This window comes from Cryptomeria japonica, chromosome 10 (genome assembly GCF_030272615.1).
Source record: "Cryptomeria japonica chromosome 10, Sugi_1.0, whole genome shotgun sequence".
Lineage (NCBI taxonomy): Eukaryota > Viridiplantae > Streptophyta > Pinopsida > Cupressales > Cupressaceae > Cryptomeria > Cryptomeria japonica.
The window spans coordinates 419955516-420099694 of record NC_081414.1 but is presented as its reverse complement, the minus strand read 5'-3'; the positions used below and the strand labels follow the sequence as shown (position 1 = coordinate 420099694).

The 144179-nt window shown below is 36.8% G+C and overlaps 1 protein-coding gene across 6 annotated transcripts; it reads left to right on the top strand.

Moving 5' to 3' along the window:
• The first annotated feature begins 37296 nt into the window (after nucleotides 1-37296).
• LOC131034122 (ETO1-like protein 1) lies at nucleotides 37297-94963 on the top strand. Of its 6 annotated transcripts, XM_057965514.2 has the most exons (7): nucleotides 37297-37451; nucleotides 37629-38040; nucleotides 38727-40478; nucleotides 40632-40923; nucleotides 57804-57869; nucleotides 57960-58113; nucleotides 94356-94963. In XM_057965514.2, exons 2-7 carry the CDS (start codon nucleotides 37901-37903, stop codon nucleotides 94574-94576), a joined length of 2625 nt encoding a protein of 874 aa, XP_057821497.1. In that variant the 5' UTR covers nucleotides 37297-37451; nucleotides 37629-37900; the 3' UTR covers nucleotides 94577-94963. The 6 variants fall into 6 exon arrangements, with proteins under 6 accessions (XP_057821497.1, XP_057821498.1, XP_057821495.1 ...); XM_057965515.1 differs by lacking the exon at nucleotides 57804-57869; XM_057965512.2 differs by having other exon boundaries at nucleotides 57804-58113.
• The last annotated feature ends 49216 nt before the right edge of the window (nucleotides 94964-144179 follow it).

The following is a 144179-nucleotide window of genomic DNA, read 5'->3' as shown; positions in this document are numbered from 1 at the left end:
ATCAGGCCAACTCTCCACATATCCACAAGTGATTTAAAATAATTAATGCAAATCTCCTCTTTGTTATGCAAGTTGTTCAGATATATGAAGATTTGTCTTGCAATAGACACACCAGATTCCCATATAACATTTTCCTTTGTTGGAAGGGATTCTAAACAGTACATGACTAAACTCACAAGCAATGATCCATACTGGAAGGCATAATTCTTCTCTTTTGACATCTTGATATTTTCTAACAATAATTCTCTTAGTAATTCACACAAATCAAATGATTTGTTCTCCATCACAAACATATATTCCATATACATTGCAATTGCTGAGGTGGCTCCTATCCTATTTTTGAAACAGACTTTGAAAGAGATGCCATAAGCAACATACCTTATTATAGGGTTGATGATCATGTTGATGATAGGAGCTCGTTGATCACCCTTCACGTCGGTTAGGGCTTCCACTTCCCTATTTAGAATTGATTTCTTTGTCGAAACTTCTCAATTGTCGCACAAGCTAGTGATCATAGAAATTATTTCCTTCATAATTGGATAGGGTTTATCCAACATGATGCAGTTATCTTGCACACGACTAAGGATTATTTTGATTACCTCTGCATTGTCAAACCAAGGGAATTCGGTCCACAAATTTAGACCTTTTCCTTCTAACTCTTTGACCCTCTACAATTCATCATCCTTCAAACTTGCTTCAACAATTCTGATTTTCTTCGAGCTAAACTCATCTAGGAGCACTTTGTCCACAATCTGAAATTATTCATTGCTAGATTCTCCAATGATCATTTTTCCTTCCATGATTACTCTTCACTGCTCACTTTACTATTGTTCTACTATTTGGAATGATCTGAAGCAAATATAACTGATATGAAATAAATGAACTTCAAGATCTGATGCTTATCTTACTAAAGATGCTTCATTAGGGTTTTGCCACCAAAAACTATATTTTCAATTATGTCATCATGATTCCTTTGATTATTGGATACCACACAAGCACTATCATGCCAAATTAGTAACATGATCCATACAGACGAGGAGGCTAGAAGATTTTTCTTTCTGATCATAACTCCCCCTAACCTGAAGCTCTAAGCTTAGTTTCTGGAGGAAGAGGTGCCTGCACTAGATTCCGGTACTTCAGGCTCACTTCCTTTGTTCTCATTCTTCTTTCTCTAGACCAAGTTTTCCTTCTTCTTTGGTTCATCGCTCCTCATTGCAATCTTTTCAACATATTTTTCTTCATTTCCTTTCCTATATAGGTTAGCATAATGTCTGGGCTTATTGCACTTGAAACAACTAACAATTTTCTTCTCAAATCTTACCAGATGAGATCTATATTTGCATTGAATGACTTTGTGTCCATAGCTATTGTAGTTGTAACAATGTCCTTGAAAGTTATAACTCTTCTTATTTGCAACAACCGAGTTATGACTTTGACTCACAACAAGATTCCTACAAAGGCTTGCCTTATGTCCAAACATCTTGCAACTATAACATTGAATGCTTCTACAGTTCACTTCCTTGTGTCCAAATTTATTGCATTTAAAACAATAGCCATTAAAGGATGGGTACCTTTATGCATTGGCTTGTTGAATCGATGGTCTTCTTGAATTTGATTTCTGATTTTGGGATTTCTTCTCATCTTTTGACTTCTTCTCTGCTTTGACTTCCTTACTTTCTTCTTTAATATTATGATCTGAGTACACACTGGTTTGGTAACCAAGTTGGGTTTTATCTGACTTTATTTGTTGCATGTTGATCAAATATTTCAGGAGCCTACTGTTGTCAAGGATCATGTTCTCTACCTTCAGATTCCTCATTTATTGTTCAAGCTTTTCATACTCCTCAAATTTCAGCTTTAATGTTTCTTTTAGGAACTGCTTTGTCTTGTCTTTTTCCTCTATCTTTTGCATCAGGTCTTTGATGGTTTCATTCACTTGATTCAAGTGATTGTTAACCTCCTTGTGTCTCAGCTTGAATTTTTGAAAAACTCTCAACTTTTGTACACATTCACTTGCAATCTTCACATTATCCTTTAGTTCTTCATTCTCTGATTCAACATTCCAAATATTTGAGGGTTGCCTTCAATTATTCATCCATCTGAAATTATTCATACAAGTATATAGGTGCCATGACTCAACCAACACGGATCTCCCTCAAGTGGTTAGTCTTTCCAAGCAAGGGACCAATGCTCTGATACCAATTGTTGATCATGTTGAAAGCACCAAAATACTGAGAGGGGGGGTGTGAATTAGTATTCCCACATATTGAAAACAATAAACCTTTTTACCAATTAAAGCATTCCTCAAAATTAAAACAGATAATGCAAAATAAACAAGAAGAACACAACCACAAGATGAACACCTGAATTTGTATGTGGAAAACCCAAAAAGGGTAAAACCATAGAGAGTGTTAACTCTTAGGAAAATACAACTAGTTATAGTTTTGTTCATAAATAGGTGGCTCACTGCCAGATTACAAAAATGGCTCACTACTAGACTGCTCACTGTAGATATAAAAGAAACGACTAATTGTCAGAATGCTCACTGCAATTGAAAGGGTTGAACTGAGAAAGTTTGCATCTCCAAATGCATGAGATCGGTTCCAAGTCAATCTCATATTACAAAAGATTCAGTTAGAGATCTCTGCACTAGTGTTCAATAGCAGGTTTGGTCAAGGAATACTGCACAACTGATTTCCTTCGTTGTATATATATATACTGGAGAGCACAAATACAAAATAGTTTGTTGGCCAAGCCCAACACATTATCAATGAGCTCATGTTAGCCTCCACAATACTTTTACATAATTCCTTTACATAGTTTCAATTACCAAGGCATATACTGTAATTACCCGAAAAGACCAAGGGTCATCCAGACCTAAGGGAATGGACCTATCACCATGAGATCACACTCAACATCTCCAAAATGTAGACTCCACACATACCAATGAGACTGCAATCACAAAACGTGAAGAGATACTTCTAATAGACACCAAAGTTGCAAACCGCTGACATCAGGACACATAACTGATACCGAGATACCAAGGTCAATGAGAACCCAATGGGACATCAAAGGGTCATCATCCTAAACTGTCCATGTTGCATAATAACTCCTAACCAAAAACGACAACAACTGAACTCAACATACATAACCGCAACACATTACATAAAATCCATAACGTCTGTAATGTCCATAATGTTTGGACTGATATCCCGGCTTGCATGTATTGTTCGGTACAAAATTGGATGACTAGTTTGACATCAATACCAACATTATTCACACAAGTCTAGCATTCTTATTCTATCAAATCACTGTTATGATCTCTTTCACACTATTCTTACTATGCATTTATGTTGTCCACCTGATATCTCTACTATCTTTGATCAATATTTGCTTTGAGTTGTGCATAGGTCACTATTATTGTGTGTAGAAGTTTCGTGCAGAGCTTTCTCAAGCCTTTCATCAACTCTATACTTTCAACACCCTAAGTGTACCTAGGATGTACTTGTAGTGTCGTAAATTGTACACCCTTGCAAGGGTGGTACAATTTCACACTTAGTTTAGCACCCGCCTTAGTGTGTTTGCATCTTGCATTATTATTTCTATTTAAGCATTTAATTAATTAATTTAATTAAATATAAAGTCATATTACATCACTCCCCACATTATAAAATTGGGCCCTTTACCCTAAGTGTGCCCCTTTTTAGTCTATTCCTCCTATAAATCATTTAATCATAAACCCTAATTATGTCCTATTTTGACCTTTAAGGCCTGATTTCGCATATCAAAATACCTTGAAATCAGCCGTAACTTTGGGATTCACTCTAATATCATCATATCTAATGACCCTAAAAATTTGGTGAAAAGTTGGTCAGACCGTGGCAGGAGTGCACATGGTCCTTGACTTTTTTCCCAAAATTTCAGGAGCACAATTCTATGATATTATAATGCTTAACCCCAAAAGATTGGCAGGAAATTCAATTCCTAGGTCAACCTAAAGGCATAATTAAGTCAAAATTAAGATCTAGGGTTTCATACATCAGAGCTCTCTTTCTTCATTTGAAGAAAAACTAAGATCTATCTAATCTAAGGGAGTTTTCAGCAAAGCAAGCATCAGGAGCCTTCTCTGTAGTGAAAGAGAAGCCTATGTGGAGTCTTCAACAATATTCAACAACATTCAATAATATTTTATCAAGCATTCATCATCAATTAGGAGCCTTGAAGACATTGAAGAATAATAGGAGATCTAGTGGCAATATCTCTCCCTTGGGGATTGGTATGATTCCATGTTATTTGCATGTCTTTGTATAAGCTTCTTTATATCAATTTTCATATTTATATTCATGCTTTAGATCACTTCGCATCATTGATTTAGAGAATTTACTTTGTCAATTACAAGCATTTAGGGTTTACTCTTTAGGGTTGCTCTAGATTGTTTGCTTTCATTTTAGGATCTTGCATACACACAAGGTTCTAGCACACACATTTTTTAGTACATTATTGGCTATTTGTGGAGGTGGAAATCACCAACACAGGGGTTTGACTAAGTTAAAACCCCATATATCCACCCAAACCTTCCCTTTTCAGTTGCAGGTGCAGAAACAGGTACCTTGAGGCACTTTCAGCTTAGCAAAAGGCACAAGAGTCACCCAGAATCATTAGATATACCCTAATCTATCTAGGACAGGGGTGTGGTGCCCAGTTCCTACCCAGGATAGTGGTGTGGTGCCATGGTCCCTTTTCTTTTCAGTGATCTTTAGCAGGTTGCAACTTCAAGTCATCAAATTTGCAGTCTTTTAGTTGCAACCTCCTATCTGCAGAAATAGGACAGTGGCGTGGCACCTTGGTCCAGGTCAGTTTTGTTCAATTTAAAACATCAGTTACACATATATAATCCTCTCCCTTTCATGCTTTCAGTATCTCAATTTCAGATCTGTAGGTTTGAGTTCGTTTATGCTTCATTCTTTATCTCCTAGCCTGGTTGATCATTCAAACCCTAGTTTTTCTCATCATTTGCAGCAAGAGGAATATAAACCCTAAGAGGTAACCCTTGGCTCTCTCTTTCTCACAAGAATTAGCCAAAGTGATCTACCTCCCTAGGCTCTTTCGTATTCTCAATGTGTTGACAAAAGTGGGATTAGGTCCTAGTCACTCAATCTCGCTTTTCCCACCCCCATGGTACTATTCTAACTCATTGTACCTGAAACAACATCAAAGAATTTATGGTTCCATGATTTTGCATTCCTTGTTTATTACCCTTTTTCTTGAATGCCTATAGGACTGTTTTGAGAGGGTTGTATCATGCATGGACTATCAATTGACTACAAAATAGAAATCTTAATCTCCATCTTTCTTTTTAAATATTTTCTCATGGTAGCCATGAACTGTCTATTGGTAGATATGATTGTCTTTTCCTGAGATTATGATAAGTCTTTTTGAAAAAACCTTAATCTATGAGTTTCTCTTTATGAGGTTCCCTTTGTGGACTAAGATATATCTTTTATGCTCTTTGGGTTGTCTTCTTTAGGGCCCCTTGAGTGCATCTGCAATTCTTTACTTTACTTGCCTCAGACCTTCTAACATGTTGATTGTGCTTTCATGGCTAGGACTTGTTATTGATGTCTTCTTTTTTGTGGTCTTTCCTCTTTGGGAATCGATAAACATTAATGAGACTATCCTCTTAGATTGGTGTGTGCTCTCTTCTCATTACTATATGCTCTTTTTTGTGCATAAGCCTCGTGGTAGCATGCCTATATTGAACAAATTTTACCATGCCTAGGAGACAATGAAACAAGTTTAAGTTACTATCATTGTGTGATGCACTATTACTAGGTTAAGATTCTCAAGCACTAGGTCGTGGTAAAATTATGCTTGTATTCATGAATTGGAAGCATTGTTCTTATGCATTAGGTTCATCATTGTCAAGTCATTTCCATCATAAAAATGATCTTTGAATAGTGTTGTCAATCTTCCATTTGATTCTCCTTAAAACCTTCTATATGATTGTCTCATATCTTTGACTTTGGACTTCACTGATTTATCTTTGTCCATTAGCATCCATCATTTTATTTTTATCTTTGACAAGGTTATTCCTGTGATCAATCTCACTATGTTTCTTTTTGATAGTTCGTAATAACTAAGCATAGCTTTTAAACTCAAAACTTAAGAGGTAAAAACCCTTGATACCTATGCAAAAAATAATATTTCTCTCATAAAATACAAAGGAGGCATGATTATAGTAAGGAAAACCTATTAGCAGTGTGTTTGATCTTTGCATGAGGAGGTTGCAGTGGCTTTGATAGCTTGCTTAAACATCTCCATGTTTCCTATATAAGCATGCTTTACGTTGAAGACTCTCTTGAAACCATTCAACTCCTCTTTGCACTTTTGCGACTGCACTTCTACACACATGGATCCATGCATGATCCAATCCTCATTCTTTGGAAAACCCTCCATATACAACAATAGTGTTCATAGGTTTGTATGTTGTATTTGAGATGGACCTCTCAAAACTATGATGAAGGAGTCAAAACTAGAAGATAACTTCAATATGACCACGTGAAAAAACCCTAGACTTGCATGAAGATCAAAATACAAAACTCTCAATTCACTCACAATACAAAATAGACTTAAAATTAACTTTTTCATGTAAGAGGCATTAAAGTTTCAAACATTTGACTTTTTTGGTAGGGCTTTTAGGATAAGTAAATAACATTATTTATGTTTTACTCATTTTTTTTACACAAACTAAAGTAATTGGAAGTGAACATTCGCTCTTTTAATATTTTAAGAATTATTCAAAACCTTGGTAAGAAGAAAGTTCAATATTTCCTTCAACATTTGAATTTCAGAAAAATCATTTCCTTCAACATTTGAATTTCAGAAAAATCAAAGGTTTTCTTGAAGCATTGTGTATCTGTTTTAAGGGGAATGTGATTTTCAGCAATGGGAGGTCCTCCAATTCACCATGAACCCATAGGTCATCGCCTAATCTTAGAAGACCAATATTGTGAGCCTCTTTTTAGAGGGTGTGGTTGGCTAGATTATTTTCTCAAGCTACATGCTTATGATGATGGAATTGCCCTAGAATTTGCGTAGACATTAAAGGATGACCAAGAAGTAGTTAAAAGGGTTAAGGGTGCCTGTCACAAAAGAATGAATTGCACAAATAATAGTCTTGCCTATGATTAGAGAACCGTTTCCTCAAACTAAAGATGCTAGGTCAGCCGGAGCTCAGTTTATAGAATACGATGACCCTCGACTACATGTTACTCATTAGGGCACAAGTCGGTTGTCATTACCACCTCTTTGGGCTCATAGGGTAACGTTTGTCATCATGTATCTCACCTGCGAGGGTCGAGAATCACAGTTGCATTATGTTTATTTTAAGCTTTTGAGTCATTTAAGGCATGGAAGGTGGATGAATGTTCCCAATTTCCATTACAACATGTTGAAATAGATGATTTCTCAAGTACAGAAAGGTAATATCCAATCTGTTTCTCATCATTATTTAATCCAGTTGTTAATTGATCAAACCCTAGTTAAACCAAACCCTAGAATGCAATGGGTAGATTTTTTTAGATGTAACTGGAGCTCAACCACTAATGTAGGTGACTAGTCTTAAAGAAGATATAGGTGCTTTATCCTCCAAGGAAACTAATGTTTCTAGTAGAGGTTCTTCAAGTGAAGAAGAGGAGTCTGCTCAGTATGCAGAGGAATCCCCTGTTGTACAGAAACCATCATATGCTAGGGGTAAAAAGAGAGAATCTACACAAGGTACGATGGTGATAGAGAAAAAGAAAGTTAAGCTTTTTGGTTTTGTTTCAAAGAAGTCTACACCCAAAAACCTTGCATCTAAAAAATAAAATGTAAAGGAGTCTAAACTCCTACAACAACTCAAAAGGTGAAGAAACCAACTGTAAAAACAAGCTGGATAGAAACGTAAATAGGTTGATAAGACTACTACTAGCAAATTTCCTACTAGAAGCAATCATAGACTAAAAAATAAATTTAAGAGTAAGAGTGTTGAAGGAGAGAAAATTGATATCCCAAGCTCAAATACTGAAGAAGAAGAAAGTCCTAAAAGGGATTCTTCAAAAATGCAACCTTCATCTCCATATTCCTCCACTAATGATGAAGGAAGTTAGGATTAGGAAGCATCTCAATCTGAGGAAGTAACTGAAGAAGAATATATGGAAAAACCAGAAGAAAAGGAACTAGGAGAATAGCACAATATGTAGCGGGAGATGTGACCCAACACATCACAATTTGTGACAGAGAATGTAGCACAAGATATAGAAGGGGATGAGGAAGAAGTTGCAGAAGAGGAAGCATTGGTTCATTCTAGGGAAATTCAATTCGACCTTAACATTGAATACACTCATGAACATCAACAACCACCTAGTGGAGAACGGTTTGTTGGAAAGGAAACTGTTGCACTAAGACTGGAGAGCTTAGCAGAAGTAGTAGAGAAGGTTAATCAAGAAGAAAGAAGAAGGGGAATTATGGTAAGTATACATAAACCACCTCCATTTTCTTGGGATTCAGTTGCACTAGACCTATGGAAATTATTGGGAAGAAAGGAGAAGGAATGGAATGAAGAAAAACAAGTAATAGATGGTAAATTAAAAGAAAAATATGTAGTTCAATAAATATATTGGAGGATAGGATGGACAATATAGCTACTATGGTACCACAAACAATTGAGTGTAGACCACCTCCTAGGGTATACTCCCTCCAGTTGAAGGAATTGCATCTTTCATATAAGATAAGTAGGGAATTGTTTGGATTGAAATCATCTTTAATGACCCCTAAAGAATTTATGAATGCTTACAATACATCATCTCCTCAACAAAAAAAACTTAGTGTGTGAGTTTTATCTCCATAATTATGTCATCCCTTGTACTCCATAGTAGAATCCCCTTTTGATAATTGGAGATATTCACCTGAGAGCATTTATGTCTTATATCCAGAATGAAAATAGCAAAGGTGAGAAAGCAGAGAATACCTAGATATGGAACAAATAGTTCCACTACCATTAAGAGTCGAAGTAGGAGATCCTGGTGAAATTTACTACAGATGGAACTAGTTAACCTTTGAACCTACTATTAAGGAAAAAGTGTTAGTATTAAGAGAGGAGGCTTATAGTGAATATGAGAAGATGACAAAAATGGTACCAAGGAAAATATATGGACACTTAGCTCGTAGGTGGAACTGGTTGCCTGAGGACCTAAAGAGGACAAAGCCTCACTCACTCAGAAACTATCATGTGGAACTCAAAAGGACAACTACCTATATTCACTTGGGATGGACTCAATAGGGGAAATGGATACCACTAATCTTCTAGCCACCTATGTTGTGGTGGCCTACTCCACATTGGGAAAATTTTAAGAAGGATCGGGGATTCTACTAGAGTACTATTGCAAAGACAAGGGGAGAAACTTTTGTTGCAGATTTTAGGTTGCTCACCTGGAAGGAAAATCAAAAACCTTTTGCTGATGGACCAGCAAAACCTTCAGTTGGGGGGGATGATGAGTCTTAGTTTATGTTTTTATTTATGTGTGTTTTATGATGTTCAAGACTTTTATATGATAGGTCAGCCTTAACTACCTTTTTGAGCCTAAATGTTGGTCATTATGACCTTTGTCTTAGACATTTGTTTTGATGAAACGGTAAGCTTTATGAATGCATATATAAGTATTAACTCTATCTTTGGATGATGATAAATATATTGCAATGAATAATCATGAATGCAAATAGATGTCATTGTGCTAACCTTGGTGATGCAGCCACATGTGAAGACTCTTATGTTGAAGCAGGGCTTAACCATCAACAACGTGGCAACGTTGGGAAGGACTGGACATCGAGGCAAGAAAGAAGTTAAAGATTGTTACAACTCAAGCACCAGTTGTTTGAAGTCAATAAAGAAACTTTAAGATTGATCATGAGTTATTAATGTCTTTTGTTAATAACCATGTTGGATGTTAGAGCAAATTTAGGAAAGATTGCAAAGTGTTCAAAGTTGGAATAGAGTCCTGTTTCTTTTGACTTTCTTAGATTTTATGCTTTAAATAAAGTCTCCTCCTATACAGTAGGAGTGGAGAGACTATTATGGAAAAATATTATGAGGATGGATTCTATATAGTCCTCCTTAGAGTTTCTTAGTTTTAGTTAGTTACTATTATGATTTTGGTTTCCAATGTACTGTTGAGTTGATTTTAAATAAAGAAGCAGACTTTCTGTTTGAGCAAGTTTATGGTGTTTGACATGATCATGGGATCTTTATAGTTAATCTTCATTGTAGTTTTTAGAATAAAAGACTCACACAAGTGGGCCCACTTGGTGAGGATTCTGTACATTTTTTTATGTATTTTACTTTCCAAAGTTAGTTAAATCTATTATGTTAAACTGCTCACTATTTACTCTTGCAGCCACTAGATTGTGTTTATTGTATATTCTTGCAGCAACGACAAAACAAAACAATTATTTTTGTGTTAATTAGAAAAGCTTATGTTGTTATAGTAGAAGTTGGTATAATTTTCTTGTGTTAATATAGGGACAAGTTATTTCCTTATGAAGGTTTATCCAGCATTCAGTTTGTTCAAGTTAAGATAGAATTGCTCCTTGAGACTCTTAGTGCATATATTGTGTTGACCTATTTCAAGTTGTACGTCCTTGGGCTGATAAGATAAATGAACTGGAATAATGGTGTCTGATGGCTGCTCAGTTAGAAATTCTTATCTCTAAGCTTGTGTGTAGTACTAAATTAAACACCTATTGTTTTGGACCAACACTCCCCAACTTGTTTTTTTCACTTTTAACATCTTGGAGCATCTCCAAGTTAGGAGAAATAGAAATAACCTTAGCAAGAGAAGGTAACTTACCATCTTCTCCAATTCTATTGTATTTTCCTTTGATGAAGCTTCTTGTTCCCACCCTAGTTGTCCTGGACCCCAAACATCTCCCATATTCTAGTATAGAAAAAATAGTGGAGACTAGAAGAGCCTCACCCACGAAATTTGACCTTAGAGATTTCTTGCAGGATGTCTTAGGAGTGACACCGACATAATCAAGATTACCACAAAATTTATGTAGGTTTAAACCTTTTGACATAACTTTACTCGCGTCAAGGGTCAAATTAATACTACCTCCACTTGGGTGCCCCATCAATCCAACTAGTATGAGGGAGTCAATAATTGGATAGGGAAAACAAATCTAACATTTAAGGAGCCGGACATCACTCCCCACTACCCTAAGCAACACCCACCTGTCAAACAAGCAAGCCTTAAACAATGAGCAATCCACAAGGGGGACGCAAAAGGGGATTGACAAATTCAAATTCAAACAAATACAACATTCAAACCCTAACACAAAAACTAATCAAGAACTAGCTAAAAAGAGCCCAAAAACACAAAAAGAAAGAAATATTAAGCACAACCAATAAAGAAAAATGGAATGAATTAGAGCTTGCCCACGACAATATATAGAAGGGCCTATGAGATAAACTTCAAGCATAAACCAGAGATAAAGATGGGCAAGAGATAGATATAGGTGGTTGAGATCGACAAATGACATTTCAACGGGTGAGTACACAAATGAGAAACACTTGGGAGGTCAAAATATCTACAACCCTTTGAATCGGTTTGTTCCATCGATTTGAGATAGATAATTGATGGCACGACACATACCATCTTTACGACTGGAGATTGACCTATTGAGAAGTTAGTAGAGCTTAAAAAAATGTTCACCTCGAACCTAATAAAACTAAAGGTGCATTGAAGCAACTATTATATATGTAATACGACTAATCGGGCAGTCAGATCCATTTTGAACCTAATTGACTTGCATCGAATAGAAGTAAGATGACAAAGATAACCAAGGACGATATATAGTAATAATTCAAGATCCTTTGAGTAATTTAGAAGCTCCAAGAAGCAACAATGGAAGATGAACATTTGCCTTCCACAAAGCTCTTGCACTCAACTCCTCTTGATGTATACAATTTTTAGAATATTTATGATATAAATTTAATATGCAATATATGGTTACATCGTTAGTCATCTCTAACCATTATAGTTTTTAACTTCCAAGTTGTGTTTCTTTTAGAAGTTAGTATGATCAATATATAATTAAAACATATTTCATTTTGTTTCTCTTTACTACTTTATTAAAACATCAAGATCTTAAAAAAATTAATATTACACATTAGAAAAATAGAAAATCTAGCTAATCATCTATTATTAAAAATTTAACTTTATTCATAAAATTTCACTATAAAAAGAAAGCAAACAAAAACTAATTATTTTCTCTGTATCGATGGTACTTGGTCCTACAAATACACACATTATTACTAATAAATAATTTTCTAACTGCTATGTATATTTATGTTCATTATTACACTTATTGTTAAAAATCCTAAATATTACGTACAAACACGTTTCTTATGAATAATAAATAATTCATAACTTTTATCTAAATTCATTTTCATTATTACATTGAAGGTATAATGTGTTACGAGAGCAATATTCAAAGAGTTCAAAACAAGGTCTAGAGAGAACCAACAATTAATAGTAAAAATATATCATCAACCGAGGTCAAACTATATAAAAAATCATAGCATATATTTTCTAACACAATCAGAATAATGTTTTACAATCACAATGGGAAATTTCTCATGTCAACACAAACAAATAAATGACTCATCATTTTATTTCATAATGTGTAACATAGTTTAAATTATCTATGATTAAGGACACAAAAGACATACAAATAGATCAACAAATCAGTTATTATTATATTAATTTTGTAATGTTTAACAACATGATGCTCTCCAAAAAGGGAGATGTTAGACAAAAACCTATGGTGGTATAACACATAAGAGAAACAACAAGAAACAAAGAACTGTTAGTGTTAATCAACCAAAGACTAGTCTAAGCAGGCATACCAAGAGAGACACTAAAAACATAATAAAGCATTTGACAATGAAAGCAAATACAATAAAGCATCTCAAAATGCCTTCCACCATGCTTGTAGCTCCTCCTCCCTTGTTCCTCTCCTCTCCAAGTTCCAAATTAGTGTAGCTCTCAACGGCTTTTTGCACTATGGATGCCTTATGGAGGTTCAAGATTGAAAAATGATTAATCTAATGCTATGCAAGTGTGAACAAAAGCTAAAATAAGATATTATCTAATTAGCTAGTGTTGATTTTAAACCAAAAGAGTGAATATGATTGATTTATTCTAAATGCTCTCTAAAAAGGACTATAATGTAAATGCATACAAGCTTTCATGATCTGGATTATGTAGAAATGGGCTCTATTTATAGGAAAAATGGAGCAATGGATGGTTGAGATTGAGTAATCTCAACAAGGGTCGAGATTGAATGGTTTATGATCTATGTAAGGACTTTCAACCCAATCCTAGGATGACAAGTGTCAACATGAGATGGGTTGAGAGGGGAGGGAAGAAGCATTAAATGTTTGACATGACCTGAGAGTTAACTTGGGAGGTAGGGTTAAGGTTGAGTTGACTGAATAAATTCATTATTCAAAGAATAATGCTTTTATCCAATGGATAAACTCTTGTGCAAGAGTTAGTGAGGATAACCATGGTCAAAGCAATAAATGTTTGAGGAGACACATGAGTTACATGAGGGTTGAGTTAGGGGTTAAAGTCCCTAACCATGGGTGCAAGTGGATTTAACCATAAATGGTCATGTAAGAGTCATTAATGGTCATGTAAGAGCCATTAGTGGTTTGGAAGACTTTAGAGATTAAATTGTTCAACACATCAAGCCTTAAATGTTTTTCAAAGACTTTGGAGTCTTTGAGAAGTGACTTCAAGTTGCTTAGGAATGTGACAATAATTAGGGGATAGATTAGGCTAATTAGGAAGGGGTTAGAAGAATCTAGAAGGGGATTAGGATTGCACGTGGGTTTGGTGGGTGAGGGAAAATAGGATTTTTATTAAAATAAAATTCATTTATTTCAACAAATAGGTGCAAGTTGCATTTTTAGGAGAATGCAAGTGGGGGGGATTTTAATGATTTAAATAAATATTTTATTTAATTTATTTAAAAGAAGAAAGGGGATTAAATGAAATAAATAGGATTTATTCATTTAATTGATTGTGAATTTAGTTTAATGAATTAATTAAAATAAATTGAATAATTTATTTAATTAATAGGAGAATGTTCAAAGATGAATTAATTAGATATTAATTTAATTAACTGATGGCTAGTGGATTTTTAATCAAATAAATAGCAAATATTCATTTAATTAAATTGGACAGATTTATGTGACTACACAACAATTCAAGTTATATATGAATAATGACTCATATCACTTATTGTTTATATGCTAATATAATTAGCAATATTCAAATCGTCTATGATTAATGAAACATTATTATGATAATAGTGTGCTACTTATGCAATTCAATTGTATCTAATTTATAGGTCAAATGCAGTATGGCCAAGCACATGGTGGATCTAAAAATTATATTGCAACAACTTTAATTTGAAACTAATTCATTTCTCAACTCTACATTGCACATACTTCCAAACACAAACTATTTCAATCTTCCCAATCTTTGTCTTCACTAAAAACAAACTAGACAACCACAAAAACTAGACATTATTCTAAACTCCCTTATTAAAAATTTATTCAATAAATCCTTTTAGAAATCAAATGCAACATGACCAAGTACATGATGGATCTAAAAACTATATTGCGACAACTTTAATTTGAAACTATTTAACATCTAACTCTAAATTGCACATTCTTCCAAACAAAAACTATTTCAATTTCACAATCTTTGTCTCCACTAGAAACTAACTAGCCTATCACAAAAACTAGACATTAATCTAAACTCCCCTATCTAAATAAACTATTCAATAAATACTTGTATTTACTTAATCAATCTAGAAAATATTCAATATATGGTTTTATTAATTTAATCAGTCTAGATATTTTATGTTAGTGTGAATTTTTCCCTTACACGTATTAATATTTTAATTGGTTGATAAAGTTAGTAATGAATAAGAGCTAAACCAAGCTTATCCTAAAAGTAACATTATAGGCGCTTAAGAAAAAGTAAATTTGAATTTATAAGCAATCTCACTTAGCATGAATTTAAAATTTAAGTACTTGACTTTCATTCATGTCTTCTAAATGTTGTTAACCATAACTGTCCCAAATACCTTAAAATCAAATTTACCAAGCAAAAGATCTTGGAGAAGAAGAGGATTCCATGATTTACACTTCTCAAGATTCAAAAGAGATAGATTAATCATGATTAGAACCTTCACAGGCCTTAATAATTCACTTGATTGCCAAAGCAACAACTTGGATCCTTATATCTTTTAGACCTATACTCCCAACACTTAGGTAAACAACACTAAGAATAATTTACAACATGTAACTTATTTTTACCTTTATTGTCAAACCACAAAAAATCCTGTAGAATATTTTAGATATTGTTAAAGTGATATTTGAAAAACAAACAAATATAGTAAAAATAAACAAAATGGGAGGCAATCACTTTCTAAACAACCTAAACGCTCCCAAAAGGAGAAAGGAGATGTTTTTTTTTCATTTCTTATGGTTCTTTTTAATATTCACATATAACCAATTTAGCATGCCTCTCAAGGGTGGAGAAACAACAAATGGAATACCTAGATACCTTATCAAGCCATTCAATCCAATCTATTTCTAGTTCTTATTCTTGATCCACTAAGGGGGCTCAAAATCTTAGCTAAGGATAGTGGATTTACTACTAGAAATTTTAGCCCCTGAGGCTTCATAGAAAATAGCTAACATTTTCATCACATTATCAAAAATATTCTTATTCATTTCAATAAAGAGTTATATCATCAATAGGCTGAGTATGTGACATCTTCTCGTTGTTGGGAATCTAAATTCCATACATTGGAGGATTGACAAGACTAGTTCTTAAAACATAATGAAGAGCATAAAAAAATCAAAAATGGGTTGGAGAAATAGGGCATCCCTGCCTAATTGACCTTTGCAACAAAATGTGCTTAGTAAGATCCCCATCTATATCAATTTGAGTGGATGAATCCCTAAACAAAATATTAGTCCATTTACAAAAGTTAGGAGGAAACCCAAAATATTACAAAAAGTCAATCACAAAAGATCGTTCTATTATATCATAAGCCTTTATAAAATCTAATAGGTTCAACAAGACATTTTTGTCACTCTGTTTATTCCAATGCATACCCTCCCAACTAGTAATCAGTTTTTACAAGATATATCTATCTTTGATAAACCTAGTCTGGGTGAGTGAACCCACCTTCCTCAAAATACAAGACAATCTAAGGGCAAGTATTTTAGCCAAAATCTTATATGAAACATTTAATAAAGTACTAAACCTCTATTTTTTAATGAATCTTATATCCACCTTGGCATCATGTTTGATTATTCCTCAATTAATATCCTTACCCAGAGAGCCTTTTGGAAACATTGTAAACTTTGATTAATTCATCCCCAGTCAAGTCAATATTTTCTTTATATATTTCAATTGGAAGACCATCAATACTTAGGGGCTTACAATTACCAAAGGAGCAAATGGTGTCGACAATTTTTTCCTTGAAAATATCTCAATATAAAGCCAAGGCATCTTCTTGGTTAATTTTATTTGGAATGGTCCTTTGGGGAAAGGCTTTGGCCTTCTTAGTCTTACTATCTCCTTCAATAGAGAACAAGGTGTGAAAAAGGGAATATAATAATTCCTTCATAAAACCATAGTTATTTGAGGAGACACTAGCCAATACAATGGGGCAAATTTTCTCTCTATCCTTCTTATGCCTAATAATATATATTTTTAGAGCCTTTGTCATCTTAGCTATGATATTGACACCCTAATGTTTATAATTTTGAATCTTTCTTATAAAGGTCTTGGTTCCAATAAATTTAGTCTCAATATTCAAATCTTTAGTACCTCTTTACACCTTTATATCTATATACACCTAAAAATGGTCTTAAGATAATTAATTAAATAAGCAATTATTTAATTAATCCCCCTCCCCAATTTAATTGAATTCACTAAGTAATTTGATTAAAATCCCCCTTTCAACTACTTATTAATAAATCTAAGGATTTATTTAATAAGTTCATTTTCATAATCCCCTTTAATTAATTAATTCAAATTAATTAATTCCCCTAATCAAATTCATCATCAAATTCACTTCTTCTAAATCCCCTAATTAATTAAAATAAATCAATTTATGAGTTGTTGAGATTAATTAGCCTTTTCCTATTATTTGAATTTTTAAAATTCAAATTCTCCTAACTTCTAACCACCTAACCTAACCCCTTCTAAACCTAACTCATTTCATTTAACCCCGGGTTTAACTAACTCCATCTTAGCTTGCACTTCCTAACCACCATGTCCCATTTCCTTAGACACTTGCTCTCTCATGAACAAAGTCTCTTGACACTTGTCACCATAGAGATGGGAAATGTTCCCTTTCATCCAATCTTTCTAGAAGCCTCTTGACACTTGTCACCATAGAGATGGAAAATGGTCCCTTTCATCCAACCTCTTCTATAAGCTTCTTGACACTTGTCACCATAGAGATGGCAAATGTTCCCTTTCATTCAAACTCTTTTCCAACCTCCTCCAATTTCACCATTGATATCTTCAGACTCAATCTTGACCGTTGATTCTTGCCACCTCACCTCTGGCCTTGGAAATCCTATAAATAGACCCCATTTTGGAGCAATAATGATCCCATCTCATTTTCATTTCAGGCATTGTTACTATAGGCATATGCAATCTTAGTTTATCATTTGAGCATTGTTATCATAGCTTAATTGCATCATTCTAGCTTACTTTCTAGCATAATCATGGAATCAGTAGCTTAATCATTATCATTGCTAGTTTAAATGTATTATTTATCATTTAAATCCTCCATCTAGGTGTAGTCAGGTCACTGGAATTTGCCTAACCAGATCTGAGAGCAAAATTCATACTCGCATTTACTAGGAGGCGGTAGATCACTTAGCTGTGGTTTTATCTTTCTTTACTTTAAATTCATTAACCATGCTTGTAATGATCTATTGAGTGTTTTGTGTTGTAGCTGCAGGTATACACTTCATAGGAACGACATTTTGGCACCCACCGTGGGGCTAGAATTATCATTTTTGGCCTCTCAAGCTTCATCAACATTCATCTCTGTCGGGTCTGAATTAGATTGTCGTATGAGTCACTTTCTGGCCTAGTACGACATACTTTGTGAGCTGGAGCGACAAGAGATCCTAACTCATACGAGCCTTTAGGAAATTTTTAATGTCGTACTATCTCTCATCTTGACTCGTATGAGCTCTCATTCTAACTCGTATGGTCTCAGAAAGATACTCGCACGAGTGGGTAAGGTGTGTTGTACGATACTCTGCTTCTATGGTTTTTTTAAAATTGATTGCATGTTAAGGTTTTGATGCTTTAATTGATTACTACTAATGCTAACTCTGTTTTGTTTATGAGATTTTTGGCAACCTAACTCTTTTTTGCAGGATGATTGTTGAAGATACACTAGTCAAAGACATAATTTAAAATGCATCAATGATTACTAATGGATCTATTTTTTTAGGTTTCCTAAGAGAATTCAACAAAACTTTGTGTATTCCTTAAAGTTTTTTTAGGCACACTTATATTTTGCTAAAGTAATGAACAATCATGTATTTTGTGTCTTTGATAATAGGCAAGTATGCTCTCACCTTTCTTAGGTGATCAGAAAGGTAGACTCATCTTTTACTTTCATTAGTGTGTTTCTTTAGCAGGCCTACCCTCCTGAGGAGTTAATAACTCTTAAAGCCATTATGGTCGGTGAGAGGGGAACAACCTAAGTGGGAATGGCTAATGCCAAGTAATCCAACCCACTATAAAATAAATGTGATTTGATGAAAATCAAGTCAACGACAATGCTTGGGAATAGCTCTCCTTTGTACCTTCGGGTATATTAAACCTTGGTTTTCAAGGCTGGGAGACCTCTTAATTGAGTATTATACCCCGACGTGCCGAACAGATCCCTTACTAGTTCCAATTAAATTAGCAGCTACCCGATTCACCTCTGAAAGGGTGATAATCTTTGTGCAAGAGAGATAGTAACTCTCCCAAGATACTTGTCATATCGTACCCCCATTAGCGTTTGGAGTCAGATAATACGACATTGAGAATCCATTACGTGAGACTCAACAACCGTATTCTGATTAGCTATTGGGTGTGTACCTAAGCTTGCAAGCAAAGGTTTTCTCTCTTCAGCCAACTTCCTTAGGGTTTAGTATGCTTAGAGTCACTTATCACATCATGTGTTTGTTGTGTCTTCATCCCTAAATTGAAAATCAGACATCTAAAACTGAAAAACATAAGCAAAACATCAGAATTCAGTGATCAAAATTCGACCAAACAAACACATTTTTCTTTGTCTTATTCTTTGTCATATGAGGCATTTATCTTGTTGTATGGTTCAGAAAAGTTTGTCATATGAGCCTGTTCTTTTGCATATGAAAATCTCAGTTTTTCGTATGGGCTTGTATCTTTTGTCATTTGGGGCTGTATAGTTTGTCGTACGAGTCTCTGTTTTTGCCAGTCCAGAGCTGTGTCCTGCATGCCTTTTTCAGATCTGTCATTTTTGCTTGATTAGTTTGCAGTAATCATAAACACCTGTTATCTGTTATTTTGTGCTTAAATTGTCTTCTTGGTTTGCTTGGTCAAGTTATCATCCATCAAAATCAGACTTTAGAACATAAACACCTTAAGATTTTCAAGTTCTCACCTCCAACAAGTTCAAGATCTAAACATCTCAAAGTGCATTATCACCCTATTTGATAAACTGATCACTCAAACATAGTTTCTCATCAGGATCTATCATCCTCTATCACAAAACTAAAATGTCTGGTCAGGATAATCTTGTCCCACATCGTAGGATATATCATTCCTACTGGACTTGGTTCTTATCAAATCATCATCATTGCACTCCAAAACTGAAGATCGAAAAACTTGCAAACCTTTAAACACTTGAACCGTCTTTTCGTGTCATATCGCGCTATCACACTTACCTTGACAATTGATCACTTATCAAAATGAACTTTTGGACAATCGAATCCTAGCAAAATAACACGTGTATGCCCGTTCTAACCAGAGCTCAGAGACGAAGGATCATCAAAACATTAGAAACAACTAAAGAGCATATAACCATGGAACATGAAGAGGAAATACAAGTTGAAGGAGAAATAACAGAACTAAATATCAGAGACATCAAGAAAGATCCTCAATTCGACAAATTTATGCAGAAATTATTGGAGGGAGAAAAAGAAAAATATTTCTTAATGTTAGCCAAATCTAGTGCTACGCTCCCCCGAGATTTTGATGTAAACAAATTAACACAAAAGAAAAGTGATCCTCCCCCTAATAACGAGCAATACAAAGATATTTTTGGTCTCCACATGAATGACACATCAATTCCTAATAACACTGGAACCAATGAAGAAACCTACATACCCAAAAGAGATGAAGTAGAAATTCTGAATAACATCCAATCCAATGAAGATACAAGAAGGACTAGAGATGACACCAGAAGAGATCCAAATCCTCCTAGAATACAAAAGCAGGGTCATATAAGAAAAAATCATGTTGATAATCCTACCACAACTCTCACACAACAACTGCAAAAACAAATTCAAGATATGCAGAGAGGAATTGTTAGAAGATACTCACTACAAGAAATTTGTCCTTATCCGTTTGACAGAAACCTAAACATGATACCATTTCCTATAGGTTTTGAAACTCCTAGATATGAAAAAATATGATGGAAACACTAACCCTCAAGTTCATATACGAGAATTTTGCACAATGAGTATGGAGTTTGCACGTGAGGATACCTACTTGATGAGATTATTTCCGAAAAGCTTAACTAGACTAGCTATGGAATGGTTCTCCAAACTTCCACCCGGAATCAGATCATTTTCAGAGTTGGTGGATAAGTTTGTTTCACAATACTCTTACAACATACAACATGAAGTAACAATGCTAGACCTATGTAATGCCAAACAAAAGAGTGGAGAACCTTTCATGACATTTTTACAACGATGTAGATGGTTAGCTTCGCGGTATCCTCTTACAGTGCCAAAATACGAAAAAATGGACATATTCATCGACAACTTAAATGATAAAATGAGTTATTACTTAAAAATGCAAGGAAATCAAAGTTTCAAAAAAATGGTCGATAATGGAATCAGAATGGAGGAAGCCATGATAAAGAAAGGTGAGTTGAAAATATACAAATAAGGAGTCCATCCACCTAACAACAACAATAACAACAACCACAATGATAAACCAAATTTTTGGAATAGAAATCAAAATATCGTCAACGATGGAATAGTGGATAACAACAATGTGAAACCAAAACAACTGGTTTTCAAATTATCCACTCACTCAGCAGTGGCTCAGCAAAACAACAATCACCAAAAAGCAACTATCAAAACTTTCTTTCGAAGACAATTTACAAACATTGGTGAGTCCCTTAGGTCAACACTAAAGACACTTCTCGCAAACAAATTGATCACTTTACTAGAAGAAAGGAACTATGAACCTCAAATCAAACCACCTTGGTGGAATGATAACCATTATTGTGATTTTCATCGAAACAAGGGACATCACACATATAATTGTCAGAAGTTGAAACATATCATACAAGATTTGATTAATAATGGAGTAATAACAATGGATGGACATACAACAAATGAATCTCACACAACTTTTAAAACTCCGCTTCCAAACTATGAGAAAGGTGAATCATCAACAACAAATAATGGTAAGGGTAAAGTGAAGGTAAACTACGCTCATACATATGACAATGTGGTAAATGTGATTATATTTAAAGAAAAACAAAATCAAGAACATGCTCATGCTATCACACGAAGCAAAGATAAAGTGGTTTTGTCGGGTCCTACGACAAACACATCATCCACTACCAAACAATACAATCTAGTGGATCAATTGCAGAAAACACCCGCACAAATATCCATCTTAGAATTATTAAAGTTTTCACCTGCACACAAAGAAATTCTAGAAAAAGAATTAATCGATACAACAGTATCCAAAGATCTTGATATCGATCAATTCCAAACCATGATGGGACACCTCACAACCCCTCACTGCTTATCATTCACTGAAGAAGATGACATGTCCTTGCAACATCCCCACAACGCTCCTTTGCATATTGAAGTCCTCATTCACAAAACACGTGTCAAACATGTTCTAATAGATGGTGGAGCTGGCCTAAATATATGTTCATTGAGTCTTGTTCGTGCGTTAGGATATTCAGAAGATGCAGTTGATATCCGGAAAAGGATCACCATAAAAGCCTATGATGAAGAAGAATGTTCCTCCAAGGGAATTGTGATACTACCCATCAGAGTGGAACCTTTGCAGAAAGACACAACATGCCAAGTTCTATACTTGGACTTATCATATAATGTACTCTTGGGGAGACCATGGATACATGACTTGCAAGTTGTCCCATCAACATATCATCAGTGTGTAAAATTTCCCTACAATGAACAAGAAATCATAATCTCTTCAGATTCAAATCTATTTCAATACTGTAGCAATCTAAAAATGGCCCAAGAAGTCATTGTTCCACATAAAAGAGAAGCACCATCTTCGAACACACAATCCAAAGAACAATCATTTGCCTCTATTCTATCAAGTATGGAAAAACAAATGCAGCTAAGAGATAGAGGGAACAAAGAATATTCAATATCACAATTACCACTTTCTCCTAAATCTTTTGGAAAACCATCGGACTCTAAACAACAACCAATTGTAAAACATCTTCCAATATTTGATGGAGCATTTGTTAGTGCTGGAACCTTATCAGAGGAAACAAAAGACAAAGATGTGCTACAGTGGCTATACAAGGAGGAAGAATGTCAACAAAAGATTAACAATGTCAGAATACCTACAGAAAAGTATGGAAAAGGATTTAACATTCTTCAAAGGATGGGATACACTGGAACAGGCCCTATAGGAAAGGTATCTCGGAACTTATTCAGCCTCATACTCAGCAGACTACAGACAAAACAGGCTTAGGGTATGGATAAGTTACTTTACCAAAAGACACATCTTTTAGTCAACAACAAGAGGAATATGAAAACAGACAAGAACAAATGGCAATTGAAAGAGAAGAAACATCAGCTAAGCAACAAACGCAAGCGAACATGAAATGGGAAAAGAAGCAAGCTTCCAATCAACAAGAGAAACAAGCTAAAATCACCTCTCAAGCGGCATTAAATCTAAATCAAAACAAGAAAGAAGCTAATATAAGTCAAGGAAAGCTCATAGCAAAGTTGATAGAACTTAATCTCAGTCCTAAAGAAGTTGAGTATGAAAGAAGAAAATATATAGCAAGAAAAGCAGAAGAAATATTATATGAACAAATCTGTAGATTGCAGGCTGCAAGTGATACATATTCTAATGAATGGGAATGGGATTCTTATCACTCTGAAGAATCAACTGAAGAAAATTTCTTTGAAGGAGATGTAGGAGTCGATGTAGTTCACACGTATGTAGGACAAACGTCAGGAACTAGTTCACTTGAATTAGAATCACATTCGGCTGACTTGGAATTAACCGAGGATGATCAGGAATTTCTTATGCAAGGTCATTCTGATGAGAGTACCGTTCTACACATCGACACACATATTGAAAATTTTGATACATCTATAATGACCCTTGAAACCCTCAAAACATCCCAACTTGAAGATCCCCTACCTCTAATCCACCCTGAGCTTATTGATTGGGAAAATGAAGGACATGCCGCCATTGATACTTTTCCGAATGACCATGCCATATCTGTATATCTTAACGTAATCGAACCCGTAACAACTCCCACCAGGAATTTCAGCAACGCATCTTCCAGTCAAGTGGGTGCCAAATCTCCTAGTTGCAAAAGTGAAAATAACGAAAACAATATCAAGTCTAATGCTGAAAACCATTTCTTGGCAACATTAGATCAGGAAAATGCAAAAAGAAAGGACGAATCTAACGGTGAAAACCTCCTCGAGGCGTCGGAAGATGGGAGATTTGACACTTTACCCGAGCACTATCAAGAAAGGTCATCCATTTTGATTGAACCAACATAGGCAGTTAACATTGGCACAACAGAGCAACCAAAGATTCTTCATCCAATGACTTCTCTATCAGAAGAAGAAATGCAACAATATGTGGAATTATTCAAACGACGGCAAATCAATTTCTCCTAGTCATATGCAGACATGCCAGGGTTAGATCCAGAGCTTATTATGCATCACTTGAATGTTAGTCCAAGAGCCAAACTAATCAAACAGAAGTTAAGGAAAACGCATCCTCATATCGCTCTCCTAGTCAAAGCAGAACTAAAGAAATTATTGGATGTAAGATTCATCAGACCTGTAGCATATCCTCAATGGGTATCCAACATCATTCCTATTTCAAAACCAAATAAAAGCATCAAAATATGCACAGACTTCAGAGATCTTAATAACGCATGTCCAAAGGATGACTTTCCTTTGCCTAATATCGACATCATTGTAGATTTAACTGTTGGACACTCCATGTTTTCTTTATGGATGGTTTCTCCGGATACAATCAAATAAAAATAACACCCGAAGACCAAGAAAAGACAACTTTCAAATGTCCATGGGGTACTTTCTATTGGAATGTCATGCCTTTTGGATTAAAGAACGTAGGTGCTACATATCAAAGAGCTATGACAACTATATTTCATGACATGATGCATACATTCATGGAAGATTATGTGGATGACATATTGGCTAAATCATACAATAGAGAAGAACATATAGAGATACTGGAAAAGATCTTTGACAGGTTAGAACAATACAAGCTAAGGCTAAACCCTAAGAAATGTGCCTTTGGTGTTACTTCAGGAAAGCTATTGGGATACATTGTTTCAACTAGAGGTATCGAAGTAGATCCAACTAAGGTAAAAGCAATCATGGAAATGTCATCTCCCAAGAATATCAGTCAACTCAGATCACTCCAAGGAAGACTCCAATCAATCAGAAGATTTGTTGCTCAACTAGCAGATAAATGTCAACCATTTACTCATCTATTGCACAAAAATGTTCATTTCAAGTGGGACCATCAATGTGAGGACGCATTCAACAAGATCAAGGCATATCCCATGCAACCACCCGTCCTAATGTCACCAATTCCAGGAAAACCATTATTACTCTATGTATCAACCACTGAAGCATCGTTAGGAGTTTTGCTTGCACAAAAGGATAATGAAGGAAAAGAACGAGCTATCTACTACATCAACTGAACACTAGTAGGATACGAGATCAACTATTCACCAACAGAAAAAGCATGCTTGGAAGTAGTTTTTGCTTCTCAAAAATTACGACACTACCTATTATCTCACTCCATCAAGTTAATAGCTAAAATTGATCCTCTGAAATATTTACTCAACAAAGCAACATTAACAGGACGACTAGCAAAATGGATCATGATTCTGAGTGAGTTTGATATTGAGTATGTTGACAGAAAATCTATAAAAGGACAAGTCATTGCTTTACAGGTTGAGTTTCCTAATGTTGATATCCTAACTGTCATAACAAAAACATGGCAATTATACTTTGATGGTTCATATACACAGCACAGATCAAGAGCGGGTATTCTATTCATCACACCACAAGGTCATACGATTCCAAAAGCACACAAATTAAGCTTTCCATGCACCAATAACACAACAAAGTATGAAGCTTTGGTTACAGGTATCAAAATGGCTATACAATGGAACATTACACAACTTCAAGTCTTTGGAGACTCTCAGCTCGTCATTAATCAAATTAATGATGACTATCAAACAAAGGATGAAAAATTAATGCCTTATAAATAGATGGTTGATGATATCAAGAAATACTTTGTAGAAATAACTTTTCAGCAGATTCTAAGAAATGACAACAAAGTAGCAGACGCCATGGCTACACTTGCTTCTCTACTTTAGACATAGGAAAATCAACAGCGTTATGAATTCCTGGTGGAAGAGTTGTTTTACCCCGCTCATAATTGTCCCGATTTCCAAACTATCTACCACCTTGTTGGACATGATTCCTCCTGCTATGGTCAAACTTATACATACCTAGAAGATAATACCCTACCTCCCAACTTATTGAAAAATCAAAAGAGAAACTTTATTCGCCAATCCTCCCATTATACTCTCGTTGCGGATACCCTGTTTAAACGAGGTCTAGATGGTACTCTTTTAAGATGCCTCGAACAAGAAGAATCTGAGAAGGCCTTACGTGAAGTCCATAATGGCATTTGTGGCACTCATTCAAGTGGTCTTACCCTTTCGAAAAAACTCATACACTTGGGCTATTATTGGCCGACCATGGAATGAGATTCTTTTCAGATAGCTAGAACATGCAAACAATGTCAGATCCATGGGAATTTGATTCATGCACCAGCATAAGAACTTCATGCTTTAGCAATATCTTGGCCTTTCTATCAATGGGGTCTTGATCTAGTAGGAAAAATAAATCCTTCTTCATCTCCTGGTCACAAATTCATCCTTGTAGCTACAAAATATTTCACAAAATAGATTGAGGCAGTACCTCTCATAAATATCACAGGAAAACAAATTACTGCATTTATCTTGAACTATATCATCTGTCGTTATGGAATATCAATGACCATTATCACTGATAATGGGCGACTGTTCAAGAATCAAGATGTACAAGAGCTATGTGAAAAATTCAAGATTCAACACAGATTCTCCACACCCTACTATCCACAAGGGAATGGGCAAGCAGAAGCATCAAACAAAACTATTCTGAAAATCCTCAAAAAGACAGTGAATGATGCTGGAAGAGATTGGCATATTCAATTGAACCCTGCTCTATGGGCCTACTGTACTAGTATTCGTACACCAATAGGTGCCACACCTTTCTCTCTTGTTTATGGATCAGAAGCAATACTGCCAATAGAAGTAGAGATACCCTCTCTCCGAGTATCATTAAAAGGTCTCATCTCAGATGAAGAACAACGAGTATCTAGATTACAAGAGCTAGAATTGATTCATGAACGAAGATAAAATGCCTTTGATCATCTAAAGGTATATCAACAAAGAATGTGTCGGAGTTATAATCATAGGGTCAAACCATGAATCTTTCAAGTTGGAGAATTAGTACTAAAAGAAAATCCACGCAACCAGGCAGATCGAGAAAAGAAAGGAAAGTTTGAACCAAACTGGTTAGATCCATTTGTGATCACATCAGTATTTGGATCAGGAGCATATCAACTATCAACACGGGACGAAGATAAGCTTGAAGAACCAATCAATAACATGCATCTGAAGAATTTTTATGTCCGAAAAAGCAGAAAAAAAAAAGACAAAAACAAAAAACAGTGAAAAAGCAGAAAAAAAAAAAACCAAAAAAAAAACCAGTGAAAAAGCAGAAAATAAAAATAAAAAATAAAAAAAATAAAAAAACCAGTGAAAAAGCAGAAAATAAAAATAAAAAATAAAAAAAATAAAAAAACCAAATATGAGAAAAAGTGCAATAAAAATAGATGGTGAAAACCTGGCAAACAGACGCTATCTGTCAGCTAGCTCTTCCATCTATTAGTTCATGCATTCTTCCGCTTGCATTCCTTTCCATCAACATTGTTCATATGCATAATAAAGCTTTGTACATACACAGGCTTCCCGGGTGGCTTCTCTCCATGGTTTGGATCATTGGGTATATCATAACGAATTTTTTTCTAGGCTTGGGGCAAAATCCTGCACTTAGCTAAGGGCAAAACTTCTTGATCTTTTTGAGCTTAATCAAACAGGTAGAACAAACGGTTAGACAACTATTATCACGTGAAAACTGTGACGTATCCAACATTGAACACGAGATCAAATTATCAACCATCAAACTATCACAAAGTCAGTCTAAACGCATGGATGATATCTTTTGGATATTATATTTTAACATGATTGTTCAACTTTTCTATATTGATTTTTCGCTATCATGATTTTTGAGTGACTCCAGGATGTCTTTGACAAGAGGAACAAGGAAGAAATATGATATTTTTCTTGTTTGCTATCTGAAAATTAATCATTAATATGTGCAAATTTGTCTCAGGACATGATCATCGAAGTATCATCGGAGACATTTCTAATTTATGTATTGAAATGGTTAATACTGCCTATTTTATGCAAGCAACACTCAGGTCATCTCGATTCAATTATACCTCGATGCTTGTGCTAACTTGCCATATCAAAATCTAGGAAAACAGTGCTCAGGTCATCATGGTTTAATTATACCATCGATGTTTGCACTCACTTCCCACATTTCAAAAGCTCGATGATGATAAAACACAATAATCCAGTGACTGGTCCGCTCGTAGCTTTGCATTGAATTTCATTTGCGTTTAGCTTGCATTTCATTCTTGCATGGGATCCTGCATGCTCCTTTTTATCCAAGGTTAAATCTATCGCATGAATCATCAAGGTATCATCACAAGTGTATACACAATCAGACTGATGACTCATATCTCTCTAGATATTATCGACCCAGTGAAAATCTTACACTACCTTCTTAACAGAACCAACATCAGCATATCCAAATGTTTCTGCAACTTGATATCAACAAACTGTCAGTTCTTTATCCAATCAATCTTATCAATTCTATCAATCAATCACATCTAAATCGATTTTCTCATGTCTTATACAGGATGTATCTTTCCTGAAACCAGATGTTCTGATTATGTCTTATACAAGATATATCGTTCCTGAAACCAGATGCTATGATCATCTTTGTCTTATACAGGAGGTGTCGTTCCTGAAGCCAGATTGAATCTCAATCTTATTGATCAAATCAATCAAGCTTTATCAATCATCAAGAACTACATCACTGTGATCGTAGAACTTGCATTTTCATCAATTACAGTTGCAGACATCAAATCATTTCTAATCGGGACATCAATTTCACAATCATCCAAAAACTCCAAAGATCAATTATCTCAATTGATCTCCCAAGGGGGCATCATCGTATCACAATTTATCAATCAAGAGCTGGGGCATCCTATCGAACCAATATCATCATCAAAATGAGATTATTCTTTGAATCAACACGTCATCACACCTCACTTCAAAGAGGGGCAAAATGTATACACCTAAAAATGGTCTGAAGATAATTAATTAAATAAGCAATTATTTAATTAATCCCCCTCCCTAATTTAATTGAATTCACTAAGTAATTTGATTAAAATCCCCCTTTCAGCTACTTATTAATAAATCTAAGGATTTATTTAATAAGTTCATTTTCATAATCCCCTTTAATTAATTAATTCAAATTAATTAATTCCCTCCATCAAATTCATCATCAAATTCATTTCTTCTAAATCCCCTAATTAATTAAAACAAATCAATTTATGAGTTGTTGAGATTAATTAGCCTTTTCCTATTATTTTGAATTTTTAAAATTCAAATTCTCGTAACTTCTAACCACCCAAACTAACCCCTTCTAAACCTAACCTCTTCCATTTAACCCCGGGTTTAATTAACCCCATCCTAGCTTGCACATCCTAACCACCATGTGCGCTTTCCTTAGACACTTGCTCTCTCATGAGCAAAGTCTCTTGACACTTGTCACCATAGAGATGGCAAATGTTCCCTTTCATCCAACCTCTTGTAGAAGCTTCTTGACACTTTTCACCAGAGAGATGGCAAATGTTCCCTTTCATCCAACCTCTTTTCCAACCTCCTCCGATTTCACCATTGATATCTTCAGACTCAATCTTGACCGTTGATTCCTGCCACCTCACCCTTGCCCTTGGAAATCCTATAAATAGACCCCATTTTGGAGCAATAATGATCCCATCTCATTTGTATTCAAGCATTGTTACTATAGTCATATAACTCTTAGCAATATCATTTTAGCATTGTCATCATGTTCAATTTTAGCTTAAATCTAGCTTATTTTCTAGCACAATCATGGAATCATGTGGCTTAATCATTATCATTGCTAGCTTAAATGCATCATTTATCATTTAAATCCTCCATTTAAGTGTAGTCAAGTCACTGGAATTTGCATGACTAGATCTGAGAACAAAATTCATACTCACATTTACTAGGAAGTGATAGATCGCTTAGCTATGGTTTTATCTTTCTTTGCTTTAAATTCATTAACCATGCTTGTAATGATCTATTGAGTGTTTTGTGTTGCAGCTGCAGGTCTACACTTGACAGGCATGACAATACCTAATGCTAAAAGTTTCTCTTGCAAAGAATTCTAACTTCCTTCTATCAATTGCCTTTCTCTTACCCATAATACTAAACAAATTCCTCTACAAGGATAATAAGATACCCCACCTATGAATAGTAGAGACTTTTTTATTCAACCTCTTACATATCTCTTTAGTAGTTTTAATGCCATCCATGAAATTGTGATCATTTAGGAGAGATACATTTAATTTGAAACTAGAGGTCTGCAACTTCTTGTCACACAACCTAATATAACCAACAACCACACATGCCTCAATAGGAGAATGATCCAACATAGAATTTGGGAACATAGAGACCAATAAAACATTACTATCTTGTTTGAAAGAGAAAAAAAAGTTATCAACATAAAATCTATCTAATCCAAAGTAGACCCTTTTAGCTCGAGACTAGTCATTGCACCAAGTAAATCAATATCTTTGTTACTAGCCTTCTTTTTTTCAAGATGACCAGTAAGAAAAAGAGACATCTTCATTCTAGACAAAAAAAAACTTGTTACCTTTCCAAAGCCCATCCTTACCACCAATATTATCCTCTTTATACTCTAATATATTAAAATCTCATCCAATAATCCAAGGGACTATAGTCAAATTTGTGGCCATCTAGTTCCACAACTCACACCTTTATTTGTAACCATTGGAAATATACAATGAGCACAAACCAAGTGATTTGTTTCCCACTTCTAGAAGAAGCAAAAAATGCCTATTGTAAGGGTATATACCCCACTAAACAACATATTTAGCCCACAATGGTTTAATAAGAATAACAATACCACTTTTACCTTTCTCATGATGAGTGTCGAAAGCACTTGTAGCTTTCTAGAAAAATTACATCACACAGTCCACTTGAAATCCAACAAATTTGATCTCCTAAAGACATTGAAAATCAATCATAAGGACATCATTACAAAAGGATCTAACAATATTATTTTGTTGGCAGTGGGCCAACGTCCCTTGCAGGGATTCACGACATGGTTTAACAGCCTCATTTGGATTCTATAAGTCTAGTGGTTGTATCGGGCATTGACAGGTTGATCTTTTGGTGCAACGACAACCCTAGCTTGTAACAATTTTTTGTCTAGGGATTCTAGATCCTTGAAATTCAAACTACATAGATATTAAAATTTATTTATAATTTGAAGAAGGTTATGCCCTTTGGTTCTTATAAAGAATGTCAAGATATTTAGGCATCTTATCTAGTTTTTCCTTTTTTAACAAATGCATTATCATTGTAGGATTCAACATTTCAAGACCTTTCAAATTGATTCCTTTTTTTCTTTTTGTCTTTACTTTTAGGTTCCTCTCCGTCAAACAAACTCAAGTCCAAACCAGTCTAAAAAAATAGGATATAAAAATCCAAAATAAGATTATTCACATCAATCTTAAATAAGGCCCCATTAGGTTCAAGACAATCAACAAGGGCAAGGTCTAACACCATTTGGATAGGGGTTGCACAATCATTCTTTTGTCTATATTCTTTAGCATAACATTTTAAAGTTTTGAGGACCAATTGTTGGGAATTATTTAGGCTAGGGACAAGCATACACTTATTTGGGCTACACTTAAGAAATTAATTGTTATAGATGATGGGTCCAAGGTTTTAATTACAAGTATGTATCCATCAAATAACAGGTCACGTAGAAAATGATTATCATTAACACAATCTCCCCTTGTAGATCCATTAGTTGATGGAGCAGTCCTACTCTCATCATCATTATTATCCACACTATTATCAAATCCATATGATTATTAGAAACACTCATAGAATAAACTTAGTTAGTGTTGTAAGGTGTACACCCTTGGTCTCCTTGTGCTGTGCAGCACAACGCTCGGGTTTGCGACATGGCTTAACCGCCTCCTGTGGATTCTGTATGTCTAGTGGTTGTATTGGGCATTAACAGGTCGATCTTTTGGTGCAACGATAACCACATTTGTAACAAGTGGTAATAGAGCTTGGTCATGGGTTCAAACCCCTCGCTTGCGCTAGGGGGGATTGCTGCAAGGTGTGCACCCTTGGTCTCCTTGTGTTGTGCAGTGCAACACTCGGGTTTGTGACATGGCTTAACCGCCTCCTGTGGATTCTATAAGTCTAGTGGTTGTACCAGGCATTAATAGGTCGATCTTTTGGTGCAACGACAACCACACTTGTAATAGTTGGAGTATCCCTTTCTTTATTACTAGTCTAATTATGTTTTTCATTGTCAGTAGTGCTATTGTAAAAACCCTTGTAGGCATCACAAAAAAATTGTAAGGAAGTTAAGTAGTGGAACAACTTCCTACACTAACCTTGAGAGGAGGGTAATGCAAAATATTTACAGATCTTTACAATAATTACATAAACTTAATAGAAATAAACATGAATAATATGCATAGCACAACACAATGATTTATGTGGGAAAAAACCTTTCAGGGGAAAAACCCCACACTCCAAAACTTGCCCAATATATTATTAAAAAAATAATTTAGATTGTACAATATGGTTGTAGAGAAAGATTCTCACAAGAGTATCACTCATAGAGACCCAGAGGCAACTCAACAACTATCAGATTCTTACACAAAACCTCCATCTCACACACCTAATATATAGGAGATACAATACATAAAACCATGAAATGATATTACAAAACCATGGGCTAAAACCACCCAAGAGTAGTGCCCATATTATCTCCAATATATGATGACTTATTATGTGTCAATACACACACCAACACGTGTAGCTCCCTTTTACAACTCAATTATGTTTCCAACACATTTTTATATTTCCTATTTTAGGAGACCCAACTTCCAGAGGCCATAACTTTTGAACCGGGTGTTCGATTGATGAATCGTTTGAAGTGCCAAAAATATCGCAACATGCTCTATCAAGCTATAATCAACTATGATAGTTACTGATAATTTCAAGCCATTTTGGAGCCTCTAAGGCTCTCAAAATTGACTTTGAAGCTTTCTTTCGTAACTTTAAAAAATAAAAACTTTAATATCTTCAAATCTAGACACGATCTTGCAACAAAAAATTACCAGCATGATTTTATAGCCAGTTTGAAGCTTTGGGGTAAATTTAAGACCAATCTGTGCTCAAATAAAAACTTATTAAAAATAGTAACCTTATGTCTATGCAAGGTTGATACACCATTTTCCTAACAAAAATCAGGGCAATATTTCCTCAAGTGCCTATTTTTATTACAAAGAAGACAAGAATTCAAACTATCGAGCAACTCAATTTCACAATAAACAATTTTTTTTTTTAATTGCATGGAGACTACATTTGGAATATCAACAATTGAAAATAAAAATTAACACCCTAGCATTCAAGTGGGGGAGAGTAACCCTAGACTCTCGAACTTGCAGAACACTCCCCAAAGGTTTAATTAGGTGTGAAATAAATTTCCATAACCACAGTGAAACATTCTTAATTTCTAGCCACCTTAGAGCAGACTTAGCAATAACCTTGTCAATTTTTGTGTAGGCGACCATAGAATCACCCTACACGTAGATTGCCCCAAGTTCCAAAATTCTTTCTTAAAGATCATCTCTTATATCACACAAATTCTAAAGAAGATCATAGATAGACCTTTTTGAATCATTCTACAAAAAATGTTAATCCCTAGCATTTTTCCCTCAAACATTGGCAATCCAATCATCAAATTTTTTTCTCGGAGGAAAATAATTAGTATCCAAATAAACAAAGAAAATAAAAATACTTCTCAACTTTTTTTTTCACTTTTAACATCCTGGAGCATCTCCAAGTTAGGAGAAATAGAAATAACCTTAGCAAGAGAAGGTAATTTACCATCTTCTCTCATTCTATTGTCTCCTCCTTTGATGAAGCTTCCTACTACCACTCTAGTTGCTTTAGACCCAAACATCTTCCATATTCTAGCATAGAAAAAATAGTGGACACTAGAAGAGCCTCACACTTGAAATATGACCTTAGAGAATTCTTGTAGGGCGTCTTAAGAGTGACACCAACATAATCAAGATTACCACAAACTTCGGGTAGGTTTAAACCTTTTGACATAACTTTACTCGCCTTCGAGGCCAAATTAATACTACCTCCACTTAGGTGCCCAAGAAAGACAACTAGTACGATGGAGTCAATGATTGGATAGGGAAAACAAATTTAATATTTAAGGAGCATCACATCACTCCAACTATCCCAAGCAACACCCCCCTATCGAACAAGAAAGCCTTACATGATGAGTAAGCCATAGGGGGTGACAAAAAGGGATTATCAAATTAAAATTCAAACAAATATAACATTCAAACCTAACCAAGAAAACAAATCAAGAACCAATTGAAAAGAGCCCAAAAACACAAAAATGATAATAGATTAAGCACAACCAATATAGAAGAAGGAAATGAAGAGGACAAAGATAACCAAGGATGATAGATAATACTAATTCTAGATCCATTGAGCAAATGTGGGAGCTCCAAGAAGCAATAATGAAAGATGAACATCCACCTTCCACAAAGCTCTTGCACTCACCTCCTCTTGGTGTATACATTTTTAAAATATTTATGGTATAAATATAATATTAAATATTTGATTACATCATTGGTCATCTCTAACTACTATGGTTTTTAACTTTCAAATTGTATTTCTATCACAAGTTAGTATGATCAATATATAAATTAAAACATACTTCATTTTTTTTTCTTTACTACTTTATTAAAAAATTAAGATCTTTAAAAAAAATAAAAATTGAGCATTACATAAATAGAAAATCTAACTGATCAACTATTGTTAAAAGTTAACATTATTCATAAAAGTTAGCTACAAAAAGGAAAGTGAATATAAACTAATTATTTTCGAGCTACATCAATGGTACTTGGCACCAATAATATACTCATTTTTACTAATAAATAATTCCCAAACTACTATGCACATTTACGTTCATTATTACACTTATTATTAAAAAATCTTAATATTATGTACAAACATGTTCCTTATGACTAATAAGTAATTCATAACTGTTTTTGATATTAAAAAACAACAAAAATAAGGGTGATGATCCTTTACACTAACAACTCATAGGTAACATTAATAGTAACATCACTTTAACAATAAACTAATAGAAACATAATTAAAGTAACCGAAGATCATAAAAAGCCTTAGTAGTAGATAAAAGCCAAAACCGAGTCTTACAAATAGCAGGAGACAATAAAAAACCCATCAAGAACTAGCCTAAACAAACTACTCGAGCACATTGCTCTAGTCTTCAGTAAGGAACTTGAAACATTCCTTGTATAATTCCTTTTAGTATCAACATCTTTGCCACGAACCTTTATCTACATTAGGCACATTGAGGTAGCTGAGCTATGCATGACTCGTAGGCTGAATTTAGACACACTCACCATCTTCTTTTCAATATCCATCACTTTCTTTTTTAGGGCATCCAATTCCTTCATAGTTGTCTTGCATGTGGCACATATACTCGCATTGTCACCTTTATTGTCTAGCTCTTCTGACATTGCATCCTGGGTGAGGTCCAAGGGTTGAAAGATTTAGTTGAGATTTCAGCTTTCCACACATCTTTAGCATCTGCATTAACCACTGCATCCTCACTTTCAGCAGAGTTCTCCTCCTTAGAATTTTCGTCATACCCCACCAAATTCTGCTCAGCGACTGTACCCATTGAGCGCCCAGGCATCATGTTGGAGTGCTTGTGATTGGCACTTGCACTCCTACTCATGTCCTCCTCGACTTCCATTTCAACCTCACTGTAATTCACAACTATTATTTAAATTTACTTTCATTATTACATTGAAAGTATGATGTGTTATGAGAGGAATATTCAACGAGTTCAACATAAGGTCTAGAGAGAAGCAACACGCAATAATAAAAATATCTCACCAACTGAGGTCAAACTATATAAATAATCATAATATATATTTTCTAACACAATTAGAATAATTTTTTACAATCATAATGGAACATTAATAATATTGACACAAACAAATAAACGAGTTATCATTTTATTTCATAATGTGTAACATAGTTTAAATTATCTATGATAATGACACAAAAGACATACAAATAAATAAATAAATTGGTTGTTATTTTAAAATTGTAATGGCTAACAATAATTCAAGTTATATATGATTAATGACTCATACTTATTACTACAATGTGTTATTATCTAATCTCACTTTATTGTTTATATGCAAAAAATAATTAGCAATAATTCAAATCGTCTATGATTAATGAAACATAATTACGATAATAGTGCGCTACTTATGTAATTCAATAGTCTCCAATTTAAAGGTCAAATGCAATATGACAAAGCAGATGGTGGATCTAAAAATTATATTGCGACAACTTTAATTTGAAACCAATTCACGTGTCAACTCTACATTGCACATACTTCCAAACAAAAACTATTTAATTTCACATTCTTTGTCTTCACTAAAAACAAACTAGACAACCACAAAAACTAGACATTAATCTAAACTCTCTTATTCAAATTATTCAATAAATCCTTTTAGAAATCAAATGCAATATGACCAAGTACATGATGAATCTAAAAACTATATTGCGACAACTTTATTTGAAACTATTAAACGTCTAACACTACATTGCACATACTTCCAAACAAAAACTATTTCAATTTCACAATCTTTATCTTCACTAAAAACAAACTAGCCAATCACAAAAACTACACATTAATCTAAATCTAAACTTCCGTGTCTAAATAAACTATCCAATAAGTCCTTTTATTTAATTAATCAATCTACAAACCATTCAATAGTTTTATTTGTTTAATCAATCTACAAACCATTCAATAGTTTTATTTGTTTAATCAATCTAGATATTTTATTTAAGTATGAATTTTTCCCTTACACGTATTAATATTTTAATTGGTTGATAAAGTTAGGAATGAATAAGAGATTAACCAAGCTTATCCTGAAAGTAACATTATGGGCGCTTAAGAAAAAGTAAATTTGAAAATATAAGCAATCTGGCCTAGCACGAATTATTTTATTGATAATCGATTTGTTGCTTTTATTAAAATAATTGACGTGAAATTTAATGCCAAATTGACGCCTTTTCGACCGGTTTTCCTCTGCTACCTCAAAAATAGATTTCTGATGAATGAGGAGCGCCGAGCGAGTAATGAAGGTGCAGTCTGAATCACAGACAGCCGTAATCACATGGTTAAGTAAAAAAATAATCCTTTCCTTTTCCCTCTTTCAGTTATTCTATTATTTATGATTCAGCAGAAGCTGTCAGGGCGGCCTGCCTGTCTGCAAGCTACAGTCTGAATCATGATGGATATACCTTCTAGGCAACTACTTTCTTCGCTCACAGTTTCTTGTTTTTACTCTTTACAGCTTGCAAATATACACGGCGACTTTGCTGCCACTGTATTTATAGTGGGATTTTTGTGCTTTTAAAAATGGAGCTCTCAAAGGTCGCTATACAGCTTTCAAGAAACTGAGAAAAGGCTTCCTTTTTTCCCATTTGAGTACTGTTCGTTGCTCAGTAGCTCGGACCAGAAGTTCATTATTTGATGAGGTATAAGTGGTTGTGCTGTTTAGGTGATGGATGGCGGTTTGCGGCGGGTTAGCTTAGTTGCGGGGTTCTTCTGTGTTTGTTTTGTAAGATGAGAAGCCTGTGGGCCACAGATTCTTGCAAACATATTCAGCTCAATCATTCTGTTGAAAGGATCCCCCAGTCGTGGCTTCAAGTGGAAAGGGGCAAACTCACAAGAATGTCCTGCACAGATCCTTCTTCCTTTTACAAGTATGTATCCCCCTTCCCGCCCTTTCTCTCTATGTAGCCAAAATTTATGGAAATCATTAAGTTTATGGTAGACGGCGTGAAGAACGAATTTTAGAGTTTGGACAGATAGGTGAATCTGAAATTTAGTTCTTACTTAGTTCAAGAACTTCGACAGTGCCATTTTTAGTCTTTAAATTTCCAGTTTTTATCATAACCTGATTGTATTCAGTAAGAAGGTTCTAGTTCTTAAAGGCGCTGTAATATTTCCATTTTGATGTAAACTCCATGGAAGGGAAGCTCCAGCCCTTAATGGTAGAGTGGGGGAGAGGGAGACAGAAATAGGCCACGCAGTTTTCCCTAGAGCAGAGCTATTTTCAATTTGCAACCTACGCGCTAAGAATACTGTGAATAATGTGTGATGCTGTAATTGATCTGGACATCATTAATATTCTAAACTTTCAAGGAAATAAAACTCTTTTTGATTTCAGAAGAATCACATCAATAAAAGTCATTGTAAATGCTTAAGAGGAGTGCTCCCTGCTGCCCACCTTTAGCTCTTGTTACTGTTTGTGTTAAATGTACTAGAGGCCATCTAGATGGATGGCAACTGATGTTAAAAAAGAGCTAATTGTTTCAGTTTGTGTGCTTGGCATAGGTAGCCTCTAAAAGCTGTTTGTATTTATTTTATCTAAAACTTTGTCCTGCAGCTCATCACTGATCAAACTTGCAGAGCCTCCCATAGAGCCATATTTCAAACCTCTAGATTATGTAGAAGTGCTGGCTCGGATTCATGAAGAGCTCGAAGCTGCTTCGGAAAATGAAAAATCAGACCTGTATTTATTACAATCTCAAGTTTTCAGGGGCCTTGGTGAAGCAAAATTACTGCGGCAGAGTCTTCGGTCTGCCTGGAGACATGCTACTAGTGTACATGAGAAGGTTATTTATGCTGCCTGGTTGAAGCATGAGAAACAGGGGGAAGAGATGATTCGTGACTTGTTGTCTCAATGCAGCAAATGCAAGCAGGAATTTACTCCTTTGGATATCATATCAGAATTTTCACGGAAAGCAACCTCGAATGACTCCGTAAACTCTCCCATTTCAAAGAATCATGAACCTTCATTCGAAAATGTCTCTTTGAGTCCTCCCCCAGATTTTGTTGTCTTCCACATTGGAGAGGATAAAATAGTTTGTGATCGGCAAAAGATTGCAGCGATTTCTGTCCCATTTCATGCCATGCTGAATGGTTGTTTCACAGAGTCGCGCAAAACAGATATTAATTTATCAGAGAGTGGTATTTCTACAAAAGGCATGCGTGCTGTTTGTGAATTCAGTAAGACAGGCAAACTTAACGTTCAATCACCAGAAATATTGCTAGAAATCCTGGCTTTTGCAAACAGGTTTTGTTGTGAACAACTAAAGGATGCATCTGACAGAAGTCTGGCATCTTTTATCCACACTAGACAGGATGCCATAACTTTTATAGATTATGGCTTGGAAGAAAGTGCTCAGGTTCTGGTGGCTTCCTGCCTTCAGGTAATCCTTCGAGAACCTCCACATTCCTTACATGATGAACAAGTTGCAAGAATATTTTACAGCATTGATGCCGAAAAAAGGTCAATCATGGCAGGCAGTGCTTCATTTGCTTTGTATTCTTTATTAAGTGAGGTTGCGATGAAGGATAATATGAAATCAGATAAGTCAGTCTTCTTCCTACAGTGTTTGAGGGATTGTGCAAAAACCAGCAGGCAAAGTGCATTTGCACTCCATCAGCTAGGTTGTGTGATGCTTGCAAGAAAAGAGTATGAAAAGGCAGAAAGGTTATTTGATGCCGCTATACAGGAAGGCCATTTTTATTCTTATGCAGGCTTAGCAAGAGCAAAGTATCACAGGGGATATAAGCTTACTGCATATGAAAAAATACGTCATTTGTTATCTTCGTGCAAGCCATTAGGTTGGATGTACCAAGAGAGGTCTCTATATTGTGATGGAAAAGGAAAGTGGCTGGATTTAGATAGAGCAACAGAGTTGGATCCGACTTTGACTTATCCATTCATGTACCGAGCTGCTGTGCTAATGAAAGAACAGAGTGCACATGCTGCACTAGCAGAAATCAATCGTGTTTTAGGATTCAAGTTGACGCTTGATTGCTTGGAGCTTCGGACTTGCTTTTACTTGGCTCTTCAGGATTATAGAGGTGCATTGTGTGATATCCAATCAATCTTGACTCTAAATCCAAATTATATGCTTTATGGGGGGCGTGTGGGTGCTTCTCAATTGCGCAGTTTACTGTTTCCACATGTAGAGCACTGGACAACTGCAGACTGCTGGATGCAATTGTATGATCGGTGGTCAGCTGTGGATGACATTGGTTCACTTGCTGTAATCTACCAAATGGTGGAGTCAGATGCTGGCAGTGGAAAGGGTCTTCTTTTCTTCAGGCAGTCCCTTCTCCTCCTTAGGTATGGATATGGCAAAAAGCTAATATATTCTGTATAGTATTTCCAAATTTAGTTATGAGCAATTGTAAGTCCTTTTGGATCCTATTTATTTTCTTTCAAGCACTGCAAATTTGCTAGTTAATACTTTAGACTTGGTTGTTATCTATGAATTAGGTTAAACTGTCCTGAAGCAGCGATGCACAGTCTTCAGCTGGCCCGTCAACATGCAAACAGTGAGCATGAGCGTCTTGTCTATGAGGGTTGGATCCTTTATGATACAGGCCATTGTGAAGAGGGGCTAGTGAAAGCAGAAGAGTCAATTACCATTCAAAGGTCATTTGAAGCCTTTTTTCTTAAGGCATATGCGTTGGCAGATTCCAGCCAAGATCAAGCATCTTCTGCCATGGTCATAGCACTATTAGAGGAAGCCTTAAAGTGTCCCTCTGATGGGCTCCGCAAGGGTCAGGTTTGTATTTGTTAGCAGAACTTAATACTACAGAATCTAGATTTCTCTGCAAATTTTGCTTCAACCCATGCTGATAGAGTGTAGAATTCTCATTACTGTTGTATGTTTTTCTCTTCCAGTCCAAATCATATTTGCTAGACACATTTTGACCCCAACAAATTTTAAAGAAGTGATTTTATATCTCCCTTATTAATAATTAATTATATAACTGCATAGCCACCACATGAATGGAGCCACACACAGACCTCCCATATATTCCCGGATTCAAGTCTTCCATGCACACCCTGTTCATCATGAGTTGGACTTCATAATAGTGTCATGTATGTCAGGCTCTCTTGTAACCGAAATTTTTCATTTTCTGGAAATGTTTGGATCATATTTCCACTAACTTTTGGACAAAGCATGCTCAATAGTTCAACACTCGACAACAGTGAACAATTCTTTGTATCTCCCTCAATAAGGTTGATAGAGAGAAGTGGCTAACAAATTTGTAGAAGGTTATTGTGTTGTTTCACATTGGACAAGCAAGAGCAATGTGCCAAATCACTTCATTAGCCAAATAGTGGCATGACACTACATTTTACACCTCTGCCTAGATGTTCTCATTTGACGTGCACCACAACTATACACCACCATTACTCCCTACCATGAGGTACATTTCAAGCTTAAAATGGTGGTACATAATGTGCAACAATGATAGATTGCCTTGTATCCTTAAAGATAATTTGGCCATGTCACAAATCAAATGAAGCAAGCTACTGATCAATATAGGGTTGCAAGGTATTTTGAAGAAGTAGATTGGGTTGTCTTGAAGCTGCAGTCCTACGAATAATCATCTCTCAAGTTGCATAAAGGAAATAAGCTGGTGCCAAAATTTAAAAGGGCTTATAAAGCCCTTTGAAAGATTGGTAGTGTTACCTACAAGTTGGAGCTACCTCACTCATCAAGGTTACATCTAGTCTTTCGTGTTTCTGGATTAAAGAAAGTTCTCAGTTCTTAGGAATTAGGATTCTTCCGCAGGTAGAGTGTGCAAAGTTGGATTATGGAGGAGAAGTTGAAAACTGATCTTGGAATCTGAAGTGATGGAGAAGATAGTGAAATATTGTCAATCATAGAGGATCTTGTAAAATGGAAGAAGTTAGAAAGGACGATACTGCCTGGCCCTTGGGAGGATGAGCACTTTTTGATGGAGTCTCCACATTTAGCAAATCTTAAGGTCGATGATTTTAGGAGAAAGGTGGGGTATGCTATGATCCTAAATCTTTGCACTTTAATAAGGTTATAGTGCATACAACCTATGGTGCATATCAGTTGCCTCAACCTAACATAAACTAGTTAGTCTTAAGTCAGTCTAATTAGTATTTGTGTTAGATGCCATGTGTTAAACATGAAGTTGGGTGTTCAGTTTTGTACTTTTTTCAAATAGGTTGGGAGGTTGCTCCCTCAAAGTGGCTATGCTTTCAGATTGGAGATCCTTGTATTTCGTTTATTTCATTGCTATACAAGATCAGTTATATCTTCGCTACACTTTGCCACTGACATTCTGTTGAATTTATTGTCCATGCTATCGGATCTGTTTTGTTCCATTGGTGATATTGGGAGAATTTTAATATTTTTGTTATTATATGAATATCTATGTACACACAATTATTGAATATAGTAAGCTCATTCCATGTAATGGCAAGCAGATTTGGAGTTATCAATGGTTGTTCTTTGTCAGGGAATTGCTACATGGATTTGAAGGTATCAGGTTTAATAATGTAGTGAGGGATGCACCAATATTGCTTGCAATACTTGCAGAGAAATGGGAAGTTGGGATTGAACTAGTTTGAGTCCTAACAGGATCTAGATGGAATATTTGAGAGAGTATTAAGGATTTGGTGATCGTTGTTCCTGAAGGAACCCATCCACGAATTTGAAGGTATCAGGTTTATGTATTTGGTGGTAGATGCAGTAATGCTTGTAATACTAGAGGAGAAATGGGAGGTTGGGATTGTACTAATCTTTGTCCTTACATGATCTAGATTGAACATTTGAAGGACAAATAGAGATTGAACCTTTTTAAAGTTTACAAAGGGAAAAGCAGATTTGATGGACTAATTGGTGGAAGAATGAGAAGGTTTGTAAATGAGTTAGTAATTGGAAATAATGGTTTGTGACATAGAAGCATTAATCGTTTGGGGAATTAATCGGCAAAACAAAAGTATAAGATTTTTTGAAAAAAATGGGAAAATAGGATTTACAAAAAAAAGTAATATTGCAAAAAAAAACAATCAAAAACTACTTTTTTTTTTATATTTAAGGGTATTTCCATAGCATAGAGATATTGTAGGCAATAAAATAGACACTTCAACACATGACCTGTAGAAAATAGATTTTCGTTGTTTATATTCATATCGCTGATTGCATTGCACAAAACATACCACAACATAAATAATATCTAGATGGTGATAGTTGTCAAAATGTTGATTACAATATAGTTTGTGACTTTGTACAAAGTCAATTTGTAAACTAAGTACAAAATCCCAAAAAATCAACTGTAGGCAATGACATGCTAGAGGGCAGGAGGCCCTGATGATGAAGCTCTTGGGTGTGAGCCTGTCCTTGCTCGTTCAATCCATTTAGGATCCATGTTGGCCATCCTCATGAGATCAAAATCTTTAGGCTCAAGCGGAGTACCATCATTATTAGCAACAATCCACTTAGACTCTGGATCTATCTCATCGAGGTCAATTGGCTCGTCTTCCTCAATAGTTACTGATTTTGCCCATGTAGAAATTATTCTTTTGCCTTACAAGTGCGAAACACAATGAATACAATTTCAACTAACTGCAACTATATATTAATATTCTTACCTTTAGCTTTCTTTAGCTTCAAGCCGAGGTTGTGGTGAACAAACACCAAGTCATTCATCCGTTGTTGTGTTAGGCGGTTGTGTTTCTTGGAATGTATGTGTTAAAAAACACTCCAATTACGCTCACAAGCGGATAAGCTGCATGGTTGGCTTAAAATGTGCATCGCCATCCACCTAAAATTTGGTAATTCGTTTCCAAAACAAGTCGACCATTGAGCTGAAAAACACATTATGTGGAGATGATATTGTAAGAATATCTTAAAATCTTAACAAATTTAATGACCATGTTCGCAAAATAAAGAGATTGTCAAAAGTTTATAGAGGCTACCTAGTTGGAAGGTCTTTTTGCCATCCATGGCAGCCCTAGAAGAGAGGAAACCCCTAGCCTGCTTGTACATTTCCAGCTCCAACATAGCTGCATTAAATTTATCCTGGTTTGAAAACATTTTGTCCATGCACTTGAAGAAGCCTTGTTTGATCTCAGCATCAATATCCATGAATGAAGTCTTATAGAATAACGATGGATTGAGAAAGTATCCCACAACATAGAGAGGAGTGTGCATCTGTCCATCCCATCTCCTATTAATTATGTCCCACAATAGCATTTACCTCTCCTTGTTATTTCCTAGCTTTCTCCTTATCGGCTCCTTGGCCCTATCCATGGCCTCATACACATATCCTATGGGGGATTTTTCCCCATCCACTATTCTCAAGACTTTTACTAGAGGCTCTGAAAATTCTACAATTTGTTCAATTGATTCCCAAAAGCTAGTATAATACATGTACTCTGCCACTGCTATGTCATTTGATTGATTTGTGAAGCCAAACTCTATCCACTTAGCTGAAACAAACATTCGCCTCAAATTACAATTTGTTGACATAGTTTTGTAATGCAAGGAAGTGTGTTGCAAATCTTGTCACCCCTGGTTGAACTAGCTCCTTGCCTCCTGTGACAGAGCGCATTATAGCCAAAATCCTCATGTGATTATAAATAAATTTGGTAACTTTGTGAGCCTTCTGCAATGCCTCTTTAACCCATTCAATTTTTCCAATGTCCTCTAGGGTTAGATCAAGGTAATGTGCTACACATGGTGTAAAAAACATAGAGGGTAATTTATCTGCCAGAACCCAGTAGCAACACAAGCAGCAACATTGTCTGTGATAATTTGAACCACATTTTGTGGCTAACTACCATGTCATACATCTTTAAAAATGCAATTGTAGATTTCATTATATTAGATGCATCCACAAATTTCAAAAAAATAGTGCCAATCTTACAAAAGACTTATGGTTCAAATTTATTATTGCAGTCACAAAGGATTATTGCGTAGTGGTTTGAATTTCATTTGAAAAATGATAGCAAGCTGGGCATTATCTTTTGATAGCAGAAATGACTATTTTATTTGCCTTTGACAAATCTGAGTGGGACGACATCATTAAAATCCGCAGTCGATAATATTGTAGAATTTTTTTTAATCAAAATTTGAACTGAAAATCAGGTGGATGTAATTGTCGACTTTTTCTTGAAGCCACAATTTTTTTTTGAATTTTTGTTGTGAAAAAGGGTGGTTTTTATCCTATTTAATGAAAGTATCATTTTTGAATTTCCTTTCGAGCTGGAGAAGTAGTAGTAGTGTTTGTGTTCTTGGAAGACGTTTTTTGTGGTGCGATTTTTTCTTAAGTCGTTGCTATTCTTTGAAGCGATTTTTTTTTGGAATAAAATATCATGAGATGTGAGGTGCCGTTGTGATTTGATAAATGTGTGAAAGTTTTTTATTTTTTTCAAAAATCAATGGTTCATGAAAGTTGAAATAGAGTGAGTGCAGTATTCGATAAGGGTGGTTACCATTTTTTAGGTAGCGCTTTTTCTACAAGAGACGACATGTATGTCTGTTGCTGGAAGGTGTAACAACAGGAAGAGGTGTTGAACAGAGGCTTGAGTTATATATACCTAAGTTACCGGGTTCGCTGGCTGGGCAGCCGGATACCGCTCCGGTTCGCACACCGGTCCGTATATCTGTTATGTCATCCGCAAAAAACAATGGCAGTCATCTGTCACTGCAACTAAACGACAACTATTTGCAGCCCAAGAAATAGAAGTTTCGGCAGGATATAGGCAGTGGGGGAAATTTTTAATTGTTTAAATTAATTTTCACCCCATGGAAACAATCATTCATCCGTTTATGTAGGTTGGCTATCATATTTTAAATATACTAATGCACCATGGTCATTGAATTAAATTATATTATATTATATAATATAAAAATAATATTGCATATTAATATATATAATATTATATAATATAATATAGTATATTATATTAAATATTAATATTATATAATAAATTAATAATATATTATATTATATAATATTATTGTATATTCATATTATAATATAATATAATATAATATATATGATATGATATTATATAATATTATTGTATATTCATATTATAATATATAATAATATAATATAATATAATATAATATAATATAATATATATAATATGATATTATAATATATTATATTTTTAATTTTATATATATATATATAAAATTTTTACATTGTTTTTGTACTAACGAACCCAAACGAACCCAAACCCCTTTTCAAAATTTTGCCGTACGGGCGTACCAGTGCCCAAACCCGAACCGGTAACTTAGATATATACCTTTGGTTGGGATGTTTTGTTTGAAAGACCCTGCTAAAATTAAAAATGGAATAGTTTTTAAAAAAAATGGTGTATCGACTTCAGTTTTTGAAATCATTCATTTTAACGCTCTGGCCTGTTGGAGTTTTCTGTGCATAAGAGACTTCAACTGTTTTAGTTATTGGAGATGATACAAGGCTTGAAGTCAAAAATTTACGCGTGATAGTTTGTGAAGTGCAACTTGAATTTGGGTACTGAAGATGTGCATCCATTGCAAATGTTTTGAATGATCTCTATATGCTACTCTGTGAAGTGTGATAAGAAGTTGTATTTTCTGGGTTGTGAGGCTGTCTAATTATAAAAGGAGCTAAGTGTGGTTCAAATTTTTGAAGTGCTAGCTGAGTTGAAGCTTTCATTGAGGTTGGTGCCTCATCATTTCAGAGTGGGTGCTCTTATAGAGGTTGGTACCTCTGACATACAGTGTTGGTGCTCTTGGGAATGTAGGTTTCCAGTGAGTTGTAGCTCACTAGTGTAATTTGGATTGCAACCCATTTTTCTTGAAGAGAATAGATTTCTTTTGTGCCATGGTTTTTTACTCGAAAGGGTTTTCCACAAGAAAATCTCTATGTTCTTGCTTGCTGATTGTTCTTTTACATTTCATTTGGTTGAATCTTTGGTTTTTGTTTTAAAAGTTTTCAAATACTGATTCACCCCCCCCTCTCAGTATTTGTTGTGTGCTTCACAATTGGTATCGGAGCAGGTACCTTCTATTAAAGCTTAAAAGCTTGAGGGTTGATCCCGTTGGGACATGAAGATGAATGCTCTGGCAAGTCTTGCAACGAACATAGCTCCTCTATTTGATGGATCAAATTATGCATTTTGGTGTTAGAATGCGAGCTTACTTGATGTCACTTGGTTTTGATGTCAGGAATTGCGTTTCGACTGGCTATACACCTCAAAATCCTCCATCCACTGGTGATGAAAAGAGAGCATTTGAAAGCAATGCTAAGGCTATGAATGCTATATTGTGTGGATTGTTTGAACCCGAGTTCGTAAAGTCATGCATTGTGATACTGCTCAAGCCATGTGGGATAAACTCAAGAATGCCTATGAAGGAGATGAAAAGGTGAAGAAAGCCAGGCGTTAGACTCACAGGATGCAATTTGAAAGTCTGAAAATGAAAGAAGATGAGAATGTTGCAACATACTTTCTAAGAGTGGATGAAGTTGTGAATTCTCTCAAAGGTCTTGGTGAGAAGGTTGATGATAGTTTGGTTATTCAGAAAATCTTAAGGTCTTTACCTTTAAGATTTGATGCTAAGATCTCAGCCATAGAGGAGATGGTTGATCTTGATAAATTGTCCATTGACAAGCTCCATTGTATATTGATTGCATATGAGATGAGGACAAACACAGAATCATCAAAAAAGGAGATCGCTTTCAAATCTTCAAAGAAAGACAAACAAAAAGAGCAAATTTCAAGTGACAGTTTGGATGATGACTTTGATTCAGAGGAAGCTTTGTTCATGAAAAGGGTGAAGAAGGAATTCAGCAAACAAAAGAAGAAGATGCCTCTTAAGTGCTTTAACTGTGGAAAGGTTGGACACTTTGCAGCCAAATGTCCTTATGAGAATCATGAAGACGGCGGTTGTGAAAAGAAGACAAAGTTTTACAAAAAGAAGTTTAGAGGAAAGGATAAGAAGACATGGAAATCCAAAAAGAGTCTATATTCAAAGAAGGAAAGTGATTCTTTTGAAGGAAGTGATGAAGAATCTCTGAGTGATGAGATTTTGTTTATGGCTCTAGAAGAATTTCGTTGAAGATCAAGAAGATGAAGTTGTCTTTGATGAAGAAAATGGAGAAGTGGACCTTGAACAAGAGTTGTTAAGTGCACTTAGTGAAATTAAAAGTTATAAGAAGAAAAATTTAAATTTGAAGTTGCTTCTCAGAGAAGAGACTGAAGAAAAAGTCAGAAAGTCACAAGCTCTTGAGGATGCAGAGAAACAAATTAATGATCTGAAAATTCAGATTGTTGAGGCTAAAAAACTTGAAGAGTAATTGAAAAATCAGATTAAGGTAAAGGCTGAAAGGTGTGAGAAACTTGAAGCGGAGATTGCTTCTCTTAGAAAAATAGAGAAATCATCTACATTGCTGAACCAAGAAGAGATAAATCAGAAAGGTTCACTTTTGTTGGGCAATATGTTAGCTTCTCAAAAAAAGTTCTTGGACAAGGGTGGAGTTGGCCTTGAAGAAGGTCAAATCTTGAAGGTAGAACAACAGACTTCTAATGGTGAGAGCTCAAGGATTTCATCTTCAAAAATTAGAAATAATGTTTTCAAGCAACCTTTCAGTGCTAGACAAGCACACTTAACTAGGTCTAATTATTCATTCTTTCATGGTTATTGTTTTGCTTGTAACTATTTTGGACACAAGACAACAAATTGTAGGGTGTCTTTTAGAAATAATTTCAGTTTTGCAAACAAGAACTCTTTTGCTCCTTTGAGAGATTATTATTATGTTTGCTATAAATGTAATAACATTGGACATAGTGCAAGACATTGTAAAATGGGCAGGGCACATTTCTCAAACAAAGATGTTAAGAATCATGCTAAGGAAACCAAAGTGTGGAGGAAGAACTAGAAAGAGGCTGAAACAAAGTCTTTGATTGTGCAAACAATTCTTCTTGCACATAGTGAGAGAGATATTTGGTATGTGGATAGTGGTTGCTCCGGACACATGATCGGAGATGAGAGTAAGTTCGTAACTCTCAAGAAATCAAATGGTGGTAAGGTAAGATTTGGTGAAAATTCATTTGCTAAGGTTGCTGGTAAAGGTACTCTCATGTTGAGTGATGGAAAGACTAAAGTCGAGAATGTGCTGTTTGTTGAAGGCTTGAAACATAATTTGCTTAGTGTCAGTCGATTGTGTGAGCAAGGTCATAGTTTAACTTTCAGTTTTGACTGTTGCAAGAATAATAAAGATGGTGTTCATATTGCTGAAACTAGTAGGGCAGCGAATAACTTATACATTCTTGAAGATGCTAAAAGTGAAACTTGTTGTTTGAGTCTACTTGATGAATCTTAGTTGTGGCACAGTTGACTTGGTCATATAAATTTTGACCACCTAGTTCAAATCAGCAAGAAAGAGGTGGTAAGAGACTTGCCCAAAACTCACTAAACCATCTGACACAATGTGTAAAGATTGTCAATTGGGTAAACAAACTCGTAGGAGTTTTAAAGCAAAGGAGTACTCAAGCACAATGCCTCTAGAGCTGGTTCATACTGATTTGTGCGGACCAACAAGGACTGCAAGCATGCAAGGTGAAAGATACTTTATGTTATTAATTGATGACTATTCATGTATGACTTGGGTGGCCTTTTTGAAGGAAAAATCAAAAGCATTGGAGAAGTTCAAAGCTTTTAAAGCTTTGGTTGAAAATGCGAAGAATCTAAAAATTAAGTGCTTGCGATCGGATAATGGAGGTGAGTTTACCTCTAATGATTTTGTAAATTTTTGTGAGAAGTTTGGCATCGAAGGTAATTTTCAGCTGCTAGGACACCTCAATAGAATGGGGTGGTTGAGTAAAAGAACATATTAGTTCAAGAGATGGTAAGAAGCATGATGAATGAACCCAAGGTAAGTGATTGTTTTTGGAAGGAGGCAGTCCATACAGCTGTTTACATTCAAAATAGAGGTTTGATTCGTGCCAAACACAACAAGTTACCTTATGAATTACGGAATGGTAAGGCAGCAGCTGTTAAGCATTTTAAGATCTTTGGCAGTTCTTGTTATATTAAGAGAGATGAGGATAATTTAGGCAAATTTGATCCTAGAGTAGATGAGGTTATTTTTCTAGGATCTTCCTCAAAAAGTAAAGCCTATAAATATTTCAATAAGAGGTTGCATAAGATATTTGAAAGCACTAATGTGAAAATTCTTGAGATTACTAACTCATCTAAGAAATTGCAAAGTTGTGATGATAGCTTGCAGGATGATGAGGCTGAAAATGTTGATCAACAAACTTATACCAATACACAAGCTGGGACAGCAAGCAACAATGTTGGTAATACTCCTGAAAACAATCAAAATGAAGGTGCTGGTATACATTTTGAGGGTGGAATAGCAGATAATCAGTTAGTACAGCAGATGCTTCAGCTGGTCCTACAACTTCACATGACAGAAACAAAACTGCAATCAGAACTTTTCTCAAGACTACATCAAGATTTGTTGAAAAGAACCATCCTATTAATCAGATTATGCAAGAGGACAAACCTATAGCATCAAGAAGGAATGTTAATTACTATGAAGATGATGACATTTCATTGCTCTCTATGATCGAACCTAAAACTTTTGAAGAAGCAACAGAAGACAAATCTTGGGTTGCAGCTATGAAAGAAGAGTTAGATCAGATCCAAAAGAGTGATACTTGGGAATTTGTTCCAAGGCCTAAGGAAAAGAATGTTATTGACACAAAGTGGGTCTTTAGGAACAAGTTGAATGAGGATGGCTAAGTGGTGAGAAACAAGGCAAGGTTAGTGTGTAAGGGTTATGTTCAGGTTGAAGGTATAGATTTTGATGAAACCTTTGCACTAGTTGCTAGATTCGAGGCAATTAGAATGTTCTTACCTTTTGCCTCTTTTAAGGGTTTTAAGGTTTTTCAAATGGATGTTAAATCTGCCTCTTTAAATGGTGATCTAATTGAAGAGGTTTATGTAGAATAGCCTGATTTTTTTATTTTGACAGAAAATTAGGATTATGTATGCAAATTGAAGAAGGCTCTTTATGGCCTTAAACAAGCACCATGTGCTTGGTATGACAGGCTGAATGCTTATTTGCTACAGTAGGGGTTCAGAAGAGGCACACTGGACAACAACTTGTACATTAAAGAGGAAGGTAAACATATGCTAATTGTGGTTGTATATGTTGATGATTTAATTTTTGGGAGTGATTATGTGCATATGTGTGATGTTTTTGCAACTAATATGAAGATGAAGTTTGAAATGTCAATGTTGGGAGAGATGTCATTCTTCCTTGGGCTGCAAATTCATCAATCTAAGGAAGGCATATTTCTTTCCCAGACTAAATATATTAGAGATTTGTTGAAGAGGTTCAAAATGGAAGATTGTACTCCTCTTAGCACTCCTATGGTGACTGGTTGTAAACTCAGTAAGGATGATGAATCATCAGATGCTAATCAAACACTTTACAGGTCTATGATAGGTAGTTTGTTGTATGTTACAGCTACTAGACTTGATATAATGTAGGTTGTAAGATATGTTGCAAGATTTCAGGCTGCCCCTAAGGAGACACATGTTCATGTAGTCAAGACGATTTTCAAGTGCCTCAAAGGTACTATAGATTGTGGCCTTTGGTATCCCAGTGGAAATGATTTCTCACTTACAACTTATACAAATCCAGATTGGGGTGGCTTTGTTGGTGATCGAAAGAGCACAAGTTAAGGTGCTTTCTTCCTTGGGAATTGTTTGGTTTCATGGCATAGTAAAAAGCAAGCTCCCGTCTCTCTTTCAACTACTGAAGCAAAATATATAGCAACAGTATCTTGCTGCACATAGGTTCGTTGGATGAAGCAGACTTTGAAAGACTTCAAGGTAGATTTCAGTCATCTCATTTCAATTTTGTGTGACAACACGAGTGCTATTAACATATCTAAAATTCCAGTCTTGCATTCTAGAACTAAACACATTTCGATCAAGTATCATTTCTTGCGTGAACAAGTCAGTGATCAGCAGGTAAAGCTTGAATATGTTTCTACTAAGAATCAACTTGCAGATGTTTTTACTAAGCCCTTGCCCAGAGATACTTTTGAAAGGTTAAGAAAGCAGTTAAGAGTGGTATCACTCCATCATTGAAAGGTTGTATTACTCAGGGGGAGTTTTCATTGCAATATTTTATGCCCCTGTTTAGTGTTTGCAGGTTTGATTATGAATTTGTATTAGTCTTTGGTTGATTGTAGATTGATATCAGTCATTGATGTCAAAGGGGAAGCAAGGTTTTAGGGGGAGAAGTTATGGTTTCATGAAGTTGTAGATGGAGTTGGAGTTGCCATCGATGACAAAGGGGGAGTTTGTTAGAAAGTTTGTCATTGATGTATTCAAAGTTTATTTGAGCAGCCTGCCTGTTTACTTGAGCTGCTTGAGGTGCCAAACTGGCTGCTTGAGGTGGTTGCCTGCTTAATTGAGCTAGTTGTTTGCTAGCTTGAGGTGCTTGAGCTGTGTGTATGTCTCCTTGAGCTACCTGAGTGTTTGTATCAACTGGTTGTGTTTGCTAGAGCAGTGTGTATGCTTACTTGTCCTCCAGCTATGATAAATCAGATTTTTATGCCATTTCATGAGTTGAATTTTCCACATGTCATCATTGAATAGTCAATTTTTTTTGTGGAATTGAATTTCTTTTTGGTATATTGTGGCAAGCTCTTTTTAAGGCTGCCGTTTCTTATTCTAGAATACTATGTGGCAGTCTTAAATTGTGGTGCTCAAATTTTTAAAGAGGGAGGCCTTGCCTTTTTTTTTTTCTTTTTTCCTTTTGATGTGAGTGTTGTGCTATTTTGGTGGCATCAACTTTATGAAGTCAGACTTATGGTTCAAATTTATTATTGCAGTCACAAAGGATTATTGCGTAGTGGTTCGAATTTCTTTTGATAGTTGACAGCAAGCTGGGCGTTATCTTTTGATAGCAGAAATGACTATTCTTTTGGGTGACTGTTTTATTTGCCTCTGACAAATCTGAGTGGGATGACATCATTAAAATCCGTAGTCACTAATATTACGGGAATTTTTTTTTTTCAAAATTTGAACTGAAAATCGGGTGCATGTAATTGTCGACTATTTCCTGAAGCCATGATTTTTTTTTTGAATTTTTATCGTGAAAAAGGAGTGTCTTTATGCTATTTGATGGAAGTATCATTTTTCGAATTTCCTTTCAAGTTGGAGAAGTAGTAGTGTTTGTGTTCCTGGAAGACCTTTTTTGTGGCGCAATTTTTTCTTAAGCTGTCACTATTCTTTGAAGCGATTTTTTTTTGGAATAAAAAATCATTAGATGTGAGGTGCCGTTGCAGTTTGATAAATGCGTGAAAGTTTTTTTTTAAAATCTATTGCTCGTGAAAGTTGAAATAGAGTGAGTGCAGTATTTGATAAGGGTGGTTACCATTTTTCAGGTAGCGCTTTTTCTACAAGAGAGGGCATGTATGTCTGTTGTTGGAAGGTGTAACAGCAGGAAGAGGTGTTGAACAAAGGCTTGAGTTATATATACCTTTGGTTGGGATGTTTTGTTTGAAAGACCTTGCTGAAATTAAAAATGTAACAGTCTTTTTAAAAAATGTGTATCGACTTCAGTTTTGAAATCATCCATTTTAACGCTTTGGCCTGTTGGAGTTTCCTGTGCATAGGAGACTTGAGCTGTTTTAGTTATTGGAGATGATAAAAGGCTTGAAGTAAAAAATTTACGCGTGATAGTTTGTTCAGTGCAACTTGAATTTGGGTACTGAAGATGTGCATCCATTGCAGATGTTTTGAATGATCTCTATATGCTACTCTGTGAAGTATGATACGAAGTTGTATTTTTTGGGTTGTGAGGCTCTTTGATTACAAAAGGAGCTGGGTTTGGTTCAAATTTTTGAAGTGCTATCTAAGTTGAAGCTTTCATTGAGGTTGGTGCCTCATCATTTCAGAGTGGGTGCTCTTACAGAGGTTGGTGCCTTTGATATACAGTGTTGGTGCTCTTGGCAGTGCAGGTTTTCAGTGAATTGTAGCTCACCAGTGTAATTTGGGTTGCAGCCCATTTTTCTTGAAGAGAATAGATTTATTTTGTGCCTTGGTCTTTTACCTGAAAGGGTTTTCTACGAGAAAATCTCTGTGTTCTTGCTTGCTGATTGTTTCTTTTACATTTCATTTGGTTGATCTCTGGTTTTTGTTTTAAAAGTTTTCAAATACTGATTCAACCCCCCCCCTCTCAGTATTTTTTGTGTACTTCACAAAGATTGTGTCAGCAACCCAGTTGAATATTAGTGCTCTCTCTTCTCTTCCAAGAATCATGTCCAAAACATCCAAAGAGGCAAATCAGGTTGAAGAAAAGTTCTCTAGGGCACAACAGCAATTCTGCCCAAAGGAAAACAAAAATCCAAGAGATAGAAGCATCAGATTTCCATATTGTACAAAATTACAAACTGATTCGAGTGGATAAAAAAGGGAAGGAAACCTAAATCTTTTAAGGCTTGTTTCAGACAATATCAGAGAAAGGGTGACAAAGTATGGAGAAGATAAAGCAGCTCTAAAAGCTCAAATCAATAATACAGTCACCAATACAAAATTTATCCTAGATAATATAGCAAACATTATTTTGTATTCTAGATAATATAGTCACTAATAGTCTAATACAATGTAGAATATTTATACACAAACATATAGAATACTAATACACAGTACTAATGAAATGACACTTACCAGAGCAAGATGTTCCCTAAGACAGTTAAAAATGGATCTTTAGTCTACATTTGAGTACTCAGGATTTCAGTTTAGATTAAAATCCCCAATAAATTTATAATTCCATCGCCATGTAACATAACCAATCCAAGAAATAATTTAAGAAATTTTGCCATCTATTACAAAGTTGCATGTGGGGTTGAAAGTTCCACTAGGCACTAGCAATAGAGGAAGCAGTAAGTAAATGTCAAAATGCAACTTACAAAAACTTCACACCTACGCTAGGACATGCAAATTGAGCCAACAGTCCCCAACTTGGGAATTTTTAACAGATGAGGATAACACAGATTTATTATATAGATATAAAGCACACTTCTGAACATGACTTGATTGATAATCTATGATGGGCCAAAAACGACAACTTGAGGGCAACACTTAAAAAGCATGAAATGCAACATTTTGGGAGGGGTGCCAGCACCCCCATACACCACCATGCAACATACTAATTATTAATAGGCTGTCCATGCTGATTAATCCTACAGTTACCATATTTGATATTATTGATTAGATTAGTATAAAAAACAAAGGTATGATGTATAAACTAACCTTATCCATTCAATTTTCATATCTTCATATACATTTATATGTATTATATTTCAAATAGTAGTAGAGTGCTTTGGATAATCCAAGGCTGCCACTCCCCCGACTCTTCTTTCTTCTACTTTCTTGCTGGGTTGTTTGCAATTGCGTTGTGCATACACTTGATTGGCTGCAGGGTAACACACACCTTGTGACAAGTTCTTATCTAGCGAGTTTTTTACATAGCCTTTTGTGTCTTAGAGTCTACTTGGAAGGTTATAGTAATAAAATCTCCCCGTTCTTGCTAGGTAAGTCACTTTGTGACACTTCACCTAGTGCAATGGGTTGCTACGTCACGAGTCTTGTACAGCTTGGCATCATTTTGTGGCTTAGAAATATATTGTTATTCCTATTGTGACTGCTTTTGAGTTTTCTTTGGATATCTTAGGATGTGGTCCTCTTCATAGTGGACCCTCATGTCTTTGGTTTAGCCTCATAAAGGATACACTTCCTTTAAAAAGGAGCATCCATGGTGCCACTGCATGATTGTGGAGATTTATAGTGTGGAATACATCCATATTGTGGATTTTAGGAGATAGTTGTGTTGTCATTGCGTTTTGTATAGGGTGTTATTTTAGTTCTGCAAGAGCTATTTCTTCGATTCTAGTGCATGTTTCGGTTTCCTTGTTTTAGGCAAGTATGAAATCATCCTTACCTTGTGCCTTAAGTAATTATTTAAGGTGATGAATTCCACTTTAGTTTAACTTGAGATCATGCCATTAATGCTTCCTCAGATACCTTTCACATGATTAGTGATTCAATTCCCACTGTATTCATTGATAACTATACAAAATCAATAGGCCAATTCAGTCAATGTCAACATATGATATTCATTTAGTATTATCCAATACTTCATTCTGTATCTGAAAGTGTGATAATTACCCTAAGCAGAGGACAGCCACACTTCTACTCTTGCACATCTTGCTTCAAGGACAATTGGCTGCCATCAAGTCTTTTCTCATTCTATTTCAGAGCTATCATGATGATCACATGGCCTTCATGTTAATTTCCATCCTTGTTTCTCTATGACTACCCACTCACTTCTACTGGATAGGAGATTGCTTGGGCTATCCTTTCTGGTCTCTTACATCACTTGGCCATAAACTTCAAGACACAAGCTGCTATGCAACAAAGTTGTTGAATAAGAACTCGTCACATGGTGAAGGTACAACCTGAAATGTATGTGTTCCAGTCCAATACACAATGTTCTATTAACTATGCCCCAATTCTTGACAGAGATTATAGTGCATTAATCTCTTCATATGCCTTCTTGATGCTATAATTTTAATTAATCTGGATTAATGGACAAACCCAACATAGGAATATAATAAGAGTTATGTTACAAGCATGATGCATGTGTGTGTATTCACGGGTACTTTTTAATGAAACTATCAGTACTTAGATCATCTTTCATCAGCGGTGATGAATTTGAGGTATGCTTGACTGCTTTAAATGCTCATATACTTAAGTTATTGATCATAAAATGGCCATACAGTGGACTTCCTCTGGAGTGCTGATAAGTTTATGGAAAATCTCTTTTTCATTCTTTATCTAGTTTTCTATTTGTGAAATTTCTTAGCGATGTTGATTCTGATATCCAGATCCTGCTGCTTGGTTTTTTTATTCTGATTGTTAACAGCTGAAAATTGCCTTGAGTTTGGCAAAATAATGCCAATTTTTCATATGTTTCCAAGAAGAATAAAAATCCAATATGATATGGACTACAGAAAGATTCAATGGATAGTACATGTTAAATTTTTCAGGAATGTTGTGTTCCATATAAGGTTAAAAGGCTTGACAAAAAAATCGTAGGATGAGAGGAAATGCTTTGATACGGTTAACGACAAATTTGAAATAACAACAAAAAATATTGTCTTTGATTTGGCTTAGTGTGAAAAATAGACAAGCTCACGTTACTCGAATCAATTGATGCATGCATGATGTAATTTCCAATTTTGGTAGGTAGGTCTAAAGGTTATTGCTAACAGATGAGGTCAAATTGAAAGAACAACCAGAAACAGTTTTCTTGATTCAGCTTAATGTGACCGATTTTTAAATCAAAATAAACAGCCTTACCTTGCTTGTATCGATTGATGCATGCATGATTATCTTTATCTTTTTCAAAATTATTCTTCCACTTTTAAATGTTGAACAGATTAGCAAACTTTACTCACTTGCAGCTTTCATAACTAACAATTCTTTTCAGTTATTGGTGACATTGGCATGTTTGCTAAATATGCTAAAATAAATTTTGATACAGCTAATTAACAATTCTTAATGTACATACTTGTGAGACACTACAGGCATTAAATAATCTTGGCAGTGTTTATGTGGATTGTGTCAAGTTGGATCTAGCAGCAGATTGCTATGTGAGTGCTCTCAAAATTCGTCATACTAGGGCTCACCAAGGCCTTGCTCGTGTGCATTATTTGAAAAATGATAAGACTGCTGCTTATCAGGAAATGACCATGCTGATTGAAAAAGCTAGAAACAAGGCCTCAGCATATGAAAAAAGGTCCGAATATTGTGATCGTGATATGACAAAGGCTGACCTGCAAATGGTTACTCAACTTGATCCTCTTCGGGTTTATCCATACAGATATCGTGCAGCTGGTAAGATGCATTTTATGCCCACCTTCCTTCTCAAGTCATGTTAGTTTGTAAAATTAAGAGTTTTATCTGCGATATTCCGTTATATTTTCTTTCAACACATTTTCTTAATTTTTACTATTAAATTCAAATCAGCTTATCCGTTTGATTTGCATTCAAGTGATTTTGTTTGTGTTCTACAAGCACAATGATAGAAGCATGGAAAGGGTAGGTGGTCTGATATTACTTTTGGAGGTTTACAGCAAGTACTGAACTTTCTAGCTTGTATTTTGACCTTTGCTGGGATCAAAACAATGTAATGTAGAAAGCTCACTTCTATCAGCTGAAAGTCAATGTACTATTACACAAATATGGGGGCTAGTTGCACAAGTATAGAAGATGGTAACAAAACTGAAAATTAACTTGGTCTGTGAACTGATGACACTAAACTTGTTCTAGAATACTGATAATTGATTTTTCTATTCACAAATTTTTTCTTTGTAAATCAATATCCTTTCTTCAATCATTAATATTTGTTTTTATTGAGTGAAGGGATTTCTCCCACTATGCTCTGATTCCAAAGGGGCAATGTGTAGGTTATAGACTGTGGGTCTGTAAGGCCTCAATTATAGCAATTCCTCATCTGTAAAAGAATGGGATTGTGCTATTCTTTTGAGTATACTCGTTCAGTGAACCAATGACACTAAACTTGCTCAAGAATATTGGTAATTGATAATTCTATTTACTAAATTTTGTCTTTGTAATTCAATATCTCCTTCAATTATTAATATTAATTTTTATCGAACAAAGGGATTTCTCCCATCATGCTTTCCCTGATTCGAAGGGGCAATATGGATCTTCTTTTATCTTGTGGGTTATATATTTTGAGTCTGTAAGGCCTCATTTATAGCAATGCCATGTCTATAAAAGAATGGGATTGTGTTATTTTTGTGAGTATAGTAAGAAATCACTCAAGGGAGATACTTATAGACTTATAGCTATGATGCCATAGAGGGGTTTTTATCCTATCAAATTCACCTAGTACTTACACCTGGTTTGACTGTTGAGATTACTATATCCCTATATTGTCAAGGTTTCCTTGACTTCCACCTTGTTACAGTACCACTGGGATACTTGCATGCAACGGGGAAATACAAGGCAACTAACTTGATTTCCAAAGCAGCTGTAAATAAACTACTGAAGTGGCTGTCAAACTCAATAGGTCTAGCCCAAAGGAAACTGTTGTCAAATCATGTCCAAGGGTGGATGTTCCTTGACATTGAACACTATGCGGCATTAGTAGTTTTGGATTCTAACCAATTTCAGACTCTGACCAATTTTCTCTTCTGTGTCTAGCCCAAACATAATGAATATGGATCTGATCTTGATGAAATGTTATTCTATATCAATTTGATGACTCATGCGCATCCTCATGTAATCAAGCACTGGGTACATGACTAAATTCAAAGCAACCCCAAAACCAACATCAAGAATACAAGTAATCTCATTTGAACCACTGACCATCATAGGGAATAGGAAATACCTCAACTGGACCCCATTATCGAATCAGTCATTGGAGAGCATTGATTTCTTGTATGTAGACTCTTTGGACTGAAGGTCAACTTGAATTCAGTTGCCAGTAACTAACCTCTTCATCAACTTGGTAAACAACATGAATGTGAAGACATGTTTTTGGGATGTGAACTTAGTCTATTTGCTTGGAATTTCTAAGAATTCTTGCTTTATAATGACCCTTTGAACACAGAGTGTGCTTCTTTAAAAATAAAGCTGCCTTCTGTCGTATCTATCTTACTCTAACTGTCATTGTCTAATAATGATGTAGTGGATGGCACAACAATTCCTTGGAGGATACATTTGCAAAGGAAACCTACGATGACTTCAATATAATTTTCTTTTTATCCTCTTTAGCATATAATTCTTTTCTATTGTAAGTCCGCTTAGCAAGATTGGACCACTTCCACTACATATATGACTTCACTCTTGAATAAATTCATTGTGGTCCATAACCACATGGATTATATTTACTAGTTTGCTGCATCACCAACTTCTCTGTTTTGGGATCTATAATGTGTTCTGAAACAAATTTTAAAATACAAAAAGCCCTCCCATGATTGCAACAATTAAACCATTCTTCAATAGTCAATTATTAGAAGTGCATCCATGCTGTCTACACTACACATGCAAAAATGTAATGTCCACAAGCTACCTATGTAAGGAAATATAGTATCCATAGTAGAAAATGTCAAAACAGTCGCCACAATTGAGAAGCTTGTAAATATCTGGTCCATAGTTTAAAAATTTGGACTTGGCATTTACCTGGCAGGCCCCAAAATTATAAAATCTTGGTACTTGGAAAAAACTCAGGGAAAAGCTAGACAATAACTCAACAAATTTTTCACTTTTCATTCAGCTGGCTCCTCCAAATCAGCTAATTAATCATCAATTAACAATGGATCCACATTGACATCCCTAGGCTTAGCAATCGAATCTAAATATGGATTAATGTCATCAAGGTCAAATGCTTTGTGTACATTGCCTTTGTACCTTCTTTTCTTGCAATTGAAGGTTGTACCACACATTGACAAGGTCATTCAATTATTTTCAAGAAACCCATCCATTCTTTAACCTGCTTTGATTTTAAATACTCACTCCTAGAAGAAATATTTATTGTTCCAATCTTATTACTCCCACCTTTCAATGTATCAAGATCTTTGGTGAACCAAACTATCTAATATATGGATACCACACCTCTATGTATGCTACATTTTTAGATATACTCCTGTGATAAGTGGAAGTAGGCTTAGAGTGATACGAGAGAACATAGTGTGATAAGAGAGAGTGGAGTGGCCCCCCCAAAAATGGTATGGAAAGTGTTATGATGTTTTCACACATTGCCCCATTGCAAATGGGGACGCCCCACTTTTTTCTGCTTAGCCATTGGTTAGTTGTAGAGTCTTTAGCTATTAGCCTTTGCTTTGAACAAGTATAGTGGGTCAAGAGTTGATCAAGTCAAGTCTCTCTTTTTGGGATGAAGTGAGGTCGGTTAGTTCTCATGGCTTAGGAAGTGAATGATTCACGATAATCATCATCTTTTGCTTGTAAAATCAAAGTTGAAATGCAAATTTGTTTTGGAGAGTCAATATTCTAAGGATGAAGGAGCTGAAGTTCAAATTCTCATGAGAAGCTTGGAGCAAATGGATTTAGACAGCGAAAATTGCCATTTTGAAATCACTTCCTTTGACCCCCTAAATGTGCGACTTAAGCATTTCCTTTGATTGTTTAGGTCAGCGACTTAAGGCATTGACAACACTTCCTTTGCCCAGCCAAGGCATTGACAACACTTCCTTTGCTCGACCTAAGGCATAATCACTTCCATTTCTCCTAGCATTGCCAGTAGGTGCTCAAGCCCGATCATTCCCATTTCCATCTCCCCTCATTTCCATTCCCTACCATTGCCATCACCCTTTCACCTTTCCATCTTTCCATCTCACTCCTTCATCCCACAACCCTTCCATCTTCTTGTTGACGATTGTTTTGACACACTTGCCAACAATCAGGTAGCCAATGTGAACACTCACCACCTCTCCTGAAAAGTACTAAGTTCTAGGGAGCTGATCACTCCAAGGTCTCTATAGTCGGGTCTCGATGGTGATGGGCAGCCCAATGGTTGATGTGGTTGTACCTGTTAAGGGGCCTGCTGGTTAAAACTAAATCCCACTAATCGTTAATAACTTCACTTCCTTTTTTTTAGTATTTTATGGTTTTAAGATTCTCCTAGTTTAAACTGCAAGATATAGGGAAACAAGAAAATAACAATGAAACCAATTCAATGACAACTTAATGAACTACTTGATTAGTACCTTGCAATCCAAATATCATCAAATATTATCCAAATCAGCATTCAACAACAGACCTCCAGTAAACCTGCAAAGTCAGCAACCTTACAGACTTATGGAAAGAATATCACCACAATATTGCCTATCGCAGTAATTTTCATACACCACTTACGTGCGTAGCATGAATCATAAAGCAATAAACGGAAGATCAGAACACATTGCTAATTTCAGACAATATACATTAATGGATTAACACAGAACAAACTCGTAGAACATATACATAGATTAGGCAATCTATAAGCCGCTTCTTGTATTAATTTCAAAGAATGTATAACAAAAATAACTCAAGTTCATAACAATTTGCAAAATAATCTAAAATTTGTAAGTGGGCCTCAAATCATCAATTTGTGGACCCTTACAAATGAATCAAACTTCTCAATTTATATAGTTTTCTACCCTACTTTCTAGGAAATAAACCTAATCTAAATTAATAACTCAAAACTAGGAGTCTTAGTGAACTTGCAAGTTTCTGCCTCTAGACTCGAGTTAACTACTACGAAACAGAGGTTTGGTGAGCACTACGAAGAGCATGCTATATGAGCCAGGCTTTCGTAGTCATGCAGAATTTTGTTCAAAACTGGAACATGAGTTGGAGCTGCAGTCGGAGTACCAGTGGAGAAGTCATGCAAAATCTCTTCTCACAAGTACTTCTATCTTTAGTAACTATAGGTTCTTCTTCTACTTCTTTTTATAAGATTTATAATTATTAATGATGCATGCAACTACCTCAGCAGGGGGATCAGCCACATGCTTAATTTTGAATTTATACTTTTTCAAAATTTCCTCTGCCTTCTCTCTTTTCTTCTCCAACTCCCCTATTGTTTCTGCTGCCTCCTGACATTGTGTAATTAAGTAAGTATATCTATCCATCAGTGTGACATCGAACTGAACCAGATGTCCCAAATGCTGGGCCTCATATGCATCCCACTGACTCAGTACTTTCTCTTCCTCCATAATCCCTGTATCAATTATCCCTAGTCCAAAAACTCCGAGTAAATGCTTTACAAAATCCTCATATTTCGAAACTACCTTGAGGAGAGAAACTCGGATGTCTGCCACATCCTTCACATACTGCTGAAGCATCTTGATCTTCAGTTCCAAAATGTACGTGTAAGACTGCAAGTTCTTACAACTATCACCACCCAAGAGGTCTTCTTCTATTATTACTTCCTCTCCTAGGTGCAAAGCTTTACTTAATATCCGGAACTGCTTACTAAACACATTGAGCTTCCGCTCCCATTGTTGAGAAGCTATGTTACTCGGGGATGCGTCCCCGGTATTTTTTTCAGGCGTCCCCATCTCGGGGACGTCCCAAGGACAGGGGACTCTTAGGGGACGTCCCCATAAATTCTGCATATCGATAGTGAATTTTGACAATGAATTCTATAAGCAATTTGACTTTGACTCTCAATTTAACACAAATTTGGCATAAGAACTCTGATAGTTCTTATATGTTTAGGTTCTATAATGTATATGTGCATGCTTTATCCATGTTTTCATATGAATATTTTAATTTTCCCTATTTTATATAGCCGTCCACTTTGCCGTCCCCTAGCCATCCCCAAAATTGGCAAAAAAAATCACCGTCCCGGAAACGCGTACCCCCATCCCCTGCCGTCCCTGTCCCGAAAACTCGGGGTAACATAGCTAAGAAGAAGAAGCTAATGCTCCTCCTACCTGTACTGCCTCCTTATACTCCTTCATAGTATTTTGCAAAAACAATCTAATTTTCGAGGCATTTATTTGGGCCCACAACTTTGCTGTAGTAGCTACCTGTCTTACCTCCATTAATACTTTTACCTCTCCCTCCGGGAGTGATGAGGTTGAAGGTAGATTATCATTTCTGCAAGTATCTAATGGCTTACCCATTTCTACTAGCAGCTGCTTGTATTGCTCCAGCTGTGCCTTAACCTCAACATGAGAGGTATGTTCTTTCTCTATTCATCCCCTGATGATGCTGGTAGTTAGTTCCAAAGTATCCAACTCCCCCCACTTCGTTTGCTTACCCAATTTTATCTGAGATACCTGGTACTTCGGGGAGGCTTGACCTTCTGTCTGTAGTGGAACTGCCACATCCGCAACCACTTCGCCGGAACCTGTTCTCGACAGATGATGTACAATCTTAGGTTTCTTGACCTTCCTTGGTTCCTCTGTGATTGCCTGTTGTAGTGTAACCTTAGGTAACACTACTTTCCTCTTCTTCCTCTCGAAGGTGAATTCGAGCCACTGTGGTACATCTCTATCCTTGTCACCTTCATGTGACACTATGTCGGCAGTTACAATATGGACCTCAGCCCGTTATTCTGCTTCATCCTTTTCTTCTGCTTCTGTATATTTAGGACCTTGAGGAGAAGCAACTTGGTGGGCTAGATTAGTTTGGAGAGCAATGTTAACATTTAGCTGTTGTTGCTTGTGCAACTCTCCGAACTTATCACTGACCTCTTCTCCAAATGTCCTTCCCTCCTTATTCGTTTCTCCCATGCCTTGCCCGACAACTATATCTTTAAGGAGGTCTTCTTAGTCCCGAGGGGTTAAAACTAATCTTTCATTCAACAAATCTTCCGCCTCACTTCGCTCTTTCTCCCCTCCAAGTGACTGCTTTCCTCTTTCTGATCAGAGTCTGATTCAACATTTCGGATAATTACATTTTCAGTGGTAGGCCTAAATGCCTGTGTCTTGGGCGACAGTGTGGTTGTATCAACTGGTGGTGGCATAGGGGCATTGGTAACTGGGACCTGTGCTGCAGCTGTTGGGGGAGGCTGAGTGGGCGCATCTTCATCTATTTCTGTTTGTTCTTCTTCCTCTTGAGCGCCTTCCCCTGGAGTTTGCCCGATTGCTGTTCTTGCATGAAGAACCTTTGCTAGTGGTACAACACCTAGCCCATCTGTTACTCCAAGGTCTGCAACTTTCTTCAATAATTCAGATTTTCTCATCTGCACATGAAGCTTTGTCATTAATTCATCAGTGCTATCTCCAAGCCCAATTGCTTCATCTGGGTCAGTAGAAGTATTTTTCCTAGAGCTTGATCCTGTTTTGTGAGCATATTCCTTATAACCCCTTGATTGGGGCACCCCTGAGGTGGACTCCTTCTGCTTCCCCTTCAAAGCGCTTGGCCTAACTCTCAAGTTGAGCCATTGTCTAGTTCTATTTATTATTGCTTGGGTTACTTGGTGTATCTTCACATCTTTGTGTGCTGACCATCTTATAGGAGAGAGGGCCTTTTTATCAATTCCTTGTTCTTTATACGCGGCGTCCAATAAATCTCCATCATCCCTCAGGTCTTTGGGGAGATTAGTTTCTATTTCAAAATCTCTGATTTGAGGAACTGACAGTCTGTTATAAATCTTTTCTCTTACCTCAAAATTGTCTTGGAGGTTGGCCCAAAAATCCTCCAGTTTGGGCTTGTGCCCCTCATATGCCTTAGGCATAGTCAATTTAAGTTTCCCGTAGGGATCATAATACTCCCTAGCATAATTGAATTCCTTTAGGTTTAAATCTTGGAGCTCTTGCTCCGCCATCTTCGCCACCTGGATTTTAGAACAAGAAAAATACCCAATAGAAACTGAAAAATCTATCCCTGTCTTATGTTTTGATGACAATAGGGATTGGAGGCTGAGCAACTGCCTGACATACTCCAGCAAAATAATGCGGTCGTTGCAATACCTTGGCAACAGCATTGGGTTCCCTGTAAACCCACTGACCCTTATGTATGTAGAGTGCTGGTTTTGAATGAACCAGCACGCCCATTCCTGGATGATTGCCATGGCTTATTCTTTACCCTGTATCCCCTGTTAGTTTAATAATTACAGGGAAGATGAAGGCATCATTGTTTCTCTTGAAATGCGCCTTTGCGTTGGTTAGAGGGAGTTGGGAATAATATTCCCAAACTTTCTTTTGGCCTTCTTCATCTCCCAGCTGGCCTTCTACCTGTAAACCTGGGAACTTACCTGCTCGGGCAGCCACCCATATGACAGAAGAGGTGAAAAAGAACTTCTTGGTTTGGTGTACCTCCTTCATCTGTTTACATATGTTGTCTGAGAGTATATGGGCCCAATCAAAATACTGCTTCCCTATGAGGATGGTAGTCATAAACTGGAACATTCAGGGATGGAAATGCTTGCAGTTAGGCTTGCCAAAGGCCTTGGTCAGCATGATGATTAAGGCCCTTTGTGGCTCCTTGAAATCTGCCCTCAATATATCTGTGGCCTTTAGCCCTGTTTTTCTTTCCTCTTCCAGCCAATTTTCATTCATGTACCTCTTGTTTGAGGTCATATTGTTATTCCATACTCCCAGGGCCTCTTCTTCTGTGGTAAGCAATACTTCATCCCTCGCAGGGATGCCAAACACAAATCCTAACATGTCCGGAGACAAGTCGATCACGGTCTTACCTTGTGCATCTGTGCATTTCCTGGTATCCGCATCATAGAATTGTGCGATTGTCATGATGAACTCAGGGGCCTGGACTGATTGGGGGAAAATGGTGGCCTCCACTAGGCCTGATCTCTTGATTCTTCTCAATGAGGCCTCTGGCCTTGGTCTCTCCAATTGGGTTATGATATCCTCAATTTCAATATGATGTATCTCAGTGTCTATGACCCATTTGATCTGATCATCTAGTTTTGATATATAGATTTGTTCCTGGTACTGGTACTTCATTGTTACGGGAAATTTGTCTATCTCTTTGCCTCTCTTGTTGGGAGTTGGGTCCATCTAATCGCTTTAACCTGCAAGAAAGAACCAAGCATTAATCCCTTGCACAAAATATTGAAAACATCATTCACCTCGGGACTCCGGGGTTTCGAGGTAGATAACTCCTTTTTAGACAAGTGACCTCGGAACTCCGGGGTTCCGGGGTAGCTAGGCTTGAAATATAAAGTCCGGAACTCTGGGGTTCCGGGGTTGGTAAATTGGATAGAGTCCAGAACTCCGGGGTTCCGGGCTTGATAGATGAGGCTAACTTCGGGACTCTGGGGTTCTGGGGTAGATCAATAGGACACCCAAAAGCCAATTTGGAACCCCGGGGATCCGGGGTTTAAACATAGTGAGCTCAAAAGGACGGACTTCAAGGTTCGGGGGTCTGGGTATTTGCTCTTCGTAAAGCCAATCCGGAACTCTGGGGTTTCGGGGTAAATATGCACAAGGAATGGGATCAACCTCGGGACTCCGGGGTTGATGGGAAGAACAACCTAACCCGGAACTCCGGGGTGAAAAACTAGGGCACGCGGAAAACCAAAAACAAGAAACTCACAAAACAAAGAGATCTAAGCTAGAAATCAACAAGAAAAGCAAGAAATTCTCCAACCTGGTGAAGAAAAATCGCGCAAGAACACGAAAGAAAACTCGGAAAGACAAAAGCACGAAGTCGGGAGGTCGCAGCTAAGAGCCCTAGAAAGTTGAATGCACAAATGAGCTTTGAAAAGTTCATCCTCCTTATACCCCCTCGAACCTCGTACGTACGAGTGCCTTAAACAGGATCTCGGGACTCCGGGGTTGAAACAAAACAAGCACGAAAAATCCACCTCGGGACTTGTTGTGACCATTTCACACATCGCCCCATTTGAAATGGGGACCCCCTCTTTTTGCTCGTTTTTCGCTCGCCTTTCGCTTCGTTTTTTAGGGTTTTGTTAGTCAGTCAATTGTTTGGATTTAGGGTCAAGCCTTAGGGTTTTAATTGCCGTCTTTTCAGGCCAGAATCCAGTCAGTTTTGAGAGCTTTTGAGCCTCCTTTCGTAGGATGCAATTTTGAATGCAATGAATTCGCCAAAATGGTCTATTTTCAATTGGAAATTTTGAGTGCAGAGCTTAAATTTGTCTAAGTGTTGAAGATGAAATGTGAATTTTTGTCCAATTGAGTAATTTTGACTAAATTTTGAAGTTTTTTGATTTTTGATCCCGGGCATTGGGAATGATTTGTTTTTGCCTCGTGAATTGATTAAACTTGTGAAATCATGTTATTTTGGCCTATAGGAGCAAAATCGCTCCTGTCCCTCAGTGAAGGACCGGAGCTCGTTTTCAAATATCTTACTGTCCCTGCAGAGTCAAGATGAATTTCGAATTAAAAGTGATGAAGGAAGGCGTGATCTTTCCGTTGAATATAAATTGAAGAATTTCACGAACACGGAAATGCCTCAGGGAAGAAAATCGCTCTTGTCCCTCAGTGAAGGACCGGAGCTTAAAATCAAATATTGCTTTGTCCTTGCAGGATTTTAACGACTTGATGATTTGAAGAGGTCCAAGGAGATGTGTTCTACCAAATGAATATAACTTGAAGTGCCGTCGTGAAGGAGAATGACTCAAAATGTAAAAATCGCTCCTGTCCCTCTGTCAGGGACCAGGGCGAAGTTCTTTGTAGCTCCTGTCCCTCTCCCAGGGACCAGAGCGAAGTCCTTCATAGGGCATGTTCTGGACAAAGATCAAGCAAGTTTTTGTTTTGAAGGCAAGAAAAGATATGAGTTAAACCCGTTGAAGATAAATTGAAGATTATGAAACGTCAACAAGGGACCTAAATGCCCAAGTTCGCTCCTGTCCCTCAGGCAGGGACCAGAGCGACTTTTGTCTTAGATGATTTTCTTGCCAAGTTACAATGGATCCCAAGGCATGGATGAGTGGAAAGGAACATTACGAATACGTTGAAGATAATTTTTGTAGTTAACAAGGTGAGATGAAGCCCACAAGAGCAAGATCGCTCCTGTCCCTCTCCAAGGGACCAGGGCGATATAATGGTAATGTTGCCTTTTCTTTAAGTTCAAGACACTCCAAGATGAAGAACAAGGTGGCAAAGGGCGTTTCGAGGCATCTCAATCAAACACAAGGCATCAAAGGTCGCAACATTAAAGGATTTACACCAAGACACCTAGGTTCGCTCCTGTCCCTTAGGCAGGGACCAGAGCGATATTTCCATAAAGGCATAGATTTCAAAAGTCAAACAAGTATCAAGTGATTAAGAAGGATCAAGGGACTTCATCTTACATTATGAAAGCGATGGCAAGTGGATGGAAACAAAGACAAGCTCAAAATCTTAAAGTTCGCTCCTGTCCCTCTCCAAGGGACCAGAGCGATATCTATTATACTTGCCAATTCATGTAAAATTCATGCCGAGTCAAGGTTTTGTAGGATCACACAAGGTCTAAGGCGTCTTAACAAGGTGATATGCAAAGGTGTCGAACATCAAAGTATACCAATTTGAATAAGAAAGTTATATCGCTCCTGTCCTTTGGACAAGGACCAAAGCGATTTTTATTAAAACACTCATATTCCTTTAAAATCAAGGCAAGACAAGGATGGGCAAGATCGAGAACGCCATTTGAAAGATGATGATCGAAGTACAAAGGTTGAAAGGTGGCAAATTCTAGCTAGAGCTTCAAGATCGCTCCTGTCCCTCTCCAAGGGACCAGGGCGATGATCTTCTAAAACATCAAGGTGTCTTGTGGAATTCAAGCAAAACGAAAGTGGAATGAAAGAATAGCATTGTTTATCCTTCACAACAAAGATTGAAGTTCAAAGTTACAAAGGTCAAGGAGAAATTATGAGGATCGCTCCTGTCCCTCTCCAAGGGACCAGGGCGATATTTGCTAAAGCACTTATCATCCTTCGAAGATCATGACAAAACAAACTTGCAAAGGGTTCAAAACGTTGTTTGAAGGATAATGAACGAGGAATTGATATCAAGAACGAAGAATCTCACGTAAAAGAATAGGGATCGCTCCTGTCCCTCTCCAAGGGACCAGGGCGATAATGGTCATGAGATGCATTCATTCGCACAAGCAAGTCAATTAAGATCGAAGGACCCAACGAAAATGCCAACTTCAATGTGAAGATGAAGACTTTGAACGTCAAAAGTGCAAGGATCGAGACCAAGATGATGGATCGCTCCTGTCCCTCAGTCAGGGACCAGGGCGATGAGGTTTGTATATTTCATTTTCAAATTTTGGCGCTCAAACACATTTTTGAAATTATTTAAATGCTAGAAAATTCGATAAGTTTGAAAATCCAATTAAAATGGCATTTAATATTTGCGCTTGGTATTAATTAATTGTTTTTGCCTTGTAAAAATCGAAATTGTTAAATTAAAAAACGTTGGCAAATAATTAATTAATTATTTTAATAAAAAATTAAATATAGCGCTTGGTATTTATTTGTTTTATGGAGGTCGGCCCTTGTATTTATTTAAAAATCGTTTAAATTGCCTTATTTAATTACCAAGTCGGCCTCAAGGTGAATATGAGGTGAGCGCTATAAAGGGTGGTGAAGATTTTTATTTTCACATTATCATTTTATCATCTCAAGTGCGATTTAAGGAAGACAAAGGGAGAAGTGCGAAGTTGTGTTCAAGGTGGTGCGAATTTCATTTCAAGTTAGGAGGTGCGAATTTATATCCAAAGGAAGGCGCAAATATTATCCAAGGAGGTGCGAACTTGAAGTTTAAATTGTGCGAACCTGTCAAGCATTGGAAGACTACGTCAAGGACATACCAAAGGTGGCGAAATTGCTATTTTGAAGAAAAGATCACGTTGAAGGCCATCTAACGTCAATTTTGCCTAGGCGATTTTATTCATTTGCATTCTAGAGTTAGCTCTCTCGTGAGGTATGGCGATTTGGTTTTATTGTTTTAAGTTTTAGATCGTCATAGCTTAAATTTTGAATTTTGAATTTTGAATTCCTAGCTCAATCGTTTTTTAGGAAATGATAACTCTAAGACTTATCATGAAGTTTCCTAAAATATTCTCTAATCTATGTTATATATTGCAAAATCTAGTTTCTCATTATGAAATGTTGTGTAGGTATGGCAACCCCGAAGGCGGGAGCATCCACCAGTCGTTCAGCTCTCATGAAAGAAGATCAGAAGACCGAAGAAGTGGAGACTAAGATCGTGTCGAAGTGGAGCAACATTGGAGATACTAACTTGGGTAACTTCAGCACGAGGAAGTTTCGAGAGGTCCCTTACATTGGCAAGCCATCACCCGTCGCCCGGAGAATAATCGAGAGTGGCATCATTAAGGCGGCCGGCTTTCCTCCAGCTGTTCAGTGCCATGAGTTGATGATCGAGTGTGCTCGTCACTATGATCCACAGTCCAGAACGATCGTGTCCAATGAGGGAAACACTTTGGCGTACCTTTCAGAGGAAGCTATAAGTGAAGCTTTCCATCTTCCAGAACACAGGGACATGATATACAAGAGCATAGAAGGAGCCAGGTCAATGTACGAAGATGATCCAGATGCTTGTCTAAGCATTATCAATAAGAACTGGTTACTTAAGAGCCGTCCCCGTCTGAGCAAGATCCCGAACACACCGCACAGGATTGATTTCCAGGAGGAGTACAGAGATTTGATTACAATGCTCAACCGAGTTATAGGAGCCCCTCACGCCTTCTACTTTGAGAAGTGGATGTTCTACTTCATCCAGGTGATTGTTCAGGGAAAGGGTACGATACATTGGGCTAGGATGATTAGCCACTGCTTGGACGTACAGTTGAGGAGACTCAAGGCTACCAAGTCCTTCCACATGAGTTCATACGTCATCTATGCCTTGATCAGGAGTTTTGAGTACGCAGGACTACCTCACAGAGGAGTGATTGGAAGGGGACCCGGCGAGGTCAGAGCTTGTGATTCCTATGCCTACTTGCATCATCCGCCAGGAAGCAACTACAAGCTAGTTAATGATACCTTCACGATGAACATCACAAGGACGTTGCAAGGTGGGATTCACAACAGATTATCTCAAGATGCACAGGAATTAATCAAGAGGTACGGTGCTTGGTTTATCCAATTTCCGAAGTTTACTTATATTAGAGTGCATGGATGTCCTTTACCTCCATACATGTTGCCGAGATATCCGACAGACAGAATTGTGTTACTTGAAGTAACAAGACAGTTGGCAGCATATGCGAAGGCATTCAGACACAGACATGGGAATGGAGTTCCAGTACCTATCATTTTGGGCAATTCAGTTGAGGTATGTCGTAATGCTTTAGCCATGGATGACGCAGAGAAGGAATTAGCCTTGTATTCTTTTTCAACCTTTGCTTTGAGGGAAAGCTTTGATCCACATGGACATTTAGAGGAGACAGTCGGTAGGAAATTTAAGCATGAGTACCAAATTGAAGATTTTATGATGAATCTCTTAGATGATCTTGAAGTGAAACGAAAAATGCATTCTAGATTGCCTTTGGATTTCATCAGGAAATGCAGGATTTACAGAGTGGCCGACCAAGCACAGGACAGTGGCAGACATATCCAGTCATCCTATGATCGAGAAAGCAAATCAATAAGGTTAGATTGGAATGAGCCTGAGGTCGTGGATTTAGATGCTTTAATGGCTCCAGTCTTGTCTTGTACTCGCAGATGGGTTGACGTACAGCATCAGAAGTTGAGAGAACAAGGTATAGCTATGACTTTCACTTTGGAAGAGAAACCAGCCGAAGGTGGAGCTAGTGTGAGTGAAGGCAATCCTAATCCTAGAAATTCAGGTGAAGGTAACCTTCGATGTGCCAGTGAGGGCAATCTCCATCCAAGAGGTTCGAAGAGGAAAGAGAGACCTGGAAAGAGAGAATCTTCCAAGAAGAAACAAGAGGCCAACCGAGATCGTTCATCCGGCACATCTTCTCAACAGGAGAAAAGGACACTTCAAGTGGAAGAATCCATGGAGTTGATGGTACAGAACGACAGGCAGGAGGAAGGACAGGCACAACAAGGGTCACCAGATGGATCTCTCCAAGATTATGAGTTTGATGAAGATAAAGAAGACAATGAAATGACATCTCCTCCCAGACAAGAGGAAATAGTGCATAAAGAAATTCAAGTTCAAGAGACAAGATCGGCTATCCCAGATTGGTTGAAGGAAAGATTAACCAAGGTGATCGTAGTAGAGGACGAGGACAATGCAATTGATTTAGAGAGCCTTGTTGGACGTTCTCACGAAGTAACAGAGAAGAGAAAGGCTACCAAGATGTCCAAGATGATTCGAGATGAGACTGGATCCAGAAAACTGCAGATAGCTACACCGGCAGTAGACAAATATGAAGGTGAGATCCTAGCAGAGGAATATGATATACAGACTTTTGAGCTAGGACCATCCACAGCAGAGCAGACGTTGGATGATGCCACCGATTCATTTGAAGCATTGAAGGACAAGCTTAGAGAAGAAATGGAGAAGAACAGAAAGCTTGAGAGAGAGGTCGATGCATGGAGGACATATTTCAGTCACATCAATGAACCTTTGGGACGTCAGGATCCAGCTAGATCACCAGTGCAGGCACTTCCACTTCAATCAATCAATGAGGCAGAAAGATTCAGGAATATGGTCCAGCGTACAAGTACTTGGATGGATAAATCTCATACAGTGGCCATAGAGTTTGTAACAAGGATGATGAAGATTATTCATCAAGCTATCCAGGTTCTTGAGATAATCCACAATTTGATGATAACAGTAGCCGCATTTGCCCATACCAAAGATGTTATCATTCCTGTCTTGAAAGTAATTAGACACACATCAAGGAAGGTCTTAGCGCAAGAAAAGATCATGGATGGAGGACCTCACAGTTTGCTTCAGTGGTCAACCTTACTCCATATGAAGAGTGTTCTCTTCGAGGACATCAGTACTAAATGTAGCCAAGTTGAGGAGGTGATCAATCCTATCCAGGACAGAGTATTTGAGGTACTTCGTACCATTCTTGGCAGAAGGATCGAGGTCGAGACAGATGTGGATATGCAAGAATTAGAGGATAGAATCAAGGTCATCTTTTGCAACTAATGTTACAGATGAGCAATATGATCAGATGTTTGCCACCATGCTCCTGATTGAAAGAACAAAGGAACTTGAATCTTCATGGGACGCAGCTCTTCTAGATGCATTCGATCAAGTCATCCATTTGGAAGAAAGTATGAAGAATCTTCCCGAGATTCCAATTGCAGAGATCGAAGGAATCGTATCAAGATTCATTGCATATGCTAAAAAAGAGAATTGGAAAGGGAATAAGATTCTAGATGAGAGGTTGTTATAGATGACATGGCATCTTATTTGTCATTGGTTTATGTCTCCTAGGTTTTTGTGCCAAATTTAATATTTGGCTATGCATTTAATATTGTTCAGTAAAAAGGAGGCCATTTGTAACAAACCCTAATTAGGGTTTAGGTGTCATGATCTTGACCGTTGATCTGCTTTCAATCTGGACCATTCATTGTAATTGAGGATGCTATTTATACCCTCATTTTTCATTTCATTTGTAACTAGAGTAATAGAGAACAGAGATAGTTGAGAGATTAGAGAGATTAAAATTAGAAGCAATTTTACTTTTGTAGCAAGATTGAGTTTGAGGAGAGGAATTCAAGCAATTGTTGTACATGATGACTTTGAAATCAATGAAATATTGAAGTTATGGTGTTTTGTTGCAACTTTCTTGGTTATCTTCATGGTTGTTAAATTTACTTGAATCATGCTCAATCAAAGTAGTGTGTTAATTTGAAGGACATAGTGTGAGACTTGATCTTTGGTAGGATTCGTAATCCAAACCACTAGCTTCTTGCTGATTGTAGGAACGCCTTGCGTGGTCGACTGGAGAATACCTTGAATCACTTAACCTTCAATCATTATTGTGTCTTGGATATGTACCTTCGTGGTGGTGTCTTTGATTTTTAATGCATTGAAAATCATTTTGTTACCTTAGAAGATCGCATCAATTTCAATTGAGTTGTTATCTTATGGCAAAATTGAAGTTGGTTGAATCTTGCCAAGTCTTGTTCACACGAAGTCATTCTTAGGGTTAGACTAGATTAAAATTCTTTCAAAACCCCATCCCTTTTGTTATTTTTTGAAAAGCTTCTTAGTTTAGTAAGATTTCGGAATTTCGGAGTGTAAGATCCCCTTGAGGACACAGCAAATCACATCATACCAACTGGTGCTTATCCACACGTAGAGACCCTACTAACCAGAACATTGGAGTCATCCTAACTGATCCTTCATGCGAATCTTCAGCAGTTAGAGACTTTTTTCAAGAGAGGATAAGATGCCTTTAGGTATTTTATTCTGTGTATGATGGTGTACAAAATACACGTCAACAGAACTCCGAGGTAAACAAAACATAAAAGACCTCGGGACTCCGGTGTTCTGGGGTAAACAGGAACAAAACGACCTCGGAACTTCGGGGTCTTGGGGTCTTTAAACAAGACAACCTCGGACTCCGAAGTTTGGAGGGAAAAGGGACAAAACAACACGTGAAGAACTCGGGACTTTGGAACTCTGAAGTTCTGAGGTTTCAACAAAAAGGAAAAGACAAAGCACAACTTCGGAACTTCGGGGATTCGGGGTTTCGGGGTTGTGCACCAACAAACAAACAAAGGAGACCTACCTCGGGACTCCAGGGTTCCGGGGTTTCGGGGTAGGTCAAAGCAAAAACAAACAAAGGAGACCTCGGGACTCCGGGGTTCCAGGGTTCCGAGATTGCCAGACAAAATTTAAAACAAAGCAAGAAAAAGCAAAAAGAGGGACCCATATTTTCAACACAAGGAAACTAATGGGGGTTAGGTATGCAGGGCATAACACTTCTCTTCCTTCCTTTTGCCACCTTCCACTTCCTTCCTTGCACCCCCCTATGCCTCCATCACATTCTTCACCTCTCCATCTACCCTTCCATTTCCATTTCCTTCCATCCTTCCATCCTTTCTTCACCTTCTTTCCTTCCATCTTTTCTTCACTTCCTTTCCTTCCATCCTTACTTCCTACCTTTCCACTTCATCTTTCACTCCCATCTCCTTTCACTACCTTCACCTACCGTTACTATCTCACCTACATCCTCTATCCCTTCATCCTCCCTTTCTTTATCCTTCACCTTCCATCCACCCTTTCTTCCATCCCTTACCCCTCCACATCCTTCATCTTCCTACCTTTATCACCTCCTAACCATGGCATTCACCTTCCCATCCCCTTACTCCTCTTAGCCCACCCATCAACTACCCACACTCCTTTACTACCCTTTGTAATCCCGATCCTATCCTAGTCTACCTCCCTTAATTTCCTCCTTTCCACGACATCCCTTTATCCCTCATGCCTCCCCATTCCCCGACATCTTCTTCATCACCTTCCCTTAACACTTCCCTTTCCTAACCGCTACCTACCACGTCACTCATCCTACATCGATCCTATCCTAACCTTACCCCCACAGTATCTCCCATTTACCTTAACCCCCGCGGCTTCTCCTTACCACACCTTTCTTCCCGTGGCATCCTTCCAACTCATGACCTTTACTCCCTTTCCACTACCGTGCCATTGCTTGGGCCCCACAAACCTTACGATGGAGATTAAAAAGTTTCTAAGCCACTTTAAGCACCGACATTAGCTCTTCCTTTGACCATACAAAAGAGCGACATAAGCATTTTGAATTATTTCCCTTGCCAATGGAAAAGAGTGAATTAAGGATTGAGCAATTGCTATTGACCCTTTAAAAGTGTGACACAAGGATTTCATTCCTTCCTTTGGCAATGGAAATCAGTGACATAAGGATTTCATTCCTTCCTTAGGCAATGACAATCAGCGACTTAAGCTTTGAAAGACTTCCCTTGGCAATGACAATGTGCGACTTAAGGAATTTTATTTCCTTTTACATTCCAGATCAGCGGCTTAAGGAAATATGATTGTGCAAAAGGAAAACATTTGATATGTGTGTCAGCAAGGATAGGGAAGGCCAACTCATAGGAGGCGGCATTTCATTTAAAAGACATGACTGTTGGCATATAAATCATTGAATGGAAATCATCAAGTTGGCTATGGCAATGAAAGGGTGTGAATCCTTTTTAGACACCAAATACGAAATTTAATTGGCAATAAAATTATTTAAATGCCAAGTCAGCTGAGGCAAGGAAGTGGGGTGATTCATGGTATATATAAGAGAGGTGCTAAGTAGCATTCCAATATCATTCAAATATATTTCAAAGCAATTTAAGGAGCAGATTGGAGTGCAAATTGAAGGAGCAGACATAAAAATCAGGTCTTAAGCAATGGAAAATCAAACAGCTTTCACACCGTTTTAGCATATATATTAGATTAGAAAGTTGAAAATGGGTGAAATCAGTATATCTAGTGTGTTTGATTGTATCTATGTTTGTGTTGCAGGTGGCTGATAATGAGAGTGAAGTGGTAGGCTGCAAGCAACATCAAGGCAAAGAGTGGTGATCAACATCAGGCATTCAAGGAAGGACTTTTACACAATTTTGAATTTCCTTCGGAAAACCAAGAATCATTGCCAATATAGCTAGACAGAAGCTCCAAGGCAGAAGTGACCAAGACAGGAGATAGTTTCAGAAGAGTTAATCAAAGTTAGAAGACAATGCAATTTGGGAACATCTCTTACCCTCGTCTCATTCATTGATCAAGCTTGGAAATGTTGAGTATCAAGAGATATGCCTCATTCACTTATAACTTGTGATGAGTTACAAAGATCAAGCTAGTTGAAGTGGTGCCCAATCATCACTTATCCAATCATATTATCTCAAGCTAAGGCATCCAGATTCAATGTACCTAGCTCATCCATCAAAGAAGATAACTACCACATGGGCACAAAGTTTGATGCACCTACCGTCCTCATCTATTGGTGAATACTTCAAGTAAGGACATGTGTCCCATCAAATGTAATTTTGTCATTGGTCAAGAATTAAATGCTTTGTAAAGGGTGTAACAAACCCTAATTAGGGTTTCTATCTTTCAATCCTGGCCATTGATTGTGAATCAATCTGAGCCACTCAATTGTAATGAGAGCACTATATAAGGCTCCACTTATTTGCAAAGTATAATAGACAATAGTGAATAGCTAAGATTTCAATAGCAAATAGTTAGAGTAGGAAGAGAAGGCAAGGATTGTTGCCAAGACTTTGTTGTAAGAAGCTTGTAAATTTCATTGAAGATATGTTGAACTCTATATGTTGATTCGACAATTTGCATGGTCTCTACTTCTCGTTTAATTTTCATGTTGTTTAGATGAATAGAAGAACTTTGTGCATGATCAATGGTAAAATTCGTACATCCATACTACTAACACCTTGCTGATTGTAAAGTGTCATGCGTAGTCAACTGGATCCATCTTAGCCAACTTCAATTATCACTCCTTCATTGATATGCTTCACCTTGACGGTATCTATGCTTGTAGTGGTGATTTGAAAATCATAAAGCTATCCTTCGGAGATTGCACTAGCCTTGTGGAAATGTTCATGGCATGTCAAAGCAAAGCTTAGTTGAATTTCATCAAAGATCGTCCATCGCTCTTACATTCCTAGGATCAGATTAGCTTCCTCAACCCTTGTCCTTTTTCCTTTTTTCAAGTTTAGTAAATTTCCCATGTTCTAGCAATATTCAAAGCATTCAAGATTCAACATAAGTCCACCTTGTGATTCCAGCAATATCACATCAAACAACTGAGTCTATCCAAGAGCACGCTAATACTTGACATTCAGAACCTTGGAGTCATCCCATTTGATCACGCAACTTAGCATTTGGGAGGATTTTGTTCAAGAGGGTAGAATACGTAGTATTTTATTTTGTGTTGCATAGTGCGTAAAAACACCATCAATAGAAAGTTGTCAAGTCTTTCTTAGGCCTAGGTATCAAATTAGTAGCACCCTTCACTTCACTAGATCGTTTGTGGGGAATTTAGCTCAGCTAAAATCAAAAGATCACTAGATGAAGAAATAGAAGAAGGATTTGTTTCAAGTTTCGCAGGTTTTTCTTTTAGAACTTGGCAAGAATAACTTATATGCTAACAAATCAAGATTCAATACATCAAAAAATTGATAGTAATCCACAAAATAACACCTTGAAAGCGAGAAAGGTGGCTCATGGCTGAAAAAATGAGCTTGGAGGCTATAAAACTGAAATCCAACTTCACCAATGCAAAGATCTTGGAAAAAACACTCAGTTAAAAAAATGACTCAAAAAGAGCCCTCTGTCTACTCAAGATATTGCTCCCAGAAATTATGTCTCCAAAGCCATTTCTCAGGCAAGTGTTAAGCCTCGGGGACTGATCATGCAATCACAGGCTGAAATTTTGCTCGTTAGCCAGATGGCTAGGGGCGAAACTGCCAAGCAGCTTGTACTAGCTCTTTTTTTACATGTGTATAGAAACCAATGTAGGGAGCTTACTTTGTTAATAATTAAAAAAGTAACTTTGAAGTTTTGAACATTTAAGGAACTAGTTTCTGTAAAAAGCTTTGTTTTAGTTTTTAATGCTTCTTTTTGTTTTAAAGAAGCCCTTCATGCTGCTTACAACCTGCTTTACTCCACACCCTTTGCAAATCTGCTTATAGAAACTTGCAAAAAAATAAAACTTTTGATTAATGGCCCCAAACCTACCTCAAACAATACACCGTGCAACATGAATGATTTCTTTTGGTGAAGATTTCATATGCTTTTAGCTGCTGACACAGATGTCTGCACACTGCCAGTACCAAACTCTTCCTCAGACACCCTGCGAAAACACTATTCTGAAGCAGTCTACAAAACACCACAGATTTCTCTGTTGTGACACTGCTGAAATACCTTTCCAAGGGTGCCCGCATTTGCAAACTTCGATGTTTGGTTGATTTCCACAAAACCTGAAAACTCCACTTCAGCAGTGCCGCCTCTAAGAACTGCACCAAGAACCCTCTGTAACATGACTGAAATCTCTGCAGACATGTTGCTAGTCAAAGAAAAAGCACCTGACATATGCTACAAACCAAATACCCAGCAAAGATTTTGTGTTTGAAAAACAAATGTGTTACTGTTAACTGTGTGAGATTTGCAGCCACACCTTTGTAACTCGCAACACTATCACTATGATACCCAAGTGGCTGCAAACATGCCAAAGGGAAAAATGCTAATATCCTTGCCTGCAAAATTTCAGATTTATAAAGAATGAATTGAAACTTTGCCAACCATAGACAGGGACTTGCACATGAGGAGTGTCTTGAATGATAACCTTTACCAACACCAACACCACCACCAAACACTTAAAACTATGCAAAAGGCTATGAAATGCACCCTCAGAGTATTGCTGTGTCAACACTATACCAAAAGTGATATGGAACACAGACTCCCTGCCATCATACTCAAACAAGAAAATCTGAGACCATTTTAGGAATAACACATCAAATACGACCTGCATAATTGAAGGAAAAGGGTGAAAACACAAACTTGCAGATTAAAATGAGTAAAGTAGATACTGTTTACTTTATTAATTCTTGGTTTAATTACAGTGTACAACTGACCTATTTAAATACCATCACTAAACTAGTGACTTATGAGGTACAAATCCACACACTAAATATAGGCTTACTGTACTATTCCCTTTACTTCATTCCGTTCCCTTTACTTCATTCAATTATTCTGAATTCTTGGTATAATGACATTGTACTACTAACCTCTTTAAATAGCATCACTTAAGTAGTGGCGTATGAGGTATAAATCCATATGGGATAAACCCACACAATAAATATAGTGTATTGCACTATTACATCATTATATGATTACTTTTGGAATAAAGACAAACAAAGGAACATAATATTCTAACATTTAGTCTCATGAAAGTAGCTGGCTCTTTACATAATCCAAAATAGAAGTCACCATTCATAAAGACCATGGTTTGTTTGAAAATGGTCTTTTAAATGTCCTCCTTTATGCATACTTGGGTAATATTTGGATTTGAGATCCAATTTTTGAAGTACTTAGCATGTTGAAGTTGCTCCAACAAATCATTAATTCTTTGAAGAAGATATCTATTCTTTATGTTCATCTTATTCAATTCCTTGTATTCCACGCACATGCTCCAAGTGTCACCTTTCGTTTGTATGACCACAATAGGTGATCTGCATGGTAAAGTGCATGGGCAGATGACCTCTTGCTCCAACAGCTATTGAAGTTGTTTCTTCACCTCGTTGCTCTCTAAAAGTGATTATTGATAAAAGCTAATTTTTGGTAGGTGAGATCTGGTTAGGAGTTGAATCTTATACTTCAACTCCTTGCTTGGTGGCAACCCCATGGGCTTATAGAATACTTCATGAAAAGATGACAACACTTCATCCAAACCCTTCAATTTAGAGTTAGTCATTGTAGAAATTATCAATCCATATTCTTGCTTATCTTTCAATAGAAGTAAACCAGAGATCTGGTTAGGAGTTGAATCTTATACTTCAACTCCTTGCTTGGTGGCAAGCCCATGGGCTTATAGAGTACTTCATGAAAAGATGACAACACTTCATCCAAACCCTTCAATTTAGAGTTAGTCATTGTAGAAATTATCAATTCATATTCTTGCTTATCTTTCAATAGAAGTAAACCAAATTGCTTAGTGTTTAAAATTATGTTAACACTTATCATTGCAACTTTTGCTTTGCTTTGCTTTGGTGTCCATTTATGATGTATTGAACTCCATATTTGACCATCTATAGTCTTTGGTTATTCTCATGAAAATTGCATCTCTTACATATAAGGACTACCAAGTGCTATATTAAAAACATCAAGGGAAATTACATCCATTTCATCTATTTGTTGTGTATTTATGCGAAACTCAAAGTTGCACTTATTAGTTATTTCCACACCCATTTTCATTGAATCCAATTGACATTATGGGTGAGGATAATCATATGTTTTCATCCCAAACTTTTCAACAATAACAGCAAAAATTAAGCTGCTTTATGAATTGGAATCTACAAGTGCATTTACTCTAGTTTTCTTTACTTTCAACTTCAATAGAAATAGTTTGTTCATATCATCGATTTGTTTACCCATATTCATAGTGTTGGTAGCTATGCATCTAAGCTTATCATCTGCATTATAACTATCCTCTATCTCTATTTCTTCTTGAAGTGTTACCATGGGTTTTTTGAATCCTCCTTAGATTTAATTTTTAAGTTGTAATTTCCAACACTGTAATGTCCCCTTTTGTAAAATGCCCTAGTTTGCCCTAGATTACGATTCTCAGCCAATAAGGGAGGGTTAGAGGGGGAGTACTTTTATCTCCTTAAAAGGGAAAATCTGTAAACAAGTTAGAAAACAACCTACAAATTATATCATATATGTGAATAATAATTACAAACAACTAACTACGATGATACATAAAGAAAGGAATGACTGATTATGGTGCATAAAGTAAAGAATGATTGAGTATGATGAAACATAAAGCAATTTATAATTACAAACAGTTGTATATGTAGAGATATAGATCATAACTTACTAATTGATTACAAGGTTACTTAACTAACTAATGAACCCCAATCATAGCAAGCTAGGATGGGTAACTTGATAGGGTGTCTTTACAACCATTCTCCCTCAATCAAGCCATGGATGGTGTTGTGACGTTTTCACACATCGCCCCATTGCAAATGGGGACCCCCCACTTTTGTTTGCTTAGGCTTAGGTGTTTAGTTAGGTCGTCTTAGCTTGGTGAGTTTAGTAGCTATTAGCCCTTGCCCATGAGGAGTGAATATGTCTTGTCAAGTTAGGATTGAGGTTGTGTTGTCAACCTTGTCAAGGTGGTTAATGTTGTTGAAGGTTGTCAATTTGCAAGTTAGAGGGCATTAGGGCTTCGAGATGGCATGAACTAGGGTTTTGATGTGAAACCTGACAAAGGCATGAGTTTACTCAAAAGATTGATCTTGATAAATGTTAGCTTAACAATTTCAAGTTTGTGAAGCTATAGAAAGAACTATTGTGGATTGTGGAAAACTAATATCTTTAATTTCAAGTTTGTGAAGCTATCTAAGTTGGCCAATCAAGTCTCAAATTGTAAAGCAAGTCAATTTCACCACTCGAGCTTTGCACTGCAAATGTCTTCAGCTGCAAAGGTCTTCAACTACAAAGGTGTCTCCAAATTCCGCCTTGATGACAAGTTGCAAAGGTCACCTGATTGGTCGACTAAAGAAGTGAATTGCAAAGCTAGTTAAGATTGGTTGATCAAGTGGTTGACTTGCAAAGGTGCCTCTGAAATCCAACTTGGAGATTGAGATACAAAGCTACTCCAAATTATCTCTTCAAGCAAATGATACAAAGGTCCTTCAAATTGCCGCCAAGATGGAAGAATGGCAAAGGTCTTCAAAATTGTTGCCAAAATCAACACTTGCAAAGAGGAGTTAAAATTCCAACTTGAAGCATAAGTTGCAATGGGGTTTCAAATTTCCGCCAAGGTAATCAAGTGGCAATGATCCTCCAAAAGGTCACCAATAGAAAATGTTGCAAAGGAGGGCTGGAATTCCGACTTGGTGTTTGATTGCAAAAGGTCCTTGAAATTGCCGACTTCATCTTAGCATACAATGGTCTTCTAAATAGCCGCTAAGGTCAAAAGTTGCAATGACCCCCTAGAAAGCCACCCTCATGAGGAATTGCAATGGTCACTCCAAAAGTCGCCAAGATGTTCAAATGCAAAGGTGGTGTAAAATGCCGACAAGGGAGTTGAATTGCAAAGGTCACTAAAAATATCGCCCAAGGTATTAGCTTGCAATGGTCTTATCAAAAGCCGATGAAGTCAAAAGTTGCAATGGTGTCCTAAATTTCCGCCAAGATCTTAGCTTGCAATGGTCACTTAAAAAGCTGCCTCAAGGGCTTAGTTGCAATGACCCCTTAAATTTCTGCCTTGATCAATGCTTGCAATGACCCCATGAAATTTCGCCCAAGGCATTAGTTGCAATGGTCATCAAAATGCCCACTTTGAACTTGCAATGCTACCCTAAAAAGCCGCCAAAGTTATAAAGACCAAAAAACAATATTATGAGCAACAAAATGCAAAGTCGGCCTTCATAGTGGAGAGCGCTTAGCACAAAAACAAATTTAATTGTTTTAAAAAGGAGTGCAAGTCAGCCTAAGAGATTTGAGATGAGGGGACACACCCCTAAACCCCAACACCTATATAAGAGGGTGGTGATCTTCGTATTTAAGCATCAATTAAAGCAATCAATTACAAGCAGCTCTGCAATTCAAGAAGACAGCGAACTACATAAGGAGGATTTTCTGATTTTCAAGAAAGGCAAACCCCTTCTACATCAGCGATTGTGAAGAAGACATCAACTTCAAGGTAACATTCAGACTTACAATCAAGAAGGGCGAGTTTGTTTTCATTAGCAAAACGAATCTGATCATTACACATTTGCAAGGAGGGAGAAATCAATTTGATATTCAAATCTGCACTTCAGAAAATCACAATTTTGAAGGCAAAGCTCTGTACAAGTAGCGATTTTAAGGGTTGATCATTTCATTGATCAAACACTCATCTGCAAGAGGGCGAATTCACCTATAACAGCGATTTTGGAAAGAAGATTTGATCATTTCATTGATCAAACACACAGTGACAAGGAGAATGGAATCAATTTGAAGATCATTATTCTGATTTTAAAGGCATTTTCAGATCAGAATCTCTGTGTAATCAACCCTACATTTGCATATAAAAGGTGGAATGAGATCTCCAAACATGTGACTCAGACCTTGGAGCATATCAAAATCAGATATGGAAATGAAAGATATAATCACCATCTCATTATCGTTTTGAGGGTATACCAAATTGTAGGTTTGTGAAACCTATCCATGTGTGTTTAATACTATCTTTGTTTATTTTGCAGGTAACAAAGGATGAAGATACGAACTGCAAACAAACATCAAGATCAAGCTCGAGTCATGCAAAACAAAGATCAAAATCAAGGCATTGGAACATGAAGGAAAAATAACTTACATGATGAAAAAATGTTTTACAATCTTGAATTCCCTTCGGGATACCAAGAATCAAAGTCAGTACATTGGGGAGTCTAATCCTACCAGGTGCACCATTCGTCAGGTATATCATGAACAAGGGAAGATCAAACAAGTTCATCACACAGTCTACATCAAACAAGATCAAGGAAGCAAATAGTTTCAAAAGAGTTAATCAAAGTTAAGAGATCATCATCATCACTGCTGAAACTGGATAATGTTGAGTATCAAGAAATGTTATTCAATACTCATTCATGATAATCTACTAAGTACAAAGTGCAAGTTGAGGTGGGATCCTAGTCACTATTCACCAATCAGAGAAGGTTCCACATCAGCATGTCCAGATGCAATGAACCAAGCTCATCCATGGGGGCATAAACTCCAATGTACCTACCCCCACTACCTATTGGTCAACTGTTCTAAAGAGGACATGTGTCAAAATGTTGTAATTATTTCATTGGCCAGAATAGAGTTTGTTGTAACAAACCCTAATTAGAGTTTTCATCTTGTAATCTTGGCCATTGATCTCATATCAATTTGAGCCTTGGAAAATTGTATTGAGCTCTCTCTATATAAGGCTCAAACTTCTCATTTGTAAGGATAATAGATAGTAGATAGTTAATAGTGAATAGAGGTTAATAGCGAATAGTAGATAGCAGCTAGAGTAGAAAAGGAGGAGAAGGCAGAAATTGTTGCCAAGATTGCAAATAAACTTCCTTTTCATTGAAGTTATGGTGGAATGTGTTGTTTCTTTACAAGTGCATGGTTTCTTGTTGGATCTTCATGTTAGATGATGAATAATTAGATGAATGAAAGGAATTGTGAATGATTTATGGTGAAACTCCTAATCCATACCACTAGCAGTTTGTTGATTGCAAATTTGCCTTGTGTGGTCAACTGGAAGACTTGAATGGGCTTAAGTTCAATTGTTATTCAATCATCGATATGCATTCAATTAATGGTGTCTATGCTTGGTAACGATTTGAAAATCATCTAATTTCCTTAGAAGATTGCACTAAGCTTTGTGAAGTTGTTGCTTTGCATGTCAAAGCAAGGTCTAGTCGAGTTTCACCAGAGATTGTCCATCGTTCCTACATTCCTAGACTTCCTCAACCCTTTCCCTTTTGCCCTTTTTTCAAACTCAAGCTAGTTTAGGATAAAAAGCATCACAAGATCGCAACATCAGATGATCAAGTTCCAGCGATTCAAGCATTCAACAATTCAACATAAGTCCCCTTTGTGATTCCAGCATAATCATATCAAACCATTGAGCTTATCCACACGTCGTGACCCAACATTTATGAACCTTGGAGTTGTCTCAAGTGATCCTTAAGCTAATCTTCAGCATTTGAGAGACTTTGAACAAGAGATGATAAGATACTTTTGGGTATTTTATTCTATGTTTGCATGTGCATAAAAAACATGTCAACAAATGGGTAACTTGATAGTGTGTCTTACAACCGTTCCCCCTCAATCAAGCCACCTTCTCCCACTCACATGATTCCATCCATCACCATAATAGAGAGGATAAGGATTTACCCCAATAGGATGCCCTAAGTCTAACTCTCCTAAGCCCAAAGGCAGAGCACCTCCGCCCCCCTTTGGCCTCATGTGGACCCTGCCATACATATGAGGTGGCGTGCTTAGGGGTGACCCCAACACCGTTCCCCCTAATGATAACCTCCTCACCTTCCATCATGGCTGAGAAGCATTCTTATTATAAGTAGATATGCACAAGTCTCAGTTAACTACAGAATACCCATAATCAGATCTATGTTCAGAACATGTATAAACAATATTATCAGCAGCATATAATCAGATCTATGTTCACTACATTATGCTATATTGGATAATTGTAAGCAGCAGTATATTAATCTGGAGAATGCAGATATAAACATTATTACTATGTATGTAGATCATACCACCAAATAGAATATATAATCGCACAACTAGGTGTCAATATTGCTGTAGTTATCCAGTCTATCCTCTAATGGTTGAATGATTGATGAATAATTGATTGATTGAATGAATTCCTTTGATTTTATTATTTGAGGTATTGGTGAGTGATAATGTAATAAAGGCTGGTTTGATAGATTGGTGAATGATGATTATATGTATGCTGATTGATTGTTGCTTGATTTGAATGATTGGAATGATGATTGATAAGTGATCATTGAATAATTGAAATGATCTCTTTTATACTTCATTGGGAAAAGGGTCACCACCTTTTATAAGACTTGGGTCACCACCCTTCATTGCTACCTTATAAAATAATATATTCTTTTCTAATTGTTCTCTCTTCCTCCCCTCCTCAAATGAGACCTTCTTCCCTTTATATCTTCCATTGTGAGGGAGAAGTCACACCCCTTAAACATTCCTACCCTTCGAAAGGGTCACAACCTTTCACAGTCACCACCCTTTGAAAGGGTCACAATCCTTTCACAATAACCACCCTTAGAAAGAGTCACAACCTTTCATAATTTTTGCCCTCCTTTGGTAGAGTCACTTCCTTATTTACTTCCCATTCCTTCCTTCTTCCATTGACTCTTCCTTGATTCACATGCTCCCTTCTTTATTTTCTCCTCCCTCTCCCCTCTTAATTGAGGTTCTCTTCTCCCTTTTATATCTCATGTTCGAGGGAGTCGCAACTATTCATTTAATGCCTTTTGACCATTCATTAACTTAGTTAAATTTTAAGTATATTTAATTTAATATTTTAATTCTTTTGTATTTTAATTTTATTATTATTATATATTATTAAATCTTATTTCAAATTGGGGACATTACAAACACTTAACATCAACATGTCCATTGATATTACAATGGCTACAGTGATTCTTTAAATTCTTATATTGGTGTACAACAATATCAATCTTCTTACCTTTTCAATTACCTTTCTTGAAGAATTTCTCTTAGTCTTTTTTGGCTTGGTTATTGCCTTGGTCTTGCTTGGAAGATTCCCTTTCCCTTTCCCTTTCCCTTTCCCTTTCCTCTTCTACATGGTAGGCTTGGACACATGCTTCATCCAAGTCTTTCAGCATTGTAGTAATCACCCTTCTTTGAGTATGGGTGTAGAGACCCCCGAGATACTTGGTAAGAATATCCTCCTCTTCTAAGTCCATGCCCAACAACATGGTCTATTGCCAAAATCTTGTAGTGTAATTATGCACACTTTGCTCACTGCCTCGTCTATGATACAACCACATAATATCCAATCAGTCTTATGTCCAATTAGATAAAATTCGCATATAATAAATCAGCGAACTCTTCTTCGGTAGACAATAGGTTTTTTGTTTTCCCAAAGAAGCCAAGTAACTTTCCCATCACACAAGTGCATGACCAGATAGATTGAAATGTGCAAAAGTAATCTTTATGACCCATTTACATTATGAATGCTAAAATAGGCCTCTATTTTTTTAATCTGTAAATTCAGCATTTACTTGCCCATTAAAAGATTTTATTTCAATTTGCCTCAACTTTAAATGGAGTTTGTTCAGTTTTTACCTAATTCTCTTCCAATGGCCTTCCCTCAAAGAATGCTTCTCTATCAAGATTGTCTTCTCCATCGTCTCCAATACCAAATTTCTTGGCTAGAGCTCTTACCAATGTGCCAATGGATGAGTTTTCTTGGGCCATTTGTCCTTGTTGTTGTGTCATTTGCCTTTGTTGTTGGGTTATCAATGTTCAATTCTTTATCACTCTTTCCATGTGGCCTTTCAAGGTAGTCATTTGTCCTTTCAAATTACCTTTCACTCTCACCTGGTCCTACCCACATGAGTTTCTCAAATTCAATTGTAGAAATCACTAGAACATAAAACCAAGCGACTGTCTTACTTGCTTGAACAAATGACAGTCTTAGAGGAATTAACGTTGGTCAAAATAATTAAAATAATTCAGCACACAACTCATATTTTATTCTAGGAAACCTCCAAAGGGTAAATAACTAGTATCGTAGTGGCAATTGAATGTCTACCTTGATGGTTTTGATCACTAAGAACAATGTATGGAGTAGATACATTTGATAGCTCTCCACTAGCTTTCTTTCTAGCTTCAAATGACTTTTACAGCTGAGTTTTCCTAATTTTGAGCACTAAAACATACACACTCTTCTGATGATTGAACCCAACCTCTTCACGCCTCTAAATAGCTGCTGGAACATCCCTCTTGTGCACTAGATGGACCCAGAAGGAGAATTGGAATGGGAAAAGTCAAGACTGTTCTTTTTAAATCCCAATATATTCATATTGGGACAAACTGGTGCAAGTGGCAGTTTCTTAACTGCCTCTTATAAGATATTGGTGTTTTCACTTTGTGAACAATACTAAGTGCTTTCTGCTGCTGATCTTTTCTTGAAAACTTCACATTGATGAAGATTTTACCTTTCTAGATCCTTATGGATCAATTTTCCTATCTTATAATGGTTATATATGCTTTGACCGTGTTCCTTTTAAGGCTTCTAAAGGAGCCAAAGGTCTTGGTTAGGGTTATATCATCACTAAAAAAGATGGCATTTCTGGACAACTTTTTATCCGTTCTATCCATTGGTCATAGAATCCAAAGGCTCTTAAATATTAGAAAGGAAAGACATAGTTCAATTTTATAAGAACACTTGATTTTTTTACATTGAACCATAAAACAGATTGACTTTTGGCTGACATAATCCCATTAAGGATTTGGCAGCTTGGTGCAAATCCTCCTTGCTCTTCTAGTATGAGATTAGGAAGGATTTCTTTTAATCAGTTTGCAAGAGGTTTTCCAAGTCTTTGTAGCTATTATTGTTCAGAGCTTCCAAAGGATAGGGCCACAAAAGTGAGGTCTTTGTTCAGATCTTCCCAGAATATTTCAAAAAATCTGTATTAAATCCATCAAGCCTTTGAGTATTGTTATTAGGAAAACCAAAAAGAGTGCTCTCCACCTCTTCTCTTACTGGGGCCATAAATTTCTCTTCTAATGCAGCTCTTCGAATATTGCTAAACTGTTCCTTTTCTTCAATTTATCTACACACAACCATATTATTCTAGATATTTTTTAGCCAGTAGATTTCTTCCACGTTGCAGGAATGATCAGGGTCATTTCTTGTTTTAAGCTTCCAAGTTGGTTTTCATGATCATCTTATTCTAGAAAATCATTTCCGAACACCTTATTCTTTGCTTTAAGTTGGATTTCCATTTATGGTCTTCCTTATTTCCAAACATTCCTCAATTGAATGGCAAGTTTCATGTTTCATTCCTATGTTTTGAATTATGAAAGGAGCATTTTGAGGAGCTGATTCCTCGGAGAGATACTTCAACTGGCCAGTGAGCAGAAATAGTTGCTTTGTGTATTGCAGCTTCTTCCAGGAAACTCAGTTGATCCAAGGTTCAGAATTCAGAACTGTAGTCTTTCGACAACGAGATCATCTCCCCTTCTTGTATTGGACCATTAGCTAGTACATTTATGATTCTATTAAATAATTATATTGAATATATCTTATTAGAGCTTGACTGTAACGGCTTTGCTATTCCCAAATAAAATTGAAAGTTTATCTGGTTTAAAGCCTAAAAGATGCTGTAGAGGAGGTGTCCCTGTTGGAGAGGAGAAAGCAGCAAAATAAAGTTTTTGTATGTGTGAAGCATTCAACTACTATCCAATTTAAGTCTACTAATTTTTCTGACTTTGAAAGCTTGCTGTTCCATAATAGCAGAATCCATCCCATTTTCCCTCTGCTTATCTTGCTAAGAAGCACACATCTCCAGATTTAATTTCTCAGCACTGTATTTATTTTGGTTTCTTGAATAGCAATCATTCCAGGTCTTGAAGTTTGATCAGTCCTGTGGCACAAAATTCAGAGTTGAACCCAGTTCTCAATATTCATTGGCTTTTAATTTTTATCCTTCAGATTTATTCTGGAAGTTTTTCGCGGCTGAGTGCTTACCTCTTGCTTTCTCTAAATTACTGCTTTCTTTTGACTTTTTTGTATTAGTTGGCCTGTCTCGCCTGTTTGAGTTTTCCTCTGTTTGGGCCAACTTACTTTCCAGACCTGATCATAATAGCCTGGTTGTTATCCTTTGTGCTTGGATGATGGGTTTCAAGTTTTCAACAGGCTCCTCTCCCAATATTTCTTCAATGTATTGCATGAGATTAGGGACAAAAAATCTGCATTTTGCAAGCCTTGGGGAGGTGCTTTGATGCGTCTGTTGTTCGATTCTTGGAAGTTAAGCTACATGGGTCTATATTCAGGAAGCCTCCCATTGATTTAGTTTCCTTGTTTCCTCTTCAATACTTTCTAGTATCAGAGCAGTTGCTTCCTGAGTTGTCACCATCAGCTGATTACTACTCAACTTAGAATTTTAGTGGTGTGGGAAAACTGTTCATTATGTGATACTTCTCTGTTCTCTGCTTTATCCATAGGTATTCCAACTTGCTGGATGCATAATCTTCATCGTTGTTAACCATATTCTCATTATGAGGAGTAGTAGGATGAGTCCTATCCAAGGCCTGGCTCTAATTTCTGTATGGTGCCTTTATATTGGTCTTTGGTGTTATTTAGTTTTCTGTTGTCCAGGTTCATCCCGTCCAGATTTGGTAATAAAAGTTTCCATTGCCTAAAAGGATGATACACAATTTTAAATTTCTCTTTGCTTTCAAACATACATGTCTTCTACTAAACTGTTTCCTTTGCTAGCTAGTCTTTTCTTTTCTATGGCTATTATTTAGTTTTTGGTTCATGAGTTTTCTGTAGCTTTAGAGTTTTTTTTATTGACCATCTTAAATACCTCTTCTAGTTTTTGCTGACTTTTTTTAAGACAGATTGTGAGGACAACCTTGAACTAGATGACCTTATTCATGAGGATAATGACAGTGGAATGTCAGTGCTGCATAGTCTAGGGGTTGAGCGTAAGTTGAGCACGTGTTAAGCTGAAAGCTTTGACTAGCAGGTGGTGGAATCACCTCATTGAAATATATTTCTATGCTTTATTTCCCCTGTTTGATTACATGAGAAACTACTAAAAACTTGCCACGCTTATTCTCAATAGCTTCCATGGTTTCTTCTCTGTATAAAAATCTGTGTTAGACTCTAATCCTCATCAGCGCCTTCATTGGGTTGTTTGAAAGGTTTTGAAGAAAATTAGAAAAATACTCATGACCAGTCATTGAGAGTTCAATTACTTTTAATCTCTTAGAAGCTCCCAGTTTTCTTTTAGCTCTTAAATACGAGCCAATTAAAGCAATACCGAAGCAACCTGGTGCAGTTGTTTATTCCAAAATCACTGATGCATGCAGTCACACTTACTTTTCAATCATCTTTAGTACTGGATTCTGTGCCTTGGTAACTGAGTTTTTCCCCTGAACTTAGAATGATTTATGGGCCATAACTCATATAGTCTGTCAAAAGAAGATTGACTTCTATTACCCTTATAACCCTTTCTGAGCCTTTAGATGCTTGCCTTTATATTATAACTACAAATTATATTGTGATGAATCCTTCAAGTGAGCTTGTTTCTAGAGACTCCATGTTTGTTATATCTAATAAAAAATGAGATCAGACACAGGATTAAATTACTCTTTCTGTCAACCAGACTTGGATTGAGGATTAAGCATATAGATACAGTTGCTTCATTCGAGGTATCAATAAGCAGACATTGGCTGCTAAAAAAATATGGTAGTCAAATATGTATGATTTTTAAAAGCCATTAATTCAGGTTTCTATGAACTTATATTGTTCCAAGATCAGAATATTAGAAATGTGATGTAATGTAACCATTTGAGCCCTGAGTGCCACCAGGGTAAAATCAAACTGAAAATCACAGCTACTAGACACTTGCGAGTCCCTGAGTCCCAGGTTGAACAGATCTAAATGAGTCTTGCAGACCTGTTTAGAGACTCATTGAGTTTGGCCGAGTCTACCCACCTCTGGTGAGTCTGGCTGAGCCTACCTGACTGTGGCGAGTCTGGTTGAGTCTAGGCATTTTTGTTTTTCAAAAATTTACATTTTGCATACTATTTATATACTGCGCTTTTCTAAAAATGCCTAGTCTGTGCTGAGTTTTTGCCAAGTCCAGGTCAGAAATCTGCTTGCTGAGTCCATGTGTGGTAACTATGCTGAAAATCATTGCAGCCAACTTTCTTAATAGATATAAAAATCAAGGTTCTCACAAGTGAAGGACATTAACATTTTACAATTGTGTTGAGGCTCCAAATATGCTTGGAGCAATATTTGAGAACTACAAGAGTCATTTTATTGTTTAATATTTTATTTTCTATGGCTCCAAATTTGTTCTTTATGATCCATAGAAATTAAAGAAGCAAAATCATTTTGACAGAAAACTTTTATATGGTATACAAAACATACAGAGTGTACAGTGTGAGATGCTTGGTAGAGCCATACTTCCTATCCCCGACTTGAACAGAGGGCCAAGCCTTGGTAAATCCTATTACATAAGCAGTCATAAAAATTAAAATATTGTTAGGTTTTGATGTTTCCTATGGATTATGGATCTTATGAGATGTATTGTGAGATGGAGTTTTGTGATTCTAAATGTGTTGAGCATCCCAATCACATTTCTTCTGTTGTGCGAAATTGACATTATATTTTGGGATATTTATCTCATTTTATCCCCCTTTCTAAGTATCTATACATTAAAGCTGGTTTTTTCAGGATCGTTTCCAGAAAGGAACATAAGCTTTCTTTTTTAATTGGTCTTTGCAACAGGCATTTTTTTTCAAGCTTATGCAATTGGACTGCTAAGCTATCCTACTTTCTTGAGGGATTGAGAAAGGCTTTTTATAATGAACATTAGGTGCTTACCCTATTTGTGGGCCATCCAAAGTAAAAAGAGAGAAGAAACTTAAATGAAAAGAAAAAATAATCACAGCAAAACTGACGTTCCCTCTTGGCAGGGTTCCCCTTCCAAAAGACACAAAAGACAGATCATATTTGATCCATATTATTAAAGTCCACAATGCAATGATGATGAAATGATTGTAGTATTCTGCAAAAGGAATTCACCTTGCAGGGGTGTTCTTTGGCTTGCTCTTTCATCAGATTTACCCAGGACTTGCAACTAGCCTTGTCTATTGGGGTAAATTACATTGAGAATTGGATGTTGGTAGTGTATGCATTTGGTAGACATTTATACATCTAAAAATGGAATGTGTCTTCTAGGGATTTTTAATGCAAGTCTCCTCCATTAAAGCTCTGATGATTCATCACTTAATCTCATTCCATTTGACATAATCAAGAAAATTACATTTTTTTATGGTAGTAAGAGGTTTATGATATGCAAGAATGCTTGAATAAAAAATGCTATAATTGTGCTGAGGAAAGTTGTGTACTTCATTATTTCCAGCATTGCTACTATTATTATTAATTGATTTGTTTCCCAGTAGTCTCAGTATTCATAAACTAATCCCAAAACTGCTTTCACCATCTTTAAATGTGAATTGTCATTTTAAGGAATTTAGTCAATTTGTCATTTCACAATCTTCACCTATTGTTTCCTCATAAATATGTGCTGGGATCTTTGCTATTTTCTTTTATTGGTCATGATTTTGATAACTTTAATTTCTAATATATAGTAATACTGTCAAAAGGATACTTACAGCATTTATGATTTCAAAATCAGTTTGCACTATTTCTGGAAGACTAAAAATGCATGTCTGCTTTTGAATGAACAGTTTTAATGGATAACCAGCAAGAGGAAGAAGCCATTGCTGAACTTTCAAGAGCTATTGCGTTTAAAGCAGATTTGCATCTTCTTCATCTACGTGCAGCTTTCCATGAGTGTATTGGGGATGTGGCCGGGGCATTGAGAGACTGTCGAGCAGCTCTTTCAGTGGATCCAAATCATCAGGAAATTATGGAACTTCATAGTCGTGTTCATAGTCAAGAACCTTGAGATATCTCGTTAACCAGCAAGCTAGTAACAATGTAAAGGGCTAAACCCAGGAGTCCTTTTCCTTTGTATCATAGCCTGAAGGGCTAAGCATTTCTCTCATCTTACAGTTTAAGCCTCAAGGTTTTTGAACAAATGTACAATATTCGGATAGGGAACAATTTTTTTTCTGTATTGTAGACCAGAAACCCCCCCCAGTTTTGTAATTGTCAATAAATATATCATTTAAACAGAATGCTGTGGTTTTCTAATCACTTTATTTTTTGGTGTTATTTTAGAATTGTCTGTGTGAGGGCAGGGACATGGGCATGAGTGTGAGTGTGGGTTGATGTGCATGCACGTGTAAAAGGGTCGTCATGCACTTTGTATACATATTGTGTTTCTTAATCACTTGATTTTGTGGGGTTTACTTTAGAATTGTGTATGTAGATGCAGGTGTGCATGCAAGCGTGAATAAGTGAGGAATAATTGTATTGTACCATGAAATCAGTTCTGTGTATAATGCACCTCTCTCACACCCACACGTATACATATGTATGCACACACAATTCTAAAGGAAACCCTTGTATATATATATAGTGTGGGGGCATGCATGTGCATGTGAGGAACACTGTTAATGTACCGTGAGATCTATATTGTGTAACATACACGTACGCACACGCACACATGCACGCGCACACATACACACAAAGGAAACCCTTGAATATTTAGTGTGGGGGCATGCATGTGCACGAGGCATAGTTGTAATGTACCACAAAACCTATAGTATGTTGCTAATGTGTATCATATGCATACATACATATACAACAAAGAGAGGTTATATAGAAATTGTGTACCCCACAACTTATTTTTTCATGTTTTACACTCACTTTAGGTGTTATCATTTGTATCTGCTTTATCTCTTGTTTAGCCATTGTTCATTCCTTGTCTAATCTAGTTTGGTCTTATGTGTTTGTGTTTCTCCCTTGTGTTTATTATCATTGTGTAAACATTGTATGTCCTCATGTGAATTTTCTCCTTATCTACCTAACTATTAATATGTGTGCCCCCTTTCATGTGTTGTAATCCTTTGTTCCTCGTTTCCTTTTTTTTTTGTTTCTCACAAAGACATGAAACCACAGCCATCTACTTTTTTTTTTGATCCTATCAGTGCTCACTAGAGATTTGATTTTTCTAGCATAAAAAACAACCACGCCATTTGGCTCATCACCAAGGGGTAGGCAAAGTAGTAGTCTATCTCAATTATTTTGCTACCAAAATTAAATGGGATTTTATAATGACCTTACCTATCCATTTTTTGTACCCACTTGCCCTAGTTGCCCCCAAAAACCTATATATAGATCATATTTCTTCTCATTTGAATATCCTTGCCATTCTTTCCACTAGTGTGTACATTATGAAAGAATGATTTCATTAAGTGTTATTGAGGTGATTTTGTTGGTGGTTGAAGTCATTTGGAGTTTGGCCTTGTTTTTGGAGCTTTGATCTAACCATGTGGTCATTCTCCTTTGCTCCATGCCTATTTATTCCCTCTCCATTAGAAGTTGTTAAGCTCTCACCCCCCCTAAGTTTGTATACTTCTTGTCCTTGCGCCCACAATTTCATTTAATCCTAGAAAACCCCATAGAGTGTCTTTGTGATCCTTCTTTTCCATCTCATGCATCCAATTGTTTCATTGTTGCACTTAATCTTGTCCTGTACCACCTAGAGTATTGCTTTTCCTATAAGTGTTGCTATAGCTTAAGTTGAATACTCTTTTTGCTATTTTGCTACATGTGAATTTTGTTGGAATACACGCAAGTAGGTCAGTAGAGGCATGCTCTTTGTTGATTCCCAAAACCACTTGCTGCCATTCCTAAGACACAATTTCACATTCAAGACTAGGGTTGTCATCATGAAGGTGAAATATGCTCATCCACAAATCATGGAGGGCTAAAAGTCAACTTTACAAGAGTGGGTTTTCTTCCTATGCTTTGAGCTCAACTTAAATTCAAGAGGGTGTTCCTAGAGGTATAGCTAAACAAATACTAACAACCAATTCTAAATGGATTCTTGACCCCAAATATTGTCACTAGATCAACAAGATTGGTTGCAATAACTCCTATATAGCTGATATGATTGTGTAGACATGACCCACATGAAATGAATCTATTTAAGGCTCTCTCAATTTTGATTCCTTGATTATAATACAAGCTCATAAATGCACAATAGATGACCCTCACTCTAAACTACCAATTAATGTTTAGATTGGTAAAATGGTTCCAAATTTAATGTGTACTCCTCAGGCAATAGAGTCACAATTCATTAGGAGGAAAACAAATTGAAACCAATAGAATAATGAGCTATGTATTTACATGCAACAAATATATGAAATTTGTGACAAAGCATGCTTAGTAATCCATAACATAATTGCATATATCTATATATAAAGTGAGAAAGATTATTACAAGGCTTAAAATATTTTCAAAATGTTGTTACAATCATCTAACCTAACATTACATGTGAATCAACAAATTTGACAAAGGAGAATCCTAGTTGGGATGTAAATATCCTCTTGGAAATATAACTAATGACATGGAAATATTTTGTAACAAAAACCACTTACAATATTGATCTTTGATTCCACAACTAGCATTTAATTGTTGCCTTGCAACATATTGCCAATTCTCTGGTGTTTGGAGAACCTCTTCTTCAAAATGACAAAAAACCTCTGTTAATACTTGCTAGGAGTCCAACCCTAAACATTGCACTGTAGCAACTAAAAATCCATGACAAAATCATTCCTTACCAAAATGGGCACCTTAGATGAAAGATAGCCAATCAAGGTAGACAACATAGTTGGGAGAGCTCCCCTCCATTAATGGTGGGAGTAAATCTAGATAATTAGGGAGATATGAAAATCATGCCATTTCATTTGGTGCTTGCAACTTTTGAACACATATTAAAGTATTGTCCATTTAAAATATTTGCCCTTTGCTTGAACTTTTTTGGCCTTTCATGAACTAGTCACACTTTTGCCAAGTTTATGAACTTGTCGACATTTGGGACATGATCACCCTCTCTCTCTATCGTCTTTTTAAAATAATAGTCTTTGAAATCAACCGTTCTAAGAAAAGAATCGAATATTTACTCAAAATAAAATAAAAATGGCCTATGAGAGGCTGGCTCTATACCACCTGAACTAGCCACAGGTATGGAGGGCAACACTATTAATCAACAAGAGGAACATGGTTTCTTCCCATTGTGATTTGCTAGTTGGAGCTGGTCATCATGCATTTCAACTTTTTGTTCTTCCTCCTCTAAAATTAAAATAACTCTCGTGTATTTTGCAAAGTTCCTTTTACATTTCCAAGCCAAAGTCGCCAGTCCAGAAAGAATATCCTCTTGTGGGTCTTCAACCAATTTTGGATCGGGCTGAACTATGGGGGTGACACCTTCTCTTGGGAGAACCATTTTGCCTCACGTCAACTTGGGTCGGTAACTATTTATGGACTCACTTGGCTGTAGACTCTTGCTATGCACTAGATTAATTCACCTTAGGTGCGAGATTTCTAGTTGCAACAGTTTCTCTTTGCAAAAGAAGATTGTAAACTTCGGCTCATCTCCCCTCTTGTTCTAGAATGGAAGTATCCTTCTATATTCAATGTAACTGGTCTTTTTCCTCCATGCAACCCTGTTCAACTGAGCAAATATGTCTTACTGCTCTCTTTGAATCCAATTCAAATCAGCTTGGGCTATGGGAAGCTAATCTTTATGGGGAAGCACCATACTGTCCTAAGACGGGGTAATAACCCATATTGAGCACTAACTAAAGAAATTTTGAAATGGAAATGATTAAAATTCTTGAGCTCCTCCTCCAATAGACACACCAGTTTGTCAATTTACCATTTCTCTGGCTAATTCGTAAAGGAAGAATGAGTTCATAATATTGCCACCTTTTATTTATGGATAGGGCCATCAACTTCTTAAATTTCAGCTTCGAGAAATAATATCACTCTTCTTCAAAAGTCACGTTAGTAACTTTACATGCTTTAGCCACCTAATCTGTCATTAAGGATATGTACTTCCCAAATCTTTGAGCATATTGTGTCTCAAAAAACGGAAAACTCCATGACGATTTTTAGAACTTTAGAACCATGATAATTAGATTCAAAAAATCCCAACTTAGCTGACAAATTTTTGAAAATTTGCAAAGGGCCTAAGCTAGGACTCGACTTTTGACAAAGATGAATGAAAGTCTAAAACTTGGGGTAACACATCATAAAGAAGAAGGATCTTATCATGGGTTTTACACAATTAAGGCAACTCAATCTTTAGATTTGCATATGAGTTTTGGTTTTTCATATTGCTACTATCCAAGGCTTGAATTTAATCCTTTGATTATTTTATTGGATAGAGATTTATTTCCACAATCTTTTGTATTGAACCTGATTTTTCCCAACATTTGGTATTAGAGCTGAAGGTTGCTAGTTCTGGGTATTCCTCTATTTTTGGTTTCTTAGCTTGGAAAGCTTGTGGAAAACATTTAGAACTAATTCAAGGTTGTGGGAAGGCTTTGGGGCTAAAATGGATGTTCTACGAGTTAACTCTGTTTTGCAGATTTGTGAGATTGGAAACCATGGATATTATCGATGTGATCAATGTTGGGTGTTTGAAGCTCATACTTACGGATCTTAATGGAATTGCTGATGCTTATGGATCTTCATGGAGTTTGATAATATGTGTGTATCATCTTGATTGGTGGTTTTGTTCCTTTACCTTGTGGTCATGTGCAGTGAGAAGGTGTTCATGTTGGATGGGTATTGACATCCTGATCAGATGGAGATACACTGACTATTTGGACTATAGAATTGGGCACTTATGTTAGGTTCATGGTTTTAGCCCATAGTTACATGAAAGCACTGGAAGATAAGCCACTGACCTCTTTGAGAGTTGTGGGGCTGATATCTTTCATATGGTTTAAGCTCCTAGACAACTTTCCTTTCCTTTATTGGGTTGCAGTGATCTCTTGTTTTCAGTTGTTGGGTTTTGTAGACCTGTGGTATTACTAATGTTTAGATGTCATGTTTAATGTGAATGTTTAGATGTATTGTAGTGATCTCACAAAGTCGTACGAGAAAACAGTAATTCGTACGAGTTTTCTCACAGAGTCGTACGATGATTCTCAACAGACTGTACGATATGTCACAGATTATCGTACTACCCCTAAAAAAAACTCGTAGGAGTTTTAGCAGAAATTGTATGGATGAAATCTGAAAAATAAAAAGAGCTGATCTGCAAGGTTGAAAATTGTAATCTTTGGGCCCCACGGTGGGCGCCAAAAATGTGTGTGAAAAGTGGTAATCATGTAAGCTGTAAGACACAAACACTTCAATAAGTTATTGCATGCATGGTTAGACAAATATAATCAATGAATGTAAACACCATAACAAATCGACCGATTGCCTCCTAAAAGATGCGAGTATAGACTTGCTCTCAGATTTATCTAAGCAATACCAATGACTAGACTACACCAAGATGGAGGATTTAATTATGAGCACAAAATTAAGCTAAATGGATGCAAGATTAAGCAAATTAAGTTAGATGGATGCAAGCAATGATTATCAAGCTATATGATTCTAATCAAACTAACATGATTAAACTAATATGCAAGAAAGCTAAGATGCAATAATCTCAATACACAATATTCTCAATGACACTAGAGCAAAAATAACATAATAACAATAAATCTCCAGGGTCCTTTTTTTTATTGAGAGATGAAAGGATGAATTTATAGAGAATCCAAAGACAGACCAATGATCAAGATTGATTAATGATGAGCGGTTGAGATTCCTCAAGAGAAAGCACAATCTAGGTGAATTGAAATGATCAGAAGCTTTGATTCAATTTCAGAGGAGATTAAGATTGAGTTGATCTTGAGATAAATTGAATAAAGCTTGATTTAATGCATTTAGATTATAAGTCTAAGTTTGCATTGGAGATAAAATCAATTAATTTCATGCATTTGAGATAAAAATTAGTTAATTCCATGCATATTTATTTTATTTGCTCAAGATTTGTTTTTTTAGAAAAAAACATTTTAATGCAACTGAATCCTTTTCCTCAAGATTGCTTTGAGTTTAAATTTAAAGAAAATGATTTATTCAATTTTATTGCTTTTTTGAGATTTCTCAAGTTATCTCAAATTTAGAAAAAGAAATATCTCAAGTTGATTTCTTTTCTCAATTTAATTCCTTTTTGCAAATTAATTCCTTTTTTTCAAATTAACTCCTTTTTGATGATTAATTCCTTTTTGATGATTTAATGGCAAATTCAGTTATTAATTAAATATGCTAAGATATTTAATTAAATAATTAGGATAATTGATTAAAATGATTTAGTTGGAATGATTAAATAATTAAATAAACATTTAATTTAAAATGATTTATTTGCCATGTGACATTGATGGTTTATGAATTAATTAATTAGATGCTCAAGATTGATTTAATTGCCTTTGGTTAGGACCTTGGTGATGTAGTTGAGATTAGGGGCCCATGGTTTAGATGACCATTTTTAGGGTATTACATTTGCCCTGCTTTGAATTGATGTGCGAGCAGTGCATTGATTCAAAGAATAGTTGATGTCAATTAGATATCAGTTGTGAACTTGATGGATCACAAACCGATGAGAGTGAGATGTTCAACTTGATTTGAAGCGATGAAACTGAACAGATTGATTAAAGCGATACCGATCTTGAACTTGATTGAACTAGGATCGATGAAGAGTGAGACACCGATCTTGAACTTGATGGATCAAGAAACGGTTTTTCCGATCTAGAACTTGATTGAACTAGAATCGATTGAGCAAAGAGGTAATACCGATTCCGAACTTTATTGAACAAGAACAAATTAGCGAAACAAAATGTCCAGCTTGAGTTGATGTGATGAAACTGAACACCTATTTGCATTGAGTGTGTGATCACTGTCAAAAAGACTCTTTAAACCTTTGATTAGGTTTAAACGAATAATCGGCTTGATGAGGTGCGATGAAACTGATTACAGTTAAGAGAGACATAAATCCCTGGCTTTGCACAAGCTATACATAACTTTTTGGGGAGAGGGTGATTGGGTCATCCTTCTAGTCCTAAAGGTCCCTACTCGTCCTTCTCTCGCAAAGACAATATTGCAAAGCACTCCTTAAGGTGTTGCACATTTGAGTCAAAGGAGATTCCAAGTGTGGGCCTAATTTTTGCTCCCATAGGAAGTTGTTGGCATGTCTTCTTTTGCAATAAGACCAATGGAAATTTGGGGTTTGAGGAGCCTAGGGCACACCCTTGTTATCATTAATCACATCAACAACCATTGTGTCTTCTTGTTTGTAGTGTTTTCTTGCCACAATAATCATCAAACAATAAAATTTGGTCACACTTGATATACAAAAATAAATTTAGATTGAGACAGACATTAGGCAAAATAAATTTCACTAGAAGCGCAACTCTAAGACATCTTGTTGCATCTATGGCACTTTCTGTCATGTCTTTGAGGCATTCTGCCGCATCTATGGCTTATCCTTTCACATTTTTGTCACTTGTTGTCACGTCTATGCACTCTATAAAAATGCATGCTTGGACCATATTGCCATGTATTTGGACATTAAAACTGCATATTTGGATTCTGAAAATGCGTCTGTGGGTAGTAAAATTGCATCGCTAGTATCTTTCCATGTGTTCGATTAAGGAGATTGAAAGAGATTCTTGATTGATTCCTTAGGATTCCCAATTAGTCAAACATTAGGTCAACATTGTTGCATTTTCAGTTTTAGTCATTTTAGACCTGAATTCAAAACATCAACCCTTCTAGAGTTAGAAAGTTTCCTTGTCCTTACTATCTTGCATCAAACTTTGATATCACTAGGTGGTCTCTTGCTTAGATCTATCATCTTCAAGTAGGACACCATTATAGTCTGTTGAGTTACGATAACTTACCTTGGAATTTGCCATATCCTAGGAAGTCATATCTTGGTTAAGCTATCAGTTCGTGGCTATTTATTATGGTCCTAATACTATCATCATTTGGAACCTCATTTTAGGATCTTTTCAAGAAAACTCAACTTTTTTCTATCGTTGTCATTGTCATATAATAGCTCCACCATTCCTCTTTCTCATCTTCCCATTCATCCAAGTCAAACCTTTTCCCTTGTATGGTTGAAACTAGAGCCCAAAGACTTAGAAGAGAATCTCAGGAAGCTCAGTGATCTCAAACATGGATACTTATGCTTATGATGATGATGAGGATGATTTTTTCAACACCAGGACTTTCAAAAATCACAGTAGTGTGCAAGATTCAGATGAAGAGTCCTTAACCTCAACAAACTTCAAGATCACATGTCCAATTCAAGAATCAATAAGCTACTTGAGACAATTTTATGCAAGGAGCTTCAACATTATTTCCTAATGCTTGCTCAAGATGGTGCTAAGTTACCTCCTAATTTCGATGTTTCTTAGCTTACAGAGGACAACAAAAATGGTGCTAGTGCTAGTAGGAATAGATATGAAGATATCCCCGTGCTTGATTCACCTTCATCCCTTTTGCAAAAAATAGATATTCGTATCCAAACATGTACTTGACAAAACAATGAGAAATCTCATACCAATGACCTTCATGGCCGAAGAAATACTAGTGCACACACTAATGCCCAACATCATGATTCCAATCAAAGTCATAATCATGGCCATGCTTCCACTAGATAACCTCGTGGTTCATTTGATGATCATAACCAAGGTCACAACCAAGGTGAACGTCAAGATTCCAATCAAGGTCATAATCATGGCCATGCTTCCACTATACAAACTCGTTTTACATTTGATGACCACAATCAAGGTCACGATTTGAATACCAATCATACTCATGGTCATGATGCTCACACCCATTCAAGACCTTATAATCAATACCAAAGTAATATCCCAGGTAGTCAAGACCCACATAGTTACGTTTCTCCACCTAGTACTCAATATCATGCTTATGTTCCTCCTCCTAGTGGCCATTACAATAATTTCATTCCTCCTCCTCTACTCAGTGGCTCAAGCATAGGGATAAAGCAATGAAATACTACACCATCTAATGATGATTCACAATAACAAGTAAAGGAATTAAAAAATAAAATGGAAAGTTCTATGCATACTCCTATCAAGAATTATATGCTCTAGGACATTTGTTTGCATCCTTTCGATAGGACTATACCCTTGCCACCCTTTCTCCCTAGTTTTGATGTGCCTAAATTTGACAAGTATAAGGGAAGAGGTGATCCTAAGGAACATATTAGAGAATTATTTAGTGCTTGTATAGAGGTTGCTCATGATGATTCTTACCTTATACGCCTCTTCCCACGTAGTCTAGAGGGACAAGATATGGAGTGGCTTTCATGATTGCCTCTTGGGATTAGTTCTTGGGGTGACTCTGCTGAGAGATTTATTCAACACTTGTCCTACAATATTGAGCATGAGGTCTCAGTGACAACTTTATGTACCACCAAACGATGTAATGGGGACTCTTTTATTTCATTTTACTAAATATGGATAAGTTTGGCTAGTCATTGCCCTTGTCATGGGGTAAGTGCATAAAGATGGTGTGCAGAAAAGTGGACACACACCTTAAAAAACTTGAAAAAATAGGCACCGCGATCGTGGTACTTAAAATTCAAATCACCCTGTACGTGCTAAGGTTCATTGTCCCCGATCCTAAAGGGACAAAAGCATGTATGAAGTTCCTTTAGAAAAATGACCGCGTACGCGGTTCTTTAGGACTTATAACCCCGTACGCGGTTTTAAGTCCTAAAGCACCGCGCACGCGATATTTGTCAATAATTTTTTTTTTGGCCGACTGTGTCTTATTTTTCATGCGGTCGCGAGTTGATAATTTAGGTTTTTTCTCGCTAAACCACGCACAAGATTCCTCTTTTCTCACCCAAACACCATGGATTAAGGTTGGTTTTGCTTGATTTTTGTTTTTCTTTTGCATTTGTTCAATTTTTTTAACGTTTTGAATTTAAATTCATTTATTTTGATTAGGTTTTTTAATTTTTTGTTACACAAACCAGATTTTGAAAATCCACAACAACAACAACAATATGCACCTCCTCAAAACCCTGAACAAAACCCACAAAATACACCTCCAGCTCCTCCTTTTGACCGTACACCTGATACATAGGAGCAATTGCTTAATCAGTTAGGGGAAAACAAAACTAAAATAAATAGAATGATTAATAAATTGAAAACATATGAGCTTGAGCATCATAAATCCCTCGCCACTAGCCTAGAAACATTAGCTAGTGGTGCCACTGCAGTTTCCACTCAAATTAAAAAATGGGGAACTATAGCGATAGGTGTCGTCAATATTATGCTAGTGGGTTATCATATGAGGGAGTAAAAAACAAAACATTAGTAAACAACAAATATGTGCCCTTTTTGTTGATCCTAAAACTGGTGAGTTGTTACCTCTTAATGCAAAGAGGTTTCCCATACATTGGTGTACCAATGTGCAGATGAAGATTTTTTTTTAGCAAAGGTGGTGGATGGTCTTTGATGAACCACCTTGTAATAATTTTGAGGTGCCATTGTATCTTTTGAGGAAAGTATACTGTGAGTTTGTCCTCAATGTGCTGCCTAATTATTTTGACATGAGAGAGTTCCATGGTAGAGGTGTCGGCTCTGCTCAAGATAGACCTGGAGCCCGTAGGCGAGTAGCCCAGGAGAGTCGCCCCCTAGCACCCAATCCCAAGGTGCATTTGACTGTCCCAATAGACCTGAAAGAGTCGATGGAGTTACAGATTCTTCAAGTGACCACAACATTGACTGATGCGATCATCCAACATGGGACACAATTAGCACATTAGTTGTTGCAGGTGGGGCTAGTGAGTCCATTCAACATGTGTGTGCCATTTTCTCAGGGATATGCATAGGGACGAATGATGAGGCCACTGCGGATGGACCCACATCCCATTTGTACATGATTTGCGGGAGTAGATGTTAGACCCGCACGATTGAGGATGTGGCATTGATAGATGAGTTGATCGACATGTTGTTTGGCAGTCATTCGCAGACACATGTGTATTGATTTGAATTCATAGCATATTATTTATCAGTCACTTAAAATTTGTAATTGCACATGAATTTCATTTACAGATCAATTTAAATTGATACAAATAATATGCATTTTAGGATGCAACAACAGTATCTGATATTCCTCCTGCAGTTATTGCAGTGGCAACTTCGACACTGAGGTATAAATTTTGTAACATGTTAAAATAGAATAGTACACTTTGAATTAAAAAAAAAATACAAGATATACTAACTCTCTTTAATGCTTGACAATTTTTTGTTTGTAGGCGTTGTCAGGGGACCAAATGTCCCTTATTGATGATGTCACGCTCTCAGCGATTGATTTTGGCCTGCAAGGCTATATGGTATCATATTTTGTACACCCTATTTTATTTATTCTCTTAATGGAATATGAAAGTCATTTCATTTTAGATTTGTTAAATTATGTTTAATATTATCTGTACTAATATCTCATGTTAATTTTGTTTTTTAGGGTACCCCCTCCGTGTCTAGGCCTCGTCCTTAGCAAAAGAAATACTTGAGGACGCCAAAACGTGGGAAGAAGGTAATTGAACACATTTTTAGTTGTACAATTGCTTGAAAAGGCTAAAATTGTCTTAGTTGGGATTTGTAGATTGATTAGCGTTTTTGTCTATTTTATATGTACAACGAGCATTGAGCTATGTAGATATGTTGAATGCACCTGATACGTCCGAGGAACGAGAGAGGGCGGATGTATGCATCTCTACTTTATTTTCTTGATTAGATGATTATACACACATGTACATGTGAACTTGTGATAAATTATAATCTTATCATTTTTTCATACAAGAAATATCCATAGCTGCTTCATCAATGGCGAGCCCTCCTCTGTGTACTGGAGAAGCATCTCAGGCTCCCGTACACTTTTGTTTGATATATTACATTAATTGTTTTTAACCTACAATACTTACCATTATATTGATTGTATTTAATCTTTGATAATTTTTCGTACAGGTAATAACAACAACTACTCCATCAATGGTGAGCCCTCCTTGGTCTATTGGAGAAGCATCTCAGGATCCAATACACTTTTGTTCTCTATATTATAGATTTTTAGTGTTTTTGATGTATATATGTTAGTACATTATATTAATTGTATTTAATCGACAATAACCCCCTTCATGGTTCAGCCATAACTTGGAGCCTTTGAAGAAGGTATTCAAGAGAACTCCTAAGGCTAACAAGGAGAAGACAAAGAAGACAGTAGATCCTAGATCAATAGATGAGGTAATCTACATTTCTATTGCAAAGAAATTATAGTTAAATGCATAGTTATGTTGATAATTGTGAACTATTTTCTATAAAAGGATTTGAACTTGGCTTTTGAATTGTGGTTTTGCAACCATCTACAGAGCCGCGTACTGCATCAAAGAGGCTCGATTTTGATGATCCACCACAAGTATAGGACCATATAGTGTTAGTTGTGGTCATTGAATGCTCAATACATGTAGAGATATTCTACATTTTTATTGTATATCGATTTGGACATGGCATATGCCACATTTTTGTAATACTTGTATTGACTTGGCATACATGCCTTTTTTGATATATATAAATGTTGATATTTGATCCAATAAACGTGTATTGAGTTCATTATTGTGTATTCGTTTTATTTGGTGGCTGCCCTTTTATAAAGTTAAATGATTATTTGCCTATGTAATCAACAATACGAATATAAGCAACAAAAATCTATGATATAAAACATTGCAATCGTGGAATATGATTTGATAAACTTTCTAAAATGTTGAATTAACCCTACAAAACTCCTTGTATTGAGTTCTTTATTGTGTATTTGTTGTATTTGGTGGCTGCCCTTTTATAAAGTTAAATGAATATTTGCCTATGTAATCAACAATATGAATATAAACAAAAAAAATCTATGATATAAAACATTGCAATCGTGGAATATGATTTGATAAACTTTCTAAAATGTTGAATTAACCCTACAAAACTCTTTGTTTTAATGAAAATGAGATTCAATGGTAATGGTCAGATTTGATCCATGGTAATGATAAGTGGATGCTTTTGATTCCTTTCATTTATATTTGTCAATGTGTGTGGTGCTAGAGCACCCCATGCTCGCAATGGTCAAATTTTGGTTCTCGTCTTGTTTTACCGTTGTTTTATCTAAATAAGGTAATTTGGGACCATTAATTATCATTTGAAGCCATTTGTGAAAGTGTGGGGTCATTTGGATAAAAGATGTTAAAATTGCTCAATTGTTGTCAAAGTTGTCAAAGTTTGGGCTCATTTGGATAAACGATGTAAAATTTGCTCAGTTGTTGTCAAAGTTGCTCACTTGTAGTCAAAGTTGCTCAATCGTTGTCAAAGCTGTCAGAGTTGTCAAAGTTGTCAAAGTTGCAAGATAGGCTAGAATTGATTTCATTCGTCGTGTGCACAAACCAACGTCATGAGTGCATCCGGGTGGGAAGGTTTATGCTAGGGCATGCTCCTGTCATTCCTCCCAAAGCGTCGGAACATCGAGAGCCACACCCTACCGACGCGATCTCTCAAGTGCCCTGAGTCTAAAAAATTGTCAAACTCTGACAGGCTGTTTCTCCTAATACAGGACACATATGTTCGATCCATTTGAACCCGTAGGGTCACGTGAGTCTCGTCTACAATTGCCTATCTCAGTTTCTAACGACTTAGAGCCATTTTCAATTGGTAGCATTTTTTTGCCTACTGCAAAAACTGTCAGTTGCATGCAATGCAAAGTTGCAAGATAGGCTAGAATTTATTTTGTTCATTGTATGCACAAACCAACATTACGAGCGCATCTGGGTGGGCAGGTTTATGCTACTCATGCTCCTGTCGTGCCTCCCAAAGCACCGAAACGTCGAGAGCCTGGTGCAGGGGCACTTAGCAATTTTTGTTGAGTTTGTTTCCAGGATGTTGGAATCATGTTTTTTTTAGTTTTTTAATAAGGCAAAGAGGCCATAGAGTGTGTGCTCAAATGATTGTAAGGGTCCTAAGAGTACTTGTTTGGCCAATGTTGGCTTGTGAGCTCTTAAGGGTGCCAAGTAGAGCACTTAATAGGATAAGTTGTTTTTGGGTTAATGTAGGTTGGTTGATGTTGTTTTGAGATTGTTAAGGTCATATGAGTCATTTGAGAGTGACCAAGTTTGGGTTTGAGCAAAGTTGCTCACCTATGCAACAAATTGCAAAAGTTGCTCACAACAACTGTGCAACATTTTTCATACACCAACGGTTAGTTGGTTGTCACAATCAATTGTGAGTGTTTGTAACCGTGTGTGTGAAAAGTGGATAAAGCCTGCAAGCTATAAGAAACAACACTTCAATTAAGTCATTGCATGCATGGTTAGACAGATATAATCATGAATATGAAAACCATAACAAATCGACCTATTTCCTTCTAAAAGATGTGAGTATAGAATTGCTCTTAGATTTGTCTAAGCAATACTAGTGACTAGACTACACCAAGATGAAGGATTTAATCTATATGAGCACAAGAATAAGCTAAATGTATGCAATATTATGCTACATATGCAAGATTAAGCTAGATGAATGAATACTAAGCTAGATGAATTCAAGCAATCATAATTAAACTAAGTATGCAAAAAACTAAACTAAGATGCAATAATCTCAAAGCACAATATCTTCAATGACTACAGAGCAAAAACTGCACAATAACAATAAATCTCCAGGATGTCTTGAATGAGAGATGAAGGCTGAATTATTAGAGACTCAAAAGAGAGACCTGTTGGTTGAAAATTTTGTACACTTGGGGAAATATACAAAATTGTGGCTTCAACCACAGTGTGTGAGTAAAACTCTCCTAATTAAGGGAAGGCTCCTCCTATCTACAAACTAAACTAATCTAATATGGGTGGGACACCAATCTTTCTTCTTCTTTCAAGAAAAACTATACTCTTTTCTCTTCTCAGAAAAGTAATAGCAATTGGAAATAAATAACAACAAATACAAAAACGAGACTTCTTTGTAGGATTTTTGGAACATAAAGGGAAGCAAAGTTTCCATGAAGGCACAAATACCTTCGTCACTTCCCCGGGACGGGAAAATAGAAAGAAAGCTCAAAGTCTTCAACTATCTATTCTCCTATCAACCTTTTTTGATGATTTTCTGCTAACTAAGCACAATATGTAGTAGCTCAAAGTCTAACTACATGATGCACTTCAAGTCACATGTACAAGTCTTAAAAATAGAAGCAACACAAAGTCTACAAGCTATCTTCCCACTTTAGCTTTCCACACTAGTTTCAGATATGATAAGCAGCTCAAAGTCTACAAGACCAAATCTGAAAACCAAACATATAGCTCTAAATACAATTAGCAGCTCAAATTCTGCAAGATTGAATTTAAATCCCTCTTTCAAAATAGAACAAAACTCACAATCAACTCTAGAAAATGTCGTCACATAACAACTTGAATTGGCACAAAGTCTCAACACAACTTGCCTCTTTTATTGAAAACAATCTGATTTACATCTAAACTCAAAGTCTTAGAGTGCACATACAAACTGGCAGAATTTTGTTGCATTGCCAAAAAGATCCTATTTACAAATGAGGGTCCTCCTTATATAGGAAGATGTTGGAGAAAAATGTGGGCACAGTTGACTAATTCAACTACACAATCCCACTTGACTACAACTTCAGCAGAAAGAAAATATGTAGCTGTGAGAAAACTTGCAACATCTAACAATGCAACTACATGAAAAGAAAATGTCAAAAAGAGGACACTTTATTCATCTTTCTCCTCCTCATTGGATTTCTGAAATTCTTCAAACCGAGCTAAAACAACATGCATCTTAGCTTTGTCTAGCGCCATATCAACAATCTCATCAATGCATCTTCTTTTCTTTGTCGATTTGCTGGGAGAGGGCTCAGACATTTCAACATGGATCATTAGTGTTTTGAAAATGATCACCATCGGACGACCAAATTTCATCAATTAGAACAAGAAAAAGGAGTCAAAAATGACTTAGGAGAAAAAATGGGAAAAACTTGCAGGTCGGACTTTAAAGTCCGAACTGCACGTTCAAACAACATCATACGCAGGTCGGGCTTTAAAGTCCGACCTGCAAGAGAAAAACTTGACAAACAATTGCATGTCAGACTTTAAAGTCCGATCTGCAACCTGGGAAGGAAACTCAAAATTCGCACATCAGACTTTAAAGTCCGATGTGCAAAGAAAATCAATCAAAGATTGCATATTGGACTTTAAAGTCCGATATGCGAGAAGGGCAAACCTTAACTTGCAGGTCGGGAAAAATTCCCCAACCTGCACAAGGACTTTGGTGAATTGAAACAAAAATAATCATGCAGGAAAAGACTCCTTGCAAGTCGGACTTTAAAGTCCGACATGCAAGTGAGGTCAAATCCCCTGCAGTTTGGGTTTTAAAGTCCGAACTGTAGGCTAAAACAAACTGCAGTTTGGACTTTAAAACCCGAATTGTAGGCTAAAACAAATTGCAGTTCGAACTTTAAAACTCGAACTGCAATCTGAGACCACATGCAGTTCGGACTTTAAAGTCCGAACTGCAGGCAAAGACCTCCTATAGTTCGGACTTTAAAGTACGAACTGCAGGTAAAGACCTCCTGCAGTTTGGACTTTAATGTTCAAACTGCAGGTAAAGACCTCCTGCAAATACACACCAGACTTTAAAGTCCGAAATGTATTTGGCCAAGAGAATCCCGCAGTTCGGACTTTAAAGTCCGTACTGCAGGGAAAACTGCAATTTTAAGAAACAAGGAAAACAATCAAAATGAAAAGCAAAGAACGAAACGAACTAACCGACCAAGTCGATTAAGCTCTCTCAGAGACCATAAGGTATGAAATGGACCAGTTTTGTAGGGTTGCCTCTCGATTTTAGCCGTGCTAAAATTGAGGATAACAAATGGCTCTGACTGGAGAACAAGCTACACCACTTGAAGCTTGTAGAATCCAGAATTCCGAGTGCCTGTATCCATTGGGCTATAGAGTCAGGCGACAAAAAGGACTAAGACGCAAAACAACTTACTAAAAAGAAAGACACAGATTTGTGCAACTACACTTATTGAAAAGAAAACTAACTTAACCTAAACTAACTGACAATTGAAACCTTCCTAAATGAAACCATTCATGGGCTTTCCAAAATAGCTGCCTTTTTTTAGCAGCTTGTAATGCCTTGCATGATCATAAGCAACTTTGTATAGATGGAGCACAGACAAGTGTACCAGGACTTGATGCAACACTCCTTGGAAAAGATGAACAAATTCACCTTCCTCTTGAAATGAATCATATAAACTGCTGCTCCAAAGTAGATTTTTGAAACCAGACTGCTCTTGCTTAGCTGAAAATGGATGTTTGACATCTTCCTCAAGTGTATCTACGGGTTCAGGAACAGGTGAAACCTTTTTCCTCCCATTGGATTCCAACCAAGTAAGATGCCTGATTGGACATCCTCTTGATGGGACAAAAACATAATTCTTCTTGTTGATTACATCTTTATCAGTTACTTCTTCAACTATAACCTTATGCTGAACAGAAAGATCTTCATGTGATTCAAATGAAACCATGACTGGATTGCATTCCTCAGTATGTTGTTTACAAACTTTAGATTTGAGAGAATCATCAACAAGACTTGAACAAGATTCTTCTATAGAGCTTTCTTGAGGACTTGAACAAATATCAAAACCTCCATCTTGGAAAATAGACTCTTGATTTTCATCTTTCTCAAGCTGCTCATGATCTTTTAACTTATGAGATACTGGTTTGACATCAAAGCTTGAACAAAATAGCTCCATCTCATCCCAAAATGTATCCTCTTAAATATCTTCTTTACTCTTTTGAATAGGAGAGCTGGAATTTGCTTCATGACAACTCTCATCAAACTTTCCAAACTTCAAAATAGAATTGTCTTTATGTTCATAAACCATCTTTTCACATCCCATGACATGATTATCTCCCTTTACCGACACCTTGGAAGAATGGCCTTCAACCTCTTGTTGGGTATTGTTCATGGTATTTGGCACGGTCCATTATTTTTGTTCATCAGCTTTCTGGAACTGCATAAACCAGATTTGAGAGTCGCCAGCTACGTCCGCTTCCTCATCTTCTTGGAAGAGACCAACAAGATCACTTTGTTCAAATTTAGAATCCTCCACTGCTACATTTTTTGGTGGTGCCTCAAGAGAAAACCCTTCTGGTGATGAAGGAAGCTTATCTTGATTTTCAGCTACATAACTAGGAGAAATATTTGGGTATGACCTCCTTGGAATGTCTTCATAAGGGGAAGAGAATACACCTTGAGCTATTTGCCTTTTGAGGGCAATCAACTCATTAGCCAGCTTCTGCACCATGAGATTTGTTCTCTTGGTAGCCCATGATCCCAATGAAGAGATTTCTTTGGACCCATTTGATTCTATCTTTATCTTACCAACAAGGATAAGATCATCTTCAATATCAATTGCCAAGGCTTGCGCTGCTGCAAGGTCTCTTAGAGCTTCCCTTCTCAACAAAAAAATACTTTAGGCACTTGAGCATTGATGAAGAAGCACTTCAAATCTGCAACGGTAGGTTGAAAAACAACTGGAATTTTATTACACAACTTATTGAATTTAGCCACAAAATCCCGCATGGGTTCATGTGACTCTTTTTTCATTTGAGCCAACTAAGCTAACAATGCATGCACATCTTCTATAGTCTTGAACCTCTCTTCAAACTTGAATTTAAGTGTGGCCCAAGATACAATTGAACCAGCAGAAAGGTTATAAAACCAATCAGCTGCAATACCTTGGAGAGTCTCCACAAGTAGCCTTATAGATACATCTTCGTGTTCAACACCATGAACACCACATGCAATGTAGAAAGCAACAATGTGTTCATCAGGGTGTTGCTGTTCATTTCCAAGGAACTTGGGAAAGTTCTTCCTCGAACCATTAGGAAGAGCATGCAAAGGCAGAGTCAAATTCAACGGACCAAAAGCATTCCCCCAAGGACCTTGAGCTGCCATTTTACATATCCTTGGTGAAAGTTTGATAAATTATAAGGAAAGGAATTACAATGAATAGGATACCGGTATACTTCAACCAAAAACATGAGGCTTTTGGATGCGTATTCGATCCCCAACAGAGTCGCCAAAAATTGTTGGTTGAAAATTTTGTACACTTGGGGAAATATACAAAATTGTGGCTTCAACCACAGTGTGTGAGTAAAACTCTCCTAATTAAGGGAAGGCTCCCCCTATCTACAAACTAAACTAATATAATATGGGTGGGACAAGAGTCTTTCTTCTTCTTTCAAGAAAAACTATACTCTTTTCTCTTCTCAGAAAAGTAATAGCAATTGGAAATAAATAACAGCAAATACAGAAACGAGACTTCTTTGTAGGATTTTTGGAACATAAAGGGAAGCAAAGTTTCCATGAAGGCACAAAGACCTCCGTCACTTCCCCAGGACTAGAAAACAGAAAGAAAGCTCAAAGTGTTCAACTATCTATTCTCCTATCAACCTTTTTTGATGATTTTCTACTAACTAAGCACAATATGTAGTAGCTCAAAGTCTAACTACATGATGCATTTCAACTCACATGCACAAGTCTTAAAAATAGAAGCAACACAGAGTCTACAAGCTATCTTCCCACTTTAGCTTTCCACACTAGTTTCAGATATGATAAGCAGCTCAAAGTCTACAAGACCAAATCTGAAAACCAAACATATAACTCTAAATACAATTAGCAGCTCAAAATCTACAAGATTGAATTTAAATCCCTCTTTCCCCAAGTGTACAAAATTTTCAACCAACAAGACCAATGGTCAAGATCGATTAACAATGAGCAGTTGAGATTCCTTTAGAAAAAGCACAATCCAGATTAATTGAAATAATTGAGAGATCAGATTAAGTTAATCTTGAGATAGATTCCAATTATAGTTTGATTGAATGCATTCAGATTATAAGTTTGAGTTTGCATTGGAGATAAAATTAGTTGATTCCATGCACATGAGATAAAATTTAGTTGATTCCATGCACATTTCTTTAATTTGCTCAAGATTTTTATTTAGAAGAAGCCTTTTCAATGCAACTGAACCTCTTTCCTCAAGAAAACCTTTAAGTTTTAATTTTAGAGAAAATGATTAATTCAATTTAATTGTTTTTTCTGTTTTCTCAAGTTATCTTAATTTTAGAAAAAGAAATATCTTAAGTTTGATTTCTTCTCTCAATTTAATTCTTTTCTTTTGTTTTCAATTTAACTCTTTCTTTTGTAGATTGATTCATCTTTTTGTGATTCATCTCTTTTTGTAAATTAATTCCTCTTTTTGTGATTAATATCTTTTTGTAAATGAATTCCTTTTTTTACGATTAAATGATAAATTTATTAATCAATTAAATATGCTAGGATATTTAATTAAATAAATAAGATAATTGATCAAAATGATTTACTTGGAATGATTTAATTAATTTAATAAATATTTAATTAATATAGAGTGATTAACTTGCCATGTGACATTAATGATTGAAAAATTAATTAATTAGGTGTTCGAGGTTGATTTAATTGCCTTTGGTTAGGACCTTGGTGATGTTGTTGAGATTAGGGGCCCATGGTTTAGGTGACCATTTTTAGGGTATTACAATAGCTACTCCAAGGCCAGTATAAGGCTTGGAAAGACCGATGATAATCAGTTGTTGAAGGTTGTTGAAGATCTGAAGCAAATAAACAGTTTTGATTTCCCATTTGTGTGTGTTCTTCCGAGTTTTTGTTATTCTTTGCAAGTTTGTACGACCTGTACGGATAGAGCCAAAAAAGGGACACGAATTATTAGTCTGGTGTCTTACCTTCATTTTGTTTTTTATTTTGAGTCTTGAAGTGTTGTAGTTTGTACATAAACTCCATTTTGTTGCAAGCGGGTCCAAGAGCCCTAAAAACCAGGATTTTGAGAGCAAAATGACTCCAACCTAACGTTCCATGGTGGATTTCCACTCTGAACCTTGTGGAATGTTAGGTTGCAATGTATTATATATTTTATTTTTGGTTTTTGGGACAGGGGAAGCCAAATCAGAGATTTGCCGCCATACCCTAAGCTTGGCACGTTGAGTTGGCAAGCGTTAGGAATCATGGATAACATGCCCTAATTGGGTGAGTCCGGTGGGTGATGGAGACGTATGATTGGAGTGGAATTAAATATGGAAGCACAAACCCCAAACTATCATCAATTCACTCAGGCAATCAGATCGGTGAAGGAGTTTTGAACAATCCCTATTTTTAAGGCCTAGAAAGGGGCAATTAGGCCTAGTTAATTGGTAAGGGTTAGATATGTTAGTGATAAAACCCACCTCCAGTTTTGAAATATTGTATGTAAAACCCAAAAGGGTATATGGAATATGAAAGAGTTCATAGGGTTGCTCAGGAAATTTAGCTAGTGAATACAAAATACCTCGTTGACAGGGCTACTAGAACCGATTAGGCCTAAAAGTGCAGTCCATTTGTAAAACACCAAACTGGTAAGTGTCAAAAGATCTTGAGTAAGGAATAGGGTTGGGAATCCTCCCAAAGTCATCCATCCTAATGTGTGTAGTGTGGGGAATGAAGATCCTATGGTAGAGGTGTTGAACTCTCAGGTTGAGTGTGACAGGGAGTGGAAAAACAAGGTCTCCAAGCCAAGAAAATGGAACTCACAAACAACAAGAGCTTATCCTAGCCTAAGAACCTTGGGAAGGTCAGAGAGGGTAAGTCTTGTAGACCCTTGGAGGGTGTGAGGTGTATAATCATTAGATGGTTCTTTTGTAGCTTGGAGGAGATACCTAGACAAGGTAGCACGAACCGGTGAGAGACAATCCACTCTACATCAGTTTGGTATCGGAGCCAATTGATTAAACAAAGTGGTATATGTCAAACCCAGAGGTAGAGTCAGAATGCAACAAAATTCCACCAAAGGCAATGAGTCAAGAGGCCATCGGGAAGTTGGTCCAAGACATGCTTAGTGAAGTCCGGGAGCAAGAAACCATGAAAGGCAAGCGCGAAGTCACTGAATGGAGTGATGAAACTGATGATGAAGATGCAGATGTGATAAGAGTCATAACAGAAAAGAAGGAGTTGGACAAAGATCAACAAATCTTCTTGGATGCCCTCAAGTCACTCAATAAAGAGAACATAAAAGGTTTACCTATCTACAGTGGAAGCCTAAATGGAGAAGAGTTATTGGATTGGATAGAAGCCTTGAACAATCATTTTGAATACAAGGAAGTTGCAGAAGAAAAGAGGGTCAATTTGGCCAAGTCAAGATTGAAGAAATTAACCCTAATGTGGTAAAACATGATGCAAGAAGAAAGAGAACAAACCAAGAGAAAGAAGATAATCTCTTGGGAGAGAATGAAGATCAAGATTAAAACTCAATTCTTACCTGTAGATTATGAGGTGCATATGCACAAGAAGTTGCAAAATCTGAAACAAAGAGAAATGGATGTGAGTACCTATACAGAGGAGTTCAACAAACTTACCCTAAGAGCTAGGAAGCAAGAGGAAGAAGTGGAGAAGGTTGCAAGGTACTTAAATGGCCTTATAAAAAACATTCAAGATGAGATCAACATGATAGCATTTGACACAGGCCATAAATGCTTTCATTTAGCCTTGAGAGCAAAAGATAATATCAAAAGGAAAGGTGAACATAATCAAAGGGGTAGAGGCAGAGGTTACAGAGGAAGAGACAACTTTGGAAGGGGCTATAATCTCAGCAAGAATGATGAAGGCAACCAATCAGAGAACAGTGGTGATAATTCTAACAAAGGAGGACAGTTTAGAGGCAACTCTAGAGGGAGAAATAACTATAGAGGCAGATTTGGCAATTCGGGAAGAGGAACCACAGTCTTCACTGGAAAATGCTACCATTGTCATCAAGTGGGGCATACCATGAGCCGATGTCCTGAAAATACATCAAGCTCTCACATGAGAGACAAGAGAAATCAGTTGGTGCAAGAAGAAGACTGTCAAAGTGTTACCTCACCAATCAGCAAAGAAGGACCAGTCCTAGATGGAGAGAACCTGATGCTAAGAAGGACCTCATTGAAGGTACCACAATCCAAAGAACCTACACAAAGGAAGACACTTTTCAAAACCACCTGCATATCTCATGATAAGATTTGTAAAGTTATAGTAGATTCAGGGTCTACTGAGAACATTGTAGTAGTTGAGATGGTAGACAAACTAAAATTGATAAGGTTGCCACATACCACCCCCTATAAGGTATCTTGGTTGAGTAAGGGTCAGCATGTGCTTGTAGATGAGCAAGCTTGGGTAGATTTTGAAATAGGAGATTACAAGGATAGTGTGTTATGTGACATATTACCCATGGATGCATGTCACTTTCTGTTAGGACGCCCTTGGCAATATGATGTCAAAGCCATACATGATGGGGAGAAGAATTCCTATGTTATCACCAAGGAAGGTAGAAAGTTTCAAATGGATCCCTTGATTGATCAGGGTGAAGAAAGACATGTTGGATCAAGCGTTATCTTGCTCAGTGGGAAAGAGTTATTGAAGTTGTTGAAGCATGAAGGGAACCAAGGATGTGCTCTCATAGTGAAACCTAAAGAAGAGACAAAGACTGAAACCAAATCGGTGATACCTCAAAAAGTGTAGATCATGTTAGACCGGTACAAAGATATAGTTGTCAATGAGATTCCAGATGCCTTACCCCCTATGAGAGATGTTAACCATCAGATAGACCTCATACCCGTTTCAACTTTGCCAAACAAAGCTTCTTACAAAATGACACCTACTCAAAATGAGGAAATAGCAAAGCAAGTGCATGAATTGCTAGATAAGGGATTGATAAAGAAGAGTTTAAGTCTATGTGCAGTGCCTACTATTTTCGCACCTAAGAAAGATGCTAAGTGGAGGATGTGCACTGATTCAAGGGCCATAAATAAAATTACAATTAGATACCGGTTTCCAATACCGAGGATTGAGGATCTAATGGACTACTTAGGTGGAGTTTACTACTTTTCTAAGGTGGATTTGAAATCAGGCTATCATCATAATATGATCAGACCTGGTGATGAATGGAAGACAACCTTTAAAACAAATGAGAGGTTATATGAATGGTTGGTGATTCCCTTTGGGCTCACAAATGCACCTATCACCTTCATGAGACTCATGAGTGAGGTTCTTGCAGAGTTCATTGGTAAGTTTGTCATTGTTTATTTTGATGACATTTTGATTTTTAGCAGGTCAAAGGAGGAGCATATCAAACATCTGAATCAATTTTTGAGGAAGCTACATCGAGAAAATTCAATGATCAACTTGGATAAATGTGAGTTTTTCAAAAATGAATTGGTGTATCTTGGTTTTGTAGTTTCTCATGGTTGTTTAAAAATGGATCCATAAAAAGTGGAAGCCATAGTGAATTGGCCTACTCCTAAGTCAATAGGAGATGTAAGAAGTTTCCATGGTTTAGCTTCGTTTTGTAAGAAATTCATTAGAGGTTTTAGCCATGTGTGTGCACCTATCTTGAACACCATAAAAGGTGGGATAAAATATCAGTTTAAGTGGACTAGTGCATCAGACAAGGGGTTTGAGTTGTTAAAACAAAAGGTAGAAGAACTCCCTTACCTTAGGCTCCCTGATGGTCAAACCAAAGTAGTAAATAGGTCCTTAGGTAATTTACTGAGATGTCTCACCAAACAACATGGTCAAGTTTGGGATCTAGTATTGGGACAAGCAGAGTATGCCTACAATGACTCTATCAATAGAAGCACAAGCCAAAGTTCATTTGATATTGTATATGGATGTCATCCAAGGGGTATCTTAGAACTTAGAGACCTCGGTTCTATGAACCATAGGAGTGATCAAGGTGAAAACTTCGCAGAGAATATGAGGGAGATCCATGAACAAGTCAATAAAACATTACAACAGAACAATGAGAAATACAAGACACAAGCAAACAAAACAAGAAGAGAAGTACACTACAAGATAGGTGATCTCGTTATGGCCTATCTGATAAAGGAAAGACTTCCTCAGGGGCTGCCTAGAAAACTATGTATGAAGAAGATTGTACCTCTTAAAGTTGTGCGTAAGTATGGCAATAATGCCTATGCGGTAGAACTACCACCCAACTTGGGTATATCACCAATCTTTCATGTATGTGATTTGTTCCAGTATAAGGGAACTCAGTCAGCTGCAAACCAAGAAGAGACTACTGCTATGAAGAAGTCGATTGGATACAAGACCTACCTCCAAGGCAATCGATGACATTGGATTGCATTTTGGATTCCAAGATTGTCGAGAGGACTAGGAAATGAGTCTATAGAGACTACTTGGTTAAATGGACAGGTCTCCCTGAATCTAAAGCTACATGGATGTCTGAAGGAGATATACTACAACATGGAACCACTGTTCAAGCCCTATCCACTCAAGGGACTTGAGTTTTTCCTACCCCGGGAGTATGGTGCAAGGGCACTTAGCAATTTTTGTTCAGTTTGTTTCCAAGATGTTGGAATCATGTTTTTTTAATTTTTGTAATAAGGCTAAGAGGCCATAGAGTGTGTGCTCAAATGATTGTAAGGGCTTTAAGAGTCCTTGTTTCGCTAATGTTGGCTTGTGAGCTCTTAAGGGTGCCAGGTAGAGCACTTAATAGGATAAGTTGTTTTTGGGTTAATGTAGGTTGGTTGATGTTGTTTTGAGATTGTTAAGGTCATATGAGTCATTTGAGAGTGACCAAGTTTGGGTTTGAGCAAATTTGCTCACCTATGCAACAAATTGCAAAAGTTTCTCACAACAACTTTGCAACATTTTTCATACACCAACAAGTAGTTGGTTGTCACAATCAGTTGTGAGCATTTGTAACTACTCCAAGGCCAGTATAAGGCTTGGAAAGACCGATGATAATCAATTGTTGAAGGTTGTTGAAGATCTGAAGCAAATAAACTGTTTTGGTTTCCCATTTGTGTGTGTTCTTTCGAGTTTTTGTTGTTCTTTGCAAGTTTGTACAACATGTACGAATCGAGAATCCCAAAAAAGGGACATGGATTATTATTCTGGTGTCTTACCTTCATTTTTTTTTTTGATTTGGAGTCTTGAAGTGTTGTAGTTTGTGAATAAACTCCATTTTGTTGCAGGCGGGTCCAAGAGCCCTAAAAACCGGTGTTTTGAGAGCAAAATGGCTCCAACCTAACGTTCCATGGTGGATTTACACTTTGAAACTTTGTGGAATGTTAGGTTGCAATTTATTCTATGTTTTCTTTTTGATTTTTGAGATAGGGGAAGCCAAATAAGAGATTTGCCGCCATACCCTAAGCTTGGCACGTTGAGTTGGGAAGCGTTAGGAATATGGATAAACAACCCTAACTGGGTGATTCCGGTGGGTGAAGGCGATGTATGATTGGAGTGGAATTCCATATGGAAGCACAAACCCCAAGATATCATCTATTCACTTAGGCAATCAAACCGGTGAAGGAGTTTTGAACAATCCCTATTTGTAAGACCTGGAAAGGGGCAATTAGGCCTAGTTAACTGGTAAGGGTTAGATATGTCAGTGACAAAACCCACCTCCAATTTTGAGATATTGTATGTAAACCCCAAAAGGGTATCTGGAATGTAAAAGAGTTCATAGGGTTGCTTAGGAAGTTTAGCCAGTGAATACAAAATACCTCGTTGACAGGGCTACTAGAATGGGTTAGGCCTAAAAGTGCAGTCTGTTTGTAAAACACCAAACCGGTAAGTGTCAAAATATCCTGAGTAAGGAATAGGGTTGGGAATCCTCCCAAGGTCATCCATCCTAATGTGTGTAATGTGGGGAATGAAGATAATGTGGTAGAGGGGTTGAACTCTCAGATTGAGTGTGACAGGGAGTGGAAAAATAAGGTCTCCTAGCCAAGAAAATGAAACTCACAAAACAACGAGAGCTTATCCTAGCCTACGGACCTTGGGAAGGTCAGAGAGGGTAAGTCTTGCAGACCCTTGGAGGGTGTGAGGTGTATACTAATTGGATGGTTCTTGTGTAGCTTGGAGGAGATACCTAGACAAGGTAGTACAAATCGGTGAGAGACAATCCACTCTACATCAAAGCCATACATTACCAGCGCGGTCTCTCAAGTGCCCCGAGTCCAAAAAAATGTAAAATTTTGACATATTATTTCTTCTAATCTAGGACACATAAGTTTGATCCATTTAAACCTATAGGGTCACGTGAGATTCGTCTACAATGGCCTATCTCAGTTTCTGATGACTCAGAGCCATTTTCAATTGGTAGCAAATTTTTGCCTGCTGCAAAACCGTGAGTTGCATGCAATGCAAAGTTGAAAGATAGGATAGAATTGATTCTATTTGTCGTGTGCACAAACCAACATCACGAGTGCATCGGGGTGGGCAGTTTTATGCTAGGCATGCTCCTTTTGTGCCTCCCAAAGCACCAGGATGCTAAGAGCTATACCCTACTGACGCGATCTCTCAAGTGCCCTGAGTCTAAAAAACTGTCAAAATTTGACAAACTATTTCTTACAATCCATGTTGCATATGATCGATCCATTTGAACCTATAGGGTCATGTGAGGCTCCTCTACAATGACCTATCTCGGTTTCTGATGCCTCGGAGCCATTTTTAAATGGTAGCATTTTTTCACCTGCTACAAAAACTGTTAGTGGCATACAATGCAAAGTTGCAAGATAGGATAGATTTGATTCTGTTCATCATGGGAACAAACCAATTTAATGAGCATGTCCAAGTGGGAAGGTTTATACTAGGCATTCTCCTATTGTGCCTCCCAATGCGTCAAAATGTCGAGAGCGATACCCTACCAACGTGATCTCTCTAGTGCCCTGAGTCCAAAAAAATGTCAAACTTTGACGGACTATTTCTCGCAATCTAGGATGCATATGATTTATACATTTGAACCTATAGGGTCACATGAGGCTCATATATAATGACCTATCTCAGTTTCTGATGACTTAGAGCCATTTTCAAATGGTAGCATTTTTCACCTGCTGCAAAAACCATCAGTGGCATGCAATGCAAAGTTGCAAGATAGGCTAGATTTTATCTCATTCATCGTGGGCACAAACCAACATCACAAGTGTGTCTGGGTGGGTAGGTTTATGCTAAGCATACTCCTTTTGTGCCTCCAATGTGTCATGTCCCCTTTTCAAAACAATTCAAATTAATAACTTTTCCTATGGCGGTGAGGTGTTTTAAATAAATTTTTGGGAAAGTGTCTAATTTTTGGCAACCAATGGAATGAGAGGAATTAAATATAATTGAAAATATAATTATTCTACCCTCTTGGTCGTGAGTTAGGGTTATGCACTCTTTTTAGAGGTTTTGGAAACATTTTGGGCTCATTCTTGGACTTGATTTTTGCTCATTGCTTTGTTGTTCTTCAGAGGCTGCTAAACCTATGGAGAAGGAGACCCAAAGATGAGAGTTTGTAGGTTTCCAAGAAGGCTAAGGATGGAGTTTGAGGCTCTTCCATGTGCAAGCTCATGCAGAGTTTGCCTTTGTGCCAAACAGTGCAGATTTGTGTGTGTTTTGGGTGTGTTCGCAAGTGTGTTTCAGCAAGGGTTTGTATTTTCAGTTAAGTTTTATGTATCAGTTTGGTTTGCTGCTGTATTGCAACCATTTTGCTGTTAAAATAGAGTGGAATAAGTGTGTTGGGTCGTGACTCTTTTTCTATGTGAGTTTGATAGTGATTTTGGTGTTTCCGGGCTATTTTTGTGTTGTTTTGGAGCCCGTTGAGCTTTGTATTGAACTCCATTTTTGGAGATATTTTGTAAAACTCTTTTGCAGATCTGGAAGTGTCATTTTATAGGCCGTTATGCTACGAAATTTTTTCTGAAAATGTTTATTCTCAGATTTATGAAGAATATCTAAAGTTGTGTTACTTTTGGCATTGTTTCGGGTATACCTGATTTGGCGGTTTTCAAAGAAATCTTTATTTGGTGGAAATTTTGTTGTATTGCATTAAAAATAAAAAAGGAATATCAAATCTGATGTAAAAACCAGTAAGAGGACATTACAGTGGTATCAGAGCCAATATCTTGCCAGCCTGAGGGTTTATACCATTTTGCATGCAACCAAGTGAATGAGAAAAAAGGTATTTGCAGCGACAGAAGAACAAGGAGATTTTGTACAAATCTTTGGTTGAGGATAAAAATATAAAATCTAAAGAAAAGATAATAATGGCTGACCCAGATGAGATGCATAAACAATTTTTCTTAGAACTCCAGAATAACCAAAAGAAAACTGCAGATAGTCTGGCTGAGACTAGAGAAGCCTTGCGGTTATTAACAGAAAAACTTCAAGAAGTAGGGTCTACTAATGAGAGAGGAAGCACTTCAGAGGGGCCAAAAGGTTTGGAACCTACATCCTCTAAATCAGAAAAAAGTATATTCTTACCTGTAGATGAGACACCAGTATCAAATGCAACTATTAATCCTATGGAAGAGGTTACCAGAAATCTGGTTGCATTGAAGGCCACTTATAATGGCTTGGATGATGACTTTAAGGGTTCAGTTCCTTTCAGAGAATATGTGGACATGATGAACACTTTGCTACCCAAGAAAGAGTATAGGAGAGAACAGGACATAAGTGGAAGAGAACTCAAAAATAAAATAAGCAAATTCGCAGCCCCTACCTTTGATGGAACAAGCAAAATTTCTGCTACAACATGGTTACAAAAGTTACAAACCTTCTTCACTCTTAATCCTATGAAGGAGCATGATGCTGTTCAGTTTGCAACACTACACTTGGAAGATGCAGCTTATGATTGGTGGTATCATGGAATGACTACTCAAGGCCATGGTCAGGTAACTACTTTTGATGAGTTTAGTCAAAGAGTGATAGATAGATTTGATCTCAATGATGAGGAAGAGTATTTTAAAGAATTGTCAAAGTTGAGACAAACCAAATCAGTTAATGAGTATGTAGAAGAATTTCAAAAGGTGGTTGTTATGGTACCTGATATATCTGAAAAGAGAATCATTTATTTTTTCCTTGATGGTCTTGAGGATCCAATTAAGGGCTTGGTTAAGGCTTTCTCACCCTCAACTTTACAGGAAGCTATCAAAAAGAAGTTTGCAGCTTGAAACTTCCATGCCTAAGAAACCAGTGACAAATCAAAAGCCTCCAAATCTTTGGTAACATAAGGGAAATTTTTAGAAAAAGACTTTTTCACCACCACCAGCAAAGAATGTGACAAATACAGCAAACAAGAAGGTAGATGAAGAGACTAAGAGTGAACTTCGAAGGAAAAAGCTTTGTTTCACCTGTAGGGAGCCATGGGTTCCAGGACATAGGTGTTTGGGAAAAGGTCAAGTGCACTATATTGAGGTTGCTTCAGAATCTGATTCAGATGAGCATGAGGAATTTCATGACACTAAGGAAGAAGAAGAAGAAGAGAAAGAAAAAGAAATCAGCAAGGGTGGCACTTTAGCAGCATTATCAGGAGTCCCGAGATATCATCCTTTCCGCATCCGAGGGGTATTAGCAAGGCAGAGGATGACAATCCTTCTAGATAGTGGGGTAACTCACAATTTTATAGATGAGGGGTTTGTCATAAAAAGAGGACTGAAAGCATAAGATTTTGAAGGGTTCAATGTTACTATAGCTGATGGATTCACTATGCCTTGCACACATGTGGTAAAGCAACTCAAGATGACTTTGGGAGACTATGAGCTTTGTGATGACTTCTATGTTGTTGGAATTGGAGAAACAGATATTGTATTGGGTGTTCAATGGTTACACTCTATTAGGGGCTATTACATGAACCATCAAACAATGGAATTCAAGTTCCAGTCCAATGGGAAAGAAGTCCTATTAAGGGGCTTATCAAATGGAGCACCCAGGGTGGTCACTACAAAGAGGATGGAGAGGACCTTTCGAAGAGGACAAGTCGCATGGGCAACAGGAATCATAATCCATCCCACGAGCTCTTCCAAGGGACAAGGTAATTTTCATTTTGAAATTCAGAAAATTCTTGATAAGCATAGTCTAGTTTTCAATGATTTACCCCCAGGATTACCACCAGATAGGGGATTTGAGCATGTTATAGAATTAGAACAAGGTGCAAAACTTGTTATAACTACTCCATACCGCCATCCAAGGGGTTATAAAGAGGAAATAGAAAAGACTATTAAGGAACTCTTGGACATGGGATTCATAAGGCCAAGCTCTAGCCCATTTGCATCTTCTGTGGTACTTGTGAAGAAAAAGGATGGTACAATGAGAATGTGCATAGATTATAGGGCCCTAAACAAGAAGACCATAAAAAATAGGTATCCCATACCTCGTATAGATGAGCTCATTGATGAGTTACATGGTGCGTTATACTTTTCAAAAATTGACTTGAGATTAGGTTACCATCAGATTCGCATGAGGAAGGAAGATGTGGAAAAGACTGCTTTTAGATGTCACTATGGGCACTTTGAATTTCTTGTTATGCCCTTTGGTCTTACTAATGCACCAGCAACATTCCAATCTTGTATGAATAAGGTATTCAACAAGCATCTTCGAAAATTTGTTTTGGTGTTCTTTGATGATATTTTGATTTATAGTAAAACATGGAAAGAGCATTTAGAGCATATAGATACTATTTTGGGCATCCTGGAGCAGCAATCCTTCTGTGCTAAATTATCCAAATGTGAGTTTGGTTTGACTGAGATTCTATACTTGGGATGTTATAAGCTACAAGGGAGTACAGGTTGATCAACAAAAGATTCAAGCAATTTTGGATTGGCCACCACCCACCAGTCTTACACAGTTGAGGGGGTTCTTTGGGTTGTGTAGCTACTATAGAAGGTTTGTCAAAGGATTTTCTTAGCTTGCTGCCCCTTTGACTAATTTGACTAAGAAAGGAGCCTTTGTATGGACAGAAATGGCATAGAAAACATTTGATAAACTTAAGGAGGTGATGAGTTCATGCCCCGTACTTGCAATTCCAGATTTCTCCTTACCTTTTGTTGTTGAATGTGATGCTTCTGGAGAAGGTATAGGAGCTGTCCTAACTCAAAAGGGACATCCAATAGCATTTGAGAGCAGAAAATTGAATCAAATAGAAAGAGGGTATTCCATCTGTGACAAGGAAATGCTAGCTATCATGCATGCACTTGACAAATTCAGACAATATTTGGTATGTGGGAGATTTGTCGTGAAGACAGATCATAATAGCCTCAAGTTCTTTTTAAACCAAAGGGATTTGAATGACCGTCAACAAAAATGGGTGAGTAAATTGCAAGCCTATGATTTTGAGATTGAGTATGTAAAAGGAAAGAAAAATGTAGTTGTTGATGCTCTTTCAAGGAAGCCCACTCTATGTTCTTTAACATCTATTTCTGCTGATTGGAAGGTTTCCATAATTTCAGAGTATGCTAAAGATTCCTTTGCCACTAAAATATTGCATGAGTTAGTGGATGATAATAGATACAAAGTTATTGATGAGCTGATCTATTACAAGAATAGGATATTTTTGGTGCTAGGATCAAAGATTAAGGAAACGATATTGAGGGCCTTTCATGACACACCATTGGTTGGTGATCAAGGATATTTCAAAACATATAGGTAGATCCGAGAGAGTTTTGTGTGGAAGGGTATGAAGGAGGATGTTCTAAAACACATTAAGGAATGCATGGTATGCCAACAAAACAAGAGTCAGCAGATTTTTCCAGCTGGGTTATTGCAACCACTTCCCATTCCTGAACAAAAATGGGAAAGTATTTCCATGGACTTCATTACTGGTTTGCCTAAGGCTCAAGGTAAGGATTGCATATACGTGGTAGTAGATAGGCTAACCAAGTATGCACATTTCTTTCCTATTGCATCTGATTTCAAGGCATCACAAGTGGTAGAATTGTTCTTCAAAGAAATTTTCAGATTACATGGCTCGCCTAAGAACATTGTCAGTGATAGAGATAGTAGATTTCTCAGCTCTTTTTGGAAGGAACTCTTTCATTTGACAGGGACAAAACTCACTCCTAGTACCAACTATCATCCTCAAACAGATGGACAAACAGAAATAGTTAATAAATGGATAGAGGGATACTTGAGGAACTATGTTTCAAATCAGCAACATGCTTGGGTAAAATGGTTGCATCTAGGGGAGTATTGTTACAATACCTCTCATAATATGTCTATTGGTATGCCTCCTTTCCATGCTCTCTATGGTTATGATGCCCTTTCCTTTGTTGATCTATTACTTTCAGATAGTAGAGTACCCGCAGCACATGATTTTATTAAGCAAAGCCAAAACATACTCAGGTCTCTCAAGGATAATCTACAACATGCACAAAATCAACAAAAATTGTATGCTGATAGAAAGAGAACAAAAAGAGTTTTTGAGGTAGGAGAATTGGTATTTGTTAGGTTGCAGCCATATAAGCAAAGTACCTTGAAGAGGAGTGGGGTAGAGAAGCTCAAGCCAAGGTTTAATGGGCCCTATAAGATCATCAGAAAGATAGGAGAGGTAGCTTATGAATTGGAGCTTCCACCTAATAGAAAAATACATAATGTTTTTCATGTTTCTTGCTTAAAGAAGGCTATTGGACAGCAGGTCATGGTATCTACAGAGTTACCACCCCTTGATGATGACGGGAAATTAGTTTTAATACCAGAGGAGGTGTTGGATACAAGGGAAAGAAGATTGAGAAATAGAAACATCACAGAGCATCTAGTCAAATGGAAGGGATTACCATTAGAGGATGCAACTTGGGAAGGAGTAGAGATTATTGAACATCCCAAACTTCATTGCTTGAGGACAAGCAATATTTGGGAGGGAGGACTTGTCATGTCCCCTTTTCAAAACAATTCAAATTAATAACTTTTCCTATGGCGGTGAGGTGTTTTAAATAAATTTTTGGGAAAAGTGTCTAATTTTTGGCAACCAATGGGATGAGAGGAATTAAATATCATTGAAAATATAATTATTCTACCCTCTTGGTCATGAGTTAGGGTTATGCACTCTTTTTAGAGGTTTTGGAAACATTTTGGGCTCATTCTTGGACTTGATTTTTGCTCATTGCTTTGTTGTTCTTCAAAGGCTACTAAACCTGTGGAGAAGGAGACCCAAAGATGGGAGTTTGCAGGTTTCCAGGAAGGCTAAGGATGGAGTTTGAGGCTCTTCCATGTGCAAGCTCATGCAGAGTTTGCCTTTGTGCCAAACAGTGCAGATTTGTGTGTGTTTTGGGTGTGTTCGCAAGTGTGTTTCAGCAAGGGTTTGTGTTTTCAGTTAAGTTTTATGTATCAGTTTGGTTTTCTGCTGTATTGCAGCCATTTTTCTGTTAAAATAGAGTGGAATAAGTGTGTTGGGTTGTGACTCTTTTTCTGTGTGAGTTTGATAGTGATTTTGGTGTTTCCGGGCTATTTTTGTGTTGTTTTGGAGCCCGTTGAGCTTTGTATTGAACTCCATTTTTGGAGATATTTTGTAAAACTCTTTTGCAGATCTGGAAGTGTCATTTTATAGGCCGTTATGCTACCAAAATTTTTCTGGAAATGTTTATTCTCAGATTTATGAAGAATATCTAAAGTTGTGTTACTTTTGGCATTGTTTCGGGTATACCTGATTTGGCGGTTTTCAAAGAAATCTTTATTTGGTGGAAATTTTGTTGTATTGCATTAAAAATAAAAAAGGAATATCAAATCTGATGTAAAAACCAGTAAGAGGACATTACACAATGTGCCAGAAACTCGAGAGCCATACCCTACCGATGCAATATAGAAGTTGCTTGACAACTTTTTTGACAATAATGACAATTTTTGCTCAAATTGTATCTAGACTCAATCTATGACTCCCATGACCCAATGATGACTCAAATAATTCTCCATGATTATACAAGAATCAAGAATTCTCATGATTGACCTTATCAAGAATGATTATGATTGACCTTATCACATCACATAAACTCAAAACATAGTCAGAAAAATAGTCACAAAACAATGTCACATATTATTAAAAACCGTGCCTCTAAATATGGGCAAATCAACTCTTGGCTATTCAAATATACAAAAAAATGTGTTACAAATCATCTCATGGGCTTATATAAAAAATATGGCATTTAAATATGTGCGCTTCTACTCATCGCCATTTTAATATACAAAATTTGGCATCTAAATATGTACAAATCAGCTCATGGCCATTTAAATATATAAAATTAAGCCCCTAAACATGTACAAATCAGCTCATGGGCATTTATATATACAAAAAATGAATATAGAACAATTCGCTGATGATATATACAAAATTCTCAAAATTATTCTACTCTGAACCGTAAGATAATCAAGTGAGCTTTCAGGATTGTCTCTAACCCGTATTGTGTCAAGTATTTCCTCGTGGTCAGATTCATAAAATTTCCATAAAATATTGTTATGAGGTCTACCACGATACTTCATCAAATGAATATTTGTTGCAACAACAAGGTTAGAGAAATGAAGAATATGTCTGTGTGTTTCAAAGTCCTTGCACAACCAAACATCCGAATTCTTGATAGGGTATCTCCTAAGACATGTTCCTGTCATGACAACATACCCTATTGGGTACTCAATACCCTCTCTGTCAATGATTGTGTTTGTCAATTTTCTTTTAAGCTCAACACAACGACACAAAGGTAATCCATTCCTTCTTTATTGTTTTCTTCTGCAACAACTGCATACACATGACCCGCATTTTATAAAGTGATAATTAATACCAAAATTAAAGTATAATGTACAACAAAATGAACCAAAAAGAATACTTGCAAAAAAATTAACTCAAAAAATCACCTGAATCCACTAGGTCGGATACATGGTCAAAATCCACTGATGTCTCCATCTGGCTAAATTGTAGTGCTTTGGGAATTTGATATGTATCAATGGGAACCGACGGTTTACAAGACCATTTGTGAACCCACTCTTGTCATTCACATTCTTCCCACAAACAATACATGCATTAAGAGCAAAAATATACCATCTGTCTCGTATAAATTACTAATGATCTTGCATTTGAACTCATAAATCAATGCATGTCACTCGATCCTACAACTGTACAACAATCTAGATAGTTTTCAATGTTAGATCCAGTGATCAACCAAAAATATCTACGAACCATTGACGTACCTGGATTACCTGGACCCATCGTAGACTTACACCATCGCACAATTGTTTCTGCATCTATCAACTCAACACCACCTTTGTACTTCAATTATTCTCTAGCAAGGGCTCTCTTTACACATGCTCTTGTACCATCATGCTCTCCCTTACCATGTCCAGCCTCAGTGAAATTCCAAAAAAATTGTACACCGCTTGTCATATGCATCCTTGTCAACCAATAAAACATCCTTGCATTCTTGAATTGTGCAGTGCAATTATCTGACCATATTAAGTGTTGGTTGTATTGTATGTTTCTTTCCTTTAAATTATCATAGAAAACTTTAAAACATCCTTGCACAAAGTTCGATGAATGAGTACGATCATCACTTATGTAGAAGTGATACTCTCTTACAACCTTTCTATCCTCCTCTATGCTATCATCTACATGCATGAATGTTATGTGTACAAAAATAGAAACTTGTGTAGAATGAGAATACATAGATTTCACTTCATTTTGAGGTTGTAGTGTATAATTTTCAACAAAATCAACGATAGAGACAACGGTTCCAAGAGGAAAGGTGTCCTTACATAACTTGAGTTTCTCATCTAACCATCGAGCTCTATGTGTATGCATTATGTACTCATAAACTAGTTTCTCTTGAAACATTTTCATAAATTCAGCTACACATATATCATTTTTCACTAGCTCACAGCTCTTCAAATATTTTCCATCTTTAACTCTATATGTGTCTGTCTTGTATTTTCCAAAAGAAACTAGTTTCATACCAATTTCACGTGTGCTCTCCAAATGTACACATCTTGGTAAATGCTGCAAACCACCACATATAGCATAAGAACCTTCCAAACAAGGCATCTTATAATAAAATGCAACCATCATGTCTATTACATAGCACACTTGAAATAAATTCTCTTACCAACTTAGGAGGTGCTTGTATATTGCATTCCTGCAAACATCGTTAGTGTACAGAGTAGAACAAATATGACGAAAAAATATCATAGTGCATGGAAAATTCAATATGCATCCTACAACAACACATGGTGCATACATGATTAATATTAATATAAAAAAGGTTTTGCTATTTCAAAAAATCTTTGGAAAATTCTTATTTGAGGAAACTTTTCAAGGAATATTTCATAAAATTTTGTTTGAGTCATATCCAAATAGTGTTTGGCATGTGGCTCACGATTTGTAGACCCGATTCGCCTTCTAACAACATCTCTTTGGTTGGGCGAAACTCTTGTGTTGTCATGCCAAAATTTTTCAATTAATGTTCTTAGTGCATCAACAACAACCTTGTCTTTGCGTAGCAGTCTACCTGAGAATGCCCAAAGAGAATTATTGTTAGGTTCCTCTATTTTTTCCCGCCTCTCTAATGCTTTACTTAATGTTGTTCTACTAACGTTTAATGACTTACTTGTTTTTCTTATCAAATGATCTTTTTAATTTTCTTACTCATTATGGTTGATGTAATGACATGTCGAGTAACATTAGAATCTTTAGTACATGATTTTGAACCAATAGCTTGATATACATCAAATAGATTTCTCACAATAGTTCTTTCGCTGCTACTTTTGGATGATCTTAGACCTAGAATTTTCATTGTCTCTAAAATTCAAATTTTTAATCATTTGAACAATTAATTGACATCTTGCGGTTTGATTTAAGTTTTCAAAAATAGTTTTGCGATTTTCTTTTAACCATTCTCCTAAAAGTTCGTTCATTCATTTTATCGGGCATTGGCTTCAATATATTCTCATCAATGTCAATTAGATACTTTGGTTTCCTACAAATGATTCTAGGAGGTGTTAACATCGGTGCATTGTGTGCATTGGGTACATTCAATTCATCAAATAGAGAAAGTGTATGTTCATCATTTAATTGATTGTTCAATGTGGTCTCTTCTTCAATTGCATTAGGTTCATACGGTAAATCGAATGTCTCTTCTTCAATTGCGTTAGGTGCATTATGTTCATTTGGTAAATCAAATTGAGATGTTGAGGATGACATACCTTCTTGTCCCATTGTTATTATGTCACGTAATTTCTTCATACGCTGCCTTTGCCTTTCCTTTTCAGCCTCTCGTTGTTCCATCGTTCCTTGCTTGTTCTTTCCCATGGTTGATATCGGTTGTCCTAAATAGAATCATATTACGTATATATGTAAACAAAAGTTCATAAACAATCAAATAACCATAAATTTGAGAAATATCATTATTTTTTTCAATCAAAACTATTAAACAATCAGAATAACATTGACAAAACTAATAAGAACAACAATTCAATCATTTGAAATCATGCAAAAACAAAAAAATCACTTACTTCTATGTGTAAAATAGTCACATAAGTGCAAACATAGTTGTAGTGGGGCCTTCAACGACCTCAAAAACTTCTTTTGAGGCCATTGGGGAAATAAAAGTATATGTACCAGTACCGCATATGCGGCCTTTTTAGTAACCCCATACGCGCTCTTAGGCCCTAAAAATGTTTGCAGATCAACGTTAATATTCCCGGTACCCCGTATGCACTGTTAGGCCTTAAAAATGTTTAGTAGACCAATGAACTAATAGTCCTAGTACCCCGTACATGCTTTTTGTAGTAAAGAAAATGTGAAGGAAAAGGGAGGGAGGGATAGGGAGAGGGGGAGGGAGGGAGAGGGAGAGAGAGAGAGGGAGGGTGAGGGGGAGAGAGGGAGATAGAGGGAGAGGGAGGGATAGAGAGAATGCAAAAGGGAGAGAGAGAGCGTGGGAAATGAAGGGAGGGAGAGGGGGAGAAAGGGAGAGAGGGAGAGAGGGAGAGTGAGGGAGAGGGGGAGAGAGGGAGATAGGGAGAGTGAGAGAGAGGGAGAGAGGGAGAGGGAGAGTGAGCAAGAGGGGGAGAGAGGGAGAGGGAGAGTGAGCAAGAGGGGGAGAGAGAGAGGGAGATAGAGGGAGAGGGAGGGAGATAGATATTGGAAAAGGGAGAGAGAGAGGGTGGAAAATGAAGGGAGAGAGAGGGGGAGAAAGGGAGAGAGGGAGAGAGGGAGAGTGAGGGAGAGGGGGAGAGAGGGAGATAGGGAGAGTGAGAGCAAGGGAGAGTGAGAGAGAGGGAGAGGGAGAGGGAGAGTGAGGGAGAGGGGGAGAGAGAGAGGGAGATAGATAGTGGAAAAGGGAGAGAGAGAGAGAGAGAGAGAGAGAGAGAGAGAGAGAGAGAGAGAGAGAGAGAGAGAGAGAGAGAGAGAGAGAGAGGATGGAAAAAGGGGGGAGAGAGAGAGAGATTAAAGTTTAATTATCATTACTAAAATATATATACACACATCTTTTAAAGAAATCTTATTTATTTGACATGATTGCAAAATGTGAGAATATTTATTTGATGTGACTGTAAAAATGTGAGTATTTATTTGAGACCGTTAGCTTAGAAACAACTGCGTCGTGTGGCTCTTAGTATTTTGAGAATTGCAGGCGAACAAATTGGAAAGAAAAAATGTGCATTACCAAAGATTGCCGAAAGCCCAACAACATGAGTGTGGTTGAGGGATGATGCACAATGGGTTTTGTACACTGATTCAAATGCTAAGAATATCAACGAAAGCATAGCCTCTGCTGCTCAAATTGTGGACCTTGGGATTATTAGGTCTACTATTCATCCAAATGGTGACCACTACATGACATACCTAATTGCAATACAACAATATAAATTAAGGGAGATAAAGGGGGTAGAGAGAGAGAGAGAGAGAGAGAGAGAGAGAGAGAGAGAGAGAGAGAGAGAGAGAGAGAGAGAGAGAGAGAGAGAGAGGATGGAAAAATTGTGCATTACCAAATATTGCCCAAATCCCAACAACATGAGGAGTATGGTTGAGGGATGATGCACAATGGGTTTTGTACACTAATTCAAATTCTAAGAATATGAAGGAAAGCATAGCCTCTACTGCTCAAACTATGGACCTTGGGATTATTGAGTCTCCTGTTCATCCAAATGGTGACCAATACATGACAAACCTAATTGCAATACAACAATATAAAGTAAGGGAGATAAAGGGGGTAGGGAGAGAGAAAGAGTGGGGAGGGAGAGAAGAAGAGATAGAGGGATGGCGTATGGAGGAAGGGAGAGAGGGGGAGCATGCTGGTTTGTTATTCTTTTAAGCAGTATTGGTATTGCTTTTTATATTGTAATAATGGTTCATCTTTCCACCTTAGGATACCGTATGACCCCTTAGGACTTCATATGGTCCTAAAGGGCCATGTGGTGTTATGTGGGATCATACAATGTCCTATGACCCCTTATGTGTCATTATGGGTCATGTAATGTGTTCTTAGGGGTCATATTGTGCCTTACCACCATTTAAGACATCATATGACCCCTTAAGACACCATATGGTGTCGTTATAGGTTGTATGGTTTTATTGTTGGCATATGTGCAGAGTATGATGACATGATGATATTGTATGTTGTCATTGATGTCAACATGCTGAAGTATGAATCGGTATATTGAAGTAAACAAACTGGCAAGAGAACCAATATGATGATGTGAACTGGTATATGTGAAAAAGTGAAGCGATATGTTTGTTCAAGTGAAGCGGTATGTTGGAATGTGAAACGGTATATCAAAATTTTTGTATCGGGGTTTCATTTGGTATGACTACTGGTTGGTAGTCTCAACTTCAGGGTTTCCCTTTGATGCATTCCAAGTCTGTGTGATTCGATTGACGACATTCTGTGATGGGTTAGCATTGAAATGGAGATCAGATCATGTTGCCAGGTCATCCTTGTGTGCATGAAGGATTTCCTTGAGGATCTTGCATTAAGAAGATTGATCCTATCTACCTCGGGAATGTGCGAAGTCTCAGTAAACGATGGAGAGCGTGTGATGGGTTATCAGCTTCCAAAAGCAGCAAAGAATGAACGATGGAGAACATCTTGAGATCTGTTCAAGACTGTTTTATTCAATACAATGTGTTTTGAACGGTTAGGATTGGACTGACTATATTGATAACCTAAATGTTTAGGGTTTAGGGTTTATGCTACCGACCTATCTATTTCCTATAAGGTCAATGATGATTTGCATTGTGAAGTTGTTGGCAAATGTTATGTGTTTATCCAAGTGAAGAGATACTTGATTCTTGCCAGACTAGAGAAGTGTGTTGATACTTGCAGAGTGTGATTGAAGAAGTAAAGGAACTAAAATGGATTTGTCTTGGCATTGAGTGTTGTTATCAGATCAGTGTATTACCTGTTGACTTCTAACCATTTCAATAGTTGGAAAATCCCTTAACCGGGTAGCTTTAATAGGCTTTGTGTAAATCCTTTAACAAGGTGACTCAAATCAATGAGTTCTTCAAATCTTCTTGTGAGGTAACCTTTAACAGGGTTCTAACCTTTAACCGGGTATTTAGCCATCCCTTAATCGGGTGATCCCTAGCAGGATCGGTTCCTAGCAGAACCTATTGTAAAGTCCTTAACTGGATTAGGCTCCTAACATAGCGGACTTCAGAAGAGTTCAAAGAACAACTTGTGGGTATTCATCCCCACCGTGATTTTTCCCAGTTGGGTTTCCACGTGAAAAATCAGTGTGTCATGTGTGATGCTTTTTCATGTGATGATTAGTATTTTCTGTTAAGTGGTAATGCATGCTGATCCAATGGTCTCTATATTTCTAATGTATTACTTGTTTATGCATATGGGTGAAGTGAAAAGGAGATATTAGGTGTGGTGAAGATCGAAGTGTTACTGGTTTATGTCTTTCACAGTCATACTGTGTTTTACCGCTAGTACCCTATTTTAGATCGGTGATACTGTTTACCGATTAGTTCAATCTTTGCAGTCAAAGTGGTTTAAGAAAGCTTTTGTCTATACTGATTCACCCCCTCCCCCCTCTCAATATCTGTTGAGTACTTTCTATTCATCATTATTCATCAATTGGTATCAAAGCATCCTCCAGGTCCTCTATGTTGTAAGCTTAACCGCTTGAGGAAAAGATCCTATTCTAATGATGAAGAGGGAAGGTCCTAAGTTCAATAGAGATAACTTTAAGATATGGAAAGACAAAATGAAGATATACATTAAAAGCATGGGTGCTCAACACTGGAGATATGTTGAGAATACTTATGCTGTCCCTACTGGTACTCTCACCGATGATCAAAGAAGAGAAATTTAGGAGAATGGGCAAGTAATGGAAGCTCTTATTAGCAACCTATCTGATGTTGAGTTTATAGATGTTCAGGAAAAAGACAATCCCAAAGATGTATGGGATACTCCGGAGTCTATCTATGGCGGTGATGAGCATGTGAAGCAAGCTAAGGAATAAATCCATAGAGGAAAGTTTGAAGACATGTAGATGGTTGAAGGAGAGATCATTCGACATTATCCCATGCAACTGTCTGCCCCCCGGACTCCATAGCAGAATGACCTAGCAGAAAGGAACAACCGGACTGTAGTTGAAGCAGCCAGAACAATGCTGATTCAAGGGAAGGTTGCTCACACTTTTTGGAGAGAAGCAGTGAGCACTGTAGTCTACACTATGAACTGGGTACTCATCAAGAAAGGTAAGGATAAAACACCTTATGAGTATTGGACCAGTAAGACTCAAGTAGTAAGCTACTTTAGAGTGTTTGGTAGCAAGTGTTATATCAAGAGGAGTGAACACCAGAGCAAGTTTGATGTAAAATGTGATGAGGGAATATTCTTAGGGTATTCCACCAAGAGAAAAGCTCTGAAGTGTTTTAATAATAGGACTCAGAGAATTGTTGAAAGTATCAATGTTAGAGTTGATGAAACCTCTGAGAAACTTGAGGAAACTGACAGTGAACAAGTGGTAGATGAACCGGTTGTAACCTTATGGGAATCGGTTGCAAAACAACCTAGTATAAGTAACAGTGCTCCTACATCGATAGATGCTGATGCTGATGAAGATGAGGATGAAGAGGAAAAGAAAGAGGAAACAACTAAGATCATTCCTAGGTATGTAAAGCTGAATCATGATCCAAAGAAAATCATAGGAGATAAGGATGCAGGAATTCTTACAAGAAGAAAGGTCAGAGAAAATTCTTGCATGATCTCTGAATTTGAGCCTAAAACATTTAAAGAGGCACAAAAAGATGAAGACTGGATCAAAGCTATGGAAGAGGAACTTGACCAGATAGAAAAGAATGGTACATGGTCTTTGGTACCTAGACCCGAGCATAAAAATGTTATTGGCACCAAATGGGTTTTTAGAAACAAGTTGAACGAAGATGGCACAGTGGTAAGAAACAAAGCCAGACTGGTGTGTAAGGGATATGCTCAAGAAGAAGGAGAAGACTATGGAGAAACCTTTGCTCAGTTAGCTAGATTGGAAGGAGTTCAAATTCTTCTTGCATATGCAGCCTTTAAGGGATTCGAAGTGTATTAGATGGATGTAAAATCTACATTCCTGAATGGAATACTTGAAGAGGAAGTGTATAGAGCAACCAGATGGGTTTTCCCTATCAGAAGACAGTGATATGGTTTGTAGGCTACATAAAGCCTTGTATGGATTGATTCAGGCACTTAGAGTATGGTATGAATGTTTACAATCCCCTCTTGTGAAAATTGGATTTGAAAGAACAAGTGAAGATAGAAATATCTATTTGAAGTCAGAAGGAGATCCGATTCTGATCTGTGAAGTATTTGTTGATGACATAATTTTTGGTGGAGATGACAAGATGAGTCACGATTTTGTAGATGAGATGAAGAAGGAATTTGAGATGTCACTTATCGAAGAGATTAAGTTCTTCATTGGACTACAGATTCAACAAATGAAAGATGGTATCTTGATCACTCAGTCCAAGTATGTCAAAGAGGTGTTGAAGACCTTTGGCATGGAAGATAGAAAACCGGTTGGTACACCAATGGTGACCTGTTGTAAATTATCAAAAGAAGATGACCCAGCATTGGTAAATGAGAAGGAATACCGATCAATGATTGGTAAGTTGCACTATGTAGTACACAACAGTCTGAACATTGCACATGCAGTGGGCATTACTGCACGTTTCCAGAAAAGTCCAAGAGAATCCCACTTGGTAGCAGTCAAGTGGATTCTTAGATATCTGAAGGGAGCTATTGACTATGGATTGTGGTATCCATACAGTAATGATTTCAATCTCAAAGTGTTTACAGATGCCGATTGGGCTGGAAATGTGGACGACTGGAAGAGCACAATCGGTGGTGCATTCTTTCTTGGTGGTAGACTAGTCTCATGGAGAACTAAGAAGCAGTGTTGTATCTCTTAGTCTACAATAGAAGCAAAATATGTAGCAACATTTATGAACTACACTCAAACAATTTGGATGAAGCATGTATTAGGTGGTTTCAAAGTCGCTGTATCTAAACCGGTGAGTATCTTTTGTGACAACACACACAAGTGCAATGAATATTTACAAGAATCCGGTTTTGCATGCTAGAACCAAGCACTTCGAGCTCAAGTATCATTTCTTGAGGGAGAAGGTTCAGAACAAAGAAGTTGTATTGGAACATGTTTCCAGTAAGGAGCAGTTAGCAGATATATTCACCAAGCCTCTACCAAAGGCTACATTTACCTATTTAAGAGGTGAATTAGGGGTGCTGCCCCTTCAAGAGGTGAACTAAAGGTATGTGCTCCACATCAGTCAGGTATTGCATTAACAAATCTTTTCAGGATTGATGTGTTGAAAGATGCTCCTCCTCAGGGGGAGAAACATAGTGGAACATGGATGTCTGTGCCTCCACTTTGACATTGTTGTCAAAGGGAGAGAAGATGTGAAGTGTAGAAGATATCTGCAGTATTGGGGAGAAGATGTGAAGTGGAGAGATATCTTTGTATATTGCCATCAATGCCAAAGGGGGAGATTGTTGGCATATGTGCAGAGTGTGATGACATGATGATATTGTATGTTGTCATTAATGTCAATATGTTGAAGTATGAATCAGTATATTGAAGTAAGAAAACTGGCAAGAGAACCGATATGATGATGTGAACCAGTATATGTGAAAAAGTGAAGTGGTATGTTTGTTCAAGTGAAGCGGTATGTTGGAATGTGAACCAGTAAATCGAAAGTTTTGTATCGGGGTTTCATTTGGTATGACTACTGGTTGGTAGTCTCAGCTTCAGGGTTTCCGGTTGATGCATTCCAAGTCTATGTGATTCGACCGATGATATTCCTATGATGGGTTAGCATTGAAATGGAGATTAGATCGTGTTGCCACGTCAGCCTTGTGCATGTGAAGGATTTCCTTGAGGATCTTGCATGAAGAAGATTGATCCTATCTATCTCGGGAATGTGCGAAGTCTCAGTAAATGGTGGAGAGCGTGTGATGGGTTATTAGCTTCCAGAAGCAGCAAAGAACAAACGATGGAGAATGTCTTGAGATCTATTCAAGACTGTTTTATTCAATGCAATGTGTTTTGAATGGTCAGGATTGGACTGACTGTATTGATAACCTAAATGTTTAGGGTTTATGCTACTGACCTATCTGTTTCCTATAAGGTCGATGATGATTTGCATTGTGAAGTTGTTGGCAAATGTTATGTGTGTATCCAAGTGAAGAGATACTTGATTCTTGCCAGACTGGAGAAGTGTGTTGATACCTGCAGAATGTGATTGCAGAAGTAAAGTAACTAAAATGGATCTGTCTTGGCATTGAGTGCTGTTATCAGATCACTGTATTACCTGTTGACTTCTAACCATTTCAGTAGTTGGAAAATCCCTTAACCGGGTAGCTTTAACAGGATTTGTGTAAATCCTTTAACACCGTGACTCAAATCATTGAGTTCTTCAAATCCTCTTGTGAGGTAACCTTTAATCGGGTATTTAGCCATCCCTTAACTGGGTGATCCCTAGCAAGATCGGTTCCTAGTAGAAGCTATTGTAAAGTCCTTAACCGTATTAGGCTCCTAATAGAGCGGACTTCAGAAGAGTTCAAAGAACAACTTGTGGGTATTCATCCCCACCGTGGTTTTTCCCAGTTGGGTTTCCACATGAAAAATCAGTTTGTCATGTGTGATGCTTTTTCATGTGATGATTAGTATTTTTTGTTAAGTGGTAATGCATGCTGATCCAGTGGTCTCTATATTTCTAATGTATTACTTGTTTATGCATATGGGTGAAGTGAAAAGGAGATATTAGGTGTGGTGAAGATCTAAGTGTTACCGGTTTATGTCTTTCACAGTCATACTGTGTTTTACCGGTAGTACCCTGTTTTAGATCGGTGATACTGTTTACCAGTTAGTTCAATCTTTGCAGTCAAAGTGGTTTAAGGAAGTTTTTATCTATACTGATTCACCCCCCCCTCTCAGTATCTATTGAGTACTTTCTATTCATCATTATTCATCAGTTATAAGGGGTCATATGGTGTCCTATGACCCCTTAGGACATCGTATGACCCCTTAGGTGTTGAATTTTGTAAGCAGTATTGACATTGCTTTTTATATTGTAATAATGGTTCATCTTGCCTTCTCTGGACACCATATGACCCCTTAGGACATCATATGCTCCTAAAGGGTCATGTTGTGTTATGTGGGGTCCACAGAGAGAGAGAGAGAGAGAGAGAGAGAGAGAGAGAGAGAGAGAGAGAGAGAGAGAGAGAGAGAGAGAGAGAGAGAGAGAGAGAGAGAGGGTGATGGGGGGAGAGGAAGACATGTCACATGATGTCTTTAGGGGTCATGCGAGGTCCTAATTGAGCCACACATTTGTTACAACACCATATGACCCTTAAGACACCATTTGACCCCTTGAGATATCATACATGGTCCGAAGAGGTCATTAGGTGTTATGTGGGGTCTTGAGAGAGAGTGAGTGAGAGAGAGGAATACAATATAATACAATAAGATATCAAAAGACAATATATATCAATATACATACATACACATATATACATATAATACACATAAAATATCAAAAGGCAATACACATACACACACACATGTATGTGTATATACATAATATATTATATATATACACATTATATATACATGAATTATCATATTTTACATATTATACATATACATATATGCATGCGCACACCCACATTTTAAACACAGGCAAAAGCGTGTACGTACTGTTTTAGCTTTAACATCGCGTACACACTGCTTATTGTAAAGATACCATGTACGCGGTTTTGTTTAAAGAATACACTGTACACGCTGTTTATAGTACAGGGAGCCCATACGCACTTTTGACTGTTTAGGCTTGTGAATAGGCCTAGATGAAAAAGATGTGGGTTGGAAGTTTGATTTCCCTCCATTTCCCTCGTTTTTGACGTGTTTTGTTTTATCAACTTGGTTTCTCGACTTTGTCATCATCAGGTTTACACTTCATTAAGTGGGTATTTCTAAAATTACCACCATATTTTCAACCATATTCTGAGCTTTCTAACCATATAATTTTTTCAAAATTTGAACAACAATAACATATTATTATTGAATTTCTTTTACCAGTGTCTCCATAGTTCTCAGAGACATATGTGTACCATTTTTTAAATAAATTTTGATCTACTTAACCAAGTTTAAATATATTTATATATTATTGTAGTGCACTTGATTCTTTACAATAATAAATAAAGAAATTGTATTTTTGATTGTTTTGGTGTAAGTTATGCTTCACACAGAAACATGTACCTGATTTTCAGGATGTGCTTGATTGGAAAAATCATAAAAAAAAATACTCAACAAAAAATTACAAAAAAGTACTCAACTTCTAGTGTTCACTCTTAAATATCTTTATCCCAAAGGATTTGTTAAAATACTAAATCTAACTATGACTTTTTTGATGCGCACGTCAGACACTATGTTATGTTTTTGAGAAAAAATCAGGGTCTATTTTTCGTGCGTGAAGGATTTAACCCCCTTAATCTTATCCAATTTTGAAAAAGTTTAGTAGTTTGGAAACTAGATTCAGAGTACTATTATATTTTTTCTTTGATTATCTTCATATCTTGAGTGGATGACTTTCAACTTTCGCCTCCAAGTTCAGGTTCACCTGATTTTAGAAAAAAAGTGTCCACTTTTACCCCCCTTTTTGCACACCATCTTTGTGCACTTACCCCATATTATACAAAACAAACGGTATTTATGTTCACATAGAACCTAAATTAGGAAATTGGATATGAGCTTCACAAATTATGTTTGACAACATTTGAAGAAGTCGTTGAGAAAGGTCTATTTGTTCAAAAGGTGGTTCTTGAACAAGGCATTATCAAAATTTTTCAAAGAAAACAAAAATGATTCCAATCCAAAGGAAAAGCCTTGCTTTTGGAACAAGGATAAGAATACTATTAATGATGGGGTTGTGGATGCAAACATGGCAAAACCTTTGGTAAATTTTTTGGCTAGTTCATTAAGTAATCAACTAAATAACCAAAGGGCAATAAGGCCTATGACACAAAGGAAATACACACCTTTGGGGAACCAATTGAGTTAGCATTACAAAAGATAGGTGCTAATAACCTCATTACTACATCAAAAATTGTCCTTTTGAACCAAGGATCAAACCTTCATGGTGGAATGCCAATGAATATTGTGAATACCATAGAAACAAAGGGCACAAGACTAGCAATTATCATAAGCTTAAGAACCTCATTGAAGACCTCATTGAGAACAATACAATTGAAGTTGAGGGTCATTCATCCAATGAAGAACATGTGGTGTTTAATGATCCCTTGCCTAAACATGATAAATGAAAATCTCCCAAGATTACTCCTTATGGCAATGCCAATTATGCCAATGTCTCTTATGAGTATACAATTAATAACATTTATGAGATGTACCATCATGTTTCTACCTTAACTATCAAATACTTAACCCCTTAATGTAATGTAGCAACCCATCGGGGTAAAGTGACCTTGCAAGGTACCATGTCCAAACCTACTTCATCATCCAACTAGTATAACCTTGTTGAGAAACTTAGCAAAACACCTGCCCACATATCCATTCTTGAGATTTTAAAAATATTCCCTTCATATAAGGCTATCTTAGATAAAGCATTGCAAGAAAATTTTCTACCTATTGACCTAAATGTTGATCACTTTTAAGCCATGGTGGGATACTTATCGTCACCTCATCACCTTACTTTTACTAAACAAGATGATTTATCCCTCCAACAACCTCACAACACACCCCTCCATATTAAAGATTTTGTCTATAAACATCAAATAAAGTGAGTCATGATAGATGGAGGACCAGGTCTGATCATTTGCACTTTGAAAGTGATTCTAGCATTGGGATTCTCTAAGGAGTTGTGGATTCAAATAAAAAGATAATAGTCAAAGCTTACAATGATGTAAAGAACGCTCATCTAAAGGAACAATTACCTTACCAATCAGAGTTAGGCCAGTAGTATAAGATTTGGTTTGCAAAGTCTTAGATCTTGATCTCACCTATAACATTATTTTGGGTCATCCTTGGATCCATGCTATATGAGAAGTTCCTTCTACATACCATTTGTTAGTTCCCAAAACTGCAAGTTGTCAAACTCTTAAAGTATGCCAAGCTTTATGATCAGAT

Coding starts and splice junctions, on each gene's coding strand:
- LOC131034122 (XM_057965512.2), top strand. CDS start 37,901: ATGAGAAGCCTGTGGGCCACAGATTCTTGCAAACATATTCAGCTCAAT. Junction 38,041..38,726: donor GATCCTTCTTCCTTTTACAA/GTATGTATCCCC, acceptor TTTGTCCTGCAG/CTCATCACTGATCAAACTTG. Junction 58,114..94,355: donor ATACAGATATCGTGCAGCTG/GTAAGATGCATT, acceptor TTGAATGAACAG/TTTTAATGGATAACCAGCAA.